The sequence below is a fragment of the Aedes aegypti genome, chromosome 1 (assembly GCF_002204515.2).
Source record: "Aedes aegypti strain LVP_AGWG chromosome 1, AaegL5.0 Primary Assembly, whole genome shotgun sequence".
NCBI classification, from domain to species: domain Eukaryota; kingdom Metazoa; phylum Arthropoda; class Insecta; order Diptera; family Culicidae; genus Aedes; species Aedes aegypti.
The window spans coordinates 268,661,964-268,784,416 of NC_035107.1; the positions used below are offsets into that span (position 1 = coordinate 268,661,964).

Sequence of the window (122,453 nt, forward strand, 5' to 3'; positions counted from 1 at the left end):
TATTGCTCGACCGATTTGATAGCACGCAAATTCTGTCCGATGCGGTACGTTACAGAACGCAGATTGAATGAAACTAAACTACCTCTCGTATACAGACGATACGATGAGGTCAGCACTTGAATAGCACTTGTAACACCTTTTCTGTACAACCCTCTCTATGGCTCTTTACGGTCAGCAGCATTCCGCTTCTCGCAGCTTTTTCAAATCGGGCACTCTATGACACTCTTCGTCAAACTAGCCTTTAAACAGCACCGTTGAACATGGCCTATCACGTCTATCAACGTTATGGATAGATAGATCATGGATAGAATCACGTACGTCGTTCTACTGATCACCTCTCTTGCTTTTCGCAAGGATACATGCCGTAGGTTTTTATCTTTTGTAACGGAATATAGGCATTTTACAGCCATGGATTGAAAGAAGTTTTTTTTTGCCTGATCTGCGTTTTTACATCACCGATGACTAACTTCTTCTTTTGGACACGCTGTGTAACTTGCTTTTAATTCTCAACATGTGATTCTAAAATTCATATAATTTTGAACATTGTATCTTTTCTAAGAATATCTCAATATAACTTTTACAAGAATTATATAAGGTCAAATTTTATTTTCATGTTTAATTTTCGAAAAGACTCCGAATAATTGTGAAGAACGAAAATGCTGTCTTCATAGCCTATGGAATGAATGTAAATTACTATACAGTTCACAAGAAAATATCATTAATTTACCGTTCCAAATGTCGGCCTGGTTAGATAGAAAAACTTTGAAGCTGTTATTCCCGTTATTCGATCGGCTCTCATCTGGACAAACAGAACCAAACGACGCTTGTCCACTGACCACTCGTACCACCGTGTAGAAGTGTAGATAGCTTCGGAAACCAATGCACTCTGAAAGAAGAAAACTTGTTTGGTAACAATACTCAACAATAACTGCGTTCCTCGTACCTCTCCCATCAGTTCGGTGCCTAACATCGAAAACGAAAATATGAGAAATGTGGTATACTGCAGAATGAAGATCATCGAAGCCATAAGCATCGGGTCGTCCACCACACTGGTTACGAAGAGCACGTAACAGGTCTGGAATATGCACGAACAATACAGCATACCCACCACAGGACTTAGAATACTTTCCAGACGACGGGCACACCTATATGCTGTATTGTGAGCACTGATGATTTCAACGAATTGCTTCCTGAAAGTTTTCCTATCTGAAGAACCATCCAACCGGGATATTTCATAACGAACGATTCGGAACAAACAGGACACGTGATGCAACAAGTTCCACAACAGGCACTCACTCGCTGTGATAGAAATAACCATCATAAACTGTACGGATACGGATATGAGACTCGATGGTAGCCAAGCTGAGAAACTGGACAGATGATCGAAGAAAACATAACTGTTGGTCAAAAGTTCAGTCATTATTAAACCTCTTCCCGCTCTACAACGCCTTACTCAGCTTCCAATACCGGTGAAGTCAGAACGAGGGTCTCATCTGAACGGCAATATCGTACAATGGTAATGAAAGTAGCCAGCGGTCCATAGGACAACGCCTGGAACAGCACGACAAATACGTAGATTTTGACCAGGTAACTGGCCGATCGCTGCAAATGCCGCAATGTTCTGCGGATATCTTCGTGGGCACTGACGGAAAACTGTTCAAAAGCTTTATGCAGATCATCGAAGCAATTAGTCAGCGATCGCCGACCGTACCAGTGGGCGGTCGTACGGAATACTATCATCCCAATTTCGACAATCTCCAAAATAGGTTTCAACTGCACTGCGAAAATTTTCTCCCTCTGAATCATGAACGCCACAGTCGGAATCATGAACCAGAAAACTTGAGATAAAATGACGAAAATCGGTTGCCAGGTAAATCTCCAGTGGGTTAGATCATACCACAAACCAACAGCTCGGCAAAGCCTCACGTTGGCGGACATGATGGAAAAGGACGACGGTGGCATCTTGTATGGTGATCTGATCAAGTTCAAAATTGTAAGAACTGGTGGCTATTGGTTGACCGCAACCCTGAGACTAATTAGAAGGAACCTTGTACAGCCATTTAATTGGGAAAACCCCATTTCGTAACTGTGTACTTTAAAATGTTGAATGCATGTGCATACGTGGCCACGTGTACAGCTCATTTATTATCCAACAATCATCATTCGATGACATCGTTACACACTCTGATGGTATCCGGTGTATTCACAGCATGTCTATCTCATATGTTCGGCCTTTGTTATTTTAGGATAATTTTAAAATCGTCCATTGAAGCTTCTTTTCGCCACGGATTCTACCACGGATTTTCTCCAAGATAGTCTCTACAGTAATCCATACAGCTTTTTTTCCAGGGATTCCACTAGGGATTTTGGCAGATAATCCTCCAAGAAGAACTTTCAATCGCAACTAGATTTTTTCAGACCGGCTCAGACAGGGCTCCAGGAGTACCTTTAGCAATTCTTCTAGGAATACTACTAGGAGTTCCTCCAGGATTACACCAAGGATTATTTTATAGATTCTTCCAGGAAAATCTCAAAAGAAGAGTTTCTGCAGCAATGCCTCCAGTGATTCCTTCATAAATTTTTCCGGCAATATGTTAAATGAGATTCCTCTAGCAGCTGGTGCAGAATTTCTTCCATATATATTTTTCCAGGGATTTTTCAGATTTCTATTGAAAGTTTTCCGGAGACTGCTCGGAGGATTCCTCTAGAAAAATCTCTACAGGGATTCTTGTAGAGTTGCCAACAAGGGGTTACTAATGATATTTCTCCCGAAATTCCACCAAGTACATCTACAGGCTTTCCCCAGATAGTCCTCTCGAAATTACTCCAGGAAAATTCCGGGATTTTCTTCAAGGATTCTTGCAGGGATTGCTCCAGGTATATACCAGGAATTCTATAACTAATAACTTAACAAATCCCTCAATTGTTTCCTTCATAAATTCTTCCAGAGAAATTTCTATGCTGGGATATCCCTAGAGAAATCTCTGAAACAATCGTTGAAGAAATTGTCCAATTTCTAGAGAAACACCTGCAAAAATCTCTGCAGAAACCCTGTGCAAACTATCCTGGAGGAATCTCCGGAGGAGCTTCTAAAAGAATCCTTGGAGGTGTCTATAGGGGGATTTTTTTTATTATCGGACAATTTGGGCCGGATGTTCTCCGATTTGCATGAAATTTTCACCAGAGGTAGAGCTCGTGGATACATGACCAAAAGTGAAATTCAAAAAAATTATAGTGGCCTATTTTCCCGGAAAACTCTAGATGAATTTTCACGATTTCTCTATATACCTCAAACTTTGAAAATTCCTATCTCCTGAACTATACATCGTAGAAAAAAAGTTTTTTGCAATTTCTCATCGTAATAGGCTGTTTTACATCATGCCAATCTGTCATGAAACGGCCTACTTTCCTGCACTGAAGTATGCAGTGCGGGAATAGTCATTACCTAACTGAAACCAGTGCTGTAATGATTCATTACGCAACGCTTTCTCATTACGCAACTGTTTTGAGTTGCGTAATGAATCATAACACAACAATTTCTCAGAAATTGTAAAATAATGGTGAATGCATTGCGCTATAATTTCTGATACCCTCGAGTGGTCTTTTACGAGATTGCAAAAAATGTTGTACGTAACTCGTTGCAGAACTCGATTTTTACAGCACTCGTCGTAATTATCCTACTCGGCAAGCCTCGTAGGATAAATTTACGACTCGTGCTGTAAAAATCATCATTCTGCAACTTGTTCCGTAAACTACTATTTTAGTGAAATCGAAAGGAATTTTCTCAGCAATCTATTAAAAATATAAAAAGAAAATCATTTCTCGGAAAATTTTTCACCATGGAGAAAATTGTCGGAAAAATAACGAAAAAACTAACGTCTGTATCATGAAAAATTTTCAAAAAAATATTTTTTGTTTCATCAATCCATACTCTAACTTTCGTCCATAGACGCCAAAGTGGTATCTTTTACCGTTTAGGCGACAGAACTGAAAAACCGATGACAACCCGCACGCTTTCCATAGAAAAATGTGTTCTAGTGTGGGCCTCATAACCGTGCGCTAACGGCGGCAGTAATTTACACGCATTGTAAGTGTAACGCAGTAAACCATCCTTTCCTTTCCAGTCAGAAGAAGCTTTTCGTCAAACGGAGCACTCTCGTTTGGTCTGTTGGGTGTTTTGTATGTCCTTTATTCGTAACCTTTACTATTGAGACCAACAGTCTTTAATTGAAAACGATCCTAACATTTAATAATATAGGTAATAGGAACTGACCCTTTAGGAGGGGGAGGGGGGGGGGGGAAGGGAATTCACTCACTCACCCGAACGCCACCGAAGAAAAATAGCAAAAAATCTGCTGCTATCGAACCCTCAGTGATAGCTGAACCGTCCTAGGCGGAGTGTAGCATGAAAGCGTCGAAACCGATTGTGTAAAAGCGACAATCGGAAGGAACGCGAAGAGAAGTGAATACCAATACACTTGTATCTTCGAGGCACGAGTTCATGCACTTAGCATCCGTTCGCCGAATGCATTGAACTGACTGAGAGGATTCCTACTCACTGAATCATTCCGTGGTGTGGACTGCCAGTCAGTGAACGCTCATTATAGCACTCAAACCCGAATGCCATTCGAACGGAATCAGAATGTTAACAATCATTCCTGGACAAACATTTCAAATGGGCACATCGACATTGGTAAACATTGGCTTTGCAAGCCGCTGTTGAACCCAATTCAACTCGATCACGCTCACCAATAAGTGGTATTGGTCCTTATAGTGTAAGGAAGAGCTAACACCAATCTTTCTGATAGTGGGGTTAGTTTGCGTGGGCGGGCTAAAAAGGGCTCAACAGCATCGTTTCTCAAAAAAAGACTCAAGACCTCTTGGGCCCTTTTCAAATGTTTGTCCTTTGTCCGAATTTGTAAGGCGCACCCATTGAATTTGTAAGAATGTAGTTTCTTTCGTTTCTCCACCGAGTAGGCATGCTGCCTCTCAGTGGTAATAAATCTGTTAAAGTGAAGCCGTTCGCTTGATTTGCCGTCCGTTGTATCGTAAAAGACACAACGTAGGAAAGACGTCCTGGCCGAAACAACATATTCATAAGTTTTCAAAGAAAGTGGATCTTGAAATTTGATCCTTCAAACGTTACCATAATGATTGATTGTAACAAGAACTTCCCGTGCGGCTTTCATAGAGGATGTTAGCCTTAATACTAAATAACGTTGCTGATGAAGGGCACACAAAACACCCAACTGACCAATGGAGAGTGGTCCGATTGACGAAAAGCTTCTTCTGACTGGAAAGGAAAGGATGGTTCACTGTGTTACACTGACAATGCGTGTAAATTACTGCCGCCGTTAGCGCACGGTTATGAGGCCCACAATAGAACACATTTTCCTATGGGAAGCGTGCGGGTGGTCATCGATTTTTCAGTTCTGTCGCCTAAACGATAAAAGATACCACTTTGGTGTCTATGGACGAAAGTTAGAGTATGGATTGATGAAACAAAAAATATTTTTTTGAAAATTTTTCATGATACAGACGATAGTTTTTTCGTTATTTTTCCGACAATTTTCTCCATGGTGAAAAATTTTCCAAGAAATGATTTTCTTTTTATATTTTTAATAGATTGCTGAGAAAATTCCTTTCGATTTCACTAAAAAACTTTTTTTCTACAATGCATAGTTCAGGAGATATGAATTTTCAAAGTTTGAGGTATTTAGAGAAATCGTGAAAATTCATCTAGAGTTTTCCGGGAAAATAGGCCACTATAATTTTTTTTGAATTTCACTTTTGCTCATGTATCCACGAGCTCTACCTCTGGTGAAAATTTCATGCAAATCGGAGAACCTCCGGCCCAAACCTGTCCGATAATTTAAAAAAATGTCCAAGAATCTCCGCAATAATCGAAACTAAAATCCCTTGCAAAATTTACAATATTGTGATAATAATAAGGTCATAAAAAAATTGCTTGCACCAATAAGGCACAACGTTTAGAACAATCGATTATTGGAGGTTATCAAAATCAATGATTATTTAAATTTGGCTGGGAAATTTGACCGCCTATATTTTTTACTTTCATAAAAGCCTTGTTCTTCGAAAGTATCATCAATCAGAAGCCTGCTGAAATATATCAAGTTATTTATGGAGCAACACTTTTCCATATATCATAAAATCCCTTTTCACCGCTTTTTTTATGAAAAATATTTTAAATTTAAAAGCAACTGATATGAAAAGAATTTTTAAGTTTAAAGTACGTCCTGACGTAAGTGCTAATATAGTATTAATATGAAAAATTGTATACGCCTTCATTAGCCTGGGGCACGATTATATGAAAAATTTAGATTCTCGCTCCAGTCCACTTTTTGCAGTGCATTTAGGTCCCATAACAACTGTGCAAAATTTCAGCTCGATCGGTGAAACTATATTTACGCGCCAGCCGTTCATGGGATTTACTATGGGAAAACTTACTTTTGCAAATAAAAATCGCCAGAGGTCAGCCATTGTCCTCTATAAAAATTCTGAACACAGATATCGATAGGTATTTCTAAAATGAACAACATTGTCGAAGACCGCAAAGCAATCCGAAGCTTGTGAAAAAAGTTATTTAGCATATACTATTCGGAAATATTGCCCTATTTTGTTATTATTGTCATTCCTTTACGTGTTAATCATCGTCGCCTTGCTAATAGGTTTTCATTGAATAACTGTTTTCACAAGTGTCGGATTGTTTCGCGGTCTTCGGCAATATTCTTCATCGTAGAAATAACTATCGAGGTCTGTATTTAGAATTTTTATAGAGGTCAATGGACGACATCTGGCGATTTTTCTTTGAAAAAGTAAGTTTTCCCATAGTAAATCCCATACAAACTTTGAACGGCTGGCGCGTAAATATAGTTTCACTGATCGAGCTGAAATTTTGCACAGTTGTTATGGGATCTGAATGCACTTAGCTTAGCTTAGCTTAGCTTAGACTGACTACACATATCAATGGTTGCTATTCCGTGATTGACCGAAGTCAGTGAAAATGCACAAAGAATCAACTAGAAGTTCGGCTGGGATTGGCCATAATCTTCTTCAGTGTGCATAATTCAGTGCCTCCATTTATACAGGGTCAATAATGGCGCCGGCCACGTCCTTGCAGTCAGGTGGGATTGGAGGAAGGAATGTTAGTGTGTAGCCTTTGCTATATGGAGACCGTGTTTACCTCTGCATCTCCACAAAGGTTACTGGGAGGGATGTTTGTTAATGGGGAGGATCGTTGGGTCACTGGATTCACTTTGATAAGCGATTAGACCATGATAAATTATTTGACGCGAGCTAAGGATCGAACACTACCAACCTGCTTCGCGAACCGCGACACTAATAAATCATGCCACGCGAGCGACGCGCGACACGATTGATCCTGCTCACATCACCCGCCCCCGCAGGAGCAAGCGACGCGAGCAAAGGATCAAACACAACTAACCTGCTTCGCGATCCACGCCACTAATAAATCATGCCACGCGAGCGACGCGCGACACGATTGATCCTGCTCACATCACCCGCCCCCGCAGGAGCAAGCGACGCGAGCAAAGGATCAAATACAACTAACCTGCTTCGCGAACCGCGCCACTTCACTGTTGCTACACCTATCGCGGTGCTTTTTGTGCTGTACAAACAGCATGAGTGAAAAAGTAATCAATACCGTTCAGTTTCGCTTTCCGGTGGGTTGTCCACAACCATCATGGGTGGAAGTAGCAACTTTCCTAAAGCAGCTGGACACGGACTTGATGTCAATGGAAACTGCGTATAAAACAGCGCAAGACCGTTCGCTGTTCATCAAATTTACGTCGAAAGAGGCTATGACGGAATCGCTGCGCAAGAATGTGGATCCACGGCAATTCGTTTATGCGAACGGAAAAGCAGTAACGGTGAGGATGTCGACAGCGGGTGCAAATACACAATACGTCCGTGTGTTTGATTTGCCACCTGAACTGCCGGACGATAGTTTGTCGTCGGTGCTCGGACAGTTTGGTACAATTGAGTATGTGGTCCGAGAGAAGTTTCCGTCGGACCTTGGCCTCGACCACATGTACACAGGAGTGCGTGGAGTGTACATGGTCGTTAAAACGAATATTCCACCATCAATCGATGTTGGTCATAGGAAAGGGAGGATTTTCTATGAAGGTCTGAAGGACACGTGTTTCCTGTGTCGAGAATTGGGACACCGCAGGGACTCTTGCCCACAACGGCAAAGCCGAAACAACAAGGATAAGAAGAAACATGGAAATTCTGGAACTTGTTCATATGCTGACGTTGTGTCTGGAGAAGCAAGTACATCAAAAGCATTGGAGATGTCGGAAGCATTGGAGGAGGACATAATCGAAGTACTTGAAGAAGAGGAAGAAGAAGAAGAGTACATCGACCAATCCACGGAAGAATTAGAAACGGAACAGATAGAGCAATCCGTATGTGACACAGGAGCTGATTCGGAAAAAGAGCGCCGGAGGAAAGAAAGTATGGAAAAACTGGGAGAAGTGGCCAAAGCAATCCACGAGGCGATGCTGAACTCAAAAGCAACCCAACGGCGGGCCGAGTTTGCGGCTTCACGTTCTGGTTCGGGTTCCAGTACAGGTGCCGGGCCAAAAACCAAGGTCGCTCGCAAGACCCGCTATTGATAATTTAGTATGATTTTTTTAGAATACCAAATTGTTCTGTAAGATATTCGGCTCCGTAGAGTTTTTAGAAAACAAATGAGCCTACCAAATAAATGATTTGAAAAAAAAAAAAACCGCGCCACTAATAGATCATGCCACGCGAGCGACGCGCGACACGATTGATCCTGCTCACATCACCCGCCCCCGCAGGAGCAAGCGACGCGAGCAAAGGATCAAACACTACTAACCTGCTTCGCGATCCGCGCCACTAATAAATCATGCCACGCGAGCGACGCGCGACACGATTGATCCTGCTAACATCACCCGCCCCCGCGAGAGCAAGCGACGCAAGCAAAGGATCAAATACAACTAACCTGCTTCGCGAACCGCGCCACTAATAGATCATGCCACGCGAGCGACGCGCGACACGATTGATCCTGCTCACATCACCCGCCCCCGCAGGAGCAAGCGACGCGAGCAAAGGATCAAACACTACTAACCTGCTTCGCGATCCGCGCCACTAATAAATCATGCCACGCGAGCGACGCGCGACACGATTGATCCTGCTAACATCACCCGCCCCCGCGAGAGCAAGCGACGCAAGCAAAGGATCAAACACTACTAACCTGCTTCGCGATCCGCGCCACTAATAGATCATGCCACGCGAGCGACGCGCGACACGATTGATCCTGCTCACATCACCCGCCCCCGCAGGAGCAAGTGACGCGAGCAAAGGATCAAACACTCCAGTTGTTATGGGATCTGAATGCAATCCAAAAAGTGGACTGGAGCGAGAATCTAAATTTTTCATATAATCGTGTCCCAGGCTAATGAAGGCGTATTGATATCAAGGCGTCTGAACATGGTTTTCCGGCGAAACTATTTAGGCTGATACGTGGTGCGCTGGATGGCTCGATGTGACGTTGTACGGGGAAATAGTTTCAAACTTACTGATCAACATTGTACTCGAGGGTGCTATTAGGAGATCTTGCATGCAGAGAAACGGCACTATTATCACACGGTCTCATATGCTCTTTGGCTTTGCGGACGATATCGACCTTATTGGAAAAGATCGCAGGTCAGTGAAGGAGGCCTCTGAAGAGGAAGATAGCGAAAATAGACCTCCCAGACAACCAGAAGTCGCATAAAAATTAACGTAAAAAGTCGTTTACTTGTGCGAATTACATCACACTCGCATAACATGGTGAATGAAATCGTGTAATAGATGAATTTCCTCGCATAGAACGCTTTTTTCTGAGTTCATCAGTGCATTTTGTTTCGTTCCATATAAACGTACAAAGGAAGTCGAATCAATCCGTAGCAGCTGTCAAATCAACTTTGTTATCATAAATTAAGTCGTATAAGGATACAGAGTAATTCGTAATAAAATCTGTACACTCGCATTGTATGTCAATTTACATCATATAAATTATGCACATATATCGCCTCCACTTTTGTACGCATAAGGCCTTTTGACGACATCTTATACGGAATCTTTGCACATATAAGCATCGCATAATGCAAAAGGTGATTTCGTTATATGTACATTCTGGTTGTCTGGGCTGACCATGCAACCAAAATGAAGTACTTGGTTGCAGATAAAGATAGAGGTTGGCTTGGTGGTGTAGGTGCTGAGGTAGTATTTGATGTGGATGTATTTGAAGTTGTTGGAGAGTTTGTTCATTTTGGAACATGTGACAATTATGTTTCCCCCGCATGAACTGGCGTAGATGCAGAGGTATTCCGGTTGACTGGCAGGCGTCATTGTTGCCTAAAAAAGAAGATCACCAGTACTTACACACTGAGGGTTTCTGTTAGTCCCAAGCAGTCATCTGATTGGTTCCTTGTGTAAGTGCAGCTGATCTGGCGATACTGGAGTAGCAATTACGGGCGGCCAATCAAGCTCAGGTTAAAGCTTTATTCTTGCCAGTACTGAATTTGTTTGAAGGCAGAAAAGCTGGAGCTTACCCTTTCCTTGAAGAAATAGCTATGTCTCTTGATATTACATACACAAACATAGAAATCGCCTTACCTAGTCGAACTGAATTGATGTGTGTAGCTTGATCCTCCTGGTCCTATATCAAAATTACATTTTAGTTGTGATCATATAGCCTTTCGGTACAGCTTATTGTGTCTGTTTTATTCCAAAATGAAAAATACAGTTCATAAACCATTCGCTTGGATTAATTGTTTCTCACAAATGTTGGCCAATTAATGGTTAACATTCTGACGGACATTAATTGACATTGATCTAGTTTGTTGTACAAGTCATGTTGATTCGTAACGGAAGTTTACAGTTCATACGACATCGTTATTGGATTGAATAGTTCAATTTAACAGGTTACCTCCCTTGCATGGTATTATTTTCCCGCCAAAAATCTAGGATGACTTCATCTCCCTCGAAAGACACGTTTCCTCTGATGGCCACCAACGTCAAACTGTGCCAGCTTTGTGGGCTCTGGGGTGACATAGCCTACCGTTCCCATGTCTGGAGAGCCGTTCTGTTCTCATTTTGTTTGATTTTTTGGTACCTGGTGCCAAGCTTCATGTTCATGATCAGCGAAGAGCCGTCCTTCATAGTGTTGATGAAACCGATTCTGGAGCTTTTTGCCATCACGATGTTTGTTCTTAGAATTTCGAATCACGTTTTGTGTCGGGAGACGCTGTATGAGTGTTACCGTGACCTGCAGCAAGCCTATGATCAGTTTGCGGGGAATCTGCATGAAGATGTCGGAAGTATCGTGCGCCACGTCCGACGTTCGGCGGAATTACTGACGAAAATTTACTTTTCAATGGTATATTTTCAAGCGGCAACTTATGGCGTGGTACCAGCAATCACTACAATCGTTAGATATTCGTTCGGAAATGAAGCAGTTGAACTGCCATCTACCGTACTGGAAGCTGAGTAAGTTTTTGGAATTATTTGATTGGAAACGTGTCTCCATCATACTTTCCATACAGTTTCGTCGTTTTCGATCACAAGGCAAATTTTTGGACCTGGCTGCCGACGATGATGACATCGATTGCCGTCCAGTACGGAATGCTTACATTTATGTCGTCGAATGAGTGTCTCTTCTGGAATATGTTGCATCATGTGTCCTGCTTGTACAAAATAGTTTACCAGGAGATTGGTCGTCTTAACGAGTACAAAAATCCAGATGAGTTCAAACGACAGCTTGCCATCATTGTTGAAGTCCACGAAGTGTGCTTCAGGTGAGAATACTTATGTGTTGAAGGGGGGTGGGGCATTTTGCATAAACATCTTTGTTAGGGTTTTTGGCATAATAGACAATAGGCTAATAATGCAACCTGTTCTTGTATAAAATTATTTTATGCGAAACGTCCATTGTTAATGGGCACCTCGGATTTGCATTTGATCAACATAGCTTCTATTTCAATCCACAGAACTTCTCGTCGATTGGAAAGTGTGCTAAGCCCAGCGATGGCTTTATTGTATTTTTCATGCATATTTCAAACTTGTTACGTCATGTTAGTCGTTAGTGTGGTAGGTATAGGAAATTCTTAAATTTTGTTTTCGGCCAATCTACAAACATCAAACAAAATATCTTCTTCAGATCGATGACCTATTTTTGTTAGCCTCAATGGCATTTATCCTGCAATACACTGTATTTTTGATATTTTCATTTTCAATGCTGGGAACCGAGTTGATGGATGCGGTCAGTCAACATATTTACGTTTTCAATCCATACGTCAATTATACATTACTCCACCGTATTCCGCAGAGTTCATTAATTTCCGAGGCCATTTACAACACCAAATGGTACGAATGGGCTGCTCCCGAAAGGCGCCTATTGCTGTTCATGTTGATGAGATCCGACCGGGTGGTGGCCATTAGTGCAGCAAAGTTTTTCCACCTCAACCGGGCGACATTCGGAGTGGTATTGAGGAATGATAATAATTACACCGGTGACGGTTTGATTGGTGATGATTATTTTACAGGCCATGAAGACAGCGTTTTCTTACTTTACTCTGATGCAGCGGTTTATCGGGGAAGATCGAGACCAAGGTCATTAATGAGGGGATGTTTCTTATTCTTGCAATGGAGTTTGATGCTATTAGTTAGCTATGACAGAAAATTGAGTATCCAACCAACATGTAAATGGTGAGTAGTCTTGAGTAGCCTTGTTGAATATAAACCCGAAACTGACTACAATAGCTTCACTGAAAACAGATTTTTGTATTATTATTTTCCTTATATCCATATCGTAAAACAAGATTGCTTACATTTAACACCATTTTTATTTTTATTCAATGGGCTACACTTCGTTTTTCCACTGGGCTCGGTCCAGGGTCAATCGCTTCCAGTCCCCCTGAACGTTAAGTTCTTAAGTACTCTTCAACTGCAAAAAGCTATTGGGTGCGCGGTCTACCACGAAGTCGTCCGGATTCTCTGTTGAATATTATCTTTGCTTGGCGTTCTTCCGGCATACGAGCAACGCGACCAGCCCAACGCAGTCTGCCGTATTTTTAAGCTTGATAATATCCACCTATTTATACATTTGGTAAAACTCGTGATTCAGACGACGCTGCCAGATGTTGTTTTCTAATTTACCATTGAGTATTTTTCGCAGCACATTACACTTAAAAACTCCGAATGTTTCTCTGTATTTTTCACCTCGCGGAATCATTATCGTCACTACTAGTGTTCCAAGATGCACGAATTCTTCCACCAATTCAAACTTGTCACCACCCAGCACCATTTTGCTACTTCTAACACGTTCGGACCGACGATGACCCCCAGCTATTATGTACCGTAAAACGGGATAACTTTGATAGTTTTTTTTCGAAGAAAACTTGAATAATTATGCATGCTTTTTTAAAACAAGTACTGGCTTTCTAACTATCGATTGTAGTTGATAGATTGCCAGAAAAAATATTTTGAATAGGTTGAAGGGCTGCGTTCCATTCAATGAGAATACGTAGGCTAAGGTAGCGCCGATTATCACGACCATGGCGTTGCGCAGTCACGAAAGATACATGAAGAATGTCTTCCAGCGACCCTGGCCACAATCTTTCGTTAGCTGAAAATAAAAACATGGTTGATCTTTTGAATGTTTGATTTAAACGAAAGGATATTGATTGGTGGCCACCGAACCAGGAAAAGTGTTGTTGTGTCCTGCCGAAATATTAGAGGACGATAAGCATCCTCTAAAAACTTTCCGCAACGCGTCCGTTGCTCTCATCAACAATCACCGATTAACTGATTTGAACGATCGCTGCTTGGTCGGATTTCCGATTGTCTCTTTTGTCTTGTTCGCTTTCGCTCTTCCTTTCTAATTTGACAGTTGGATTCTTCCAGATCAACTGTCTACACAAATTCAAATAACTCTCCAAGGAAAGTTCCGTTCAATCACAGAACGCAGCCTAAAGAGTATACATTGAATTGGACCTAATTTGCGAATTATGTTTATAGCGTGATAATATTCATCAGTGCTGTCTTCTTAATAATCATTTTTACTGACTTCTATCTAGATGTAATATTCTAAAACAATTAGATATGTATACTTCACCACAAAGGGATATATAGTTTTTATAAAATCGAAAATCGGTTTTCTGTTTTGATAATTAAGTATCAATAGAACAAAATTGAGTGAATTACGTAACATGGGCGTTGCATACCTCTAGGCGTTTAACGTCGTATGAAAATATCTGATTTAGATTACAAAAATGGTCCCACTTTGTAAAAATTGTTTTCGCGAAGAGATTTGAGACTATTTAACTAGGCCATCAAATATAAGCGACGAACTATTCAAAACTACATCAATTAGTGATGGTAGAACAGATTGTTCGTAAACGTTCCGAAATTGCTAAAGTTGCATGAATTTTTAATATCCGTATATCAAGTCTCAAATGTTCTCGATTCAAATGAATATAGCTTTGATATGAAGTGTCATACTAACATTCTTTACTTATGCATTCGTTTTGCTTAACTGAGTAACAAATATTATCTTATATCGCCACATGTCCCGCCCTTCAAGTTACCCGCTTTATCAAAGATACCCTGTTTTACGGTACTTCGTTTTTGTGGTGTTGTTGATGATGATGATGTTTTGGTACTACCATCTATTGTAGCAAGGCATTGCACTGGAAAAATCTGGAAAGCGATTTGATCAGGATTGTACTGTTGTTTGTGAGCAGTCAGTGTCCTGTATGAAGGGCCAAAAATGGATGTGCGGACCCGCAAGCACAGACACTTGCACGAAACCCGCGGCAGGGAAAGAGAATCTCCTTCCAGAAGAAAGTTTTCAATAACAGCAGTAAAATCAAGCCCTCGATTAACAGAATACTTCCAATAGGGGTCGAAGAGGCCGCCCTCAATTCACGACCTAAAACCAAAGTTACCTGCCAAATAGCAAAAAGGAACTTATCTATTTCCTTTTTCTTGTGATGAATATACTATATGTCATGATGATAATATGATGGTATAGTACTAAATTCGGTTTTTTCATCTCATTACTATATGTCATTGTTAGACCACATTGCGTACATGTTTTTTTTTCACCACGATTTCTATTCCTTACTCATGTACCATGCCCACACAGTTACGGATCACCCACAGTGACGGATCACTTTGGCGTTCAACATCGGATAACTCGCTCAAAACATTAACGTTGACGTAAAACATATTTTTCCCATGTTATACTATATGTCTTCTACCATTTATGATGTTAAGCACAACATTTAACCGCAAAATAACTGTGTATTTGACAAATGTTTAGTTGGTACCACACAGCTATCATTATATGGTCGTTTTCTGTAAGAAGTGCCGTCAGCATTCATAAGCTCCCACAGGTGGTAAAATTCAAATGTTATAGCATAAAACATGCTCGTTCGCTTCGATTAAGTATGAATTCATCTTTGGAAAACATTTTTCTTGATTGTTGATTCTAAATACCGAATATTAGGCACTTCTAACTAGTGATCCATAATATGGACCAGGAAACGGTTGTTCACCACGGTTATGGATCACTTCCAAAGAATGTAGATTTCTGTCATTTTAAGCATTAGATTCGACATTTTTAGACAATAGCACTAAGTATAAAACTAATAAAACATCAAGATTTGTCAATATCATTTTTTAGCAGAAAAAAATGTGTGGAAAACTTGGAGTGAAGCGAAAACAGTTCATGTCTCAGTTACTACAATGCAGTATCACAAAAAAAAGGCATTTTATCTTTGTTTTCAGCTCTAACACTGCTATTTTTTGCAATAATATGTGACACATTGTTAACTTTCACCTAATCATGCAATACAGATGCATTGCGTTGAAAATCTCTTGATTTTGCGCACTGATCCGTAATATGTCCATAATATGAAAATTGATCCATAATATGGTTTTCAGAAACCGATCCAATTTTCAATTTTTATGCAATCCTATGTAAATATTACACTCAAAACAGTTTACTAACCGAAGTTCCAATTTGTAACGATTCTATTCGTACTTTTAAATTACAATTTTACGTTTTCTATGTCGTTTTATTGAATTTTGTAGGTTGGACACCACACTATTTGATCCATAACTGTGGGGTCATGGTACTTCGTTTTTGTAGTGTTGATCGTAAATCCGAGTCTCGCCTCTTCAAAGGCACGAATCGCACCTCTTCCACTGCCTGACGTTCCGATGATGTCGATATGCTCCACAAAGCCATTAGGCCGAATTCCGAACAAAAAAAAAAAAAAAAAACAATAAATGAATACTTGATGAAAAAATGAAAGTGTGGTCCAATAACTGATTAGCTATTAAATTTGTTGATATTTTTTGATGAGGCCGAACGTCAGTCATGTTTGTCGTTATATTAGCGCTCCAAGAGAATAATTAAAATGACCTGATAAAAGCTGATGGTTGGTTCGTTTCTCGTTTGCCTTCGGTGTGCTAGGGCTTAGTGTGATTTTTATCATAATATTTTCCTTCTCTTAAACATAGGCTATTTTCTCTGTACTGATTTTATAATTGTTGGCAGTGATTTAGCTTATATTTTAGTAATAATTTTACCTTCTTTAAGTCATCGGCAGTTCTTTGTAGTTGTACTGATATTATAATTATTTGCATTACACTTGTTTGATTTTTTATTTTAAAGATTTTTCCTTCTTTGAATCATAGACTGTTCTTTCATATTTGATTATTTTTCATTGATTAATAGAACTATGTCTTCAAATACGCTCATTAAGAGTCTTATTGAAACATATTTTTAGCCAAGGATTAACTTTGGTGAGATGTAATTCTCCTCCAAGATTCGCTCTGCACCGTTGCTTTCGTATATCAGTTAATCGAACGACTTGGTGAACACTCAAATAGAATTATGAATTAATTTACTTAGAACGATTCGAAGTATTGAAGCAAACCGATGCTTCAGAAAGACGAATAAGTCTTAAACCATTTTAGTTACTGTCAAAAGCTGAATACAAACGAATTGCGAAAACCTCTGCTGGCATCTATTACCGCTAGTAGAGAAATGAATAATTGCTTACATTTACGATGTTCTTCTTTTAGCATTTACTGTTTCTTGAACTAATACTAAAGAACTGCTTATCAATGATGATTTGGTCGGTGTTCAGACAGATCGGACTAGATGATATTGGTGTTCAAAAGATACGGTAAGGGTTCATTCACAAATTTCATAACGCTATAGGGGGTGGGAGGGTGTTCTAAAAATGTTACAGCTCATACAAAATTTGAAAAAATATTCATACAAAAATGCATTACTAGAGGGAGAGTGGGTGTCAAAAATGGTAATTTTCAGCATTATGAAATTTGTGAATTAACCCTAAGGACTCAATCAATTTTGATTTTCCCGATGCTGTTTCGATGCAGATGCGTCTTCAAATAAAAAGGTTACATTATAACAGTGAATGATGCCAATATTTCTACATTTCGAATGCCGGGGTACATTTTCCTGAAACCATTAAAAAACACTTGGTTCAGTCTGCCTGAACATTTATCTTTCTCACTTTGACACTATCTGACCATTTATCTTTCTCAAAGCACAAACTATTCTTTGAAATTCAGCTTGGAAATCCATTACAAATGCATGCTAACTGTAGTTCACCATTGTTTTAAATTTCGGCCAAACGGCATTCGGCCAAATGACTCTTTCGGCCAAATGGCGTTCGGCCAAATGACCCGGAACCCTTCGAGCGCTATGTTAAACAGCAAGTTAGAAAGAGCGTCACCCTGTTTCGACTTATCTATGGTTACGAGTGATGACGAAATGCAGTTCATCATTGCAACGCTTTTCGACCCTTTAGGCCTTCTCGGGGCAGCAATGACAACTGGGACGTTAACGATCGTGCGCTGGTCAGGGACCAAACAATACCTTCGACGGTGGGTGAGATTTGGGGGAAATACCTTGCACAGCTTCAACTATTGAACGAAATTGGTTGTTGCATTGTCATTTCGGGTTCACTTTACACGGAAATCCATTACTTCTCGAATGCTTCTGAGAAAGCTTTTGGATGCAGTATTTATGTAAGCCGCAGGGAGGATTGAGGTGCAGCTACTTTCATACAAATCACGAGTAGCGCTCCTGAAATGTCAAACAATTCCACGTTTGGAACTTTACGGCGCTGTATTATCAGCACAACTTTTTGAAAATATTCGAGATTCCTTGAGAATTGCTTCGCAGCCGTACTTCTGGACGCATTCCATCTGTGTTCTGCGATGGGTTTAAGCTACACAAATTATATGGACCATGTATGTGGCCAATTCAGTATTTTCCGTAAGGCGCAAGCCGTAAAAGAGTAAGACTGAAATCATCCACGCCATTTCCAATTCGTCGCAAAACACACGCCACTTTCGACTCCCCACTCGTGGCACTCACCTGAGTGCAGCCCCCAACACGACCCACGCAACCGACGCCTCTGTGGTCGTAGGTTCCCACAGTGAGCGAATGAGTTCCAAGAACGCCGTGAGTGACCGAGTGAGTTCAACCCTCAGTGAGTACCAGCCGTCATTGAGATCGAGAATGTTCCGCGCGCATATGGAACACGCAAACAAGCGAACCTTCTAGAAGCGAATCTTCTGGAACACTAATGCGCTGGTATAAATACGCAACACCTTCGACCTGGAAGTCTTGTTTTAACCGCCGCGAATTATACATCGTAGTAAAGTGTTCCAAAAGTGATCCAAGTGAAAAGTAAAGTATTGAACAGTGTAGTGTAAATAGTAGTGAGAATAAAGTAGTGACTAGTAGAATCAGTGGTGTTGATTCCCTTTATTCCGAAAAATACAGTCCACCCTGACCCGACCGGAGTTGGCCACGGTTAACGCGCCAACACAGTGTAAAAAATAAACATGATTTCCAATCCGGAGCAGTGGAGACACGATCCTGGCATAGAGAACCCTGCCGACCTATACAGGTAAAATATTTAAATTCCAATGTAGTGTAAAATGAGGCATGAAGTAAAAATAAACCAAATTCACCTTTTTTTACGGCATTTCGTTTAGTTTTCAACCAACGATGCTTGAATCACAGACAAACAGACGTCACACTCTCATCGATGTCCATCGACCACCTTTTTAACGGTCGATTTGAATAAATGGTAGGTGGCCAACTTTCCACCCGCAGCGCTCGCGTCTTTTTTGTTCGTGTTTGACGTTTACACACTACCGCCACCTGTTGGCCGATCGGCCACACACCGATTTTAGCGTTGGGCGTATATGTTCTCGCGACTATGATTTTCATCGAAATTTGTTCTAAGTGTTACTTCTGTTTGTCTGTGCTTGAATGTTATACGATCGTGTAAATTTAAAGTGCATTTGATTGAAAAATAAGTTATTTATCGCTGACATTTCAGTTTATTTTGATCTTTTAAATATGTGTATGAAAATAAACTTAAATTTACAACATGTTCTTAGCTGTGTAATTTCCAGAGGTATCAAGCCATAAGATATAATTGGAAACGATTTCTGGTGGCGTGGACCGCGTTGGTTGGGAGCAGATCAACAGCCATGGCCAATACCACCGGAGTCATTAAGAATGGAAGAAGCAGTTTGTACCGGTTCTCGTGCTGCAGAAGGAGACAAAACATCCGATGGTTCTGCCGGCCGGTCACCAACTCATCAAAAGTTGATTTTGCGTTACTATCACGAGAAACTGCTGCACGCTGGGTCACAGCTGTTATTGACTGTTCGGCTGCGATTCCGCCCGTTAGGGGTCATAGCATAGCGATAGCATGGAACATCGTCCAACGATATGTGAAGTACATGGTTATTAGTTGCTTCTTTCAGCACAGGCTCCCGTATCGATAAACTTGGAGATCACCATAGCAGACGGAATCACGAACGAATCAACGTTCTGATCCATGGACCGCACTTCTCCGATATAACTGACGTCAGGACCTCTCGTGGCGCTAACATTGACTCTGATCACTATCCTAAAAATATCCGTCATCAACAATATACGGCATGGCTGCCCAACGTACGGCCCGCGGGCCGCATCCGGCCCGCGACCTCATTTTGTGCGGCCCGCGGAGGGTTCGAAGATTCTTCTCATGTTTTGTCCATTGAATATTCTACCAACTGAAGTAAGAACATACTAAGCCTGTTTAATTTTCAATTAAGTTTCAACCTCATATTCTAACTTAGTAATAACATATTTCTCGATTACTTTTTCAAATCGACGTAAGTAACTTCCATACGGTTTTGAGAAAATTAATTCAGAAGAATCACAACCTGTCTTCTAAAACTGTTTTAAAATGAATCACCTTTTTAACATATTTTCGACGTGTACATTGCTTAAATTTTGTATACAATGAGCTCGCGTGCCAAAACTATGGAGTTCATATTATTTCACACAAGAATTTTATGACAAAATGATAAGCCGTTTTATTCAGTTACTTGCGACGTTTTTCCACCAGTGTAAAATCGACTCAAGTACCGTCAAACGGGGTAACTTGCAACAATTTTCAACTTCAAAGCTATATGGATGAAAAATTTGAGGATTCCGATGAGACAAAAACCATCTAGTATCCTAACCGCCACGTGAAGAATACCACGCGATATGAATTTTATCAGAATTTGGATTCCTGCGATCAGGAGAGACGAAAAATATACATTTTTCATGCTACCTCTGATGTGGGGTAACATGCAACACACATTGCACCTGAAGTACACTAATGTAAACTTAACCTATATCATGTTATTATGATCATTTAATAATTTTCGATAATTAAAAACAGATACTGTATTCTTAGAAAACTAATTATTATTGATTGAATTATGAGTATTAAACCATATCGATTGAAAACTCCATTAGTATTGCATAGAGTGTTCACACGGGGAAATTCTAGCATATTATAAGTCTTGACAGTAATTGGAAAGCCATTAAAGCGATTTAATGCAACTTTTCTACAAATACAATTGTAATTTAGGTTATGCGTCACATAACTTATTGCTTATACAAATTCAAATCAAAGCGACGTACCTCATATTGATATGTATGATTTAAAATGGTCTCTGTTGGTGTTCTAAAACAATTTTTATCATACTTTATGCAGAAAGTTCCCAATGGCAGATCTGCAAGTTAGTTTTTATACAGATTTTCATTTTTTTTCATTATTCACATGAATAAAATAAATCTAATTCTAATAGTAATGCGATTCATGTAAATTTTCAATATTTAGTACCAAACGTGTATTGAATTGATTGCGGTACAAATATTTTAATGTTACTGAACAAATTTATGTTCAATTTTGCCTTTTCATGTGTTTTCGATAATACACGGCAAGAAATATCAAACAATTGAGATCAAAATAGCTGTTGCAAGTTACCTCACAAGGGTAGTCAAAAACTTTTTTGAATTTTTATTTTTTATAGTGTTTAAGCATCAAATTATCAAAACTTTTATATTGTCAATAAGTACACTACTGAGTAATGTAATTGTTAGCGAATGCCTTGAATTACATATTTCTACCGTTTTTGTGGTACGAGGAACGTTTTTCAGTATAAATTTCATGCAATCCATCCAATCGTTTAATATGATTTTCACCTCCAGTAATACAATCAAAAAAAAAAAAAACAAACAGTGCCAAACCCCTTGCCAAAATCTTCTGTTGTATACTTGAAGTCAATAAATGGCGGAATAAATCATAAAAATTTAACTCAATGCTGAACGAAACGACAATTCGGTAACATGTCGACTTTTTTATTTTAAACATGATTCAAATTCTGTGTATTTCATGTTTGTATCACTTCCTTCGACATTAATTTATTCGGAATTTTACAGACAGGATTTTTTAAGAATTCTGGACACGACTTTCATGGATAAAGCTGAGTATGCTGTTTCGCTTAAGAAAAGCAAAGAAATTCCACGACTGAATGGGTCAAGAAATTTCCTACAGAGAGCCTTATTTGAAATGACATTTCTTCTCAACTGGGTACTGCGATCAAATAATTGTGATTTTCTTGACCATTTCATGCAAGTACACACTTAGATTATATTACTGGGGTCGGTAAAATTTTACAGGGTTTTGGAACTACCGAAAAAGTCAGTAAAATGAAAACTGTCGTCACGCGTAATTGAAAAGCAAATTTCACCATGTTTTATTTTTTATCGATATATGATATAAAAAGAAACCTCTCTGCAAAATTTCAGTGAAAACTCTCTGTTTTTCGATTTCTGACATTTTTTTTTTAGTTTACTGACTTTTTCGGTAGTTCCAAAACCCAGTTATTTTTACCGAACAGATTGAGTGTGTAATTTCCCACGGATCGAGATAGACGAGTACTTTTCTTGTCAGCAGCAAATCAGCCTTAACATTGGCAGGATTCCCACAGATTTTTTACCAGGATTTTCAACGAATTCAATACATAATTTTCTAGAATCCTGGGCAAGAGTACAACATAATGCTATGTAACGTTTTGTCAGAACACTAACCGAATTTATAATAAAATTATAAATAGGTTTCTTTTGAAAAACTTTTTAGTATTTTCAAAGATTTCTAGGTTGAATTTCAAAATGATTATTGAATGATATTCTGAAGCAATCCTAGGTACAATTCTTGTAAAATCTTGGACATTCTGACCAAGTTTTTCGTAAAAGCATGATCAGGATTTCAGCATATTCCTATTCATGCTAATAAAATTAGGTTGGATTCTGACAGAATTCGGAGTATGACTACAAAAATATTGGGTGCTATTCTCACAGGATCCAAAATTCCAAAAAAGATTCTTCAAAATATTCTAGACTACCTGAAAGTCGTAGACACAAAAGTCAAGTTGGACAAATTGAGATGTAAAATTGTGAAACATAATAGAATCGTTCTGGTGGGCTTCGATCCCACGACTCCCAATGGGACTTTTGTGCCTACGACCTTCAGGTATTATCTCTTTTTTAGATTTCTTCAAATGAAATCTACTCCATTCACTGATTTTTGTCAGATTTTATGAACTTCATTTACCGACTTTTGTCAGACTTCATGGGAATATTTGTGCGTTTAAAAATGTAGCCCGCGGCACAAAACTTTTTCTGCAATTTGGCCCGCGGTTCAAAAAGGTTGGGCAGGCCTGATATACGGTATCGAAACCCGCCTCGGTATAACCTAGCGCGACTGGTCCAACCGAATATCGCCGCCGCATACGCGCAGCATTTCGAGGTAGCATTACCGGAAGAGGGCGAGCTTGACAAAGCCCCACTTGAGGACTGTGGAAGTACCATAAAAGCAGCCATCAACAACACAGCCGAGATCATCGTCGGGTACGTGGAAAGGAGGACATGTAACGATTGGTTCGACGAAGAATGCAGGCAGGATTTGGAGGAGAAGTATGCAGCGCATCTCGAAAAGGCTTCGTGCCGCGAGCCGAAATATGTAGAGATGAGGATGGAAGCATTTTGACGGATGGACGTGAGGTGATTGAAAGGTACAAACAGCACTACGATAAACACCTGAATGGCACGGAGAACACAGGCGCAGAGAGTCACGATAACGGAGTAAGTGACTACGCCAGCACGGCGGATGAAGGAAACTAACCTGTTCTCACATCGAGGGAAGTTAAAGATGCCATCAACCAGCTCAAGAACAACAATGCCGCTGATAAGGATAGTATTGGAGCTGAACTCTTCAAAATGGGCCCTGATAGGCGGAACCGAGTGTGATGAACGGGGATACTTTTGAGGTGGTTAATGAGTTCGTCTATCTCGGATCCTTGTTGATAGCAACGTGGAAGTAGCGCCTACTATGGGCTCCAGAAGAAGCTACGGTCGAGAAAGATTCACCTCCGCACAAAATGTACCATGTACAAAACGCTAATAAGACCGGTGGTCCTCTATGGACATGAAGCATGGATGAGGTCCTGAAAGCACTTCGAGTGTTCGAACGAAGGGTGCTTAGGTCCATCTTTGGCGGTGTGGAGGAGAACGGTGTGTGTCGGCGAAGAATGAACCACGAGCTCGCTAGGCTCTACGGCGAACTAAGTATCCAGAAGGTTGCGAAAGCCGAAGGACGCGCTGGGCAGGGCATGTTGCAAGACTACCGGACAACAATCCTGCAAAGATGGTGTTCGCGTCGAATCCGGTTGGCACAAGAAGGCGAGGAGCACAGCGAGCGAGGTGACTTGATCAGGTGCAACAAGATCTGGAGAACGTGGGCCAAAATCGAAGTTGGAGGGACATAGTTATAGACCGAGTTAATTGGCGTAACATCGTTAACGAGGGTTTATCAAATTAATTGATGTAACACCAACTAAACAAATAATAAAACCTTTACACATAAAACTGTATGCTCATTCAACTATTTGTCCATTCGACAAAATGTATGTATTCTTTTAGAGCTAAAGTTAAAGTTTGTAGCTTCTTCCACCACATTGCAGCTGGTTTGAAGAAGGCCTTTAATTCCCTATCAAATTATCAATTTAACATCTTTTGAAGCCTCTTGGTATGGTAACTATCAATTTTCTCTCTTATTGTATATCTACCTCTCTTATTGAAGACCACGTGCCTCAAACGTGCATTCTGTAAACCTTACTAATTAATCGTATTAATTATTACTTACTCTTAACAACGAATCAATCTCACTTTGTACTGTCAAACATTTCACGGTTAATTTAATTAACTGCAACCTCGCAAGAGACTTATCGTTTCCATTAACCAGTGAGAACCGTTCATTCACCAAGCCATGAAGTCGATTGTGAAAGTTCTACAGTGGCTGGGCTTCTGGACCCAACCATACCAGAACCAAAAGAGGACCATGATGCCTCTAGTGTACATCGTAGTGTATATTTTGTGCCTGATTATTCCGGCGATAGTCTACATAGTTCGTGGAAACCACAACTTTGCGAGTTTTTTAACGATTGCTACGGAAACGATCAGTATCAGCAACATATTATGCCTTTTCACGAACACATTTTTTAATCGGCTAAATCTGGAGCGAACATACGACGGAGTTCGTTTCACCATGAACGCCTTTTTAACGGATGGCCATGACGAGATCCGCACCCAAGTGAACCAACTGGATAGATCTTCCGATCGGTTCTTCAAAATTTACATAAGATTTGAAGTGGTTGTGGGAGTTGCATATCTGTTTTATTCTCCCATTGTATCGATCGTACAGTATGCAAGCTCAGAAGAGTCACCTCCACTACATGGAATTTTCGAAGCTGAGTGAGTACCCAAATGATCCCGAAATTCTTGTCCAGTCATGCAAAACATTATTTCTTCCAGCTTCTATTTTTTCGATACTACATCCAATTTTTACCAATGGTTGTTGATAATAGTAATAAGCTGGGTTGTACTGATCAGCTTGATGATTATGCTGATCTCTATAACCAGCATGAATTGGAGTTTATTGCACCACATAAACGGCTTGTTCAAAGTGATCTGTTTGAAAATTTCGTACTTGAATGAATATTCGGATGAACGAGCGCGGACTCAAGAACTATTTGCAACAATCGAACTGCAAGAGCGGATTTACAGGTTGAGTATACTTATAAACTATAGTTTAGGGGGAGATCTTCCAGTACTAGACAGTAATCAATACCGGACATCGTCGAAAAATGGAGGAATCGTGTTATAATCAAGAAGGTGAATTAGAAGAAAAGAAAGCTGCTATAGGAACCAATGTTTGCGTATGATCGCATTTTTGTGATATGAACGCCTTTTTGAAAACAAAAAAAAAACACATAAATGTATGGTAACCGATAAAAATGGAAGTAACGCCTTAACCCGTATAGGCCTGAGTGAGACAAAAATTACTAAAACTCTCACCGCTCAGCGAGTCCTTGACGGTTTCAATTTGTTTTTTGTCAGTATACTGGTACACATATCTAGTTTCTAAAAGTGGTCAAAGGATTTCGGGAATGTTCATGTGTCCGTAGTTATTCAGGTGAGTTACTGGGTCAGGTCGGCTCAAAAGAGTGCTGTACTTCTGTGCCCCTAGAGGTAGGCAAATTTCAAGTCACAGATAATTTTCGAAGTCGCTTATAATGTGGCCAATATATCAAGGAAATTTTAAGAAAAAACGCATCAGGGTAAACCTTTTGCGAAACGATTGAATTAGGCAACCTTCCCAAGTAACCACGAAGCTATATATGAATACTACATGTTTGCTCTATAGTGTGCTATCAGATTTTGTTTTAAAGTGAAATAACCTTTAAGAGCTTTATAAAGCATATTTAAAGTGGGAAAGGGCCCAACAACAACCAAATTAATGCAATACTTGGTAAAGCAGTTTTAATGCACAAGCCCTACTAAAGCATTTATGTTTGTATATATAGGGTTCATGATGTATATTAGCTTAAAATAATGTATGTTTAGGGCTTGCGTTAAAAATAAACAAAACAATGAATCCATTGACACCTTTCAATGGTTTTCTTCAGCAGCTTAATAATTTTTTTTTTACTGGAATCAGGATTCGAACCCACAACTAGGATGATGGTGTGTTGGATGCCTGGCGCGTTGGTGTCCTATGCTGAAGCTGCTGATGTGATAAGGTAGGATGAAAGTTCTTTATAAACGAAGCCACTGTGGGTGTTTACCATTACTATTCGCCTAGTTTTTAAGGAATAGAAAGAATTCTCTTTGGCGATTGAACAACCGTGATTTCCTTTCATCATCAAATGAAACATCAATAGAAAGAATTTGATCACCATTTTTTCTCGTAGAGGAAATAACAGAACTTAACCCACAAAACAAAGCCCTATGAATAAAAGAGTCTCATAGATAAAATACAACAATTCTGAATGAATACATATAGAGTAAAGTGGGGCAAAAGTTCGAGTGGGGCAAGAGTTTCTTTTTAAGATTTCTAGCTCAAATCAAATCAAAACTTAGAAATGTCATGGTGGTTCGAATGCTATTTAAGTAAGAGACTTTCACTCCAAATATCATAAAAATCGATTGAGATTTGGAAAAGTTATGGCTATTTGTTGTTTTTCGACGTAAATATTGTAATATTTGGTCAATTTTTCGATGCATGGAACCAAATGAAGATAACATATGTTTCAATATTTTATGTAAGGGCGTTTCTAGGCCTATAATAAGGATGCTTTGACGTGGATTAGTTTTTCCATAAATAGTTGGAATCAATTTTTGGCCCATAGCGGGGCAAAAGTTCGAATCTGCGGGGCAAAAGTTCGACCCATGTATAAACCCACGGAAATTTTTTCAAATATCCTGAAATCTACATATTATCTTCAAATTTAGCGAAATTTGCCTGATCGTGCGAAAAATGTCACAAAAATTTTACATTTCTCTTAGTTTTGTGAAAAACTGCTATTTTTTGGGTGTATTACAATTAACCCTGTTTTGGGCATTTTTTGATGAAAATTTAGTGTGTATTTTTCGGCAAACATAAGTTTACGGCTGGTAGAAAGTATGCCTAGCATAAAAGTATTGATATTTTGTGTTTTAGCCAACGAACTTTTGCCCCACACTAGATTCGAACTTTTGCCCCACCGGTGGGGCAAAAGTTCGAATAAGACAATCAATTTTGAAACTGTTATAACTAAAAATGGGTAAATATTTTGGCACAAGTTTGTTCAGCAAAGTTATAGCCAATATGATGAAGGTTCGCTGTATGGTATTTGTTTTGTTTCATCTGCTATTATTTTCCTGGAAACTTTGATTATACCACTAAGGTCGAACTTTTGCCCCACCTTACTCTATCCTTAGATCATGAAATGGGGGTTCGAGATGAGAGAAAGTCATTTCATTATTCTTTCATATCCCACACAACGTAATGAGCGAGTGCGAACGTGCTAGATCGTCTTACTTATTTAATACAGATGAGAGTGCGTTTAATGAGGTTATGTAATCTTTTATGACAGCATAACTGTATATTCACTCTAAACGCTTAGCATAATGCTATATTAAAATAATGCTACAAAGCATTTACAATGTTAATCAAATGCATCATTGCTTGACAGTTATTGAATAAATGCATGATAACATTATTAATGCAAAAAATGTTGACTTTCGACCAAATTAATGCAATGGTATAATGCTTGTGGTTACTTGGGTTGTGTCCTGCATTTGTTTGAGCCTTAAAATATCCATATTTGGGTCCCCAGGATGCCTCAAATTCACGATAAAGTGGCCAATTTGTATCTTAACATACGTGTCAAGCTTAAGGGAATGTATTTCAGTAAACTATTATGTTTGATCTCTACTGTTAGAGAATTGAAACGGTGTAGTATCCAACAAATCTATGGCCGGTTCTTTTGGGCATTTAGCCCCAGTGACCACATCTTGTACATTAGAAACGGTACTAACCTCTTCATTTATAATGTAGAATATCAGATCTTATTGATTTATTGCAAATAACTTGACGTGTCCCAAAAAAAAGCCCTTTTTTACCCAACCTGACCCAGTGACTCACCGGAATATCTCCGACCACAGGAACATTCCCGAGATTCTTTGGCCACTTTTAGGAACTTGATATGAGGGCCAGTATACAGACAAAAAATTTTTTGAATCCGTCAAGTATTCGCTGAGCGGTGAGGGTTTTAGTATTTTTGATTTCACTCAGGCCTATACGGGTTAACTTTGAAGATAAAGAATAATGGTTTATATACGAAACAAATATTTGGATCACGCAAGCATGATCGAATATGTTTGAAAAGTTCAAATAAAATACAGATTTCAAGCAGTGCCTGAAACTTGTATTAAATATGTATATTCTCGGACACTAAGGTGCAGTGTTGTGAAAATCTCAAATTCTCATTTCTCATACATGAGCTTATTCACGCTTGAGTTGTACATTACGCAACTCAACAGCCTTTGTTTTTCTGCTAGAAATATAACAAACCTTTCTAACGCAAACAATAACATTAGGTTTTGACAGATTTCCGATGGGTTTTATGATTGATTCATTTTTGACGGTGTGAGCGTGAGCGAATCACAGTGCCCCGACAGTCCGTTATTATTTTAAAAAAATTGTCCATCAAATTTGAGTACAGGGCTCGATTCCTGAGGTCTGTCTGCATCTCTTGGCCAATTTAAAATAAAATCCCTAGGAGGAATCTCGAAAAATCTTGATTTGAAGTTTTTGACTGAACATTTCGATATAAACCATATTACAATTACGCAATAGCACTGAAAAAACGTTCGGAAAATTGGCCAAACTGTTCTCAACTAGTATACAATTGTTACTGTTGTGATAATTAGAAATATTTACAACTGACTTAACTTACCGGAGTGGCTTAAGTATGTTTTGTATAGTTTAATGGTTTAAGTTGAATTGGTTGTTTTATTTCTACGTTAAACCGATTGAAAAAATACAAAATAATAAATTGACAATTACTTATGTTGTGATTTCGATAAAGCAAGGATCTTAGAATAAATGAGACATAATAATAGTCAGAAGATAAGCCATGTGATTACTGTTATAGTCGATTAGAGAAAGTATCAAATATTTGTTTCAAACCTGGAATGATTTTGTTGCTCTGGTACGCTTACGTCAATATCAGAATGAACTAAGGCGGATGTTTTTTTACGGTGCAGCTGACCCCAACCTGATTGATGTAACTTTTTATTCCGGCATTCGCACTCAATGACCATCTCTTTGAAGTTTGCCTATTTCATTCGCTTAATAGTAATTAAATAAATATGGTTAGAGAGCCAAGAATCAGCGTTTTATACAGGGCAAATTGACAATGATGTTTCATTTGGGCATGCTTGCATCACAGATAACGGATGTATATGCTAGAACAAAAATTTTCTGAAAAGCTGTGTAAATATTCAAATTGATACTCCACGCAATCACTAGCGCCGATTCACAGCGAATTGCGTCAATCAGTGGTGAATATCAGTATCTTAAAATATTTCATATTCAGCACTGACATCGTCATGGGAACTTAGCGATGACAGCGCCACCACGATGTTGCTACTTGTGTTGCCATTCAAAATGACCACTAATTGTCTTACACAGTTTTACAATCGGACTTCAACGTCTGTTATCTGTGCTTGCATTCATCGTTGCTCTCTTTGCATTAATATTTAAAACTGATTTAGTTTTCGAAAAACTATTCAGTAGGGTGCGGCTTATTTTTCAAAAGTTCTCAAAACCAAAAATTCGTGTGCTCTACTGAATTCAAATCACATTAAAAGAGAAACCTCAAAATCTGAGCCAAAAATATTAACATTTGGGGGTGGCGCAAGCGTCTTGAAGGTGAATTTTGAAGTTATAAAAAAACCTTCAGTGAAGTAAACATAACTTTGTTAGTTTTCAAGCGATTTTCAAACTTTTAGCATCAACACCTTCAAAATTAAATTGACAAAAACTTTGTAGAACATCAATTTTGTCTAAAATCAAAACAAGTTTAAGTTAGAAGTAATTTATTCCAATTTTTTTCTCATTTTACTAAAAATTTAAACTCTGTTTGGCCATAACTTCATGATTACTCAACCGATTCTAAATCTTTTTACATGTTTTTGATGCTATTTGAATTGTTTACAAACCTTTCATACAACGCATTTCACTTATAAAATGTCTTGACCAAGTTATTCAGCAAAAACTGCACAAAAACATGATTTTTAAACGCAAAATGCAAGTTTTTTCAAATTTTTGCCAGTTAAATATTATCTCTGAAGCTGAAACTGGTTTTCCTCATTTGTTAAACTTTTGAGAAGGACTTTGCAACATTTTTTAAATAATTTTGAAACAAAATTATGTTAGCATATGTTGAAAAATATATGCACTATTCAACTCGCAGTAAAGGCAAGATGCTTTATAAATTTGAGTTTTATAGAAAAAATGCAATTTCCGGCGAAAAAACTTAAATAATCAGAAAAAAAAATGATTTTTGCATTAAAAAATCATGTTTTGGATAGTTTTTGGTGAAAAACTTAGTCAAAACTATTTTTAAGAAAAATGTGTCGTATGAACAGTTTGAAAACAACTAAATTTTCTTCAAAAACATGTAAAAAGATTCGGAATTGATTGAGTATTCAAGAAGTTATGGTCCAACTAAGTTGAAATTTTTAGTAAAATGAGAAAAAAAATGTATAAAAGTATTTTAAACTAAGACTGGTTTTGATTTTAGGCAAATTTGATGTTGCACAAAGTTTTTGTAAATTTAATTTTGAAGATAATGATGCTAAAAGTTTTGAAATTGGTTGGAAAGTAACAAAGTTATGTTTACTTCACTGAAGGTCATTTTTTATAACTCGAAAATTCACCTTCAAGACGCCTGCGCCACCTCTAAATGTTAATATTTTTGGCTCAGATTTTGAGGTTTCTCTTTTAATGTGATTTGAATTCAGTAGAGCACACGAATTTTTGGTTTTGAGAACTTTTGAAAAATAAGCCGCACCCTACTATTCAGGTTTGTACGATAAAGGATCGCAACCCAAAATGTACGTATAACGGAATCACTTGGAGGCTTTGCATGTGCAAAATTTCACTTATAAGATGTCGCACCTTCTACGTAAAAAAGTGGAGGCGATATACGTGCATATTATGTGATGAATAATAGCATACAATGCTTTTGTATAAATTTTCAACCGAACTAACCTGTGATCTTACGCGACTCAACTTATGATAACAAATTTTGATTTGACAACTGCTACGGATTGATTAGACTTACTTCGTACGAGTGTAAGGAACGAAACAAAATGTACAAATGAACTCAGAAAAAAAGCGTTTTATGCGAGGAAATTCAACAACAACAAGGGAAATATCAATATCACACGTCACAAGCGTGTTATGGGTCTTCAACAACTTCAACCACATCCCTATCAAGCACTGCCTCTGCCCCGACACAACTGAACCTGCCTATTTCTCTACATGCAACCATACAATTTGGGTAGAATAAATGGTACTACAAGCTTATCCTAGTTGTCCCTCTTAAAATAGTGAAACCCAGCTCTACTGCATTGCCATCGATTCCAATGAAGTCATCAAGAAGCATATGCGACAAAATGCAATACTGAACAGTTATTTCGAAAACTCATCTCCTTTTCATTGCATGTAATTTTACAAAAAAAGGCAGGCACCTCGTCTACAATTCTTACACTTAGGGTAGAAGCACCGGTTTTGGTCATACGCCAGTTATAGCCATAGTGGATTATACATCGTTTTTCATAGCCAATCATCATGATACCTTTTGTGTTCAGTAGATCACATTCATATGATAGAGCTACATTCATTTAATTGTCCAATTAGATTTAAAACATAAGAAAAACAATTCATTTTCCTTATAATTATAACTCCCATACACCTAATTTGGCCAGGGCACTCCTAATTTGACCACTCTCATGAGAAATCAATGCAATTGGCCAGTTTAGGAACCGAAGTTAAATCTCTGGCCGAAACTGGTTCAGTTGGCCTTTATTGACCAACGGGATTTTCAAAGCGGAAAATGGTTTTAGCTCAGTTTTTATATATCATACATACAATATGGATTGAAAGCTTGCATTTGACATATTTGTAGTATAAATACGGCTTCCCATTTTATTTTTATTGACATTTTCTCTTAGGCTGGCCAAAACCGTTGTGTTTACCCTAATTGTATTTATCAGCTTAATCAGCTTTCCCCGTTCATGTTAAGGTATAACCATATATAACCTTGTTGCAGCCACAGCATAATTTCATCGGTAAGTGCGGCCAAATGTTTTCGCGCAATTGACCAAACCCTCTCACTACATCAGCAATAGTATAACTGAAACACATTGTTTGATAGTGTAGTAGATCGGCTGCACATGGTGAGCCGAATAAGATTTTGTGCTGCTCTGTACGTTCAGTTTTGATTTATCCACTATCCATGCAAGGTCACTGCCGTGGTTCGTCTGTAGCCTGTGAACGATAAATAGATAATAAATTAGAGAAATACAGTTTTGCGATAATAAAGTGTTTTGTGTTAGAGTGAACCGGTTCTGTGCTTACCTTTTTGAGTTAGGAGAAGTGCCTTGAGCGATTGTCTGTGCTTTTACCCCCGTTTTCTTTGATCCATTCTGGACGTAGATTGGACATCTCGGATGGTACTCCTAATTCGCCGTGGCAAAAGGACGCAGCTTTCGCTGTAAATACTAGCCAAGGATCTCGGGCACACACCAGGTACGGAAACCCTATCTTTGGACCCAACAAGCCTTTTTTAAGTCTAAGCCACACCTGCCACAGCTAGATTTTCGTTACTGAGTCGAATGTGTCCTAGAAATCAATAAACAGATTGACAATGAATTCTATTAAAACGAAGTAAATGGTTGCAGGTTTATAGAATGGAAGTCCAAATGATGTTGATAGTTAAGTAATACTTGAATACTTGATTTGTTTGAAGTTATTAGAGACTTTGATAATCTTCGAACGCTTGTGACATATAACAATGATGTTTTCCGTGTAGTAAAAATCCTGTTGTGGCTGAGAATGTAGAACAGGTATGTAAAATTCTGAGGGCAATACTCGGTGGAAAACTAAACGTAAACATCGAGAGTAGTACCAGATGTACAAAAAGCAAATTTTATTAGGCAAAATAAATACGGCAGATTTAAGTGGGCTGGTCGCTTATTGTGAAAATCGAAAAATAAGTTGTAAATAAATAATATTCAGCATTGAATGATTCTTGTTTATCGAACAAAACATCAATATCATATTTAAATTTATTTCTTAGATTTGAATCTAGTTAACTAAGCGTACTGGTTTGAGCCCTGCAAAAACATACTCAAGCCACTCTGGTAAGTTAAGTCAGTTGTAAATATTTCTAATTATAACGACGGTAACTATTATATACTAGATGCGAACAGTTTAGCCAACTTTTTTGAACGACTTTATAGGTTTTTTCAGTGCTATTGCGTAATTTTAATATGGTTTATATCGAAATTTTTAGTCAAAACTTCAAATCCAGATTTCGCGAGATTCCTTCTAGGGATTTTATTTTAAAATGAGCCCAGAGATGCAGAATGACCTCAGGAATCGAGCCTGGTACTCAGATTTGATGGACATTTTTTTATATAATAACGATCTGTCGGGGCACCGTGGAATGATTTTGCATAAAAATCTCATTCGTGAGTTTTGCGAAGCAGATCTCAACAGAGTTTACTCTCTCGGGAGAATTCAATGATTAATATATGAGTATGAGTATAACAACACTACTAAGGTGTATTCCATTTCGCCCCGTATGTTCATTATGCCCTGAATCCTCTAATGTATCATAACAAGGTAAAAACCAATAATATTTGAGTTAGGATTATTTTAAGCTTAGGTGTCCGGTACTGGGGTATCTCCCCCTACATTGTTCTAATTCGTTAATTCTTACCCAAATTCTAGATGTGTTCGCTCTATGGAAAATGCTCTCAACGTGTACATGCTGATCCAATTTGGAACGTGCATAATTATGATGTGTATGACGATGATGACACTAATATTGGTCGGTGCATTGAGTTGGAGTTCTCCTATCAGCCCTAACCCTAAATTTGCAAATTCTTTTCAAAAATCAATCAATATTGTTAACTTATGGAAGATATTGCTGTTTGCATTAGGGATGCAAATCTAGACTAAACGTCCTCCAAATGCGGTAACACAATACAATCAAAGGACACCTAGCAACGATTAAACAAATCACCGCCGCCCTAGCAAGAAAAATCTATCTTTGACATCGCATTTCTTGTGAAAAATCTTACCGCGTTTGGTGTTCCCGCATTTGATATTTGCATTTCAAATGCACACAGCAATAATATTATTTTGTATGCGCTCTTGACTGTTCATGAAAACTTTAAAAATTGAATTAAATAACGGTACCATTTGAACACTTTCAGAAGTATATACACCATTGGGAGTCGTTTATAGTAATGAATAATTGAGAAATTGTGAGTGTATAGTACTAAAGTTATGGAAAAATGTCTTCTTTTCACACATGTCAATCAAGAAGGTATATGAAACAAGCTTTCTTTCAAATAACTTTATGGGTTTAGTTCTGAAGAGAATACTTATTTTTGTTTAAAATAACCGATAATTTATCATTATTCTAGGCAAAGGATGATAGAGATCTGTTGATCAAAATGGTAACCATGTTATCGTACATATTTTTCCATATATTGGTCTACTCTATGTTGAGCACCGAGCTGATAACGGCGGTTTAATGAATGATAAAGATAAAAGTCTGGATTGTTTAAAACAATTCTTTCTCTTTTTTAGAGCACCTCCATTGCAGACGCCATCTATGATGTCCACTGGTACCAATGGTCGGTTCCGGAGCAGCGCGTCATTTTGTTTGTGCTGAGCCGATCGCAACGCATGGCGAAGCTTACTACTGGCAAGTTTTTCGATGTCAATCGTGAAACGTTTGGTAAGGTATGTCACACGTTACAGGCCAGAAAATGTTACGAATAAGTATACGTTGCTTGTTCATATAGTTCTACAATTTTCAGATCTTAAGGCTTACAATTTTAACAATTCTTTCATTACAGACTCTGCAAACAGCAGTATCGTACTTTGCCGTTTTGTTGCAGCTATATGGATCCCAATAAAAAAATGACAATTCACATGAAGTAGTCGAATGTTATACTGTTTTACACAAATATTTGAATATTTAGTTTTTTTTTCTCTTCAGAAAACTACAAACACAAAATAAAATTATACTTGAGCATAATTGATAGCAGGGAGTTTAATTATCGGTCATGACTATAATCATAAGCACTTAGTTGACAAAAACGCCAAAGGGGTTCAACTTTTTAACACTGGGGTTGCTCTTATCTGACATTTCGAAAGGGACACGGAAAACAAAATACACATAAAACAGTATAAACCAAGGTGTGTGACAGAATAAAAAAAAATGTTGTTTTGGACTGAAAATAACGAAAATCATATAAAAATTGAGTAAACATGTGTTTCTGGTCCAAACTTAAACGTTTGGTACTATAATCGGGATAGGGCTTTAGGACTCTATACGATTTGTCAGATGGCCGCCAGATTTTTTCACTTAAATTAAAGCTCTTATTCTTCACTCGACTCGAAGAAAACACCAACGATTGAAAACTTGTTTCTTTGTTGTACAAAAAATGATGTTTTCATTTATTGAACTCGCCTTATACATCAAAATAGTTTGTGGGCCCAAATAGCCGTAGCGGTAAACGCGTAGCTATTCAGCAAGACCAAGCTGAGGATCGTGGGTTCGAATCCCACCAGTCGAGGATCTTTTCGGGTTGGAAATTTTCTCGAAATCCCAGGGCATAGAGTATCTTCATACCTGCCACACGATATACGCATGCAAAAATTATCAGTGGCATAGTAAGCTCTTAGTTAATAACTGTGGAAGTGCTCATAAGAACACTAAGCTGAGAAGCAGGCTCTGTCCCAGTGGGGGTGTTACGCTAGAAAGAAGAAGATGGTTTAGAAAATCGTTCATTTTGTCGGGTGAATACCATTGCTCGCCTAGTTTTTGTAACCTATCTTACCCAGTTTTTTCTCAGCTTTCTGATGGTGACCTCAGAATTCTAAACAAGCGGTGCGCTAATGGTGAATGGGTTTTTCTAACAAAATTAAAGATGGCGGCTTAATTAAAAAGGCCGCCAAAATTGTTTTAGTCTCAGTTGAAAGCTAATCCTTCCTCTATACGATGCCAAGGGAAATATGAGACATATCACGTGAAGAAATACCTATTATTTATTAAAAAAAATTGGCTTTTTCGCAAACTGTTTAGCTAGCTATCGTACGAGGGGTCTACCAATTTGAGAAAACCGATAGGACCATCCTTTAGTTTCAGCATATAGGGGAACTTACGTATTGTCGGCAGCCTAAGCAACTGAACTTTTGAGAAGGCAATTATACACAACAATTAGCAGGAGACACCTGAAATACACTTGAGCACACTTTATTTATCAATTATTATGCACAAAACACTATTTTGTTGATAATAAATCTCTAAATCATCTATATTTCCTCACCAAAGTCACGAGGCACTTATTCTTTTATCGGCAATGCAATTACTATTGTCGGCAACAAAATTGTTCTCTTCGGCAATCCAAAATTGTACAAAAACTAGGTTATGTATTGGTAACTTTTCGTATTTGTTGACAATGACTGAAATTGAACGTCACTCATTATGTTCTACTCTTTGAAAGGGCCAATGCAGAAAAATACAGACTACACTGAGAACAGCATTGCAGTTATAAGTAGAATAGCTGAGAGTCATATTGAATACACAATGCCACTAAATTTGTGCAGACTAAGGTGCCGTCCACACATTACGTAACGCTCTAGGGGAAGGGGAGTTGGCTCAAACGTTGCGGCTCAAACACAAAATTTAATTATTTCATTCAAAGACCGTTGCGGAGGGGGGAATGGTCGAACACGATTCTCGTGATTTGTTCTTATTGCGTATCAATTCTACACGCGGCGATTTGGACTATATAAATTCATATATTTTGCCTTAAGAAAGATGGAACGGTTATTGCAATACGAAAGCTTTATGTATCGTTTTAGCATCACCCCACATCAAGGCGTCGATAGACGATGGGAGTGCGCACGAGCCTATCGATCGCAAGGTTCTTGGTTCGATTCCAGGCAACAGGCTTCAAATTTATCCCTCTCATTTACCATTATCACGTCTATCTTTTGATACTATCAAATGATACTATCACTATGGGTAGTGATAGGGATACTATCACTTCTTGAAAAATGGTGGATAGAAGATAGACTATATTATCTCTATCAATAGACCATTTCCGTCAAAAAAAATTATTTGCTCATGAGCTTTCTTTCAATTTACTGGACAAACTTTCCTAAGGAACCCATATGTTTTGAAGCCCCTAACTAGTGAAAAACAATGAAAAACTGGCGGCACGACAATTCGCCCCACGGTCCCGTACATATTATTTCTCTCCAATTTTTATCAGGCCCCTTTTTCCCCTATGATTTTATCTCCACGTTGTGGTGAATTTTGATCAGCTGTTCCTCTGCGGTCTCCACTCAAGCTTCTGGATTTACTGCAACGATCAAGATTTACTCAGGTGGCGCAGATCATTGATGCGTGACACTAGTTCTCTCTTTTATTCTTTCGCTATTCTTATGCAGAGCAAATAGTGACGTCAGCCGGAAAATAAAAGAAAGAAAAAGTGGCACACAACAATGATTTGCGCCACCAAAGTAAATTCAGAACATTGGTCTCAACTTTGTTGATATTCGGGTTTGGATGCACTACCAAGACCCCAAACAAATGGAAACTGGGACCATCAGGAAGAGCCGTCGCGATGAAATTCTTCATGGACAGATGAAAGATCCCCTTCTTATCCTTCGCATGAAGTTGCTGTGGTGCTCCAGCTAAATAATTCTCGAAAAGAGTGCTACTTACTCCTGGTTTTAAGGCCACTGGAAAATAGGCGACAAAAAATTTCACAGCGTGGCAGCATAACATCTTTGGGCCCATTCACATATTTCATAACGCTGAAGGGGGTGGGTGGGTGTCTTCAAGATGTTACAAGTCATACAAAATTCGGAAAATATTCTTACAAAATGCGTTATGAGGGGGTGGGTGGGTGTTGAAAATGATTATTTTTGGCGTTATGAAATTTGTGAATAAACCCTTTTAAGCTATTTGATCCTAATTCGAGATCCGTAACAATGCCGCTTTCAAGGTTGCAAGAGCTGTTTGATTAATAAATTTGATTCAGATTCTGCCCCGGCTTCCATGGGATATCCGGTAATAAAAATGAGACGCTTCCGAAATCCTCGTTGCCAGTTTGCCGCCGGCCATAAAACCACAAAAAACAGGAACCTATCGCGGATCATCCGGTGCACCACAGCAGCTTCAGCGGGTTATTTGTTGTGGTCCTGAAGGATTTCAAAGTTGAGAATATCATTAAATTCTAACTACAAGGACGGCCATTTTTCGTGGAGTTCTTGTGATTTCGGTGACTGTTTGAGGGCATAGAAGCAGCACGCTAAACCAGATTCACGCATCGCATGAGTTCGATCTGCATAAAATAAGGCAATGAATGCAAACATGTCTGAATAAGTGAAAAATCTGTGCAATTCGCACACATTATTTGAGCCTATACGTAAACATGTTTTTTTTTTTTTTTTCCTCTGTGGGGACATGATACCACTGCGACCATTAAGTTGATCTATTGTGGTGTTATCCTCTTTGTTTTTGCCGTACTGTAGAAATATGTTTCTATATGAAGTAACTATCTCCACAGCTATTGGCGTGCATCCCAATCAGGTACTACGTTTCGGATAAAATGTAGTACCTGTTTTGGATGATAGTACTGAATTTCATTAGGCTCTAGCAAGCCTTTATCTAAATATCTACAACGCTTGTGGTATAGTGCAACACACTTGCACAACAAATGTTCAGTGCTTTCGCTTTCTAATTTACAGAAACGACACATATCTTCTGGCAATTTACCTATAATTTTAAGGTAACGTTTGCTGGGGCAGTGGCCTGTTAATAAGCCAGTATAAGTACTTAGATCGTGTTTATTGAGGTTTAACAACCTCAGCGTTTGATAGGCGTCTGGTTCGATGAATCGTTTGGACTGACGAGAGTCCATTGCGTTCTTCCAGTTTAGTTTAATTTTTGCCTTCATCCAGCTCTTTAATTGCATTTTCAGAGCACAAGAGGCCATTCCGAAGAACGGTTGAGGCCCTATAAATTGCATGGAAGAACCTTGTTTTGCTAACTGATCAGCTTTTTCATTTCCTTCTATTCCGCAATGGCCAGGAACCCAATATAGATTAACCTTATTACGATAGGACAACTGCTGCAGTAGCTTGGAACACTCCCAAACAAGTCTTGATGTGTAAGTTCTAGACTTCAAAGCGTTCAGGGCTGCTTTGCTATCCGAACAAATACATATATTAGCATTCCGGTAGCGCCTTTTAAGACAAATGTCAGCGCATTCAAGAATGGCATAAATTTCGGCCTGAAAAACTGTTGGCCAACTTCCCAGTGCATAAGATACATTTACTCCTGGGCCAAACACTCCTGACCCTACCATGTTATCTTGTTTTGAACCATCAGTGAAAAAAATTAATGATCCAGATCGGAAAGTTGGTCCTCCTGTGTCCCAATCCTGGCGAGTTACATCAGCAACCCAAAAACGATGATCAAAAAAGTTACGCTTCAACATATAATCTTCGTTCACTAAGTACACTGGACTTATTTTGAAGTGCTTCAATATAGTCATATGTCCTTTTAGTTCACTATCAGCGCTATCTAAGGACCTTCTGACTCTGATAGCACTCTTAACTGCATCCATTTGTATATAGTCATGAAGTGGAAGAAGATTTAACATTGCGTTCAACGCATTTGAAGGGGTATTTCGTATTGCCCCAGTAATTGAAATAGTAGCAAGCCTTTGTAGTTTATTTAACTTAGCTTGAGTAGCGACTTGTTTGGTTTTTTCCCACCAAAAAATTGATGCGTATGAAATAATGGGTTTAACAATGGCCGAATAGATCCAGCATATCATCTTCGGTTTCAGACCCCATTTTTTACCAAAGGTTCTTTTGCAGCCCCAGAAAGCATTTCTTGCTTTTTCTATCTGTTGTTCTATATGCTTATTCCAAACAAGCTTACAATCTAATATAACGCCTACAAATTTGGCACTAAGAGATAAGGATAGTTTAGTATCTCCTATTTTGAGAGCTGAAATGCAGATTTTACGTCTTCTTGTAAACGGTACTATTGTAGTTTTATCAGGATTTATACTTAATCCTTCATTATTGCACCATTCTAAGGTTAAGTTGAGTGCTGTTTGCATTCGCTCGGAAACAGTTTTATCGAATTTTCCGCGGACTATAATAATAATATCATCTGCAAATCCAATTATTTCGAATCCTTGAAGCTTTAGCTTTACAAGTAGGTCATCAACAATCAGAGACCAGAGAAGAGGAGAGAGAACTCCCCCTTGCGGACAGCCTTGAACAGCTGTTACCTTTACAACTGAATCTCCTAGATATGCTGATATTTCCCTTCTAGATAGCACCTCTTCTATCCACTCAATCATTTTTTCAGGGAAATCTCGATTTCTCATGGCGTTTTTCATCGATGTAAAACTAGCGTTGTCAAACGCGCCTTCTACATCGAGAAAAGCAGCCAATAGTATCTCCTTAGTGTCAAAAGTTTTTTCAATTTTTGAAACCAGCGAATTGAGAGCTGAAAGTGTCGACTTACCAGTCTGATTAGCGAATTGAGCTCTACTTAATGGCTTATTTTTAAGTATATTTGATTTAATGTACTCATCTATAAGCTTTTCCATTATTTTTAAAAATATTGATGTAAGACTTATTGGCCTAAATGATTTTGGCACTGTTTTATCTTTTTTATTAGATTTCGGTATAAACACTACCCGGACTTGCCCCCATTTAGTTGGAAGATATCCCAGAAGAAAGCTAGATTTGAATAGAGTCATTAGAATAGGGATAATAGTTTCCTTGCACTTTTGAAGATGCGCCGGAAAAATCCCATCTAAACCAGGTGTTTTGAAAGATTCGAAAGAATCCAATGCCCATTCAATCTTAGAATATGTAAAAATATCTGCAACCTCAATATTGGATCTATCAGATCCATTTAAAGAGGTACTGATATCTTGATTTCTTGATCGATTTGTTATGGGGATGGATCCAGGAAAATGAGTTTTCACCATTAATTCCAAACTTTCTTGTGTATCTGCAGTGTAGGACCCATCGTCCTTTTTTAACGTACCTAGACCATTATTATGATCCTTAGAAAGAACTTTCCGAAGTCTTGCAGCTTCATGAGAACTTTCTATGCCTTCGCACATGTATCTCCAATTTTTACGCTGTGATCTTCTTATTTCTTTATTATAATTGGTTAAGGCCTCTTTATACAGAGACCAATTTCTTGTCAATTTTGCCCGATTGAAACGTAAACATGTTGGCCATTGGCTATATGCAAATCACTGAAAATAGAACTGTCAGTCATCACCTATGTGGCAGCAAACAGTTGACTGTTGGTAAGATGATTTCTTACCGGGAATTTTTTAATCGAAAAGCTGAAAGATGGTCACATTCACGAAATTTGTTTCCCCATTTACTTCCGCTTTAGATATTAAAATAGAAAAAAAAAACTGAAAAACTTAAACATTGTCATGTTTTCATAATCAAAAGAAAAACGGAAGCGAATTCCGAATTTCGAGCGTTCTTTCGCTGTGCGTAATTTACTCATTGATTTTGGTTTACAAGACATTGCTCAATAATGAATACAACCTATTTTCACAGGAAACGTGCTGCATGTGAAGGGGCCAATTTTGTGCACCCACTACTTATTTTTGAGCGGAACAAGTTTAGCGTGAGGTTGATAAACAACAAACCAACGAGCGAGTCAATTTTGTTGTTGCTGGATTCGACATTTTGTTGTGTCTACAAACATTCAATGCAGGGATGTTGTAAAAATTTTGAGAAATCTCCACTTTCTACACCCAGGGTTGAAACAACTGTGCCGCACGACGAATTTCACCTCAAATTCCCAAATTTTCAAAAAATTGTAAGAAAATCAGGAGTGCATACAAAAAATATCTGAAAGCGCCAATAATCATTAAAAAGTATCGCCTTTCGAAGAAAAATATAAAAATTGGGGGTCAGGTCTGACGGAAATGGTCTATTGATAGACGTATGGAGATACTATCAGCATTTTTTCATCACTGATGGATCAGGGGCTCATTCACAAATTTCATAACGCAGCAGGGGATGGGGTGATGTCTTCTTGATGTTACGGCCCATACACAATTTGTAGAACGTTCATACAAAAAGCGTTACGAGGGGGTGGGTGGGTGTCAAAAATTGCCTTTTCGGCGTTATGAAATATGTGAATAAACCCCAAGCATACCTTTATCATCTATCTTTGGGGAAAAATATACTATTCGCAAAATTCTATAGCTATCCCTATCTCTCCTATCATTGATACAAATACAGAAAAAAAATCTTGCGCATAATGGGAAAAAGCCAATAAAAATAACTCAAAGTATGTTCTTATGGATATTTTCGGAACAGGTACGACGAGGGAATGACGGTAATCGATGTCCGACGGCATTTTGAAATCCAAGATGGTGGCCTCCGGTTTGGTAAAATCATTGAAAACCCATGCAATATGGGTGTTTTCGATACGGGCACGATGAGGGGATGACGGGAATCGATGTAAGACGCCATTTTGAAATCCATGATGACGGCCTCCGGTTAAGGAAAATCGTTGAAAACCTATGCAATATGAGTATTTTCGAAACGGGTGCGACGAGAGGATGACAGAAATCGATGTCCGACGCCATTTTAAAATCCAAGATGGCTGTAGTAGATAAAAGTCCTCCGGTTTGGTAAAATCATTGAAATCCATGCAATATAAGTATTTCCGGAACGGGCACAATGAGGGGATGACGGAAATCATAAATCATTCATAAATAATGTTTTTGTTCATGTTATATTGAGTTACGTTATAAAGAGGTTACGTTATATCGAGGTATGACTGTAATTACAATAAATACTTTCAAATAGTTCCAAAAAATCAAAAATTTCAATATATTTGTGTTGATAGAAACGGAATACATTGTGAAAGAAAACGGAACGTGACAAAAACGGAACATACCTGTATTGCTTGAGTTTTAAATGATTTTACCAAACTAGAGGCCCCATCTTGGATTTCTGAATGGCGTCGGACATCAATTTCCATCATCTCTCTGTCACGCCCGTTCCGAAAATGTCCATATTGCATGGATTTTCAATGATTTTACTAATCCGGAGGCTGCCATCTTGGATTTCAAAATGGCGTCGAACATCGATTTTCGTCATCCCCTCGTCGCGCCCGTTCCAAAAATGCCTATATTGCATGGGTTTTCAACAATTTTCCTTGACCGGAGGCCGTCATCTTGGATTTGAAAATGGCGACGGATATCGATTTTCGTCATATTCTTATTGTGCCCGTTCCGAAAATACCCATATTGCATGAGTTTCCAACAATTCTTACACTCCTAAAGCCGCCGCCTTGGATTGCTAAATATAGAATTTAGTTAATAGGGCGATATTCAAAACTGAAAAGCCAATAGATGACTCTTTTTCAGTGGTAGTAAAAACGAAATCCTGAAGCAAAGAAAGCACAATGGAAGATGAACTAAACATAAAAAGTTATGTATTCATATTACGCTTGATTTCTAATCACTACTTTTTCGATCCAGTTTCCTAATTGCAAGTAGTTTACGTTTTTCATTATTTTCCATACGTTTTGACAGTTCACCGACTACCATTCTTCCATGCGCTTGTGTTTGAAATTTGAGAAACTTGAGAATCCAGCGTAGCGCGATCAATGTAAAGGAATACACGCTTCAGTGTCGCCACTAGGCGGCCAGCACAGATAAACTGAATGTTCGAAGGGTTGTTGTCTGTACTTTTTGCCACTGGCGCCAACTGTTAGCGATTAAGATCAAAATAAACAGTCGTTACCCTATTTTCTATAACCATCGTCCAACAATTTTTATTCTTTAATAAAAGATAGAACCTCTATCATTGTTTTTTGAGAGATGTTGTACTGATAGCATCATAATGAGATTTTTTTGGGATAGGGATACTATCACTCTATCTTCTATCTCTGATAGAAACCATTCTCTCAGTGATACTATCAGGATAGACAAGAAGTGATAGTATCATCTGGCTGAACTGGTAGTATCAGTTGTCTATCAGATAGATGATTGTATCATCGTCTATCTGATAATTTTGATGCCTGCCTGAGGTTGCCGTGAAATATATTTTTGTTTTTAAATTTGGTTTTATAACGTAAATTTATGAATTTCAATCCTTTTTCTTGTGGCGAATTTTCATAAGGGTTTCCTATGTTTAATTTGGGCAAATTTACGTCTCCAATTTAAAGCAAAAATAAAATCAAATTTCAATTATTTGTTCAGAATTTGCAATGAGAATACATATTATTTTTATTTTTTATTTAGCCGAACACATCAAGTCAAATTGCGAAATTTGTCCAAAAATAAATGAGGACTTACGCATTTTTGGCCAAATCTCACCCCAACGACGGTACATTCGTTTTCAAATTTCTTTAAATTTGAAAGGTAAATAATTTCACCGTGAATCGAACTATTCACTGACACGCTCGATATGGTTGTGGTCTGTAAAGGTGACTGCTCTTCAACGCTCTATCATCAAGTTATTACCGAGAGAATGAATGGTAACAATTCCGATTGCGATTTTGTTTTTTGGTTTATGAATATTGTTCGATCGGCTCATTCGGATCAAAATCCAGATACTTTGCCAGTAAATTTTTTTGCGTTCCTATTATTCTCAGTGTATGAGAAAATCAGAATAGGCCCTTTGCAAATCAATTCACTTATGACTTGACACAAAAACATCATCCTCTGATGGCCTGTAGAACAACAGGAATGTTGCCAAAATAGTTCAACTATTAAAAGACGTATATTTTTTATATTTCTCACTATATTGAAGATTATGCACTACAATCTACTAATAAGAAAGTATTGAAAGGCTCAATTGTTACCAATGCATTCTTTGTTGCCTAATCCCAATAAATTATTTTGTAGTGCTCGATTTTTTCGGTGAATTTAGATCGTGAATAATAAATACACCGCAATTGAATATGGTTATCTGGCAACCTAGTCCAGTAATAAAAATTGATTGCCGAGGAAATCAAAGTGCATTAATTTCAATTTGTGGTTTAAAGCATAAAAAATAAGTATTTTCGAGTGCTTTATATACAAATCAAAAGTTCAATAGTGCATAAGTGATCAGTGCGTAGTTTTTGTGAAAAAATTGGCATTGGAGCGGAGAATTGCACCTTTTAAAGTGGTGAGTTTTTGTGAGCTGTTCTTGTGTTGTTTTATTCGGCAGCTCACGAATGACGATAATTTCGTAAGCATTTATTTCATTTAATGATAAAACTCATGTTATATAATATTTTTTGTGAAAAATGTGATTAACATGGACGATTATAGTTCAAGGAATATGTTGAGTACATTGAAGTTAACTCTTGTTCCGTAGATAGATGTAAACAAGGCGATAAGTTAGTGCTGCCGAAAATACCCTCAGGGTACCGAAGCCATACTACCCTACTACCGATCAGTGACAAAAAAATGAAATTCAAACGATGGGTGCCGTTGGCGTCCTGGTTTCAGCGAGAATTGCTCAGTGTTAGTTTTCTTAATGTTGGGCTGCAAAATGTTTAAAAATCTAACAGCAATTCTGAGTTCAACTGAATAATTGATTGGAAAGCTACGATAGTACAATTCTCGTAAAATTGAATTATTTTAAATTAGGCTATTTGTTTCAATGAATATCCATATAAGAACATAGTAATTTGCGTTTACTTTATATGTGTAGGCTTTGTTTACACTTTTGTACATGATTATATCACAGACAAACAGATGTTATACTCTACATGCTTTTCCTCGACCACTTTGGTTGATTGAAAAAGCTGATAGGTTGTTAATCCATTATTCGCTGAACTGGATTTTTTTCGTTTCATTTCAATCGCAAATTGTTCTAACAGCTACATCTGTTTGTCTGGAATCATATATTATTGACTATGCATTATTTATTGCGTGACAAATCGCAGCCATAAATTGAACATATCGGTGCTATCAAAGGGGATCCATTATTGATTCGAATTTGAATGCTCCAGTTATTATTCCAGCCTATGTACAACGAGGTCGTCGCCAGTCGGCCCCTTCTATTCAACCCCAATGTATAATTCATAAAACAATTAAACTTCTTCAATTGTTTGTTTATGTGTCGCGACAGTTCAAAGATTCATAATCAACATATAAACAATCCAAAACAATCATGAAAGCTCATTCCAAGCCATGGAATCGATTATCAAGTTACTAAAATTCTGCGGGTTCTGGGGCCGACCGTACCAAAAGTTCAGCTTGTGGCAACCATTGTGCCACATTGCAGTGCTCGTAGTGTGCCTCTTGGCCCCGGGAGTCATTTTTATCGTTCGCAACAGTTCAAATTTTGCGAGTGCCATTAGTGCTGCCATCGAATCAATGGGTTTCATTAATACGATCCTGTTGGGAACAACCATGCTGTATCATCGCTCTGCCCTGGAAAACGCATACGGAGACATTAGGATCGCTCTTCGGATTGGAAAGTCCTCGTCGATTGGGGATGTGCAACGGAATATTGAGTTTTTGGAAAAATCTACGAACTTCCTCTTCAAAGGATACACAGTGTTTCAATCGGTGGTGGGAACCGGATACGCACTAACCATTCCTAGTTTGACCGTGGTTTACTATGTGCAAACTGGCCAGTGGCCCCCGCTGCATGGAATATTCGAAGCAGAGTAAGGTGTAGGGTGTTTTATGTATTTTGGACAGAGCGTTACGCGTATATAATTTGGCCACCTCCATTTGATTTTGCCGTAAATGGCCAAATTATATACGTGTAACGGTCTGTCCAAAATACTTTGATCACCCTATGTGAATGTTTTTGGTTTTAGTAGGGGAAACTGGGAAGTCTTGATCCCACCCGATTTTCTCGGAGTGTAAAGCAGTTTTATTTTAAGTATTGTTTTTATTCTTCGTTAGTATAATTTCAAATTATACATTAATTTCTTATATCTAGTTGATCTGTGTTTGGAAACACCATTGTACTGATTTGACAAAACTAAATTAATCTATTTTTGTTAACAACATATTACTTTTATGAGTGAAAAAATCGTCATTTTCATAAACTTAAACTAACTTAAACTAAATAAACTTATTGTTGAATTAGAAGAAACATCGTAGTAATCTCTGCCTTAAATCATTAACAATTCTATTCGACAATTGTTTCAATGTTTTTACATTAGATAATCTAACGAATTACTTTAGTACTATTCTAATGAGAAGTGTGTGGTCATTCGATTCTATAACATGATCCTTTGATGTGAGCGTAGGGATTCAGATCACCGGTTTGCGTTTTGCGGGTGCGAAAAAAGTATCGCAAAATCGTGTGTTGTGTGTGTAGTGCTGGTGACGAAATTAAAAGTGATTAGCAACTGCCCTATGCACGATGTTTTATTGTTTTTGTTTCAAATGAGTTATAAGGTATGCGCACAGCAAAATCTAGACACGAGTGTTTAGCAAAATCTTTTCAATTCATCGTAAAGAAATCATGACCAATACCAGTACCGAAAAGAGCTTTGGAACACTTGGTCGAATGACATTTGGTGGAGAGTAAATTTAATCGAAGAGATTTTAGGATACTTGGTTCAAAATCTTCAGAACATTTTGTCGAATGACATGTAGCTAAATGATGTTAAGTCGAACGGAAATTTGCTCGAAAGCTTATCTTGGAATGGTTAAATGAAAGACCATTGAATAAAATAGACAATGGAATGCATGGTTGAACTTAATAACATATTATATTTCAGCTAAACTTACATTTCATTGAAGTTCAACAATTAATCGTACAAAGCATTGATTATTGTTTTCTAAGATTTGCGAAGTTAATGGGATAATTTATTCTTTTGAATAATCTGAATTATTGTTGGATGAAAAATGGCTTGTAATCATATTTTCAAAATTCAGATATCTATTTGTTTGCGAATTGAACTTATGTCAATATTTAGGATTCCAATGATTTTTCAAGTGTATACTTTAAAAGTTGTGTTTTGCACATTGATGAAGTATTAAGCTTTGTTGAATTTTACATATTTTGCAATGTCATCGTTTTCCGTTATGAATTGCTGATCTTCATTTAGTAGAAGTATTTGAAGAGAGTGTACGAATTTTTTTTTAATCTTGAGTCTGGCAGATTACGGACGTTGGTAAGTTTTTAGATACTATACGCAAAATATATAAAAAAAAACTTGTATTAAAACTACATGATAAGCTTGCCAACGACAATCAAGGCAGGCTTGGTAAAAATCGCTAGATTTCATTAGTTTTGCACCTTCCACCTTTCCGGACAAACATGGAAAGAGGGTCATAGTTTTCTTGGCATTGGGAACAGTGGTTTTCATTTTTATTGGGGACAGTGAAAAGCTGCGTATTACAATGAATTTGCATGAATTGATTCTAATTCGATTTTTGTAACATTTGGTAAAAAGCATAAGGGCAACTTCACCGGTGGTCCATTTTTTGTTCCAAATTTATTCCAAAAATGGACCTGTCAAAATTTTTTAGACCAGTAAAAATAGACCAAACTTCACGCGCATGCACCGGTTGTTTTATTTTCCTGATCCATTTCGAACGTGATAAACAAAACAAATCAAAATTGTAGAAATTCACGTGAAAACCACCGGAGGAATGCGATTCCTGGCAGTGTTCATTTATTTTGGAGTTCCTGGCGGACTTAGGAATTCTTGGCGTTTTGCGTATTTATATCTGCGTAGCGGTGGAACTTGTCTCGTAATTTCCGGAAGAATTACGACCTAGGAGACGGACTTAGGAATGCTTGTTGGAATTCCCGATAAAAATTTTTGAGGATTTCCTGGGAACGGAATCCTCAGAAATTCTTGGAGGATCTCCTAGAGGATTTAATAAAGGGGGAATTCCTGAATAACTCCCGGGGGGATCGTGCAAAATTCCTTAGAGCATTCCTGGAGGAACGTTTGGTGGGATTCTTGGAGGAACTCCGGTAGAATTCCTGGTGGAACTTCCAGCGGGATTCTTGGAACAACTCACGGGTAAATTCCTGAAGGAAGTGCGGTGGAATTCCTGGAGGAACTCCGGAAAAAAACCGAGAAAAACTTTGGATGAATTTTGGAATTAAACTCTGAGAAATTTCCGGTGGAGCTCCTATGGAATTCCCACAGGAATTTTGAAGGAGTGCCTGGATGAACTCCAAAGAAATTCACGGAAGAATTTCGAAGCATTCACGGCGGAGCTCTAAAGGCATTTCAGGCGGAGCCCTGAACGAAATTCCAGGAGGTATTTCATATGCAATTCCCCTGAGGCATTCCTGGAGAAAATGTCCGAAGGAGTTCTTGGGGAATATCTTCAGAGAAATTCTTGAAATTCCCGTAGGAAATCCTGGAGAAGAGGAAATCCCCGGAGGAAATACCAAAGGAATTTCTTAACGAAATTTTCCGAGGAATTCCTAAAAAAATGCTCGAAGAAATAGCGATTGGTAATCCCCTGAGGAATTCCTGGCGAAAATTTCCGGAGGAATTGCAATTGGAATTCCCCTGAGGAATTATTGAAATCCCCGTAGGAACTCTTGGAGGAAATCTCCGGAGAAATTCCTAGTGTAAATCCCCAGCGAAATCCCTAAAGGAAAATCAGGATGAATTCTCTGAAAATATCCCGAAGGAATGTCTAGCGAAAATTCTCTTATGAAATCCCCGAAAGATTTTCTGGACGAGATCCCCAGAAAAATTCTTGGAGATAATCCTTGAATGTTTTTGGGGGAAAATCCCTGGAGAAATCCTTAGAAAAAATCATCGGGGGAATCCTTTGGGAAATCACCGGAAGAGCTCTTGTTTGAAAAAACCGGAAAATTTCATGGAAAAAATCTCCCGAAAGCGTACCCGGATGAATCTCAAAAGAATTCCCGGAAGAATTCCGAAGGATTTTACGGCAGAACTCCGAAGGAATTCTAGATGCAGCTCCGGAGACTTTTTCAGAAGAACTGCTATGAAATTCCAGGGGAAGATTGAAGGAACTCTGAAGAAATTTCCGGAGGAATTCAGGACAAAATTCTATAGAAAATCCTAAGGGTTTATTCATAAATTTCATAACGCCATAAATGGTAATTTTTGACACCCACCCTGATAACGCTTTTTGTATGAATATTCTACAAATTTTGTATGAGCTATAACACCACAAGGACACACACCCACCCCTTAGAGCGTTATGAAATTTGTGAATGAGCCCTAAGCTATTCCAAGAGGAACTCCGGATGCGTTCCTGAAGAAACTCCGGGTGCATTTCTGTAGGAACTCCACATTTCTAGAGGAACACCAAAAAAAAATCTTGCAGAAACTAAATACAAAATACGAAGAAATTCCCGGTGGAGCTCCAGAGGAACTTTCCAGGCATTACCAGGTATTACCAGATGAAATCCAGAAGAATCGCTGGAAAAAAAAGAGAAGGTTCTGCAAGAGCTCCAGAGGAGTTTTTGAAAGAATTTTCGGTCGAAATCCGGAGGAAGTTCCAAGGAATTGCTTTATGAAATCCAGAGGAATTTCTGGAAGAACTTAAAAATATCCAGGAGGAACTCAAAAATATCCAGGAGGAACTCCGAAGGAATTTCACGAAGGACTCTGTAGGAATCGCTGGAGGACGTCTAGAGGAATTTTCGGGGAAATTCATGTGAAATTGCCTAAGGAACTCTGGATGATTACCCGGAGGAAATGTATTTAATTTTCAGAAGTAACTCCTGGAAAATTCCTAATTGAACTCCGGAGGATTCCAAAAGAATTCTGAAGAATTCCTGGAGAAAATCCGAAAAAAACAGGAGGAACTACAGAGGAAATTTAAAAAAAAAAAAAATACCGGTCGCGTTACAAAATAATTGTCAGAGGAAATTTGAAGGAATTGGTAGATGAACTACGGAGAAATTCCATGAGGATCTCTGGAGAAATTTTTGAAGAATCTTCAAAGGAGTTCCTACAGGGATTCTGAAGCAATTGCTAATTCCTCCAGCAATATTTTTTAATGGAATCTCCGAAAAAATTCCTGTATGAACTATGGAGAAAATCCCGCAGGAAATACCAACAGTATTTTTTGGAGGAAATCTGCTGTGGAATTCCTGGAGAAAATCACTGGAGGAGTTCTTGGGGGATACCCCCGGAGCAATCCTTGAAAATCCTGGAGGAAATCTCCAAATAAATACTCTGGAAAAATTCTCGAAGGAATTTTTGGAGAAAATATCCAGAAGAATTTCTTCATGAAATCCCCAGAAGAGATCCTGGATCTTCTTCTTGGTATTACGTCCTCACTGGGTCAGAACCTGCTTCTCAGCTTAGTGTTCTTATGAGCACTTTCACAGTTATTAACTGAAAGCTTTCTTTGTCAAAATACGATGATACTCTATGGGTTTATTCACATATTTTATAACGCCGAAAATGGTCATTTTTGAAACCCACCCACCCTTTCGTTACGCTTTTTGTATGAATATTCTACAATTTTTTTATGAGTCGTAACATTGCAAGGGCACCCACACTCAGAAATAAATAAAGTCATTAATGACTATTTTTCATGCATAATCCCGGTTTGCCTGGGTTCATGCATAAAATATCTGAAATACAAGAAGACAGAGTGAATTTTATGCAGTTTAGTTTACCAATGACTATTGTTTAGTCATTTCTAATCTTAAACGTAGATTTGTAATCCATTCGAAAATGCATAGTTTTTATGCATTTTAAGATTATTTTTGAGCTGCTTTAGAATGATGATTAATGAAATTACAAATGCTAAATTTAAATTAGCAGCTCTTTACGTTGAGCAATCGATGTGCAAAACTTTATTTTTATTGATTCCATACACATATACACTTGAAATTTCACAAAATATTTTTTTAAATTTCCCATCGCTTTGTTCTAGCAGTCCGTTCCATTTTTGCAACAACATGGTTGACATAACCCCGGCATGTTCTCCATCGAATAAGCATGTCCATAATTTCTCGTCTCGGAGTCCGGTTCATGTAAAAATTCGGCGTTGTTATCTGCTTCGAAGATGGTGACTCTGGATTTCTGGAAAATAAAAAATATTATTGATCAGAAATCAGATATTTTTCTCGCGTGGTGATTATCAAATGTATAAATGATTAAGGGGAGACGGGAGACCGTGTTATTTTCCCCATCTTTCGTCTCACTCTAACATTAATCATCAAAACTTTGTGGAAGCAAATCTCGAGTTTTAGTGAACCGATGAAGCTGAAAATTTATCGGGTTGTACAATACATATATAGAATCATAGTGATACATTTTCGCATCGATATATGGAGTGGTTCTTGGGATTTGCTTCTTGAAATGGATAGGTTGATTATGATGACGTCCCGTGCGGCCTTAACAATCATGAAACACATTATTATTATTATTATTTTCTTAATGAAATTCTGGAGGAAATCTCCGGATAAAATCCTTGAAAAAAAAAAACGAAGGAATTTCTTAATAAAATCTCCGGAGGAATTCCTGTAGGAAATTCCCGGTAGAATTTCTGGACGAAATTCCCAGAGGAATTCCTGGACGAAATCCCCTAAGGGAATACCAGAGAAAATCCCCGGTAAAGTTCCTGATATTTCCGAAGGAAATCCCCAGAGGAAATTCTGGAGAAAACCCCCGGAGAAAATCCTGAAGAAATTCCTGGAGTAAATTTCCGGAGAAATTCCTGGTTCAACTCTCCAGGGAAATTCTGGAGGGAATCTCCGGATAAAATCTATGAAAAAAAAAATACGAAGGAATTTCTAGAGAAAATCTTCGGAGTAATATCTTAATGAAATCTCCGGAGGAATTCCTGTAGAAAATCCCCGGAAGAATTTCTAGACGAAATTCTCAGAAGAATTTTTGGAGGATTACCAGGGAAAAACTTCGGTAAAGTTCCTGAAATTTCCGAAGGAAATCCCTAGAGGAAATTCTGGTGAAAACTCCCGGAGGAAATCCTGAAGAAATTCCTGGAGTAAATATCTGAAGAAATACCTGGTTCAATTTTCCAGGTAAATTCTGGAAAAAATCTCCGGATAAAATCTCTGAAAAAAAAATACGAAGGAATTTCTGTGGAAAATCTGGATAAAATACACAGAGGAATTCCTGGATGAAATTCCCAAATTGCTACTAGAAATCTCCTTTTAAATTCCTGGAGAAAATCCCGGAGAAGTCCCAGGGGGAAATCCCCGGACGAATTCTTTGAAAAAATCTCCGGAGGATTTTCTAGAGCGAATCGCCAGAGGATTTCCTGGATGAAATTGCCTGAGGTATTTCTGGAGGAAATCCCAGGAGGAGTTTCGGGAGGAAATCTCCGGAGCAATTCCTGGTGGAAATCTCGGAAGAATTTCTTGACAAATTATCTTAAGTAATAGCTATTGAAAATTCCTTGAGAAATTCGTTGAGAGAATTCCCGGAGGAGTTCCTGGGGATATTGCCGGAACAATTTCTGGATAAACCCCCGGATAATTTCTTGGTTTAAATCCAAAGAGAAATGGCTGGAGGAAAGAATTTCTGGAGAAATCCTGAGTTCTCGAGGAATATCTCCTGATGAGTTCCTGGTGCAAATCCCCAGAGATATTCCTGGAAGAAATCTTCGGATAAATTCTCTGAAAAAGTATCCGAAGGAATATCTGGAAAAAATCCTCGGAGCTATTTCTCAATGAATTTCTAGACGAAATCCCCAGAGGACGAAACTTCCGGAAAAAGTCCTGGTTCCTCAGAGAATTTTCTGTAGAAAATCCTAAAAGGAATTCCTGGAGGAAATCCCCGGAGACATTTCTGAACGATAACCACATAGAAAAGTTGCTAAAGGAAATACGTACCCGATCCTTGAGCAAATCCCCAGAGTAGTTCCTGCAGCAAATCCCCGGATGCATGCCTGAAAGAAATCCACAGAGAAATTCCTGGTGGAAATTCTGTGGAACACATCGGAGGAACTTCAGTAGAATTCCTGAAAGAGCACTTGGAGATATCTGTAGACAGACTTCGTTGTCGACATTCTTGGTGGAATCCTTGTACGAACTTCTAAATGATTCACCGGAGAAAAACTCTGATGATTCCTGGAGGTATCTTGTGTGAGTCCGAATGAATTGCCTAGAGGAATCGCTGGAAGCGGAATAAATTATCGTTTAAAAAACAGCACCGATGCAATATTGTTTTTGCTTTTACTTACCTCAAATTGAGTAGGATGAGAAGACGATGGCAGTTTCAGCGAGAAAAATCCGAACTGGTAAACAAACGTGCGTCAAATCAGATTTGGAACAAATCAAATCTTGTTCCAAATCCGACCAAAAATGGACCAGGCAATTAGCCTGTTCCAAAAAAATAGACCAGAAAACTGGTATAAAATAAAATTGGAACTTTTTTTGCAACACCGGTGCAAGATCCAAATTTCAACTTGATCCAAAAATTTGGAACCAAACAGTGATTTGGACCACCGGTGAAGTTGCCCTTACATTCTGGATTCGTGAACGGACAAGGTAAGACGCCGCAAGAAATATTCTTCTGTGTTGTACAGGAATTGAAAACAAGATCGCTCAGTTTACATGATTCCACGCTGAATATTCTGCCAAAAATAATGCACATGAATGGGTCGACGGCGTGTCATTCCATGTGCATTATTTACACAGTTCGAACGAAACGTGTAAATTTCTGAGACATATAATGCACATAATTGGAGCGTGGAAAATCATGGATATTTACATGATATGTCATGTAAACTTCAATTATATGTCATGTAACCCATCAGGATTCTGTGTGGTTACATGACATATAACACATTTTTACATGATTTCAGACTTAAATTTACATGACGTCATGTTTACATCGCATAAATGAAGTTTACATGACGTGTAATCTTCATTATTTTTAACTGTGTATGATTGAATTTTCAGCGGGAAAATCATGTAAACCGAGCCGTTTTGCAAGCAACATTCTTTGAGAGAAGGTGTTTCGCGTTCAATATTAAGGAATTTGGTAACAATGTTGCATATAATAGATGTGTTTATAGGTTTTATCATTGAATAATACATGAGAGATGGCTTTACATGATTGAAACTACACAGCAAAAAAATCTAAAATTTACATGGCACGTAATTTTTTATGATAATCATGTAAAACGAGTTGCAACTGAACATTCAACAATAATTAATGTAAACTATCTCATTGCATTCGATAATGCTTGCAAACTTGAGTGAAACTGAAACATTTCATGATCTTCCATCCAACATTCGCCAATGTTGCATGCTTTCTTGCATCTTGAAAGTGAAATTGTAAACAAGAATTCTCGGTTTACATGATTGTACGCTGAATATTCTGTCAAAAATAATGCACATGGATGGATCGACGGCTTGTCATTCCATGTGCATTATTTATGATTGAATTTTCAGCGTGAAAATCATGTAAACCGTGCCGTTTTGCATGCAACATTCTTCGAGAGAAGACGTTTCGCGTTCAATATTAAGGATTTTGATAACAATGTTGTATATAATAGATGTGTTTATAGGTTTTATCATTGAATAATACATGAGAAATGGCTTTGCATGATTGAGGCTAATATTACGTTCCGTGTAAATCTAAGATTTTTTTTGTGTGTAAATAATACTTGATGGATTTTCATATAAAAGTGAAATTTTTCAATAATAGTTCAATACCTTCAGCAGTCATCAACAGTTATCGAATCCCAAAATGAAGTATTTTTAATTGTTTTAAACATTTTTTCAAATACCATTATAATACCAAAATGAGGTATTGATAACTGAACAATACCTAATTGGGGTATGATACCAAAATATGGTATGCATAAGTTATTGCCGAGTTATTCTTTCCTCCTCCGGTTTGCTCTTAGGATTTTCGAAACTGTCTAGCTTACTTCCTGGAAAAATCAAGGATAATAAAGTCGATGAAATCATTCTGAAAAAATAGAATAGTAAATCCTTAAATCTGAATGAATGACATGGAAGCCTCTGGGGAAACAATAAGAATATCTCGACAAATTTATGATTGGATTGCAAAGCAGTCTTTGTTTAAATTTATGTATGAATCTCTAGAAAAATCATTTGAATTATTGCCTCAAGTGAACCTTGATAGAGAAGGATGCTTGGATGCTTGGAACAAAATGCTTGGATGCTTGGAACAAAATCAGGACGAACTTATACAAGTATTACCAAATATAGGCATTAAGCTTCCATGGCAACACATGTTTCCCAGAAAAGTTTTTGAATAACTCCAAAAGATTTGAAGTGCTAAGTTAACCGAAAATCTTATGTGTACCCTTCTTTGCTTTATTGGCGATACTTTAGTCGAGTGTTCAACCGAGAACACTTCCTGTTCTTTCTAGAAATATAGAAACGAGTTATTCGGCGAAAAGATTCTGACATTCGGAGAAATGACATTAGGGAAAAAGACATTCGGTGATGAGATGTTTGAAGGTACTGTGATGTCAAATTACTTCTAACACGACTTAAACGAATATTTTTGATTTTATTGGATGTCTGTTTTTTGTACCTCGAGTGAGATATAAAATTTTTGTACAAAATTGTAGTTTCTTCGTGTTTGACTTCACCACAAACGTCTGGCTGTGGGTGCTGGTGATCGCCGTTGGAATGTTTGCAATGCTGTGTTTAATCTCCGTTCTGGTCATAGTGAGCAGTTTCAACTGGAGTTTCTTGCATTACATCATCGGTTTGTTCAAACTCGTGCACATTAGAATTTCTCGACTGAACGCCTTCGCAAACCCACAATCCCGCCAGATGGAGCTAATCGAAATTGTCAAACTGCAGGAACTTGTCTACAGGTAGGATGATACGTTGGATATGTTGTAATGAATTTGTCCCAATTACTCTTGTTTATTTTTTCAGATGTGCACGGACGGCGGAAGACACCCTGAATCTATTCCTGTTGACGCAATTCGGGACGTGTGTCGTTGCCATTTGCTTGACCATGATGACCTTAACATTGGTAAGAAAAGCGTTGGCTGTCGCAAATCCCTAATTCTTCCTTTTTCCAGGCAAGTAACGATCAAGATTTGCTCATCAAAATGATTCTCATGTTGGCGTACATTCTGTTCAACATATTTGTCTATTCCATGCTGGGAGAGGAGCTCATCGCAACGGTTGGTGAATTTCGAGTGAGGTGTGACTTAATTTCATGGATCTCTTCCATTCTAGAGTACATCATTAGCGGAGGCCGCCTACGGGACGCAATGGTATGAATGGTCAATCCCAGAGCAGCGTAACATCTTGTTCATTGTGAGGAGATCGCAAAAGACAGCTGCTCTTACCACGGGGAAATTCTTCGCCGTTAATCGATCGACATTTGCGGCGACTCTTCAAGCGGCCTATTCGAACTTTACCGTGCTGCGACAAATGGTGCATTCGCATTAATAGAAGCTTGAGAAGATCTGCAGAGCTGATAGTAGCCGCGATATGTGTGATGGCCTATTATAGGTCATGAGAAATTATGTATGGTATAGTCAATCGACTGTTGAACAATATAATTGACAAAAGCGCTTTCGAAATATACCATTTTGTATACACACTTTAAGTACTCTATTAACACTCAAATAGAAATGAATGAATAATTAGTATTTTACAAAATTTAAATCCAGTTCTTCTAAGGTTTATTTGGGAGAGATAGTTTATACGACTTATGCCTGTTTATATGTTTGGTTTAGATTCTTTGGCATACGGAAAATTTTGGAGAATTAGACAGCGAATGAGTGTGTCATTGAGGAAGTGAGCCAGGGAAGCTTCGACTAGCCTGCGACAGCAGTTCGGCTTAAATCAGTCTCCATCATTGGACGCTGCACATCTACTGTTGTGGCAGAACATAATGCAGCGTTTATATTGAGGTAGAGTTTTATCGAGTCTTTACTTATATCTGGGAGGCAGCATATTCTGCGATGGCAGCAATCAACTCAATTGGTGGATTCCCTATACATAAAGCGTCAGCTTGTCAGCTCTCGTTCCCAATCAAACATTTTTCGTATTATATATGTCTTCTACAATCATTTTAGGCCCAAAACACAATCTAAATGCTTTTTGCAGTCAAACAAATAGATTTGACGCTGTAATATCAATTTGGGAATTGCGCTCCCCCGCGAAACGCGGGACGTCTGGTCACTTTACCTATACCTGATGTTGTTGAGAAGTTGTATAAGGGATTTGTGATTGCCAACATAAACGGTGTTTTTGTATGCAGCTATCCCGAGCTGTCAACTGTCAGAATGTTGAAAATTTAAAACAACAAAACATAACAATACATATACAAAAGCTACACGTTCAATCGGCAAACTACTGACTGATAGGGTAATTTGCCTTTTTTTTTTTTTTTTTTTTTTTTTTTTTTTTTTTTTTTTTTTTTTTTTTTTTTTTTTTTTTTTTTTTTTAATTTTTTTTATTAGTATCATTCCAAACATTACATTCATTTCTTATATCTAGGTGTTCTGTGTTATTTGACAACACTATCATCCTAATTTGGTAAAACAAATTTAAGATTTAATTAACATTTTGTTAACAACATATTACATTTCATTTGCCGTAGCAGTTCAGTTTTTTTACAGGTGAGTTGATTTCACCTGCTTATAAGAGAAAAAAAAATGTTTTTAATATACTTAACCTAACTTAACCTAAACATATAACGCATTAATCGTGGCAATAGAAGATTGTAACGATTTTTGCCTGAAATTATTAATGATTGTATTTGACATTTGTTCCAATGTTTCAACATTGGATATTCTATGTAACTCATTGGTACTATACCAGGGAGGAAGCCTCAGAATCATTTTCAAAATTTTATTTTGAATTCTCTGCAGAGCTTTCTTCCTGGTATTACAACAGCTAGTCCATATTGGTACAGCATACAACATGGCTGGCCTGAAAATTTGTTTGAATATCAAAAGCTTGTTCTTAAGACAAAGTTTTGATTTTCTATTAATAAGGGGATAGAGACATTTTACATATTTATTACATTTGGCTTGAATGCCCTCAATGTGATTTTTGAAAGTTAAATTCTTATCTAGCATGAGCCCTAGATACTTAACTTCATCTGACCAATTTATTGGAACCCCTCTCATCGTGACAACATGTCTACTTGAAGGTTTCAAATAAAGAGCTTTTGGTTTATGTGGGAATATTATTAGTTGAGTTTTGGAAGCATTAGGAGAAATCTTCCATTTTTGCAAGTATGAAGAAAAAATATCCAAACTTTTTTGCAATCGACTACAGATGACACGCAGGCTTCGTCCTTTGGCGGAGAGGCCTGTGTCATCCGCAAACAAAGATTTTTGACATCCCTGAGGTAACTCAGGTAAGTCAGATGTGAAAATATTGTATAATATTGGTCCCAAAATGCTGCCTTGAGGAACACCAGCTCTTACAGGAAGTCTTTCAGATCTGGAGTTCTGATAATTAACCTGAAGTGTACGATTTGACAGATAACTTTGAATTATTCTAACAATGTATGTTGGAAAATTAAAGTTTTTTAATTTTACAATCAAACCTTCATGCCAAACACTGTCGAATGCTTTTTCTATGTCTAGAAGAGCAAGACCAGTAGAATAGCCTTCAGATTTGTTGGAACGGATCAAATTTGTTACACGTAAAAGTTGATGAGTGGTCGAATGTCCATGGCGGAATCCGAACTGCTCACTGGCAAAAATTGAATTTTCGTTGATGTGGGCCATCATTCTGTTCAAAATAACCTTTTCAAAAAGTTTACTGATGGAGGAAAGCAAACTGATTGGACGATAGCTAGAAGCTTCTGCAGGATTTTTGTCTGGTTTTAAAATTGGAACAACCTTAGCATTTTTCCATTTGTCAGGAAAATATGCTAATTGAAAACATTTGTTAAATATATCAACTAAAAATGATAAGCTACTTTCTGGAAGTTTCTTGATGAGGATGTAGAAAATTCCATCATCGCCAGGAGCTTTCATGTTTTTGAATTTTTTAATAATAGTTCTCACTTCTTCCAAATCAGTCTCCCAGGCATTTTCGAAAACGTTCTCTTGATTGAGAATATTTTCGAACTCCTGAGTAACTTCATTTTCAATTGGACTAGTAAGTCCTAAATTAAAATTGTGCGCACTTTCAAACTGCATAGCAAGTTTTTGAGCTTTTTCGCAATTAGTTAGTAATAATTTGTTTTCCTCTTTCAATGCCGGTATTGGCTTCTGAGGTTTTTTCAAGATTTTCGATAATTTCCAAAAGGGCTTAGAGCCAGGGTCCAATTGAGAAATTTTATTTTCAAAATTTTTGTTTCTTAATTGAGCAAAACGTTTCTTGATTTCTTTCTGCAAATCCTGCCATATAATTTTCATAGCAGGATCACGAGTGCGTTGAAATTGCCTTCTCCTCACGTTTTTAAGACGGATCAAGAGTTTAAGATCATCGTCTATAATTACGGATTCAAATTTTACTTCACATTTTGGAATTGCAATGCTTCTGGCTTCAACAATGGAATTTGTTAAAGTTTCAAGAGCATTGTCAATATCAAGTTTAGTTTCTAAAGAAATGTTAACATCAAGATTAGAGTCAACATACGTTTTATATATATTCCAGTCGGCTCGTAAATAATTGAAAGTGGAGCTGATAGGATTGAGAATCGCTTCTTGGGATATTTGAAATGTAACAGGGACATGATCAGAATCAAAATCAGCATGAGTAATCATTTGGCTACAAAGATGACTAGAGTCGGTTAAGACCAAATCAATCGTTGATGGATTTCTAGAAGAGGAAAAACATGTGGGGCTATCAGGGTATTGAATTGAGAAATATCCTGAAGAGCACTCATCAAATAAAATTCTGCCGTTGGAATTACTTTGAGAATTATTCCATGACCGATGTTTGGCATTAAAATCACCAATGACAAAAAATTTTGACTTATTGCGAGTCAATTTACGCAAGTCAGTTTGGAGCAAATTAACTTGCTGCCCAGAGCATTGAAAAGGCAAATAGGCAGCTATGAAAGTATATTTACCAAACTGTGTTTCAACAGAAACACCTAAAGTTTCAAAAACTTTAGTTTCAAATGATGAAAACAGTTGATGTTTTATACGCCTATGAATGATGATTGCAACTCCCCCACATGCCCCATCAAGTCGATCATTACGATAAACAAAAAAGTTAGGATCTCTTTTGAGTTTAGATCCAGGTTTTAAATACGTTTCGGTAATAACTGCTATATGCACGTTATTAACCGTAAGAAAATTAAACAGCTCGTCCTCTTTACCATTCAGAGAACGAGCATTCCAATTTAAAATATTTAAATTATTATTTGGATCCATTAGAAAAACGTAATCCAATAACAATTTGATTTGTAAATTTTACACCTACTTGGACTGCTTCAGTCATAGTGGTGGCTTTGAACATTGCATCAATCATTAGATTCAATTGTTCAGTTAGAAAATTAAAATCAGAGGCAGACATGTCATGTGATTTCCCATTAGAATTTCCGGTAGACGAAGAAGCGGAATTACCTGTGGCGGTAGGGTTTTTTCCATTTGATTTGAAACAAGTGGAATGGGTACCCATGGATCGAACAGGGGAGGAGTTCGAATTTCCTGCTACGATATCGGCAAAGGATTTACCGTGGGTAGATACATTCGAAATAGAAAGATTCGAACGGCTACCCGACGGATTAAAATTAGTTTGTGAATGAGCATGATTATGATCTTCCTGATGGGTATGATTCATGATCAAGCGATCGTTAACTGAAAAATGAGCATTGTTCGATACTCTACCAGGCAAATTCCGGAAACGACCGTTATCGTAACGGATATTATCTTTCATCTGCCTGGCACGAGCCTCAATGACCTTTTTGCGTGAAGGACAATTCCAAAAATTGGACTTATGGTTAGCCCCGCAATTACAACATATGAATTTGGTGGTATCTTCCTTCACTGGACAGACGTCTTTGGCGTGAGAAGAACCTCCGCAAATCATGCATTTAGCATCCATGCGACAATTTTTTGTACCATGACCCCACTTTTGGCACCGACGGCACTGAGTGGGGTTCTGGTAATTTCCTCCAGGTTTCTGGAAATGTTCCCATGCCACACGGACATCAAACAAAAGTTTTGCTTTTTCTAAAGCCTTAATATTATTTAGTTCTTTTTTGTTAAAGTGAACTAAATAAAATTCTTGAGAAAGCCCTTTCCGAACAATGCCAGATTGGGTTCTCTTTTTCATAATGATTACTTGGACTGGGGAAAATCCAAGTAAATCATTTATTCCATTTTTGATCTCTTCAGGTGATTTATAGTCACTTGAGAGACCTTTCAAGACAACTTTGAACAAACGTTCAGTTTTGTCGCCATAAGTAAAAAATTTGTGCTTCTTCTCTTCAAGATGTTTGAGAAGAAGCTCACGATCTTTAAGAGTTTCCGGCAAAACGCGACAGTCTCCTTTCTTTGCGATTTGGAAGGAAACCTTGATTCCCCTAATGCAGTTCAAGATCTCCTGCCTAAATCCCCCAAATTCGGAACAACTGACCACGATAGGCGGCACTCTTTGCTTCCTCACTTGAATCAAAGAGCCTGGGCTAGAGGCTGCTTCGATTTGGTGTTCGGAAAATTTGTCTAGAGCATCGAACTGATTGCTCATTTCGATACAATTATTCATTTCACCCTTGGAAGAAAGTTCGCATTCCGAAGAAACGTCCTTTCTTCCATTCTTGCCACGTGTAGTGACAGTTTTAAAACCCACTTTTTTGGAAGGAAGTAGTGAATTCAGAGATTCACCCTTCCTTTTGTTTGTTGTTGATACCATGTTTAATTAATAAACGAAAGAAGACGTGACCTTCGAAAGGTTTTTTCCCAAGACGGTGTCCAAGAAGGATTACCACCGCTAGCTTTCGCCAACGGGTCCAACGAAAAATCGAAGGCACGGGTCCAAACAAGGATCGTAAAGGGATCAATAGTAGAAAAATAGTACTGAAAAGTACTGTTTTAGTAGCACTGAAAAGTACCGTTTATAATTTTAGCACTGAAAAGTACTGTTTTTGTAGCACTGAAAAGTACTGTTTTATTGCTTTAGGTAGTTTTTAAGAAAACTTCCAAGAGCAGAGAGAATTCGTGTACGCACAGCACGAAGGTACGATGCGCACTGATGGGTAATTTGCCTAATGTTGAACAACTAAAAACGTCACTAATTGTTAAACAGTCCGTGTATTCCTTATGGAGTGTTCAACAATTAGCGTGCATTTTGACCGTTCAACAATTGGCGATTTACCTTATTGCTACCATGTCAGCATCTCTTTTTTATTTAAAGTCTGGGCATTTTTTCCTACGATCTTCTCCTTAAAGCACTTGTAACCGTTTGGTTACAAATTGTTGATTTTTGTTTCTGTTATATATGTTCAATATCAGACCCTTCACGTTTCTTGTGCAGATACAGCAGAAATACCACAGTACCCGCATAGTTATGAACCATAATGAAACAATTTCCCAGAACATCCACAACCATTTACGACAGTATCTGAATAATTTGGTAAAACATCGAAATTAACAATAAAACAACCGTACCGCAAACGGGTTTTACAGTTTGGGAAATTGTTATTGGGAAAATAACAATATGGGGAATAGGCGTTTAAGTTATGTAACCATAAAAAAACGACAATTTTCGCGAACAAAATTTTTCGTTTACAATTCGTTAAATGGTAGAAAAACTATCCATTTTTTGTCCATTTTACAATCTACAAAATACCCGCATAAACAAGAACTATATCAGTACAGTTTCCCGAAAGGTCCACAACAATTTGCAACAATATCTGAAACATTTTGGTTACAATGAAAAATAACAATATATCCACCATACCCGAAACGTTTTTAACAATTCGACAAACGGTAAATAGGAAAATCACAATGTGGGGAATAGGCGGTTAAGTTATGTAACCATTTGAAAACGTCAATTTTTCTCGAACAAAATTTCTCATCAACAGTTTCCCAAAAGGTAGATATACTGTCCATTTTCTGGCAAAATTAATGTTAGCCAAATAGTTTTAATAAATTTTGAACCATATGTTTCTAAGGGAAATAAATAACGTATGCATAATTATTGGATTACGGTGCTTTATTGTATTTTTACCCTATCCCATACTGGTATGTAAGTGTTATACCATAAGAATCAAATATTTGAATTGAATTCATTAAATAAGAAATGATGAAACAAATTAATACGTGAAGAGAAAAATAATGCTTCAACTTGATCAAGTATTTACTCAAATCATCATAGTTCCTTAAATAACTGACTTCAGTTGTACATTATTAAAGCACAGGAATTTGCATTTAATTTTGCACTTTTTAAAGACTCGAATTAAAGAATTAAAATAGAAAATTAGATCCGCTACCAGCCCTGCGATGGTTCAATTATAGTCAGGGTGTTCATAATGTATTCGAAGCGGAGCAGTTCCTGGAAGTACTTCTGGATGTTGTCCTTCCCGTTAGCACCATTTCCGTTCCACACCAGCAAACCGTTGTCCATGTAGAGCCGGGTCATCTGATGCCGCTTCTTGGCTACTTTTTCGTTGTACAGTTTGGTGAATCCCTCCTCCATCCGGCAAGCGGCATCGATTTTGGTGCGCAGTTCCTACGGGGATTGGGTTTGAACCAAACATCCAACAGATTGGCGAAATAAATGTACTTACTGGGTCGATCGCAGTTGTCATTTTTTATGTGAATTGCTGTTTTGTAAATATAATTTCAGTTTAACTCGACTGTTTTTCTTCGACGGCAATCCGACGGCGATTTTTTTTCTACACTCAATGCTAGATTGTCGCATACAAATACCAACAAAATGTAACTATTTGTCGAACTGTTAAAATGTAGTTCAATATTGTCAAATGCAAATGTGTGAGGGTGTTGCACAAATTAAAACAAAAACAATTTGCCGAATGGTGGCGTAAAGTTTTCACCATATCTTGTTTGAATCCATTCCCATATAATTTAACAATATCAGAGCAGTATCATATATTGTTACTGACAGGTGTGGGTTAATCATACTGTTTGAAATGGTGAACAGCTTTGAAGTCCATATGGTTATACATAAAAGCAACTTTTTCTGATACATTAACCGTACCCGTTACAAGATGTTTATTGTTCTTAAAGTAAGACAAACTGTATTTTGTTATGCGGGTAGGTTTGATACAGTTGAACTGTAAAATTTAAATAGAAGCAAATACTGTACGTTAAATTATTTATTTATGGTGCCATGTGGTATTTTAACACTATGCTGTACTGTTGCATTGTGTTTATATTGTATGGAAATAATAGATGAATATTATATTGCTTTTCGTGAGAAAATTATTTACCAGCAAACTACGATTTTTTACTCACTTCGACTTACAAATGAATGAAAATACTTTATTCGCACCTTGGTTTATTAATTTTTTACCGCAAAGCATGCCGAATAAGAAGCAATACACGTATACATAAAATGGACAAATCTTTCTTAATTATTACATGGGGATCAAGTTCATACACAATTTTATTCTGAATATTAAACACTATTGTCTTTCTTTTGCAAGAATCAACAGCGCAGACTAAGGGGGGTCCATAGCCTTGAGGTAACGCTTTCGCTTCATAAGCGGAAGGTCATGGATTCAATTCCCAGCCCCTCCAAAAAAATAACCCGTCCAGCCACCAGAAGACGCCGCACGGAGGACCGTGCTTAGGGGAGCACATCCATCCTCCGTCAGTATCAGATGGTGACTGAGACAAACTGACCCACTTCGCAGGCAGCTAGCCTCAAACGACTCAGGAACACGGCAAAACGAACCACCGCAAGAGCAATTGACTATGGCTTATGAAAATCGATTGGACCAACAGCAGAGCACTCTCCTACCTGCTCGGTGTGAGAGCAAAAGAGCAGAAGAGAGTGAAAGCAGATGTAAATATAGATTAGCTAAAAATAGAACTGTATCGGTAAGGAAGATACAGATAAACTGATTCCGGCACAGTAGTGGCCACGAGCACGGAGTGCCTTTAAAAAAAAAAAAAAAACAGCGCAGACTAGTCATTTCAATGCAGAAGACGGCCGGCTCCCGGGGCACGTTCCCCGCATTTCGTCAGCAAAACATTCTAGGCAGGGTTGATTAAATCCGACATAACAGCTTTTATTCCGGCAGAGACGTCTCAGCTCAATCGACACATAAGCTTCCAGCTGGTACTAGCTATGCAGGCATGAATCCGGCAGATACGGTTAGATGGTAGAAAACCTGACAGGAACATCGAGCATAGGTTATCTTTTTCTGATTTATAATAAAATTCGCGAGCTCACCTATTTGATGATTCCAACGGCTTTAGCTGATCCAATCCTGTCCGGTCTAGCTTTTCCGTACTTAACAGTGTCGAGAAGAATCGAATTCCGTTGCATTTTCTCCCATTTTATGGCTGGAAGGCCAGTGAAGGCATCAGCAGCGCCTTTGTTTGAGCTGGTTCACAGCAATTTTTCGCTTTTAGCGCTGTATCACACCATTTACGTACTAGTGGAAATGCCGGTACAAATCCGCTGCTCTTCGAATCAAATACATATCACAATTTAAAACTTGAATCGCTTTAATTTTACTTGAGGTGCTGGGGATCGTAATCAATCGAACGGTTTGTATTTTTTTGTTTTGTTTTTTTTTTTTCACATGCAACTGAAAAGATGCACGCTCAAAACATTGTACACGATTTTATACATTTTGCTAATGGGATAATTTTTTTTTTCAATTAGCGTAGTTCAGTTTTCTTTACAAAAGAAAAAAAGATGAATATTTACCAAATGCGTTGAAAAAATGTAAGGGTGGTACACACATTATGTCACATGAAAAAAATATTAATCAAGTTGTGTGAAAACGTAAATTTAACATTGATTCACAGACAAAATTGATTGTTCTGTGAAATTTACATATCCAACGTGCTATTTTTCAGGCGTGTTTATTCAGAATGTGAGTTAACAAATACATTGGGTGAGTGACTGTTTGCCGAACTGTTCCATAAATGTAACATTTAGTGATATGGACATGTATTGATGTGATCCGCAAGAATAAATGAAAACCAATTGACAACTTGTAATGTTATGTTGCCACTATTTTGTGGGAATGTTCATGCCTATACCATTCAACATTATTTGAACATTTCAATAAACTGTCACTATTTGGCATATGTAACATAAAACGTTACATACAGTTGAAGGTTTTTGGTTTCATATTGTCTAGCATTAAAACAACTGTTTGTGGTACACTAACCATTACAGTTATGAGAACCGTACTGTTTGGAAAGTAAGGCAAACTGTGTTTTTCTATGCGGGTAGTGATAGGATCCTGTACCGCTGTGAATGTTTTTCGTTGCTACCAATTCTGCAACTTGACAGAGGGGATGGCTAAATGTAGGAAATGACGGAATGTGGGAAAACTGAAAATGAGTAGCCATTGCAAACCCTAGGCAGCTTTCAATATCAGGCGTCCGTGTGCTATTGATGTACTTGTGAGTTAGTGCAGTGGTTTTAAGGAAGACCCCCCCCCCCCCCCCCCTAATAGCCCTTAGTAGAAGCTAAGTGGTTGCGTGGGAAGATTTAAGCTCAGGTAAATTAACCCTGCACGAATCGGGAAAACATATTGATTCTTTTGTGTCCAATAGGACCTCTTGTTCTTGCTCTTGTGTTTGTTCTTTTGTTTCGGACCTTGAATCAGGTTCTGCCGTCCAGCACACGGATCGGGTCGTGAAGCCAATAGACTTCCGGGCCTAAACGCTAAGGACCTTGTCCTCTAGGGGGACCAAAATCTCGACCCGGAGGCCCTAAATGTCAAGGAGATTCCTCTCTCGGCCGTCCAAGGTGGCCATGCCACGGCCGGTCGATTGTGTCTAAGAGGGAAGACGCCTGCATCCCATTATCCAGCAACGCCCGCTTGTCCGGCAACGGACCGAAGAACCCGTCTGTACATCCGCCCGCTTCATCATTCCGGTGAGAGTTCCGGCCGCACAGCACAATTAGGGTCGCTGTGTCGGCCATTCGTCATCCACCAACCAACGGCAGCGGTATGCACCGATACAGCAATTAGTTCAGGTTACACATAACAAATTTACACTAAATTGAAATACACAGAACAACACGCACACACCACAATTAGGGATTTTTTAATAAATGCCCAAGAAACGTTAAAGTTGCTGTTTCAGTGTTTGTACGTGAAAGCCCTTGATTACCCAGTAGCTAACCGACCCTGGGATTGCCGGAGAGTCTCTTGTGTCCTGAGTTGGCCTGGCACTGTATAATCTCCCGCTAAGTTTCACGCTACCTCTACAATTCTTACTCAAAGACATCTCCACTGTATGGTGTGTGATGTACCTGCTCTCAAACATACGCTATGTCTGAACCAGACGATTTTTATAATCGTCTGGTTCAGACATAGCATGAAACACTCTTCCTCATCACAAACCACCGAACCGCACACCGAGCTCCTTCTGTACTATAAACTCCTTCCGGCACCGAATTTCTCCTAGCCTCGACCTGTGTCCTGGTCAGCTGCACAATCCCGGTTAAGCATCAATCTCAGCATCTTGGCCTCCGACTCTTGGGTACCTCGTCCAAGCTACCTCCCGTGCAGACTCCACATCTCGTCCAGGCTCTACCTCCTCAGCGAGATTCTGCCTCTTCGTCCATGTCCTGTCTCATCGTCCAGGTGCTTCCTCGTGGTCCCTCATCGAACTCACCTCAGTGTCCTCCAGGCGTTCCAGGGCACATAACCTGTTGAAAATAGCTGAACTACACATCAACAAGGCATCTGCTCCAACCGCAGGCTAGTGACTGATATAGTTGCCACATCAGCACATCTCTTTTATTCAATGTCTGGGTATCTTATCTTACAATCTTCTCTTCAAAGCACTATCTCTGCAGTACTTACCCAAAGACATCTCCACGTCAGGGTATGTGATGTACCTGTTCTACAAACACAGAATACTGTAGAGTACGTTCCTGTAGCACGATCAAACGATGTAGCCGCTAACACTATACGAAATATGAAAGGTTCAGAAGCAAATGCTGCTACAAGATATTCTCGGAAAGCTCTTGAAAAGGATTATCCTTAACAGCAAAGATGGTTAAAAGGATCTAATCATCTTTGTTAACAAACTGAAGCAGTTTGGTTTTCGCACAGGAATCTCGACGGTAAATGTTGTTTGGAAGCGCAGAGGTGGCAACCGGAACACCACAAGGCTTCATATTTGGTCCTACGCTCTGCAATATTATGTATAGAGCAACACTTACGTTAAAACTGTTCAGAATGACAGTTCCGTGGATGATGTGTTTTGACACTAACCAATGAGAGGTCTCTATGATGACGGTGGAGACGATAGCCACCATCATCGGAATCTGTTTGACTGGAGTCAGACTGAAGTAGTGTTGTTCAGCGATTGCAGAGAAATTCAAATGGGATCAACAACGAACGGCAAGCAATTTCGTTTGAGCGTGCAATAAAACATTTTGCTGTGATATTCGGCTATAGTCTCAATTTCAATGCTCACGAAAACATGAATTTTCCGGTGACGTTTTTATTATAAATTACCCGTCGAATAATTTTAAAACTGGGTGTGTATACTACTGTTCAGTTCACCAATAGCGTATTTTTTTTTTCAAGATACTATCATGATAATGCGAGATTGTGGTATTACAGTTAACCTTCCCTTACTCGATATTTCGTATCTCGATATCGTGTTGGAGTAAAAGCTGGTTTTCATGGTCCTTTGGATCGCCGTTGCATTGGTTTTGTGTTCTGTAACTCGATACCTCCCTAACTCAATGGTCCCTTCAATATCGAGTAAGGGAGAGTTGACTGTATCATTTAAAATTGAGAAATTGGGAAAATTAGGTTCATTTTAGAAGCGTTTATTTTCTTTAAATGCACAATGAATGGCAGCTTGACACACGGGTATAAATCAGAATCCAAAAAACAAGATTATGACGCATAATGAGGGTGACCCATTTCACATAAAGACGTTTCACATAAGGACGATAAATATAGCATAAGGAAGTTTGACATAAGGGACGTTTCGCAAAAAGCAGTTTCATACAAGAACAGGTAGCAGTTTAAAGAAGGCATGTAACTCTCATTATGTCAATTGTTCATTATTCCAAACCTCCTCATGCGGAACGTCTTTAACCCCCATAAAATAATCGTTAAATTAAAAAAAAATGAAATGCCAGAATGAGATTCGAAACCAAGAACCTTCTGTTTGAGAGCCATGTACTCTACCACGCTACTACTTCGTCGTTTTGGATTAGGGGTGATTCATACGAATCAGTTGATATAAAGCCCATCGCTTAGTGTTGTCACTCTGGATGGGTATCAGAAGGTATCAGAAGGCCGGCTCCAGAGGCACGTTCCCCGCCATTTGGGAGATTTGTGCCATCGCCATATTTGAGCCTATTTCATCATCTACCCGATGGGAGAGGAAAGGAAAGGGAAAGATGGGAGGAAATAGGAGTGGGGTCCCTTGAAGAGGGAAAATTGCATAAGCGAATTGAGAGCATGTAGCTTCATACCACAATGGGTTCGAACAGCGCCCTAAAAAGGGCACTGCAAAACGCATGAGCGTAAAGAGAGCCTATAGCTCATTACCACAGCGGGTTAAGAATACCAGAAGGTCCTGAAAATTCAGGTTTCTGAAATCAGTTTCACTTAATAAGTGTTTACCAAGTAATTGGAATCGCAATTACGCGAAAAATTGACATTTACATATCAGGTGATAAAAAAAGTTCCATAATCGGAATCACAACTACCACACACAAATGTATCAATACACTGAATATTTGCCATGTGATAGTTGAGTCAGTTTCAGTCAAGGTTGTAACCAGGCGACTGCAATTCTGCTTTGACAGATTTGTTAAATACTCAGCCACCCTTTTGGATGGCTTAGTAATGTACAGACGTCCACTCGTCCCGCGAAGGGAGTTGTGAGGAACATTTCCTATAAGCAAAGTGACAAGCAATTGTGAGATCACTCGAAGCAAGGGCAATTGTGTCCCAATTCACCGGAAGTGGAAACATCCAAATCACTAGGATTTCCAATGGACGGAGAAAATCCATGGAATTTGGTCACAACCAATTCCCAGTTTGTGGAGTATAACAAATGCAAAGTCTGCAAATTTACATTCTTATGTTCATATAGAGATGTAGCGATGATCAGATAATGATTCATCATCTGATACATGCCAATTCGTTAACTCGTGACTGATTCTATTCGAGCAGAGCATTATGTGTAACACTTCTTCTCTAGCAGATACCATGAAGGTTGGAGGATTTCCTACAATAAGTAATCCAAGATTTGAACTACTTAAGCATTCCATCAGACTGGAGCTTCTCAAATTGATATCATTGCCCACAATCATAGGCAGTGAACGACAACTCGTTTGAAATCATCCATTGAGGATGGTTCATCATGTGGTAAATACACCACAAAACGAAAGACGTATTTCCTATTGAGGTCACATACAGAAATATCAATTGTGACAGCACATACATCTCTGGTTGTTAACTTAGAAATGAGTATGGCGACGTCAGCGCTATTTACGAGCACGCATGCACGAGGCATGGCACGCGAATTTGTCATTTCATGTTTCTGAAAGTAGCAAAAACTGGGTCCACTAGGTTTCCTAGATAAAAGTTTACAAAAGTAAGGTTTTTGAACTAACGCCACTTGAGCTGTACCATTTGCATGAGTCTATAAAGATTGATCGTTGCTGACATTTTATGCTGGAGATTGATCTAACTAAGCTATCCTAGCCGTAGCCACTACCCAAACTAGGCAAGATTAAGCTTTTCGCAATCTCAGAACGAAAAAGATCAGCAGCGAACAAAAACCAAATCGGTATCTCTTAAAAGTCGCCAAAGGCGAAAAGCATAGAGGTGAAAATTTAAACTCAATTACATTAAATGTATTAATAATCCCACCCTTATTAAGCCTCAGGCTTGAGACTGAAGAAGGGCAGCCGATTATCTCGGAGAAACACAAGGTCACCTGCACCATTGCTCCGGGTAGCACAGGAAGGGCATAATACTGTAGAGGGCGCCCTGGAACTCCACAGGCTCCGTTTGCGGCTAGGTTTTATTTAGACCCCCCTAACCATTCATTCTTAGGCACGGTAAGCTTAAAGCCGTATGAATTAGGGGTCACCTGTGAGGTGGACTTTTACCACCGGAACAGGCAGTCCGTAGTGATTCTTAGCCAGTTGAAACAACCGCTACCGACACTACGCGGCTATCTAGGCTGATCGGGAAAAGGAAGTTAACATTGATTATTAACTCCTGACGTGCCTAAACAGCCCCCAAGAACCTTCTGTTTGAGAGCCATGTACTCTACCACGCTACCACTTCGTCGTTTTGGATTAGGGGTGATTCATACGAATCAGTTGATATAAAGCCCACCGCTTAGTGTTGTCACTCTGGATGGGACTGGCCCAGCTCAGTATGGGATAAAAATTAAGTTGTATAATTCCACGAGGCACGTTGGTTGTTCTGTGAGTTGGCGCAGTTGAATTGAAGTTTATATGGGATTTGTAGCTCAATAATATGGGAAACAGCACATCGTCTACTGTTTGGTACAGGAAAATTGTGGATCGCGTTCAACTGAACCCAGAATGTCAAAAACACTACTTGATACTATAGCGAACAATATTGTAGAAGGTTGTATCATGATTTAAATGGAAAAAGTTGGTGTTTTAACTATCTGAGGGAGATTTGTTAAGCTCATGTAATACAGGTCGGACTCGATTATCCGGAATTTGTTGTTTGATATTCTTGTTTTTCAGTTTTTGTGCATAAATTTGAGATGATTTGGTATTGCAATATATAATATTAATGGTTTTGCAGTTTTGGACGTAGATAAGAGAAGGAGGGTTTGGAAAAGGTTTTTTTTTGTGTATGCTGGTCTATTTTTTTCTTTTCAAGATCCCTAGTATTCCTTTTAATTGATTTCTGGCTACACCACTGCATCATATAAATAGAGCATTGAAAACAGATAATATTAAGGTGACACGGGAGACCGTGTTATTTTCCCTATCTTTTGTCTCACTCTAATAATTATCATCAAAACTTTGTGGAAACAAATCTCGAGTTTTAGTGAACCGATGAAGCTGAAAATTTGTTAGGTTATGCTGCACTACACATATAGAATCATAGTGATACATTTTTCGCATCGATATATGGAGTGGTTCTTGAGATTTGCTTCTTCAAATGGACAGGGTGATTATGATGACGTCCCGTGCGGCCTTAAAGTTATTTTATCGCAAATTTTCGCAAATATTTTTTGTTTGTTTTTAATTTAATTAGACTTGATTTAGACGTTTACAGAAAAATCCATTTGTTTCACCTACGTACGATTTTTCACAAGCACCACATGAAATCTGATATACTACAGTGATGTTATTGTCTTTAGTTTTTGTAAATAGTACATCTCTAATTTTGTCAATAAATTTAAAAGTCAGAATGGCTTAAACGTGACCAATTTCACCATATTGTACGATATCTATATTTTTAGAAAAAAAAACACAGAATAAATTATTTGCGAAAGAGCAATAAACAGCATAAATAACCCATGCAATTTGCTATTCATTAATTTAAACAATTGATAATGAATGCTGATGATAAAGACGCTTTTTACGCGCAGCTCGAACGTGAGTACGACAGCTGCCCAAGTCACGACGTCAAAATCATCATAGGAGATCTAAACGCTCAGGTTGGTCAGGAGGACTAATTCAGACCGACGATTGGAAAGTTCAGCACCCACCGGCTGACGAACGAAAACGGCCTACGACTAATTGATTTTGCCGCCTCCAAGAATATGACCACTCGTAGCACCTACTTCCAGCACAGCCTTCCATACCGATACACCTGGAGATCATCACAGCAGACAGAATCTCAAATCGACCGCACTTCTCCGACATTTTCGACGTCAGGACCTATCGTGGCGCTAACATCGACTCTGGTGATGGTGATGGTCAAACTGTGCCCAAAACTCTCCGTCGTTACCAACGTACGGTACCGACGGCCACCCCGGTATGATCTAGAGCGGCTCAAGCAACCGGATGTCGCAGCGACATACGCGCAGCACCTCGAGGCTGCATTACCGGAAGAGGGTGAGCTGGATGAAGCCCCTCTTGAGGACTGCTGGAGAACAGTAGAAGCAGCCATCAACGATGTAGCTGAGAGCAACTTCGGGACGGAGTCGACGGAACGATTGGTTCGACGAGGAGTGCCAGGAGGTTTTGGAGGAGAAGAAGGCAGCACGGGTGGTCATGCTGCAGCAAGGGAACCGGCAGAACGAGGAACGCTATAGACGGAAACGGCAACTCAAGAAACGCTTAAGTTCTATCAGAAGCTCAACGCATCCCGCAACGGCTTCGTTCCGCGAGCCGAGATGTGCAGGGATAAGGATGGAAGCATTTCGACGGACGAGCGTGAGGTGATCGGAAGGTGAAAGCAGCACTTCGACGAGCACCTGAATGGCGCTGAGAGCACAGGCAATGAAGGACGGGACAACAAAGGAAATGCCTTCGTCAGTACTGTGGAGGATGGAAACCAACCAGCCCTCACTTTGAGGGAGGTTAAGGATGCCATTCACCAGCTCAAGAACAATAAAGCTACTGATAAGGATGGTATCGGAGCTGAACTCATAAAGATGGGTCCGGAGAGGCTGGCCATTTGTCTGCACCGGCTGATAGGCACAATTTGGCAGTGGAAGGAAGGGGTAATATGCACCAGCTACAAGAAAGGCGACAAGTTAGATTGTGAGAACTTTTGAGCGATAACCATTCTAAATGCGGCCTACAAAGTGTTATCCCAGATCATCTTCCGTCGTCTGTCACCTGTAGTAAACGAGTTCGTGGGAAGTTATCAAGCCGGCTTCGTTGATGGCCGATCGACAACGGACCAGATCTTTACTGTACGGCAAATCCTCCAAAAATGTCTTGAATACCAGGCCTCAACGCATCACCTTTTCATCGATTTCAAGGCGGCTTACGACAGTATCGACCGCGTAGAGCTATGAAAAATCATGGACGAGAACAGCTTTCCCGGGAAGCTCACGAGACTGATAAGAGCGACGATGGAAGGTGTGCAAAATTGTGTGAAGGGCGAACACTCCAGTACGTTTGGATCCCACCGGGGACTACGACAAGGTGATGGACTTTCGTGCATGTTGTTAAATATTGCACTAGAATGTTTTATGCGGAGATACGATACAGCTGGGGTACAATTTTTACGAGATCCAGTCAATTTGTTTGCTTCGGATGATATGGACATCGGCAGCAAAAGTTGGACTGGTGGTTAATGTGTCCAAGACAAAGTACATGCTAGCTGGTGGGGACGAGCGAGCTAGGGCTCGCCTAGGTAGCAGTGTTACGATAGACGGGGATACGTTCGAGGTGGTCGACGAGTTCGTCTATCTTGGATCCATTCCTGACGGCTGAAAATAACGTTAGCCGTGAAATAAAGGAGGCGCATCATCAGTGGAAGTCGGGCCTACTATGGCCCCCACAAGAAGCTGCAGTCAACCCGCACCAAATGTACCATGTACAAAACGCTCATAAGGCCGGTAGTCCTCTACGGGCATGGAACGTGGACGATGCTCGAGGAGGACCTGCAATCACTTGGAGTCTTCGAACGTCGGGTGCTTAGGACGATCTTCAGCGGACTGGAGCGTACCGAGCTAAAGGGGCGGATCAAGTGCGTATCGATTTGGCGAGCGAGGGGCAGAACCGAGGATGGAAAGATGCGGCTACGAACCGAGTATTGTGGCGTAAAATTGTTGATTCAGTGTTATCTGTCTAGATGTTAACTAAATAAATGAATGAAATTTAAAAAAAATCGGCAAGTAAAATAGCTTATATCTAAAAAGAGCAAAGGCATCATTTAGTGTATCATCGTTTATATATTTTGTCACACTTCTTGGCTTAAACTGAAATTTTGGGTGAATTTTGTTTTCCGTGTCCCTTCCGAAATGTCCGATAGGAACAACCCCAGTGTTAAAACTAAAATCCCTGTGGTGTTTTTGTCGACTAAGCGAACGTCAAAAGCAATTAAAAGTGTCAAGGTTCATTTATAAACCCAATTTTTAAATTAAAGTTTTAATATGATACAGCCGTTATTTGAGCGGGAAAAATTGCTTAAGTTGTAATATGCACTTTTGTGTTATTAAATAAAAATAAGATTTCATCAAGCATTTTAGGACCCTATTATTATGACACAAACTTCATAGATGTGCTGCTAGATCATTAGGCAAAAGCTCACCTTACTGCGCCACGTAAATCTGCATCAGAACGGTGAAGTAAGACATCGTGGTGCGGACAGTCTGTAAATATTGAATAACCGTAATGAGGATGAAGCCGTCATTAAATACACAAGAAAAACAAATACCATTCCGAACGTTTCGCGGTTGATGTAGAAAAATTTCCCCGTGGTAAGCGCGGTAGTGTGCAGATGTGCAGATGTGCAGATCGCATCCACACAAACAGAACTTTCCGCTGCTCGGCAACGGACCATTGGTACCAAGGAACCTCATAGACCGCATTTGCCACCAAAGCGCTCTGAAAAAAGATTCAACTGATGATTAGCCACTTCAGTCAACGGAATGTGCTTACTGCGGCCATCAGTTCCGATCCCAACAACGAGTACACCAAAATGTGGAAGAGGATAAACGACATCATGAGAACCATTTTGATCAACAAGTCCCGGTCATCGATTGCCTGTAATTGTTAATGAAATATTCACCCGTTTGTCAGGCAATGCTAATTGCGAACTGACCAAAATTAAAACCATTAGTGTCATGCATATCATGATAATACACGTGCCAAACTGTATCAGCATATATACGTTTAGTGCTTCCTCCAGCGAACGGGCACTTCTGGAATTTGATGAGCTAGAATCTTTCATCCAATTATTGAAGATCGTTTACCTGAAGATGACATCGTGCAGCTCAATGATGTTATTTAGCTCATCGATTCGGGATTTTTCAGACGAGAACGTACTAAAATGCAACAATTTTAGACGCACTACTTTGAACAATCCTGAAACATAATGAATCAAACTCCAATACAGACTATTTATCGAGACAATGACTATTATTATACTGAACATTGGTAGCCCACATATTGAGACTACAAGCAACCATATCCAAAAGTTTGAAGTATAATCAAATATGTAAAAGCTGCGTAAAAGAATCTATCATTTTCTTAACTACCGTCGTTATATGAGCTACTTACTCTGCCTCAATGATTCCATGTAACGGAGGTAGTTCGCCGGTACGCACGTATTTGACGCATGTCAGTATCGGATTAACTGAGCAATATGTCGATCCAACAATCGCTTCGAATCCTATGTAGAGTTTAAAAAACCGATCGGTTAACGATTGCATATTACCGACCGTAAGCTGCAACTCTCGGTCCAAACTGTCGGAAACTCTATCCAATGCGAATCGAACATCACCGTAGGCCTTCTCCAGCACCGGTTGATGAACGATGGTACTGACGATCAGCAATATAACATTTGTGACTGCGATCGATTCGACTGCGGTTCTTGAAAGAATCGCAAAACTGGGCTGCTGTCGAATGATGTAAACGATTCCTGGTAGCAGAAGCCACACGATGTAGGTTGCTGTCATGGCCAGTGGTTTCGCACTGCTTCGATTCTGATATGGCTGTGACCAAAAGCCTAAAATCTGCACCAGCTTGATAATGGACTTCAAAATGTTAGTCGGTGGGTTGAATCCGTTATGTTTGAAAATGTATCCTTAACTCAAGCAAACGTTCAATTAGTTGCCACCATTTCGAATAACGCTTTCAAATACTGTTTGGAACATGTTTGACAGTGTGATATAGACGTGATGGACATGGATTATTAAGTAAGAGAGTGCAGGAAGCATTTTGTCATTGAGATCGAATAATTGGAACAATTAGGAAAACGAAACCATCAGTCCTTCTGGTTTTACATCCTGACTAGGGCAGATCCAACATAAAGTTAGGTATTGTATAAGAATTTCTACAGTATTTTCTTATATAGTAGAGCTCACTTTACTTTTAGCTTTCGCTTAGAGACTTATTGAAATTAGTATGAGTATATTAGTATGGAATATTATATATGACAAATTTCCAAAAATGGTCAGGGATAGCGGAAGATTGAAAATCGGTATAGAATGGATATTAGGGGGCATTTAGCCATTAGCCATTTTCGATCCACAATGCATAATGAGTAACGCTCATATAGGTCGCTTAAAGTTTTTACTACCGTCGTCAAAACGGCAAAATATGATTTATGAAATATTTCAGCCAACAACGCTGATATTACTAAAATTTATAATTCATATGTTAGGAAACATATTATTACACATAATTAATCACAATATGCATTTTTAGAAACAGTAGTTTTTGTTCAATATACCGTCAAACGGGGCTTCTTTTGACATTATTTTCACATTCTTCAACTTTGAGGATTTGTAACTCTTAGAATTATGGATAGATATCGATAATTCTTGCATATTTTTAAGTTGTATATGAACGCAACGAGTATGCAAAATATGAGGAAAATTTATCAAAACATAACAAAAATGCTTGAATAGCGAAAAAAGTGTGTCCTTCATGACAAAAAGGGGCTACTTTGGACATTTGATAATGAAATGATTTTTTCTTATAAATTTCAAACTGATTCTATGGATTATCATCCATTGTGATGTTATTGAAGGTTTCTTCATTGATAAACATAATTTAGAAAATTGCAAAATTCGAAACAATCATACATATATAACAAATTTTAGCGAAACATGCTTTTCACTATTTTCAGTTTGCAGTATGAAACATAAACTTTCAACTTTCTCTTAAATGGAACTATCAATTACGAATGCTTGGTTTTTAAGTTGACATAAAAGAACGATGTAACTACTAGGTACTGCGATTGTTAATGAGTTATGTACAAAAACTGTATTTTCTATTCTTTCTGTTATATGAACGATATGCAAAAGGATCACATTAATACAGGTCGGACTCGATTATCCGGAGACTCGATTATCCGGAGACTCGATTATCCGGAGACTTGATTATCCGGGATTCGATTATCCGGAATTTGTTTTTTGATGTTCTTGTTTTTCAATTTTTATGCATAAATCTGAGGCAATTTGGTATTGCACTATACAATATAAATTGTTTTGCAGTTTTTGACGTATTAAAGAGAATGGGGGTTTGAAAAAACGGTTTTTTGAATATGCTGATCAAAAATCATCATATAAATTAAACATTGAAAAAAGATAATATTTAAGTTCTTTTATCGAAGATTTTATTTTTTTTTCTTAGTGATTCGATTATCCGGAGGATTCGATTATCTGGAGTGAAAAAAAAATCGATACTCCGGATAATCGAGTCCGACCTGTACCTGTAACTAAAAAGTAATTTTCATTAAAAACGCATATTATGAAGTAAAGTTTTACAAGATCGTAAAGAAGTAAAAGTTTGCTTTTTTAATATGCGTTTAGCTTCTTAGCAGTTTAGAGCTGACTTAAGAGTAGTTTATTTTAGCAATTGTTTTGTGCTGCAAATTCATGTAAAATATGACGGAAAATATTTGTTTAAAGATCATGTTGTGAACTTGGTGTAAAATATGTGTGTTTCATGTCCAGTCACTTTTACAAATATTTATTTTAATTTTTTTTATCTTGTAAAATATTTAAACCTAAACATTATAATAAAATAAAAGTCGTAAAAATTAGACATTTGATCAATTATTTTTTTTATAAAAAACGATTTTAAGCCAAAGAAATCACAAGATTTTTATGAAACATGACGATTCGATAGTTTTGTGATTCTCCCAATAACTTTACACGACATGGGGAAAGTTCAAACAATGTTTGCATAGCCAATGTTTTATACCTTGTGAATATTTATTCGGACTTTTTTTAAATGTTTTCTTGTTCATCCTGTTATTGTTGATGTTGTTCCAAAAAACAATTCCATGCCTAGTAGTAGAGCATACATTGGTTAACAAAAGTGCTGAAGATACAAAATTGCTCAGATTAATATTTACGCTGCAAATAAATACAAAAGGTGGCTGTCCGAAGTAGCCCCCGGAATCAAAAGTAGCCCCGTCCGACAGTATATTTTTTTTATTCTTTCATATCAGTTACAAAAGAAAATAGTTTTATTTTATTACAATCCAAAATAAGCTAATGTTCTATCAGGAGGGCGAAAACTAGGAAGGGGGCGAAGATTAATGCATCTTCCCTATAGGCTCTCTGCAAGGCTCATGCATTTTGCATTGCCCTTCTTAGGGCACTGTTTGAACCCATTGCGGTATGCCGCTACATGCTCTCATTTTGCTTATGCGATCTTCCCTCTTCAAGGGACCCCACTCCTATTTCCTCCCATCTTTCCCTTCCCTTTCCTCTTCCATCGGGTAGATGGTGAAATAGGTTCAAATATGGTGATGGCACAAATCTTCCAACTGCGTAGATGAGCAAAACAAACAACGATGCCCGTATGTCGTTGGTGTTTTTGATTATCAGAAGCAGGAGAGTGTCAGTTTCAGAAAATTGGTTATCAATGAGGTTCAAATGCATTAAGGCGAAGTAGCCCGTCATTCGTTTTGGCAACAATGATGACTTTTCAGCTTGTATTTCAAAGTGATACAACTCAGTCTTGATAGTTTATATTGACTTGAAAAAGTATCACTGTAAGCGCTAACATGCATAAAGTATGCTGATACTTTTTCAGCTGTGTCAGCTGTGTGCAAAACCAACTGATTTTCTTGAGATGCATTAGCAACAATCATCAACGACGCATACAAATTTCAATGACGGCCTACTTCGCCTTAACAAATATGCTGCTTTACGGGTAATGATGGATCCGATGCACGGAATGGATTATATTGACCTAGGACAGGACGTGACAGCTCAACTAAGACTGCCCCGTTGTTTTTCAGTCGATAACCTTGACGATACTAAATCCAGTGTTACCATTATCCTTTGTCAACAAACCTTGTGATCAAATTCAAATATCAAGGCTCATAATTTGATTGTTTCTTGCACGGTTTACTCATATAGTACAATAGAGGATAATATATTAAAAAAAATCAGGATACGATTCAAAACTGGCGATATTCTAGAGATAATTGACGTAATTTCCATTATATTAGTTACAATTACGTTTTATTTTATTAATTTTTCATTGTAGGAGCACCTGCTTTGTATTCAACATCGAATATAAATAGATTTGAAACAAAACGATTTCATAAAAATTTTCCAAACTTTTGATAAAAACTTCAATCTATGAACTAGCAACACGGCCGGGCTAGCAACAAAGTGCCCTGTTGCAATCTAACTTAACGATGTGAAGGTAGGCCTTTGCCAAAATGACCAATGAGAAGTGGTCTTTTTTGACAGGTAATTGGTTTCGTTTTTGCACTGTGACCTGTCACGTCTTGTCTTAGATATTGACGCGTCTTCAGTGTGTCTCGTGCAAAAATTACAACTTCCCGAAGCAGGATGTAAAAAAGTCAAGCTGGTTAGAATGAATATCATTTTTGTTTCCGATTATCAAAAAGCGGTTGAGTAGCCGCAGGTTAAAAGGAAACTGACAATCTTGCGCAAGCGCTTTGCCAATCTTTGTTGTGTTGTCAAGGTGAGGATAAAAACAAATAAAAATCAACGAAGATTCTACCCAGCAAGTATCAATGTAGGCGAGGGTAGATTGAGTGTTTTCGTCCCTGGTTCAAACAAATAGGGTCCTAAAGCCATGTCCCAATTTAAGTGCCAAACGCTTAAGTTTAGGCCAATAACACATGTTTACTCAATTTTCTAATGTTTTCCGTTGGTTTCAACCCAAAAATCATTTTATTAGATTTTGTCACACCCCTTGGCTTAAACTCAAATTTTGGGTGTATTTTGTTTTCCGTGTCCCTTCCGAAACGTCAGATAGGAACAACCCCAGTGTTAAAACTAAAACCCCTGTGGTGTTTTTGTCGACTAAGCGAACGTCAAACATGATCTCAAGTGTCAAGGTTCATTTATGGACCCAATTTTTAAATTAAAGTTTAAACATAATATAGCCGTTATTTGAGCGGGAAAAATTGCTAAAGTTGTTGCAGTTAGATGCTCTTTCGTGTTATTGAATAAAAACAAGGTTTCATTAAAAATTTTAGAACCCAATTGTTCAGAGTAATTTTCAAATGTCAATATTTTGCAAATCCAACGATATGGTCACATTTTGGCAACATACAGTTGCCCAATTTCATATTTGTACAGGATACTGTTAGTTAGTAAAAAACTATTAAATGAAGTATTGAGCGTCAAATACTTTATCCACATTGATGGTAATAGGTGTCATCTATTGCTTGCCAATCACAAAATGTTTCCATTTACATTCATTTTTGGATTAATAGAAAAGTATTGAATTGATGTCTAAAATTTACCCAATTCCATATTCGTACACCTACCAAAATTCATACGCACAACGTTCAAAACTAAATTTAGAAGCTCTATTTGATTACTGAAATGCTTTATTATGATGTTCAGATGTAGTGAAATACATTTGGACAATTCATTAGTGGACATATATGAAATTTAGGTAAAATTATGAGAAATGCCAGTTTTCCAATGTTAAACTCTGATAGAAATTTAGTTGAAATATATACAGTTTACAGAAATCATAAACAGTTTTTATCCCTTCTCAGTTCAGAAAATTGTTGTGCCATAAGTTCAAAACTCTTCTAAAATGATATTTTTAATCATTGTAAACCAAATTTTCATTCTAAACAACAGGTAAATGTTAATTTTGAACTTGTCTGTAAAAATAATTTGAACTACGAACGTCGTTTTACAATAAAGTACCCTAAATTACGCTGTACATACCTCCACATAAATGATGTCATCGTAATATTCAATTATCTTTGAAATAATATTCAAATTATATTCAAAATAGCACCATATTTTGCAATTTATTGATTTAATAAGAAAAATACAAAATAACTTGAATGAGCAGAGAGCATTGATATACTATTTAATAGAATATATCCTGTTGTTTTCATCATTTTAAAAAACGTTTGTGTTGCGGTTATGGCAATAATATTTATTCTATAATTCTCTATAATCATGTTTGGTAGTAAAATGTAAATTAAAAATGATAATTACGCAATGTTTTGATAGTAACATTAACTATGGATTATGTATATACATTTAGGAGCCAAACATAAAGAAATTGACTACAATTTTTGGTTTTGGATTTGTTATAAATGTTATATTACCTAGCTACTCTAAAACTGATTATAATTTTTTGAAACTTGTGTAATATTCGCAGTTATCATTCTTAAGGGAGTGATGTAGAAAAAATGCAATTTATTGTTCGACTTACCGAATATTTAAGCAAAAAACATGGTAAAACTGGTATTTTTCTTAAATTTACTTAAGTTTCAAATATGTCCGCTTATAAATTTTCCAAATGTATTCTACTGCATCTGAACAACACAACGAAGAGCTTAAGTAATCATCTAGTCCATTAAAAATTAGTTTTGAATGCTATATATTTCTTTTTTGTTAGGTGTACGAATATGGAATTGGGTCAATTATAGACACAATCTCAATACTTTTCAATTATTTCAAAGATTTAGGCAAATTAATACAGTTTGTCATTGCCAAACAATAGATGACACCTATAACCCTCATTATTGATAAAGTATATCGAAGTCCATGCACCATTCAATAGTTTTATACCAACTTGATATGAAAACAGTGCCCCGTACGAAAATGAAATTGAGTCACTGTATTTACTGGTGTGTGCATGAATTTGATCGAATAATTTCCTTAGAAGAAAGATGTACAATGAGTTAATAGACGCAGTTGCCTCGCTAAACGGGACAGGTGGGACACATCCAATTCGTGCGTAAAACCACATCAATAAGTCAACCGTTGCAATATCAGGATTGATAAATCATAGATATTTTATTTTGAGTGCATATTTGATGTACATAAGGGATCAACCATAAAATACGTAACGTGTTAGGAAGAAACCCTACATTTAATAATATGTCACATCGCATTTAATTTCAACTGAAAATTTCTCATAAAAATTGTAAACAGATATATAACATGTTCAAAATATATAATTTATAAGTTATCAATCGAAATGCAGTAAGTAAACTTTCAATAATTGACGAATTTTTGAATATGTTCTGTTATTATTCTTATGCATGGCGGGAAACCACTTAATGTGATGGACATGTTTTCCGCAACTACTGAATTTGGTAGAAATAGCAAATAAGGTTCAAATAAATATAGAAAATTAATCGTTCTTATGATGTATTTTAAATGTTGTTTCTATCTTCGCTCAATTTTAAATTCGTTTTTCAAAAATAAAAATAATAAAAAAATATTAAGGAAAAATTTGTCACTTCTTCTCCCTTTTCAGCAATAATGTAACATAAGATTGATTTATTTTTATAAAAAATATTCGTTTGAATATTTTAATGCTACTCTCTAAGAAAATGTTTGAAACGTGTAGGAAAAGTTTTAATTCTGGTGCTTGTCCCACTTACCCTGGGTATTAAAATATTTTGGGGTAAGTTAGACCATAGAAATTTTCATGTGAAATGAAAACAAAATACCTTTTTACCGTAAGCAGCATGTAATAATACCTAAAGTTGTAACTTACCGATAGTAATTCGATTTATGACACAATTTTTTTTTTTGCGAGCCAATGCAGAACGTGAACCGTGTCACAATTTATCATGCAAGTTGAAAATGGCGCTGATCTGACAACTGTTCCAAGAAGCACATTGTAATAAATTAACAATATTGCAACAACATAACAACATTTGAGAATGTCAAGAAGAGTATAACATAGAGCTCCTTCAAAAATTAAGCATTTTTTCGAAGGAAGTGCAAGATATCTAGGAAACGCTCTAAAATGATCATTTACCCCACAATGTGTGGCAAATGTTCCATAGTACCGCCGATGGGGGTGACAATGGGTCTGGGGGTGAGATTGGGTCAAAAAAGAATAATATGATTTATGAAATATTTCAGCAAATAACGCTGATATTACTAAAATTTATAATTCATATGCAAGGAAACATATTATTACACATAATTAATCACAATATACATATTTGGAAATAGTAGTTTTTGTTTAATGTATCAATAAACTTGTATGTTGAAACTAGATAGAATGTAAAACTTTAAAGTTCTCCTGTGCAAAGTATAACGCATGTGCTTTTATCTGTTTTGTTGTTTTTTCCGGAATCTGTTTGATTTTACCACAAAAATTTCATTTTTTTCGGTACGGTGTCTAAAACATTTAAAATGGGGGTGAGATTGGGTCAAGGAAGAAAGATGGTGAATGAAATCACAAGTCTACTTTTTTTGTCGTCCTACGGTGTCATGTGTTTTCTTTCTTCATTAAGATGTGTTTATTCTTTCTAAATACAGCATCGCTGAAACATCAAACATATCTAGTTGAGAATTCCGTGCATCGAATAACAATGCATTCATTTTGACAACTTCTCAAACCAGCAACTGTTTTTCGTGCGAAACAACATCGTAATATTTTATCTAATGGATTTTTTTTTTAAGGTGAAGATGCATCGAAGCCAAACCTCGAATTTTCAAGAGCACAAATCTGGAGAACCAAACACCCGTTTGAGCTGAAAACTTAATCGATTGGTCACCACCAGCTAGTGACCAGTGAGTAGCATTTTCAGCACAAACGGTTGTCTGGTTCTCTAGATTTGTGCTCTTGAAAATTCGAGGTTTGGCTTCGATGCATCTTCACGTTAAATTTAATTATTTATTAGTGTTTTCATATTATAGAAACATTGCACGGAAGTACAAATGAGTTGGATCCATGGGGCAAGACACTTGGTCTGGTATTAAAATATTAATATATATATTAATAATATTACAATTGATATTAAAGATATTATCTAGTGTGCTGGGAGAATAGAAACATTAGTAGTAGAACGCTAGAAGCGCTGTTCTCACAAAACTAATTTTAATTATTATTACCTTAAATTATGGTTTTTTATTGTTTGTTCAATACCATGTCGTTGTTTTGGTTTTTATAATTAATTTGACACTTTGATGCCCGGTACTCACGCTGTCAGTTCGTGGCAAACTAGATGTTGGTAACACGAACAGCAGCGACATTAGCATTCTTAGGTTAATGCTTCTACTACTGGGAGTTTCGAAACATATGGGTAGATTGACAATAGATTTGAATCTTATGTGGAGCTAGTTCAGGTTTTTAGTTTGATCTAGTATATGAGACGTGGTTTTACGAATTATGAAGTGCAACACTTCTGAGACTATTTCACACTTGGATTTTGAAAGATCAATTGAAGGAGTAGCTTTGTAAATAGCGTGTTTCATCATTCCTAAAAAAACGTATAAAAATTGCATGATGGATGTGGATAAAATAAAATGCAATGTCCAAATATGTCCTAAAAGACCTTAGTTCTTTTATGGATGGAAACAAGGGACGCTTTAATATGCGTAAGCAGCAGAGTATCTACCCACTTGTTTTATTTGACTGGTTGGTGATGTGAATCTAATACGGTAACTTAATATCATTTAAAATTAATCGTCATCCAGTTCAAAACGTAGTGCTACAAACCAAGGAGGGTCACCGTTCAGAAATATAGAATTTTTGGGCGAAACTGCAAAATGCCCATATAAATGTTGCACATCAAGCGATTCCTTTATCACACGGCATAAAAATTAACAAGGCAGGCTCTTTACTGATGTAAATATAAAGTTTGATTGTAAACATGTGACGTCAATCCTATCGTGCCATAGTCCGGAAGGTATATGGTAACTAGATCATTTTTTTCGGAAATTTGTTCGAGGTGGATGGGAATGACGTCGTAAAGTAGCTGTCAGTTTTCGGAATATATCACCTTCTTAATATAGTACACCGTGCTTATTAATAGGGGCAAGCAGCCTCAGATCGTTTTCGGTTTGGAAAAATCAGTTTCTTGAATTTCCCCAAGCGCACCGCATGATGAATATACTTGAAGATCAAGGATGTTCATAATATGTTTCGGCAACAGACCAACCGCTGCTTGGATTCGCTCCCAGAAAAGTTAATGATCCTACAACAATATAAATAATATATGTATTGCATTAAGATTTGAAGTAAAGATAAAAAGCTCACCGTGTTTGAGTCCATCATGTAGGTTGATATCTTGAAACGTCATATGTCTTTGTTTCTTAAAAGAAAAGTCACAGCCTCCTCGATGTGTTTCAAAAATATTAATGGATTAATTTAATCAAAGTGTCCTGTCCCATGGTTGGATCGCTGAAATACCGGGATAATGACGTCAACATCTGCCAAAAATGTATTGATCGTGGAATGTCGCACCGAAATTTAACGATTTCTGCACAGCAAAAAATTCTCAAATTTACATGGCACGTAATTTTTTATGATAATCATGTAAAACGAGTTGCAACTGAACATTCAACGATAATTAATGTAAACTGTCTCATTGCATTCGATAATGCTTGCAAACTTGAGTAAAACTGAAACATTTCATGATCTTCCATCCAACATTCACTAATGTTGCATGCTTTCTTGCTTCTTGAAAGTGAAATTGCAAACAAGAATTCTCGGTTTACATGATTCTACGCTGAATATTCTGTCAAAAATAATGCACATGGATGGATCGACGGCTTGTCATTCCATGTGCATTATTTATGATTGAATTTTCAGCGTGAAAATCATGTAAACCATGCCGTTTTGCATGCAACATTCTTCGAGAGAAGACGTTTCGCGTTCAATATTAAGGATTTTGGTAACAATGTTGGATATAATAGATGTGTTTATAGCACAGACAAACAGACGTCACACTTTCATCATTGTCCATCGACCACATTTCTAACGGTCGTTTCAAAAATATGGTAGGTGGCCAATTCGCCACCCGCAGCGCTCGCATCGTTTTTGTTCGCGTTTGACGTTTACACACTACCGCCATCTGTTGGCCCGTCGGCCAAATACACTAATTTTAGCATTTGGCCTACACGTCCTCGTGACTATGATTTGGATCGAGATTTGTTCTAAGTGTTACGTCTGTTTGTCTGTGTTTATAGGTTTTATCATTGAGTAATACATGATAAATGGCTTTGCATGATTGAGGCTAATATTACGTTACGTGTAAATCTAAGAATTTTTTGGTGTGTGAAGGTTTAAAATAATCACTGTCTCTGTAAACCTTTGGGGGAACTAAATAGACTTTATGGCAATGGGGATGAGACTTTGAAGACAATTTGAGGGGAAAAACAAGAAAATTTGTGTAAACTTGACGATAAATGCTGGGTAGACATATTTTTTCTTATTGATCTTCAATTTATTGAACCACTGCGACAAGTTTTCTTTGATCTTTTGTGGTATATCGTTCTTTTAAGTGGGTTTATAATACTTGTGAAACATCTTGGATGTCCTTTCGTCTTGTTTGCTTCGTATATCATCAACATTTTATCAGCTGTGAATGGTATTGCAATCATATTCTCAAAAACAAGTTATTTCAATTACAGTGACCCAATATGTCACCTCCTCTATGGGGTGAGATTGAATCATTTTTCATTCACTTGTATCGCTGCACTGAATAAATATTTTCCAATGTTTTTTTGGACAGTTACTGAAGTATCATCAAAGTACATACATACCAAATTTTAAGTTTATTGGAGTTAAATTGCGAAAGTTATTCAATACATAAATCGTACATATCCTTTTTTGACCCATTCTCACCCCCAACGACGGTATTCGATGTACTATGGCTACACTAGCACTTTTTGCGCCAAGATAAGAAAACATATATTTTGGGTATGCTGCGAATCAGACCATTAGACAATCATACTTGATATATATATATCGCTTTTTCACCATTATAAGCTCCCGAATAGATTCAGAAACCGCCTCGAGCTTGCCCACGATATTTAACTTCAAATTAGCATCCAAATATGAAGTAATAACTTAAAAAAAAAACGTTCCATTTAGTTTTAACCAGGATATGGATTTCATTGATTGAATTAAAAAAACAATATGCTGTTTTAAACTAGTTCTGTCAAATGAAATATCGATTTTCTGTTTTAGCGACTATTTCGCTCAAAATTATGTTTTGTCAAATAATTAGCATTATTGAATGTTTTGAATGAGAATTGTACTTTTGACCAGCATTTGTATGCAGTGTGGCCACTGTGCAGCACTCCGCGTTGAAAATTTATATTCAAAGTGTGGATTCGTTACCTTAAGATTTCGTTACCCACCTATCTTCTTGGATCATCGTTATCCTAAAAGCAACACAAGACCTGGAGTTTTCTTAGCCTCTCAACCACTCTGTCAGAAGTAGTGAAAGGCTTCCTCTTGTTGGCAGAATTCTTGCATTCGTTGCCTCCAAAGATCCTGCTTCAAAATCTGCACGCAGGCTTCCCGTTCTTGCTTTCCAGATAGGACAACCGGTGCCTGAAAGAGCTTATACGACTGTTTAATAAACTGATGGAAAACACATGTGGTTGAAACGGCTTGGCAAACCAAAATTAATTTTAATAATTTATATAATTGACCAAAAGCTGTGGACTATGAGGTCGGTAGAAACATGGTAGGGGGTTGACCAATTTAGCATTAAGAGCAAACGTTTCGCACAATGATTTCTGCAATAATGAACGTTCTCATTATGTCAAACACCCATACATAATATCATGAGAAACTTAGCCCCGTAGAAATCGAAGAAAAAGTACAGTGTCGCCACGAATCGGACTTAAATCTGCGTTTTAAACGACGATCCTAATACTGTTTTGATTCATATTACGGACACTTAAGGACTCAGAGAAGTAAAACTGATCAAAAAGCATATAAAATAAATCAGTTTGTATGATTCCTCCGCATTATCGAGCCTTGAACACACATAGCTTTCGAATTGTGAGCGAAGATTTTAATTCTGCAACGTGAATAATTTTAAATAAATACAAATGTGTGGACTTTCCATGATTCTTATTCCGGACGCTTCCTCACTTTTGCCTTGAATTCCGGACACTTTGATTTAAATTCCGGACAGCTCATGAAAATCATAAATCGAGAAGTCAAATCATCAATTGAAATAGCTAAACCACTAAACAAACGTGTAATGTAGTTGAGCAATATTAATTTTCAGAGATATCGATGAAAAACGCATAATTAAACGAGCTACAAAAGTGCGAACTTTTGAACGGCAAAAATTGAAACATTTCGTGTGAAATGTTTCCCATACAAAGAAGAGTGTCCGGAATTAAAAGCTGTCCGTAATATGAATCAAAACGGTATCCCCTTTTCTATAATTCACCAGAGCACGTCTGGCAGTGCATATTCTATTCAAATTTGTAATGGTTCGAATCAAGCAATTTCCACCGTCTGTCCTGGAAAGGTATATAAATGTAGAGTTATATTTGAAAAGCTGCTTCTGTGTCGAGTCGTAGGATATTACCATGCAGTTCATTATCAGGCTGCTGCAGATTCTGGGCTTTTGGACGCAACCCTTCCAAAAACGAAGCACTGCAAAACCACTGGGCTACATGGTGCTATTCTTTGTGTGGCTCCTGTTACCGGAGATCATTTTTATCGTCCGACAGGAGCCCACCTTTGCAATTGTCGCCAGAAATGCAGTCGAGTGTCTACTTATCGCCAACGTGATTCTCCTCATCGGGAGCACAATCGTTCATCAATCGAAACTAGAAGAATCGTACGGAAATATGCGGTTCGCGCTGGACACAATTGCTAGCAACGTCGACAGCAAGTTGCTTTCCACGGTCACTCATCTGGGATCATCTACGGATCGTTACTTCAAAGTTTACGTGGGATTTGAAGGTATAATTACGTTGGTATACGCTCTGGCTAATCCGGTATTGACTCTCACTCAGTACATACAGAGTGGAGAGTTACCTCCGCTGCATGCTATCATTGAATCAGAGTAAGTAGTTTATGAAGTGATGAGAAATTAGATGATGATGGTATCTCTTTCATAGCTTCTACATGTTTGATTTTACTTCCAACGTATGGTTATGGTTACTGGTAGTCATAGTCGGCGGTATTCTACTGTGCTTTTTATCAGTAGATATTGTCTCGATTAACAGCCTACATTGGAGTTTGATTCATCATGCTACAGCTCTGTTCAAAATTGTCGGTCAAAGGTTGTCTTATTTGAACACATTCTCGGATGAAAAGTCTCAATCGAGAGAGCTCACGGACATAATAAAAATGCATGAGATAATCCTCAGGTAAGCCACTGCTGTCAACACCCATGAATCGATATTGAAAGAATTATCGACTCATGGAAATATCATCTGGAAATCTGTTTGAGCGTAAGCCAGTAAGCCAGAAAGTTATATTTTTTGTATGGTTCCATGAGTCGATATCGAGTCTTTGAACGTATTCATAACTCAAGAAAGCATGAGAGTCTCTCATTCTTGCATTGCAGAAGCGTGCGTTTGCTGGAGGAAGTTATCAACATTTATATGTTGGTTCAGTTTGGAACATGCATCATAATGCTTTGCATCGCACTTATTGTTTTGATTCTGGTAGGTTCACAATAAGCATTGTTTAGAAAATTAAGTATTTTTTCATAATTGCAGTCAATCGATGACCGAGACCTACTGGTCAAAATGGTTCTCATGTTGTCGTATGTCCTCTCTCACATCATGTTGTACTCATTACTGGGAACGGAACTGATAAGTGCTGTGAGTATTCCACTTTGATGGTAAATACTTTTTTGATCGCCAACCGAATCTCTTTCAGAGTGATTCCGTAGCAGATGCAGTTTACGACGTTCCCTGGTACCAATGGACCGTCTCCGAGCAACGGAAAGTTCTTTTTGTGCTGGGAAGATCACAGAGGATGACAGCCCTAACTGCTGGGAAATTTTTCTACATCAATCGTGATTCGTTCGGAAAGGTATTTGATTTGACAAGTTTTATCATACTCAAGTCCAAAAAAAATGTATTATTTTATTTACAGACTCTCCAGACCACGTATTCTTACTTTACCGTAATGAAGCAGATGTATGGATAGTAATCCAAACTTCTGCTTCACGAGACTGGAGACCAACAAATACTTTGATTGAAGAGTTAAGGAAAGAATTTTTAAGGATTGTAAAACATCTCATCGGACGGTGAAATCATTAAAAGCTTTGAAATGAGAAACGTCTTCATATGTGTTGTCATTTACGGTTTAAAAATGATAAAAAATATGAATTTCAGATAAGAAGAAATCTTGGCAACAATGGCATTATCGACGTGTTCGGGACTTAGAGTTCAGGCCGAATACTGAAAAAATAAGCTGTCTAGTCAGTATTGTCATTACATACTACGTTACTAAGATGTCTGATATTTGAAATTTTTAAGTTATTTTGTCTAACAAAGCTTCGTTGTTGGATTTGGGAAAACTTTAAGACTTTGAGAAACATCTAACTAGCAGATTCAAACTCTCACATGAACATCTCAGTAAAAACTATTGAGTTTGCATCACACCAAAGCATAAATGGCCTTTTGAGTGAAATTTCATGCCAAAGACATTATACAGTATGGCCCATAAAAAAAATGCGAAAATTGTCATCTCATGTTTTATGGTAGTTTTTACATAGAAAATGTGAATTAAACACAAATATTATTAAATAGTTGTATTATTTAATCTATTTAGACTCAATTTTTCGCTTTGGACATGATTTTTATCTGTTACTTTCATCTTACCAGAGAGGAATTGGAAGCATACCTTCAAATTTTATCATGTGGACGTCGAGTTCAATATCTGTGTAATGAAAGCTTCTAAAACATCAACGTTAGCGTGAGATTCTTCACAATCCTTGTCTCCAGCATACGCCCATATCACATGATAGAATTGGTTCATACCTGAGTAATTGGAGACTTAAACATATTTTCGAAAAAACGGCTCATTTTGGAGAGCTTTGATTGAACCTTCATATAAGTGTGATCGGGCCCAGATAGCCGTAGCGGTAAATGCGCAGCTATTCAGCAAGACCAAGCTGAGGGTCGTGGGTTCGAATCCCACCGGTCGAGGGTCTTTTCGGGTTCGAAATTTTCTCGACTTCCCAGGGCATAGAGTATCTTCGTACCTGCCACACGATGTACGCATGCAAAAATGGTCATTGGCATAGTAAGCTCTCAGTTAATAACTGTAGAAGTGCTCATAAGAACACTAAGCTGAGAAGCAGGCTCTGTCCCAGTGGGGACGTAACGCCAGAAAGAAAAAGAAAAATAAGTGTGATCAGCGGCTCCGTTTTGCTCAAAACCTATGAGCTTGTTATGATATAAGTTGTCTCTAACCGAAGGAACAAGTTTCCTCCTCTAAAATCTGTTATAGGCCTCCATATTTATTTTTTATTCAACTTTAACAGAAAATAAAGGCATATCAAACCTATAAGGCGCAAATGCCCTCACAACTATGACCCTGGCAACATATTTTATTGTGATCATGAAAAACACGTTCTCTAAGAACTCCTTCATCCTCTGATACCGAACAAACTAAAATTTTCAACAATAAAGTGTGGTTTTTGAAAGTGGAAAGTTTATCATCAGAGTATACGACAATCAGACGCTGTTTCTAGCTTTGGGCGGACAAAACCTTTGAACTATTACATTATTTAAGATAGTAAGAAAAATTTTACAAAAATTGTCCTGGATAGCGAAGTTGTGTCAGAATATACTACAATAATCAGAAATTACATTCACTATCAAAAACAATGAAAATAACGCCTGCGGATGCTAAATTCACGTTCAAACAATTTTCGCATTTTATTTATGGGCCATACTGTAAATAACTAGTCTTGTGCGTTTTTGATAATAGTTTATTTAGAATACAATACTTGTCACTTTTTTAATCATAAAAACGACGGGCTGCATTTGACGTTGACGTGACAGCGGAATCTGGGTTGCATATGACGTTGATATTTTTCCTCATCGCGAGCCTCTCTCCTCAATAGGGCGATATTCAAAACTTAAAAGATGGCTCTTTTTCAGTGGTAGTAAAAACGAAATTCTGAAGCAAAGGAAGCACCATGGAAGATGAACTAAGCACAAAAAGTTATGTATTCACATTACGCTTGATTTCTAATCACTACTTTTTCGATCCAGGTTCGTGATGGATCATTAAAATAACCAAAAGGGCCGCTATGGAAAGCATAGATAGCGCCACCGTAGCCTTGTGTGTTTGACAGAACAGCAATGCTGTCACAATGTTAAATCCCATATACAGTGGCGCCTTTGTTTTGGTGCGGTAAGCACTTGCAAAAACTACCTTCAATGATCCATTGCTAGTAATTTACGTTTTTCATTATTTTCCATACGTTTTGACAGTTTTCGACTACCATTCTTCCATGCGCTTGTGTTTGAAGTTTGAGAAATTTGAGAATCCAGCGTAGCGCGATCAGTGAGTGGAATACACTCATCAGTGTCGCCGCTCGGCGGCCAGCGAGAGAAAACTGAATGGTCGAAAGGTTGTTGTCCGTACTTTTTACAGTCGTTCCCCTATTGTTCTTCGATCCAAATTATTACTGATCGATATCAGAGCCAGACAAGTCAATTGGGATGGGGATGGCGTGTGTACCTCTGCATCCCCACAATCACCATGGGTGTTGATTAGTGAAGGAGGATTTTTTATCTGGGAGTCACCATTGGGCGGTGATGCGATCCATGGATAAGGAGGATTCTTACTTAAAACGAGTTTTGCATTTTTGTAGAAGATTAAAAAAGTACGTCGACATTAATGATGTCGAACTTTGAACAGTTACTTTTAGTAATGACAAAAAGAGAGGTATGGGTATATTGCAACTATATGAAACAGGAATAAGGGTTAAAGTCAACACTAGTGTTAGTTCACGGTATGAAAAATGCTATGATGACGAGTAGGGTAGGCGTAAGACAAAACTGCGGGATCTAGTGTAACTTAACCTGAACTTTACGAAAGCCTCCGAATTCCACCGATCTGAGATACGAACCGAACACGCTGAGAAAATATGATTTGACGATTTTTCTCTCACGGAGGTACAATATAAAAGAGCCCAGATTGAAACCCATCTTCTTAATAGTTGAATAGAGTCTTGTCGCCATGCTGGTCACCAAATAGATATTATAATAGTAGTAAAATTGTAATAAATGTATGTAGTGTGAAACGTTTAATAAAGTGACAGTTTTAAAGGTGTAGAGAATTAATAAACCGTGTAAAGTGTACGAAAGATTTTGTGTGATTGCTGTGATAACTGAGTGAAAGAAGTTCATCATCGAAAAGCTTTCGAATCGGAGAACGGAACCCGTTTAGCAATAAAGGGAATACGCGATTCTTTCACCCAACAAAAGCACGCTAGGCGTTGAGGATCTATTCAAAACGCTATTTTCGGTGATCACAACATTGGTGCCGTGACCAGGATAGCGTTCCGTGATGCATAGCAATACCATTCAAATAATTCTCCAATCAATAATTTGCTTTCGGCTTTCGACGAACTTGTTGGGCACGCAATTCACCAAAGAAACTTGTATCACCGTGCTTCAACATTTGAAGCGCCAAATTGAAACCTGATTTCGTATTATTTCATTTGTTTCCATTTTGCCTAGTTCCCCATATGCACCTCAAGCTTGATATAATCTGCATAACATGAAAAACCAATGTATAATTCTCAGATTGTATTTGCCTTACTTCATATGCAAGATTAAGTTATTCCACAAAACATTCATACATAATTTTATAAGTATAAATATTGCCATGCTTGTTCAATTATGAATGAATGGATTGTGGTAGGTGATGATGGATGTTGGTGCTGAAAAGGAATTAAGTATGCCTAAACCTGGAAATCATGGTTCAGTGTATCATTGACTGTGATTTGAAGAGTAGATCCTACTGGGCGCCATAAACCTGACGCAGTACAGCAAAATACGACAAAGCAGTTCTCAATGCCTACAAAAGAGTGGAATTCAGGAATTTATTGAAAAAAAAAAATATGTCATTGTAATATCCTGATCATACCATGCCAAATGTTGTACGATTGACGGGAAAATATTTCCCCGTTGTCAGCATCACCATCTTTTGCGATCTGGTCAACGCAAATAGGATGATTCGTTGTTCGCTTACTGATCGCATGTACCAATGTGTTCCATAGAATGCTTCTGCGACTAATGTGCTCTGAAAATATGCTTCAGTAAGTGAATTTCAATCAGGATAGTTCTAGCTACTCACCGAATACATGAGTTCCGTTCCGAGCATGGAGTAGACGAAAATGTGAAAAAGGATGTACACCAAGATTACCAACATTTTAAGCAGTAAATCACGGTCGTTGTTTGGCTACGATTGAATGTTAAGCAGGATCCAAGAAAAAAAACTTCATCGATTATACTTACCAAAGAAAGCGACACCATTGTCACGCAGAGATTCAAAATGCACATTCCATACAGCATCAGCATGAAAACGTTCAGCGACTTTTCCAAAGCTCTAGCACTTCTGTATGCAACCTCATGCAGCTCTATTATCTCTGTAAGCTCCTCGCGTCGTTTTACATCCTCGACAAACTCATTCAGGCGCCCAATTTTTAAGCTTATTATTTTCAACAATCCAGAAACTTTATGCAGCAAGCTCCAAGAGATGCAATGGCTTGACACCAAGAATAGAATCACATACGACATAGAAGTTAAGTTTATAACGACGGTTATGAACCACAGCCATACGTTGGCTTGATAATCGAAAAGAAGGTAACTGGAATGTAACTATTTATAGTTTTTTCATCAGACATTCTTTCACAAATTCCATACTCAGCCTCGAACACTCCTCGTAATGGTGGTAAAGCCCCAGTAATAAAATATTTTAGAATGATCGTAACGGGTATTGACAGGAAGTAAGGGCCAGCTAGTGCCACCTCGCCTCCAATATATCCTTTGAAAATCCACTCCGAGAACGTTTTCAATTTCCTGATTACTCTTTGAATATCTCTGTATGGATCCGTTGAAACTGTTTCCAGGCTTGATTGTATTTCGGAGTACGTTTCCTCGATCAACGGACGATGCACCAAGGCGATCGAGGCTTGCGGAACGGCAATACCGATGATGAGGATTTCCGCTAAGTTCCTCACGAAGGTAACGAAGTTGGGCTCCTGTCTCATGATGTACACCAGTTCAGGAATTACGATCCAAAACAGAACCACACCGATCAGACAGATGGCCTGAGTTGGGCGGAAAGGGCGATCGGGGTGGCTCCAGTATCCGACCATTCGGAGATATGCAATTGTGAGGTTCATTGTTTGGACTGATCTGTTCAAATGTATGGCAAATGTTTATAAATGTAAGTGACGGTGAAGATAATGCAGCACAATAATAAGGCATAGGGTAGAAGCACAAATTGTCGACTCGTGGTTCTGCAGTGTGGATTTTTTTGTTATCAAGCAATTACGAATATTTCCGTAATGGGCTCGACGAGTAGATATCGAAAATAAATGTAGGATGTTTCATTAGAACCCGAGATGGCGGATTAGAAAACAATATAACGGCTTCCGTTCTGAAAATATGCATATTGTATAAGTTTTTGTATGATTCTCACTAACTGGAAGTTGCCTGCTAGTATTCTGGTAAGTCATCTTGGATTTCAAAATGTTTATATGAAAGTTTTTATTCTACAAGATCAAATATGTCGAAGGCATCATGCAACTGAATGATTAGGATCTTGGGTAAACACCTGGGAGGGAGAAACCGATACGAAATTTATGTACGTCAAGGTGAGCCGAGATTCTGCTGTCACGAACAGTCACTGTGAGCCCAGATTTAAAACAATGGACAAACATAATAAAAGCACGTAATTGATTAAAACATATTTTTGCATTTTATCAAATGTGACAAAAAATCGATTGAAAAGCTATTCATGCTTATTCAAAAGTAATGTCACAATAGCACCTTTTATTCTGATTGAATATAAAGTATTAAAATACGCATAATTTTACTATTTCCAATAAAAACGAAAATGAAACGCATAGAAAACTTTGGCCCTTTTTCCATGTTTGTCCAGAACGATCGAAGGTACACAACAAAAGAAAACTAGCGATTTTCATCAAGTCTGCCTTGATTGTCGTTGGCAAGCTGGAGTTTTTTTATTTCATATTTCGTGTGTAGAATACATGAAATTTCCGAAATCGATTTTTTTTTTGATGCCAGATGTCTTAGAAATGCATGAAACGTCGAGATCTATTTGTTATTTGGAAAAAAAATTTTTTTTTGAAAAAATCGACCTTTTGGGACTTAGTAAATTTTTGAGTTGGGGGAGTGAATTGAATTTGAAATGAACGATTTGAATTCAATTGCTGAGAAATTCAAGGCAAGAGTGTTGAAACATATCCTATATCATTTTTGGCCACTGAAAGCATATTATATGTAATATTTCATTAGGGTGGTTCATTAACTTTCCATTAGGGTGGTCCTTTTTGTTAAAAAAAAATAAATAAAATAAAAAATAGAATTTTTATTGAATATTGAAGACAATAGTATTGAAACATCTCTCACATTATCGTAAGCCATTTTCTACATTTAATATGTGGTATTTTATTAGGATGGTTCACTTATTTTCCATTAGGGTGGGCCTTTCTGTCGAAAAATCATAATTTGAATGGGATATTAAAAACAATAGTATGTTATCACCTCTTTCATCATCGTAGGGCATTTCCTTCATTAGATTCGTGATATTTTTTTAGGATGGCTCACTTATTTTCCATTGGTGTTTGCCGAAAATTAAAAAAAAAAAATCAAGAAATTTTGAATTTGATCCTTTTTTTAGCACAATAGTATTTTAACACCTCTTTAATGATCGAAGGCCATTCTCTTCATTTTTGTTTAGAGAGGCTTTAAATTCCTCTGAATTCATGCTCCTCTAGTTCCATTTGATATGCGACATCATCGTAGGACACTGTTAACATATTTCATTAGGGAGTTTCTCTCATTTTCCATTAGGGTGCATCATTTTTCGTATAGTTTGAAACCATGATTTCTCGCAAAAGTCTCGTCCACTTTCCTTAATTATGGTGTCATTGTAAAAATTTCAACCTTAATATCTACAGACCGAAAGATTACGGTGTGGACTACTACATAATATTTGCGTTATGTTCGACGAAAAATGTAAAGGTAACTTAGTTAACAACAAAAGAGTTTTCTAGAAAGCCTCTCATTGTTAGAAAGGTCCTTTTGAAAAGTCCGAACCAGTTTGGAGTCCTCGTCTCATACAAAACCCGCTTGCTACTTCGTGATTTCAGATGCACTCATCTCAGAGATCAAGCATTGAGCCTCAGTGACCTTTCCAATTCAGTATTGCACCATCTGTGCAAGCTCAGATAAAAAAATATAAGAGTGATTGGTGAGAAGGCTCTGAACTGTAACCTCGGAGCCCTTAAGATGGGGAACTGTTAGATTTTGCAATGGTTGTAGTAGCAATAAGATAAGCAACGAAAGGGAGAGAAAAGGAATTGTGATATTTAAAAAATATCATGTTGGTTGTTTTTGGTACATTACATCGCATATATTTCCTAAATTACATCTGATTTGTTTGGACTTTTATACATTTGCTGCAGGAACTCTGAAAATATTCTTGGAGAAATTCCCAGAGGAACTCTTAATGAATTCCTAGAGGAGCTTTTAAATGAACACCGAAGGGATTCCTGGAAAAAACTCAAAAATTATTCCTGGAGAAACTCCGAAGTTAATCTTGAAGGAATTCCGAAGACATTCTTGGGGGTATGCTCAGAGTAACTCTGGAGAAACTATCGACAGAGCTCTTGAGGATTTTTCAGAGGAAGTCTGGAAAAATTCCTGCAGGAACGCCGTAGGAATTGCTGCAGGAACTCTGAAAATATTCTTGGAGAAATTCCCAGAGGAACTCTTAAGGAATACCTGGAGGAACGTTTAAAGGAACACCGAAGGAATTTCTAGAAAAACTCAAAAATTATCCCTGGAGAAACTCCGAAGTAAATCTTGAAGGATCTTGAGGATTTTTCAGACGAAGTCTGGAAGAATTCCTGCAGGAACTCCGTAAGAATTGAGAAGAAAATCCGGGAGGATCTCCGAAGAAATTCCTGAAGGAGCTTGAAGGAATTCCTGGGAAATCTTGAAAGAATTGCTGTAATAAACCCCTGCGAAAATAACTGGAGTCCGAAGGAAGTCCTGGAGAAACTCAGAAGTAAATTTTGAAGGAATTCCAAAGAAATTCTTGGGGATATGCTCGGAGTAACTCAGGAGGAATTTCCGGCAGAACTCTTGAGAACTTTCCAGAGGAAGTCAGGAAGAATTTCTGGAGGAGCTTTTAAAGGAACACCGAAGGAATTCCTGGAAAAACTCAAAAATTATCCCTGGAAAAACTCCGAAGGAAGTCCTGGAGAGACTCCGAAGTGAATCTTGAAGGAATTCCGAAGAAATTCTTGGGGGTATGCTCGGAGTAACTCTGGAGGAATTCCCGACAGAACTCTTGATGATTTTTCAGAGGAAGTCTGGAAAAATTCCTGCAGGAACTCCGTAGAAATTGCTGCGGGAACTCTGTAAATATTCTTGGAGAAATGTTTTCAATATCCCATTCAAATTATGATTTTTCGACTGAAAGGCCCACCCTAATGGAAAATAAGTGAACCACCCTAGTAAAATACCACATATTAAATGTAGAAAATGGCTTACGATAATGTGAGAGATGTTCCAATACTATTGTCTTCAATATTCAATAAGAATTCTATTTTTTATTTTATTTATTTTTTTAACAAAAAGGACCACCCTAATGGAAAGTAAATGAACCACCCTAATGAAATATCACATATAATATGCTTTCAGTGGCCAACAATGATATATGGGATATTTTTCAATACTATTGCCTTGAATTTCTCAGCAATTGAATTCAAATAGTTCATTTCAAATTCAATTCACAGTCCCAAAAGGTCGATTTTTTCAAAAAAATTTTTTTTCCAAATAACACCAGATCTCGACGTTTCATGCATTTCTAAGACATCTGGCATCAAAAAAAAAATCGATTTCGGAAATTTCATGTATGTAGATTTTTCATGGGTCAAAAAAGCCAAACTTTGACCGCTTTGGGGGTCCACTTAATGAAGTCCGATTGAGCTCAAATTTTGCATGGGGACTTTTTTCGATGAGACAAAACTTTTGAGCACTACCATTTTTTGAAATTCGAAAAATCGTTTTTCATTGGCACCCTAATGCACAGTAATGGAGATAACGCGGATCAGCTTCAATCATTGCGACACCACACAGCAACCACAGACAAACAGACGTAACACTTAGAACAAATCTCGATCAAAATCATAGCCACGAAGACATATACGCCCAATGCTAAAATCGGTGTGTTTGGCCGACAAGCCAACAGATGGCGGTAGTGTGTAAACGTCAAACACGAACAAAAATGACGCGAGCGCTGCAGGTGGCGGATTAGCCACCTACAATATTTTTGAATCGACCGTTAAAAAGGTGGTCGATGGACAATGATGAAAGTGTGACGTCTGTTTGTCTGTGCAGCAACTGTTGTGGCACTAAACAACGGAAGCAAAGTGGAATGTTGCGATTATAGCTGAGCCGTATCGAGTGCCGCTCGATAATGCCAACTGTATGGCGGACAGCACGGGAATACCGGCGATACAGATGATGAGTAGGTTCCCCATCCAAGAAGCGGTTTCTAGCGCCAAAGAAGGATTCGTAATCGCGAAAGTCAATGGTGTCTACGTAGGTAGCTTCTATGCTGTTAGAGGAATTGACCAATGAGCTTGTCAGTCGGAAGCCAGCACAAATAGGAGTCAACTTCAATGCAGGCTACAGCTTGCTGGAGGCCCTGACATTGCTAGATCGCCAACTGTTCAATGACGAGGTACCGTTAGAACATTTAGGAAAAAATGACGAGAATCTCACATGATGCAGCCAATCGCTGGAGGGCAACTTGAACTGGAGGGTCAGTGAGCAGTATACCCATAGCGATCATCAGGCAATCCGATTTGCCATTGGCCGACGGGACTGCGCGGCAACGCACGACTATCGTGCATCAGTGGAAGACGAAGGCCATCGACAAGAACTTTTTCGTCGAAGCACTTCGTGTAGACAGCGATATCCCGGATCTCTATGCAGTGGAGCTGACAAGGACAATGGTTAGGGCGTGTGACACAATAATACCTAGAAAACGGAAACCACCAAACAAACGGCAACCCATATACTGGTGGAACGAGGCGCTCTGCACTCTTCACGCCCCTCGTCTTAAAGCCAGGAGACGATATCCAAGAGCAAGACACGAGGAAGTCCGAGAGGAGCGGAGAATTGTGTTCCAGCAGCTCTGGCTTTCCAACGTGAGATTAAAGACCGGAACGCGCAAAAATTGGTCCACTTCAAATTGATGTATTTCTATTGAAAATGCATATAAAAAACCTGAAATGCTGCATTTGAAAATCGAGTTGTATATACCAATGGTTGCTATAATCATTTTTCACCTTTTGCTTTCCAGTTTTCAAAATAACGTCCAAGTAAGAGGAGCAGCGCCTTAAAAACTTTGCTCGCGCAGCAAAAGGATCCGAAGTTCTCCCACGAAACTTATGTGAAGGAGGATTTCAAGCCGCTTTCGAGACAGGAGTTTAATACCGCAAAGTTTTATTAGGCAAAGGAAAAGTGGCTGTAATCAAAACAATCAAACAATCGAAATTCCCAAGTGGCAGCTAGCATTCTTGTGCTGTTCTGGCTTGAATTGGCGAGGCGCCACTATGGAAAAAAGCAATCGAGTGGTACGATGCAAACAACCTGTTTTGGTACCCAAAGAGCATAACCCTCCCAACAGCCCAGAACTCCGCCATATCGAACATTATTGGAGCTTGATCAGGTGTAATTAAAAAAAAAAAGATTTATACAAAACAGGCAGCAGTTTAGGGCCCAAGTAAAAATGATGCTAAAGTCAAAACTAAAAAAAAACCAGTTTTCGTTAGAATCGACAAATCGAAGAAAATAAAAACACACAGCTCTTTTATTGGACAAATAAAACAGCTGTGTGTTTATATTTTTTTTCGATTTGTTGGTTTAAAAGGAGAAAACTGCTTTTTCAGTTTTGATTTTTGCACCATTTTTACTTGGGCCTTAAATCAAACTGGCGTTCGATGACGAATATGGTCGATCACTGTGCAAAATAGACCATTTCCGTCATTTTATTCAATGGCTCATATGCTTCTTGTTATTTTACTGAACAAACTTTCCCAAGGAACCAAAGTGTTTTGAAGCCTCTAACTATTGGAAAACAATGAAAAACTGGCTGGACGTTAGTTATCCTCTCGGTCCCCTACAATTTATTTTACCCCGAGAAAACGCAGACCCCTTTTTACCCTATGAATTTGCCAGCACGGAAACAGCCACCACGTCCACCAATGCTTCGGTTATGACCGTCAACGTCACATGCTTCCTTTTCATCTTCTCCGGCACCCGGGGTACGCTACATGGTTCTACCAACTTCTACAGTGTGCAAGGAGTGTGCTGCTCAAACAGAACAGATGATCCGGAATATTTTCAATTTGATGCAGCAACAGCCGCGCAAAATGAAAATTTGCTTACGCAAAGCGCAAATCTTCCGGCTCATCAGCCAACAGTTTGATCAGATATTTGTCAGCATGAATAGCAATCAATATATATATATATATATGCAGGCATTGCAAAGTTCGCTCTTATTTGATTTTGAAACACGATCAAAGCAAGCGACACAAAACATCCCATCTGTTGCGGTCCGTGATTAGTAATGTATCGCAAGTTGTATTGCGCATTTCTTTCACCACTGGACTATCGCAGAAGTTTTTAAAAGTGCGGAATTGCTAATAAAAGTGCGCAATTTCATCAAATCGGGTAGGTGTCTTCGGGGGACTTATTCTTCGTAAATAAAAGAAAAAGTGCTCTGAAGACACCAACAGGATTCAATGCAATCCCGCACCTGGGCATTTTTTTAAATTATCGGACAGGTTTGGGCCGGAGGTTCTCCGATTTGCATGAAATTTTCACCAGAGGTAGAGCTCGTGGATACATGACCAAAAGTGAAATTCAAAAAATTTATAGTGGCCTATTTTTCCGGAAAACTCTAGATGAATTTTCACGATTTCTCTATATACCTCAAACTTTGAAAATTCATATCTCCTGAACTATGCATCGCAGAACAAAAGTTTTTTAGTGAAATCGAAAGGAAATTTTCTCAGCAATCTATTAAAAATATAAGAAGAAAAACATTTCTCGGAAAACTTTTCACCGTGGAGAAAATTGTCGGAAAAAATGCGAAAAAACTATCGTCTGTATCATGAAAAATTTTCAAAAAAATATGTTTTGTTTCATCAATCCATACTCGAACTTTCGTCCATAGACGCCAAAGTGGTATCTTTTACCGTTTAGGCGACAGAACTGAAAAACCGATGACCACCCGCACGCTTCCCATAGGAAAATGTGTTCTATTGTGGGCCTCATAACCGTGCGCTAACGGCGGCAGTAATTTACACGCATTGTAAGTGTAACACAGTAAACCATCCTTTCCTTTCCAGTCAGAAGAAGCTTTTCGTCAATCGGACCACTCTCCTTTGGTCAGTTGGGTGTTTTGTGTGCCCTTCATCAGCAACGTTATTTAGTATTAAAGCTAACAGCCTCTATGAAAGCCGCACGGGAAGTTCTTGTAACAATCAATCATTATGGTAACGTTTGAAGAATCAAATCTCAAGATCCACTTTCTTTGAAATCTTATGGATATATTGCTAATATGTTGTTTCGGCCAGGACATCTTTCCTACATTGTGTCTTTTACGATACAACGGACGGCAAATCAAGCGAACGACTTCACTTTAACAGATTTATTACCACTGAGAGGCAGCATGCCTACTCGGTGGAGAAACGAAAGAAACTACATCCTTACAAATTCAATGGGTGCGCCTTATATAGGCACACGATACGGCCAGACAAAACATACAATAATTATTCATTACGCGCGTACGCTTCTCAATACAGTTTGGCGCGCTGTTGGGTTGGCGCCAACTGTAGAGGCTGCAAGCTGACTGGCAGTGGAATATTCCACAGCAGCCATCAATGGAACCACAGATAGCGTCCCTGAGTGTTATACAGTTGATTGATATTATATACATGCAAATACTATACTATATTCTTCCAAGGAACAATCAAAATTTATATCAAATATATCACTTTGTATAGAAAACAAAACTGAAAATTTATTCGTGCGCTTTTAGTTAATTATCGAATTATTTTATAAATTGAACAAAATTTGGAAAAAGCAAGAAAATTACAAATAGCACTTTATGTATGCACAAATATCCTTTTTGCTTGGCAACTATATGATACTGAGGGTCAAGCATGGGAAACACTCACTCAGTTATTATGTTTCCCTCACTCGCTTCCACGCACAGTCGGGAGCGAGAAAGCCGTTTTTTTAACCAAGCCGAACGTTTCAATTTCCAGTGCCCATTCTGCTTCTTCTGCGAGCACTAAGCGAAACAAAAAATGGCATCTGATCAGTCGAATGCAATACCAAAATTCAAGCAAAGGACAAACATTTGAAAAGGGCCCAAGAAGTCTTGAGTCTTTTTTCAGAAACGTTGCTGTTGTGCCCTTTTCAGCCCGCCCACGCAAACTAACCCCACTATCAGAAAGATTGGTATTAGCTTTTCCTGATAGTGGTATTGGTGAGCGTGATCGAGTTGAATTGGGTTCAACAGCGGCTTGCAAAGCCAATGTTTACCAATGAAATGTTTGTCCAGGAATGATTGCTTACATTCTGATTTCGTTCGAATGGCTTTCGGGTTTGAGTGCTAATGTGCGTTCACTGACTGGCAGTCCACACCACGGAATGATTCAGTGAGTAGGAATCCTCTCAGTCAGTTCAATGCATTCGGCGAATGGATGCTAAGTGCATTAACTCGTGCCTCGCAGATACAAGTGTATTGGTATTCACTTCTCTTCGCGTTCCTTCCGATTGTCGCTTTTACACAATCGGTTTCGACGCTTTCATGCTACACTTCGCCTAGGACGGTTCAGCTATCACTGAATGTTCGATAGCAGCAGATTTTTTGCTATTTTTCATCGGTGGCGTTCGGGTGAGTGAGTGTATTTTCCCATGCTTGCTGAGGGTCAGTTCCTATAACCTATATTACAAAATGTTAGGATCGTTTTCAATTAAAGACTGTTGGTCTCAATAGTAATGGTTACGAATAAAGGACATACAAAACACCCAACAGACCAAAGGAGAGTGCTCCGATTGACGAAAAGCTTCTTCTGACTGGAAAAGAAAGGATGGTTTACTGCGTTACACTTACAATGCGTGTAAATTACTGCCGCCGTTGGCGCACGGTTATGAGGCCCACAATAGAACACATTTACTTATGGGAAGCGCGCGGGTGGTCATCGGTTTTTCAGTTCTGTCGCCTAAACGGTAAAAGATACCACTTTGGCGTCTATGGACGAAAGTTAGAGTATAGATTGATGAAACAAAACATATTTTTTTGAAAATTTTTCATGATACAGACGATAGTTTTTTCGCATTTTTTCCGACAATTTTCTCCATGGTGAAAAATTTTCCGAGAAATGTTTTTCTTTTTATATTTTTAATAGATTGCTGAGAAAATTTCCTTTCGATTTCACTAAAAAACTTTTGTTCTACGATGCATAGTTCAGGAGATATGAATTTTCAAAGTTTGAGGTCTATAGAGAAATCGTGAAAATTCATCTAGAGTTTTCCGGGAAAATAGGCCACTATAATTTTTTTGAATTTCACTTTTGGTCATGTATCCACGAGCTCTACCTCTGGTGAAAATTTCATGCAAATCGGAGAACCTCCGGCCCAAATTGTCCGATAATAAAAAAAAATCCCCACCTTTATTCACACTTTCGCACTTATGAGGCCGCACTTCGCAGTCCAGTAGTTAAAGAAAAACACAATAACAAGTCTGATAAATAGGAGCAGCGAACGAGAGCCCCAAAGAGAGAGCGATGATAAAATCTTTGGGGATAGATATTTTACTTTACTGGCACGATAAACAATCCCCGAACTTCCGATAGCAATAGTGTCGCCCATGTTTGGAGCTTGTTTAGAGGGGTTTTATCATGCGCTGCTATCCCCCCGATCTGATCAAAGCTGTAGTAGTAAACGATAAACACTCGCTCATAATGTGCTGCATATCTGGGGGATGCGAATTGGAAATCAACAAGCAGCCAGGATGCTGTCAATTTTAAATTTTAGTAAAAATGATCTGAGTGTGCCTAGAAATGCACGGTTTCATCACGCTAAAAAATGTTATACAATTTATGTAACACAAAGACCACCAACTGTTAAGAAAAGTTGTACTTAGTCTAAATAATGCATGAGTATTTTACAACAGTTTTCATTAGGAATGACTTAAGGTCAAAGATTGAATCCTGAAAAAAAAGTGGGAATCTCTCACGCATCGCTCTCTATAAATATCATAATATGCAGCTAGGGGGTGCGGACTCGAACATTTAGGTTGTTCAAATTGAACACAAACTTTTCCACAAGTGCTAACCGTTGTTTGTCTGGTTGTCTCGCAGGAAACCACAGTAAAAGTGCACCCTTAAAATAATTCTAAATTATGTTTCTAACTAACGTACGGCTAGCAACTTTCTGCTTTAGTATATTCATTGGGTTAATAGCCTACACCGAAATGTTGAAGATTTGGGAGCGATATTTTAAGGGTGCACTTTTACTGTGGTTTCCTGCGAGACAACCAGACAAACAACGGTTAGCACTTGTGGAAAAGTTTGTGTTCAATTTGAACAACCTAAATGTTCGAGTCCGCACCCCCTAGCTGCATATTATGATATTTATAGAGAGCGATACGTGAGAGATTCCCACATTTTTTTCAGGATTCAATCCCTGACCTTAAGTCATTCCTAATGAAAACTAACGGTACCGTAACTGTTGGGTGGATGAGAGTTTAATTTTTTGGATTTTTTTTTTTTTTGAATTTTGAATCTGTTGAGGGAAATCTTATATTTCCCCGTTGGAAAACGATTTACAGGGCTTTAACTTAGTGGAAAAGGTGGACAAACTCATTCTTAATGTTCTACAACTGCTTGTTTTTCATAATATTCCAATGCTTTCAGAAAAATTGAGAACCGGCCGGTAAGAATTCTAGATTGAGATCTGCATACTAATGGTGGTAAGCTCCATCGAAGTTAATACGCCAATCGCGTATTATCCTCGATTTTACGCCATTGGCGTATTAACTTCGATGGATCTTACCACCATAAGTTAGTTGAGGTTAGTTTCGTTGGCGCTCCTGCCCGGGACGCCCTGACCGGGATCTCAGTCAGTCTGAGCGTGGATCTGATTTGACGTTTCCTAATAAGCATCCCAATGCAGGGGTGGGATCCACAACTACCACAATGTATACCCATAGGGTTGAAAAATTTGTGCCGCATCTCGAATTATTTTTCAAAATGTGGTGAGTATCCTTGTTTTCGAAAATTTGTAAGAAAATCAGGAGTGCATTTACCGTTTTGACTCATATTCCGAACACTTAAGGCCAACAGTGACTTCAAATGCATCTGATAGGCACAAATTAGATGATGTTTGTGAAAATGTTTATTTCTTCATAAAGTCTAACTGGTAGCTGTTGGGTTTGCTGATAAAATTGTATATGTCAACTTGTTTAGTATTGTTTTTACTTAAAAGTATAGAACAACATTTTGATTCAAATTCCGAACAGCACAAATAAATAATATTCAAATGGATAATTTCGCAATTAAATTCATCTGAGCTAGTTCTACTGGTCTCGAACTAGAGAATCATCACTACTCCCGAGGTATCAAATAGAGTGGAAGACGTTTAAATTGAATTGCAATCGATTGCCATTTCCTGGTAATTTGATGATATAGTTCAGCGAAATATTTTAACCAAATCGTCCTACAAAAACCAAGTGTTCGCCGAACACTGTTCGGAATATATTTTCAAATCGTAATAACATTTTTGTTTTTCAATATTTTTGCACCATTTTTTCACAAGTTCTCAAAAAACTCTTCTAGTTTAGAAATCCGTGTCGATATGAAATATTGGTGATCTGGTTTCAAAGATATTTCGATGTACCTTGGGGGACCGACATTTTCCATATAAAATGTCTTTGGCGGCCATTTTGTTTTTGATCAGTTTATCCAAAAAATAAAATGTAGGCTATAAAATGCCAGGTAATAAGGAGCTTCTCTGGAAAAATCATACAAATTGGTTCAGTATTCTTGGAGATATCTACAAATTACGATATAATGTTTTTTGAAATTCCGTCGTTGGGGGTGACAATGGGTCAAAAAGGGATATGTGCGATTTATTTTTTGAATAACTATCGCAATTTAACTCCAATAAACTTCAAATTTGGTGTGTATGTACTCTGATGGTACATTAACAACTGTTCAAAAAATTAAAGACACATATTTATTCACAGCGGCACCACAAGTGAATGAAAAATGACCCAATCTCACCCCATAGAGGGGGTGACATTGGGTCACTGTAATTGAAATAACTTGTTTTTGAGAATATGATTTCAAAACCATTCACAACTGAAAAATATTGATAAAAAACGATGCAAACAAGACAAAAAGATAAGGTACCGTGGGGTAAGTGGATACAGAAAAATCAATAGTCAACTTCATTATTAAATACCGCTTACGTGAATAATGCAATTCAAACTTTTTTCTATGGATAACAAATGAGGGACTTATATACTCGAAATCGTCATTTATTTAGATTTTTCTGATTTTTATGTATTTGAAAATTTGCACCAAATGATCCACTTACCCCACCATGGTGGGGTAAGTGGATCACCACTAAAAAAAATCTATTCTCAAAACATATATGGTGTTCTTGTTATTAGTGCTTGTAATGTTATGTTTTGAAACTTCAAAAATTGAAAAGTGTCTTTATTGTATCAAAAAATAATTAAAAATATTTATACATTAGTTCACACTAATTTGAAAAAAAAAACAAAACATAAAAGCTACAATTATTTGGAGAAAGCTCTTCTATATAATCACATTAGTTATACTGAAGTATTGTAGGATTATTCCTAACGATGTTTTCGAAAAACACTCGTAGTTTAAAAGTATTAGTTACATTTATTTTTGTTTAACAAACTGAAATCTTCTTTTTCTATTTATGCATTTATTTGTATCATCTGTCTAGAACAATTTATATGATCAAATAAGGTACGATAATATGTTTTCAATTGGAAAATTTATATATTTTGCTCTTTTGCAACTCAGCTGTAATAAACCACGAAAAGTTTTGTTTGAATTTTGCAATATTCATTCTTTTATATTTTCTCATACCAGAAAGATTAAAATAAATTTTAGGTGGATTAATTCAAATTTTCTATAGTCAATTAGACAAATTTATGCTAGTCATGAGAAAAAGTAAAAACAAAACAATATCTGCGAGTATTCAAACTAATTCAAATTATCGTAAGCAGCCTGCCAATAAATGATAATAATACTTGATCCACTTACCCCACCCCATTAAATAGTGGGGGTAAGTGTACCATATCCAATATATCTGTATTTATTTATAAAAATCACATATTTTTCATTAAGATTCATTCAATTAGAACTGAAATGTTCACCATGCGTTGAAAAAACTAGTAGAATTTGATTTAAGGCAGAGATACAATGGATTTTTGATTGACGAAAACAATTTTGAAATTAAATGATTTTTGCAGCCAACAAGTTTGCTTGTATTAGTGTACGTGTAGTACCAGTTTTGCATCAGTATCAGTGTGGACGTAGGAACATAACATGATGCGCAGCAATGGTGCGAAAACATTCATCATATTCAAGTATTTATGCTCAATATGGACAAATGATCCACTTACCCCACTGATACACTTCCCCCACTGTACCTTATCTAAGATGTTTCACAAGTATGATAAACCCACTTAAGGGGCCCAGATAGCCGTAGCGGTAAACGCGCAGCTATTCAGCATGACCATGCTGAGGGTCGTGGGTTCGAATCCCACTGGTCGAGGATCTTTTCGTAAAGGAAATTTTCTCGATTCCCAGGGCATAGAGTATCTTCGTACCTGCCACACGATGTACACATGCAAAAATGGTCAATCGGCAAAGAAAGCTCTCAGTTAATAACTGTGGAAGTGCTCATAAGAACACTAATCTGAGAAGCAGGCTTTGTCCCAGTTGGGACGTAACGCCAGAAAGAAGAAGAAGAATAAACCCACTTAAAAGAAAAATTATACAGAAAATTGAAGAGCTATGAGAAAAAATATGTAAACCCAACATTTATCGTCAAGTTTACATAAATTTTCTTGGTTTTTCCCTCAAATTGTCTTCAAAGTCTCATCCCCATTGCTATAAAGCCCATTCAGTTTCCCCAAAGGTGTACTGAAACAGTGATTATTTTAAACCTTCGCAAATAGTTAAATTTCGGTGCGACATTCCACGATCAATAAATTTCAGGCAGAAGTTGACGTCATAATCCCAGTATTTCAGCGATCCAACTCATTTGTACTTCCGTGAGATGTTTCTATTATATGAAAACACTGATAAATAATCAAATTTCGAAAAAACACCCCTATGATAGAAATTTCCGTGAGATGTTTCTATTATATGAAAACACTGATAAATAATCAAATTTAGAAAAAACACCCCTATGATAGAAATTTACGATGTTGCTGCGCACGAAACACAGTTGCTGGTTTGTGAAGTTGTCAAATTGTTATTCAATGCACGGAATACTCAAGTAGACTTGTTTGATGTTTCAGAGATACTGTATATAGAAAGAATAAACACATCTTAATGAAAAAAGAGAACACCCGGCACCGTAAAATGTCAAAAAAATGGACTTAGAATTTCATTTACTATCGTTCTTGCTTGACCCAATGTCACCCCTATTTTCAATGTTTTAGACATCGTACCGAAAAAAAATATTTTTTTGTGGGAAAATCAAACAGATTTCGAAAAATACCTGTGATGTGTAATGAAAAGACTTTCAAAATTCTACTAATACAACGATAGAGGCTAGAGTACATGCGTGATACTTTGTACAGGAGAAATTTAATGCTGTAAATTTCATCTAGTTTCAATATGCAAGTTAATTGATGTAGTAAACAAAAACTACTATTTCTAAAAATGTATATCGTTATGAATTATGTGTAATAATATGTTCCCTAACATATGAATTATTAATTTTAGTAATATCAGCGTTATTAGCTGAAATATTTCACAAAACATATTTTTCTGTTTTGACCCAATCTCACCCCCTAGACCCATTGTCACCCCCATCGACGGTTTTTAAGATTTTTATTTGACCAGCGTGGTTACAGAAACCTAAATGGTCATTACTTAAAGACGGCTGCACCAAATTGCTTCATTTTTTCACAACATACTCTCATCAATGTATTGTTCCGAAGAGTGAATATTCGAATACGATTAAAATTATGTAGCCTGAGAAATTAACGGCGGGTTCTAGTTACGGGTCGGTCCCCCAAGGAATTTTGGAATATCTTCAAAACCAGATGACAAATGATCAATATCGACACAGATACTCAAACTAGAAGAGCTTGTGAAAAAATGGTGCAAAAATATTGAAAAACAAAAAAGTTATAACGATTTGAATTTGAATTTTGCGGTAAAAACAGGTCCGTCACACTCGGGCTCAGATTGGGTACCACTTCTAGTACTGCATTTCGTCCCTCGGTAGTGCAAAAGGTACCCAAGTTTGACAGATCGCAGTACACTTTTTACGGCATTCTAGATTACCTTATGAGCCATAAAATTTTGGGCAACTGCAAGGGACATGGAGGTCTTGAATTTGTCTTTGGTAAAAATGAAGCTGCCGGTAGAGGGGTTAATATACATTGAAAATGATTGTCTTAAGAAGAAAAATACAAAAACTGGGGGTTAGATCTGACGGAAATGGTCTCCGTATCTTGATATCGAGGTAGAGAACGATAGTAAAAGATGGTTTTCATGGCTAACTCTATGGTCTCTTGCACTGGTTTTGTGTTATGTAACTCGATACCTCCCTAACTCGATGATCCCTGCAATATCGAGTTATGGAGAGTTGACTGTATAGGCCTATACGTTTACTGAAAAACACTCGGTAAACTCTTGGAACGGGTTATCCCAGGGGACTGACACGACTGTCATCCTGCATACATTTCGGCTCTTCCTCACATCGTTTTGGTACTTCGCGTTTTGGTACCCACTTTCTGGTCGGTTTACCCTAACATTGCTCCTGATGTTCGAGTATACGGCTCATACGCTGATATTGCTAGATTCTGGCAATTAAACAAATCGCATTAAATCGTCGTAATTTAATACGCTTTTCATTTGTTCATCATTTTGTTCATTGTTTTACGCATCAGCGAGGTATCATTGATGTCGCCTACCCATAAAAACTTTGTTTTGTCCATCCCAAAATACAGTGAAACCTCCATGAGTCGATATTAAAGGGACCATCGACTCGTGGAAATATCGAGTCATGGAACAGCAATCCTTTAGAAAGCTGTTGGAAGGGACCATCATAGTAACCATCGTGAAATTTTGTTTCCAGTATGGTTCAATGAGTCGATATCGAGTCATGGAACATCGACTCATGGAGGGATCACTGTAATCGAAACAAGAACACTGGACGCCATGTTGAATTGATGTTGGGTTGGTAATTATAGGCTCTTGCCACTCCCCTGGGTTATCCTGAACAGGGTGATGAAATGCACAGAGAGCGAGAACGCACTATCAGGAAGGCAGTTTGGGTCCCGGAAAGGAAGGTCGACGGTGGACGCAATTCGAACGGTGCTGGAATTAGCTGAGAAAGCATTGAAACGAAAACGTAGAGAGGATCGTTACTGTGCCGTGGTCACGATAGATGTGAAGAACTCGTTCAACAGTGCTAGCTGGGAAGCCATTGTCACAGCGCTGCACACTACTTGTGCCAGATTTCGAAGAGCTACTTCCAAAATCGAGAAGGCGGCGAAGGCGATCACAAAAATTATACCCAACATAGGTGGTCCTAGAAGCGGTAAGAGGCGTCTTCTGGCTGGCGTTTCAACATCGCTACTAAGATACGGTGCGCCAGCCTGCGGCGCGGCGCTACAGACCAAGCAGAACCGGGAGAAGTTGATGAGCATATTCCGAGTATTTGAGTATGAAGCACGATCAAAGCAAGCAAAGAAAAACATCCCATCTGTTGCGGTCCACGATCGTCATTGTATCGCAAGGTGTATAAGTCTGATAAATGGAAGCAGCGAGCGAGAGCCCCAATGAGAGAGCGATGATAAAATCCATTTTTCTCGCTTGTTTACCGTTGGGGATAGGGGTTTTTCATTACTGGCACGATAAACAATCCACGAACTTCCAATAGCAATAGTGTCCCCCATGCTTGGAGCATGTTTAGAGGGGTTTTATCATGCACTACTATCCCCCCAATCTGATCAAAGTTGTAGCAGTATACGATAAACAGTCTCTCATAATGTGCAGCATGTTATGATAGCTTCAGAGAGCGATACGTGAGAGATTCTCTCAATTGTCTTAGGATTCCCTGGTGGCTGGCTAACCTCCAAGAAAGGAAGGTGGACCCACAGGCTCATCCCGAATCTACCAACGTGGGTGAACAGGAAGCACGGAGAAGTGAACTTCCACCTGACACAGTTCCTGTCAGGTCACGGCTGCTTTAAGCAGTATCTGTATCGATTCGGCCATGTGTCTTAACCATTTTGTCTTGAGTGTATGGAGATTGAAGAAACGTCAGAACATGTTGTCTTCGACTATCCGAGGTTAAACATAGTACGAAACACGGTGGCGAATGCTTTTGGTGAGTATTTTAGCGTAGAAGGTGTGGTACCCGGAATGATAAGCAATCCCGATCTTTCGAATACGATGTCCAACATGGTGATGCAAATAACGTCTGGCTTACAGTGCAACTGACAAGCAGAGCAGCGAAACGAGACGCAGAGAGCAACGCTTGACGTCAGGTCGTAGGAGCGCTGATGAACCGGAAGCCAACCTGTGGGCTTCGTAGCCGTGCGGTTAGTGTCACCAAGGCATTTAGCCGCATCGTGCCTAGGAGTGTGGGTTCGATTCCCGCCTCAGGCCGAAAAACTTTTCGACAGGAATGCATGCTAGTCCGGTGTCTAGTGTGGTGCTTCCTTCAAAGGAAAAATAGCCCACTGGAAGCATTAACGTGTAATTTCTTTTTAAAAGAAAAAAACATCCCACCGAAATCGTCGGACTGACCTCGGCAATCGACAAGTCAGACTGACAGACAGACTGTTGAAGAGAGAAGACCATCGTGCGCGTTAGAAATAGGTTAGATCCTCCGTTGGGGACTAGACCAAGTAGAACGAGCTTAACGTAGTATCGGTAATAAGTCGTCGAGGCGCCTGCATACCGGAAGTCACCCTCCAACCGGAATTGCAGAATCGACCCTGACACTTGACTGACTACCATCCAGTCGGAGTAGGCTAGATCCTCAACCGGGGACTAGCTGAGTAGATCGCGAAACAGCACCGGCAAAAGTCATCGGGTCGCCTGTGAATCAGAAGCTTCCTTCCACTGGAATCGCAGGATCAACCTTGGTATCTGCCAGGATAGCATCGGTTCGGAAGATCTTCCGCCGTAGGGTAAATCTTCGCCGGAGTAGGATAGATCCACCATCGGGGGCTATTCTGAGTAGTACGAGCGTATCACCGGCTTGAGTCGTCGGAGCGCCAGTGAACCGGAAGCCATCCTCCAACCGGAATCGCTGGGCCGACTTTGGCGTGGCGTTTCAGAAAATAAATATTCCTCCGTCGGCGTACTCTCCATCGAAGTAGGCTAGCTTCATCGTCGAGAACTACGCCGAGTAGTATCGATCACTACGTTCCTCCGGCTTCGGGTCGTCGGGGCGCTAGCGAACTGGAAGTTATCCCTCAACCTGAATCGCGAGACCGACCTTGGCATCCAACCGGTCCGCCCGTAGAGCAGGACGAGCGGAGTAAAGGAGTCAAGCGCACCAACAAACACAGTAGCATCTATCAAAAAAAGTTTCGCTTGGCCCAGGCGTGTGGCCGGCCCCAAAATGTGAGTGACGTTTAAAGAATTGCGAATCGATCAAGAGGTGACGAAAAAGCGTAGAGGTATCAACAAGCCCTCAGCTCCCTGAAGTAATACCATGACGTACAGTATCGGACATATAAAATGCACCAAAGCCGTTTTCCCATACAAAATGGTCAACTTCAGAGAGCTATATCTCCGCCGTTTCTCAACCGATTCTTTCCATGTTTTCTGTGACGAACTACAAATTTCCTCAATTTTTAAAAACTATTGTAAAAGTTGTGTGAAAACTATTGATTCAAAAGTTACAGATAGGTTGAATTTTGACATAAAAAATGCACCAAGACACAAAGTGATGTAGCAGAAAAACTACGCGTCATAGCATGGGGCGGTCCATTAATTACGTAAGACAATTTTGGCGGTTTTTCGACCACCCCCCCCCCTCCCCCCATGGTAAGATTTTTTGTATGAAAATTACAAATAATTTGTATGGCGCGTAAGAAATCTAAAATCCCCCCTCCCCCCATAACCCCTTACGTAATTAATGGACCGCCCCCATCTTGGTGTCTTCAGCGCATTTGTTCATTGCGTGATAAGGACAAACGCGCTGAAGACACCGAAAGGATACGATATATAGTTTGTCTGATACATTACTTTTCGTCTTGGTGCATTTTTTATGTCAAAATTCAACCTATCTGTAACTTTTAAACCAATAGTTTACACACAACTCTTTCAATAGTTATCAAAAATTGAGGTAATTCGTAGTTCGTCACAGCAAAAATGAGAAAAATCGGTTGAAAAACAGCGGAGATATAGCTCTCTGAAGTTGACCATTTTGTATGGGGAAACGCCTTTGGTGCATTTTATATGTCCGATACTGTACCCAGACAACCTAAATGTAAGTACAACGAAATCACCTGGAGGCTTTGTATGTGCACCATTTCACTTATAAGATGTCGCGAAAAGGCCCTCTACGAACAAAAGTGGAGGCGATATACGTGCATATATTATGTGATGAATGATAGCATACAATGTGATTGTATAAATTTTCTATTAAACTAACCTGTGATCTTATGCGACTTAACTTATGATAACAAATGTTGATTTGACAGCTGCTATGGATTGATTCGACTTACTTTGTACGAGTGTACGGGACGAAACAAAATGTACAAATTAATTCAGAAAAAAGCGTTTTATGCGAGGAAACTCATCAATCTGACGATTTCATCCACCGTGTTTTGCGGGCTTGATGTGATTTGCATGAATAAACGAGTTATGACGTGAACTTTTTTGCGACTTCTGGTTGTCTGGGTAGTTTTAGGGGGACATTGGACTTGTAGCTCAAGCCAAAAAAAGATGGCGTGGCACAGAGTTGATTTCCATTTTTGTTCTCTGTTATCACACTCAGGCCGTGTATCCGTAATAGACCGTTGAGTAACAGACCGTAATAGATCGTGGAGTGAATACCACAGAGCCTGAATCCAATGATAGCTGGGTTAGCTGAAAGTTTCTAGCTTTTCTAGAAGTGCGAAAATTCCATTAAAATAAAAAAAACAGCCTATTATATCTAAACACATATTGATGTCTTTGGTCCACAATCAATGCCTTTGCCCTACTATGTCAAACTTGATTGCGATAATTCGATAATTGTTTAAATGCTACAGGGCATGATGGTTGATGGAATGCAGTATTTTGGTTTACATTGTGATACAAGACACCGAGGAATCCTTGGCATTTTCTTCATCAAGGGATCTTTCATTAAGTACGTCATGTTCGTAGATAGTTGTTAGTTGATAGAGTTGTAAATATCCGAACTCTACGTAATTCACAGTATTGCTTGTAAAAAAAATGCACCAAAGCTGTTTCCCATACAAACAGTCTAGTTCAGATAGTTTTTTTAATTTCTTTATTAGTATCATTCCAAACATTACATTCATTTCTTATATCTAGGTGTTCTGTGTTATTAGACAACACTATTATCCTAATTTGGTAAAACAAATTTAAGATTTTACTAACATTTTGTTAACAACATATTACATTTCATTTGCCGTAGCAGTTCAGATTTTTTACAGGTGAGTTGATTTCACCTATGAGCGTGCGATATTTGATGAACGACCCCTAACGGAATTTTATGGCACTGGGTTGGCGAAGCATTCCATCAGTGTCCTTGCAGTACAATGTACAACAAGATGGTACTTATCAACCATGCACACGTGTGGCATTGAAACAATTATAACATGATTTCGATCAATTTAACCTAGCAATCCAACTTCTATTTTTGATCCATGTAAACTAGTTTTTTTATATGGAATATTGTCTGTTTTGAAGCTAGATTGATTGATGCTACATTTGCATACTTCTTTTTCTCCTTGGCATTACGTCCTCACTGGGACAGAACCTGTTTCTCAGCTTAGTGTTGAGCACTTCCACAGTTATTAATTGAGAGGTTTATTTGCCAAAGTTGCTATTTTTGCATTCGTTTATCGTGTGACAGGAACTCTATGCCCAGGTAAGTCAAGGAAATTTCAATTACGAAAAGATCCTGGACCAACCGGCAATCGAACTCAGACACCTTCAGCATGGCTTTGCTTTGTAGCCGCGGACTCTAACCACTCGGCTGAAGAAGGCCCATACATTATCATCAATAATATGAATTCATTTGTAGGCACTGCGAACTGCCATGTCGTATTTTGTTATTTGGCGACAGTTTTATGGCTATCTGTAGAAACTTATGGTAGATCCTGCTCTTCAAACAGATAAAGTATTTTCACGGTCGATAATACACTGAAACAAGCTAGTTTGGCTTAGACATGCTTTATATTTTTTCAGCGCAAGGCAGTTTAGCAAGAAAACGAGCGCAGCACGTTTTACAGTAAAGGAACGTATTTCTGTTCATGAAATAATACAAACGTAAATATTCGAGTCAATGTAATAAGGTAAAAATAAAAAACGATATGAAAACCGGTTTCTATCGCAAATCGGTTCTACGTTAACATTTGTATTCCTATGAAATACAAGTTTCTATGTGGATTTTCAAGCGCAGCGAGTCCGTCGAAGGTCACAAGCTTGTCTAACATTGTCATATGAAATGTTAGAATGGTGAAAGTATTTGCAAAGGTGGCGTGTTTATAATACAGTACCTGTTCGATTTTGACAACAAATCCAAAAAATGTCATGTTTATTTTTTAGTAACACTTTTATAACAGTTATTATGATTTATCTATTGTCAAAAAGGCCAATCAACCGCCTCAAAAAGGCCCACAGGAACATTGAAAAAGGATTGGCAGTTGACTCAAGATCCATTATTTGTACTTATATTTTCGTGGTCCCGAAATATAATTTATTGAGTAATGAATACTAAATTAGACTAATTACAATATATGTGTAGATTCAACCACAAGATAAAAAAAAACAAATAACAAAAAAATATGTTGCCAAAATCGAACGGGCATTGTTTACCGGACACCTATGCAGCAAAATACATTATTAAAAAAAACTATTGATCATGCGATCTTGGGGCCCATTTATGATAAATAATAACATTTTTGTAGCTTACAGACATAAACTTATAAATATATACATGATTTTGACATTGAATTTTGATGATGTATTGTAGTACAAATTTTATAAATCCCACAACCCCCCCCCCCCCCACCCAATACCGGACATAATCTGAAATTGACTTCATACATCTGAAATTGACGTCATACATTCTTTTCTTCTCCCGCTATTTCTTATGCAGCGCAAATAGTGACCAAACTATTTGCGCTGCATAGGAACAGCGGGAGAATGAAAGAGAGAACTAGTGGTACGCATCAATGATCTGCGCCACCTGAGTAAAATCCATCATATTAGTAGAATTGAGCTCAACAAGCTGCTACAACGCACAGTGATCGCACTCCATACAAATGCTGGCCAAAAGTACAATTCTCACTCAAAAAGTTTAAAACCGCCGATTATTTTATATAAACTGATTTTTGAAAGCAATTGATAGAAATGGTCGCTGAAACTAAAAATTGGTATTTTCGGTACATATGGCAGAAAATTGAAAATTGCATATTTATTTAATTAAATCTAAAATAACCGTATCCATGACAAAATTTATTAAAATGTAATTGTTTGCATGCCAATTTGAAGTTGAATACCGTGGGCAAACTTTTGGTAGATTCTGAATCTATTCGGCAGCTAATGATGGTGCATCAGGATTATAAGATCATTATATAATGGTCTGATTCGCAGAATAACCAATAAATAAATTGTCTTATATTAATGCAAAAAAGCGCAAATGAAGCCACAGTGTATCGATTACTATGGAATATTTACCACACATTGAGGGGTAAATGAAGATTATAGAGCGTTTCCTACATATCTTACACTAGATTGGAAAAATTGCTTCATATTTGAAGGAGCTCTATGTTATATGCTTTTTAACTCTTCTTCTACCAAGGGGGTTAAAACTTACGCCACGACCCCTTTGTCTGTAACTCAAAATTCAAAGCGATGACATATAGTTTTTTCGACGTGAAATTGATTGTGAAAGTTAAGTGAACTTGTTTGGGTATACAAATTAATGTAAGATAACACTCAAAATTTATTTTACCTTTTTGTGTGGTTTTCTCGGTAAAATTAATTTTGAGTGTTATCGGAAATTCATTTTTTACTCAAACATGTTCGCTTGACTTTCACAATCAATTTCATGTCGAAAAAACTATATGTCACGCATTGAATTTTTAGTTACAGGCAAACGGATCCAAAAACTAAGCGTTTTCCTAGTATTTTAGGTAAAAGGAATTCTGAGTGTTATCGGAAATTTCAATTTCTGCTCAAACATGTTCACTTGACTTTTACAAGTAAATTCATGCCGAAAAAACTGCACGTCATAGCCTTCAATTTTGATTTACAGACAAAAAAAAACTCAGGAAATACGTTTTTGTGTGGTTTTCTGGGTAAAATAAATTTTGAGTGTTATCGTAAACTCATTTTTTTACTTAAACATGTTCACTTGACTTTCACAATCAATTTCACGTCGAAAAAACTATATGTCATCGCTTTGAATTTAGAGTTACAGGTAAAGGGATCCAAAAAATAGGGTTTTTCGTAATATTTTGAGTGAAAGAAATTTTGAGTGTTTGGCATGGTATGATTGTTATGCTGTATCACAAACAATTTTATAGATTAATTAACCCTTTTTTAGGGATTGCGAACTGTTACGTCTTATTTTGCTGTTTTACGACAGTTTTATGGCGCCGAGTAAAATTTGATAATACCATCAGTGCACCAGTATCCGCTCATGCCCCTATTTCCGCTCACTAGTGTAAAAATTGATTTTTCGTGTCAAAAAAAAAAACAACTTTTTTCGCACGGATATATTCTAGCAATATTAAAAACTTTCAAATGAAGTCGTCTGACATTATTTTCAATTGATAAAATAATTCTTTATATTGAAAACACAATACCTCGTGAGCGGTTATTGGGTTACTAGGTATTTTTGTGTGTTCCAATAACCGCTCATGCAAAAAATCATACAAAATTTTAAAGAAATGTAGATTTTTGTATACTGCCTTTTTTATTGCAGTAGTAGCTATGGTTTGGGCACAAAAAATATCAGGATGAATAACGAAATTCGAAATGATGCATTTTTTAGTAAGTTCGTGACGAAAACTGTTTACCGTGAGCGGAAAGAGGAACACTTAGTTGCAGTTACAAATGCTATTTTTTCAATTTCTTTTTTTTTTGCTGACGATGACCTATAGTTGGAGCTACAGTGTGACATAAAAATAGTTCTGATC

The 122,453-nt window shown here is 38.0% G+C and overlaps 8 protein-coding genes and 1 long non-coding RNA gene across 9 annotated transcripts; 4 read left to right on the forward strand and 5 right to left on the reverse strand.

The window, feature by feature from the left end:
* Window positions 1–514: 514 nt before the first annotated feature.
* On the reverse strand, window positions 515–2,013 carry LOC5573331. The gene is made up of 4 exons (XM_001654501.3): window positions 1,454–2,013; window positions 944–1,397; window positions 728–886; window positions 515–672 (listed from the first exon to the last, which is right to left on the reverse strand). Exons 1-4 carry the CDS (start codon window positions 1,960–1,962, stop codon window positions 616–618), a joined length of 1,179 nt encoding a protein of 392 aa, XP_001654551.2. The 5' UTR covers window positions 1,963–2,013; the 3' UTR covers window positions 515–615.
* Window positions 2,014–10,909: 8,896 nt separating this feature from the next.
* Window positions 10,910–12,823, forward strand: LOC5573332 (odorant receptor 43a). Its single transcript, XM_001654502.3, has 6 exons — window positions 10,910–11,541; window positions 11,598–11,849; window positions 12,042–12,141; window positions 12,212–12,313; window positions 12,380–12,535; window positions 12,597–12,823. Exons 1-6 carry the CDS (start codon window positions 10,991–10,993, stop codon window positions 12,669–12,671), a joined length of 1,236 nt encoding a protein of 411 aa, XP_001654552.3. The 5' UTR covers window positions 10,910–10,990; the 3' UTR covers window positions 12,672–12,823.
* An 11,926-nt stretch (window positions 12,824–24,749) lies between these two features.
* Window positions 24,750–35,659, forward strand: LOC110674109 (odorant receptor 94b-like). The gene is made up of 6 exons (XM_021837775.1): window positions 24,750–25,252; window positions 25,313–25,564; window positions 34,350–34,449; window positions 35,051–35,155; window positions 35,217–35,372; window positions 35,489–35,659. The coding sequence occupies exons 1-6, from the start codon at window positions 24,768–24,770 to the stop codon at window positions 35,546–35,548; spliced, it is 1,158 nt and encodes a 385-aa protein (XP_021693467.1). The 5' UTR covers window positions 24,750–24,767; the 3' UTR covers window positions 35,549–35,659.
* Window positions 32,556–33,225, reverse strand: LOC110674110. The gene is made up of 2 exons (XR_002498676.1): window positions 32,973–33,225; window positions 32,556–32,882 (listed from the first exon to the last, which is right to left on the reverse strand). It is a non-coding gene; the product is annotated as an uncharacterized LOC110674110 (long non-coding RNA).
* Window positions 35,660–46,698: 11,039 nt separating the features above from the next.
* On the forward strand, window positions 46,699–58,170 carry LOC23687499 (odorant receptor 4-like). Its single transcript, XM_011495247.2, has 5 exons — window positions 46,699–47,337; window positions 57,170–57,421; window positions 57,486–57,585; window positions 57,635–57,739; window positions 57,795–58,170. The coding sequence occupies exons 1-5, from the start codon at window positions 46,856–46,858 to the stop codon at window positions 58,008–58,010; spliced, it is 1,155 nt and encodes a 384-aa protein (XP_011493549.1). The 5' UTR covers window positions 46,699–46,855; the 3' UTR covers window positions 58,011–58,170.
* Window positions 58,171–64,693: 6,523 nt separating this feature from the next.
* LOC5573333 (NTF2-related export protein) lies at window positions 64,694–65,776 on the reverse strand. The gene is made up of 2 exons (XM_001654503.2): window positions 65,272–65,776; window positions 64,694–65,213 (listed from the first exon to the last, which is right to left on the reverse strand). Exons 1-2 carry the CDS (start codon window positions 65,290–65,292, stop codon window positions 64,971–64,973), a joined length of 264 nt encoding a protein of 87 aa, XP_001654553.1. The 5' UTR covers window positions 65,293–65,776; the 3' UTR covers window positions 64,694–64,970.
* Window positions 65,777–76,759: 10,983 nt separating this feature from the next.
* On the reverse strand, window positions 76,760–77,747 carry LOC110674111. The gene is made up of 5 exons (XM_021837777.1): window positions 77,552–77,747; window positions 77,401–77,500; window positions 77,238–77,342; window positions 77,014–77,183; window positions 76,760–76,948 (listed from the first exon to the last, which is right to left on the reverse strand). Coding segments are annotated over exons 1-5 (558 nt in total). The 5' UTR covers window positions 77,734–77,747; the 3' UTR covers window positions 76,760–76,947.
* Window positions 77,748–91,068: 13,321 nt separating this feature from the next.
* LOC5573334 (odorant receptor 4-like) lies at window positions 91,069–93,125 on the forward strand. Its single transcript, XM_001654504.2, has 6 exons — window positions 91,069–91,563; window positions 91,619–91,870; window positions 92,071–92,170; window positions 92,225–92,329; window positions 92,388–92,543; window positions 92,607–93,125. Exons 1-6 carry the CDS (start codon window positions 91,082–91,084, stop codon window positions 92,658–92,660), a joined length of 1,149 nt encoding a protein of 382 aa, XP_001654554.1. The 5' UTR covers window positions 91,069–91,081; the 3' UTR covers window positions 92,661–93,125.
* A 3,143-nt stretch (window positions 93,126–96,268) lies between these two features.
* On the reverse strand, window positions 96,269–97,890 carry LOC5573335. The gene is made up of 5 exons (XM_001654505.2): window positions 97,403–97,890; window positions 96,995–97,346; window positions 96,834–96,938; window positions 96,624–96,779; window positions 96,269–96,554 (listed from the first exon to the last, which is right to left on the reverse strand). Exons 1-5 carry the CDS (start codon window positions 97,882–97,884, stop codon window positions 96,495–96,497), a joined length of 1,155 nt encoding a protein of 384 aa, XP_001654555.1. The 5' UTR covers window positions 97,885–97,890; the 3' UTR covers window positions 96,269–96,494.
* Window positions 97,891–122,453: the final 24,563 nt, after the last annotated feature.

Coding starts and splice junctions, on each gene's coding strand:
- LOC5573331 (XM_001654501.3), bottom strand. CDS start 1,962: ATGCCACCGTCGTCCTTTTCCATCATGTCCGCCAACGTGAGGCTTTGC. Junction 887..943: donor GCACCGAACTGATGGGAGAG/GTACGAGGAACG, acceptor TTCTTCTTTCAG/AGTGCATTGGTTTCCGAAGC. Junction 673..727: donor CCAGGCCGACATTTGGAACG/GTAAATTAATGA, acceptor TTCATTCCATAG/GCTATGAAGACAGCATTTTC.
- LOC5573332 (XM_001654502.3), top strand. CDS start 10,991: ATGGTATTATTTTCCCGCCAAAAATCTAGGATGACTTCATCTCCCTCG. Junction 11,542..11,597: donor TCTACCGTACTGGAAGCTGA/GTAAGTTTTTGG, acceptor CTTTCCATACAG/TTTCGTCGTTTTCGATCACA. Junction 12,142..12,211: donor TCATGTTAGTCGTTAGTGTG/GTAGGTATAGGA, acceptor TATCTTCTTCAG/ATCGATGACCTATTTTTGTT.
- LOC110674109 (XM_021837775.1), top strand. CDS start 24,768: ATGAAGTCGATTGTGAAAGTTCTACAGTGGCTGGGCTTCTGGACCCAA. Junction 25,565..34,349: donor CTGCAAGAGCGGATTTACAG/GTTGAGTATACT, acceptor CCCAAATTCTAG/ATGTGTTCGCTCTATGGAAA. Junction 34,450..35,050: donor CGATGATGACACTAATATTG/GTCGGTGCATTG, acceptor TCATTATTCTAG/GCAAAGGATGATAGAGATCT.
- LOC23687499 (XM_011495247.2), top strand. CDS start 46,856: ATGGAATCGATTATCAAGTTACTAAAATTCTGCGGGTTCTGGGGCCGA. Junction 57,586..57,634: donor CCATGATGACCTTAACATTG/GTAAGAAAAGCG, acceptor TCCTTTTTCCAG/GCAAGTAACGATCAAGATTT. Junction 57,740..57,794: donor GAGAGGAGCTCATCGCAACG/GTTGGTGAATTT, acceptor CTTCCATTCTAG/AGTACATCATTAGCGGAGGC.
- LOC5573333 (XM_001654503.2), bottom strand. CDS start 65,292: ATGACAACTGCGATCGACCCA. Junction 65,214..65,271: donor TGACAACTGCGATCGACCCA/GTAAGTACATTT, acceptor CAATCCCCGTAG/GAACTGCGCACCAAAATCGA.
- LOC110674111 (XM_021837777.1), bottom strand. CDS start 77,733: ATGTTCAGTATAATAATAGTCATTGTCTCGATAAATAGTCTGTATTGG. Junction 77,343..77,400: donor CACTAATGGTTTTAATTTTG/GTCAGTTCGCAA, acceptor TAACAATTACAG/GCAATCGATGACCGGGACTT. Junction 77,184..77,237: donor GATCGGAACTGATGGCCGCA/GTAAGCACATTC, acceptor ATCTTTTTTCAG/AGCGCTTTGGTGGCAAATGC.
- LOC5573334 (XM_001654504.2), top strand. CDS start 91,082: ATGCAGTTCATTATCAGGCTGCTGCAGATTCTGGGCTTTTGGACGCAA. Junction 91,564..91,618: donor CATGCTATCATTGAATCAGA/GTAAGTAGTTTA, acceptor TCTCTTTCATAG/CTTCTACATGTTTGATTTTA. Junction 92,171..92,224: donor CACTTATTGTTTTGATTCTG/GTAGGTTCACAA, acceptor TCATAATTGCAG/TCAATCGATGACCGAGACCT.
- LOC5573335 (XM_001654505.2), bottom strand. CDS start 97,884: ATGAACCTCACAATTGCATATCTCCGAATGGTCGGATACTGGAGCCAC. Junction 97,347..97,402: donor CGAGGAGTGTTCGAGGCTGA/GTATGGAATTTG, acceptor GTTACATTCCAG/TTACCTTCTTTTCGATTATC. Junction 96,780..96,833: donor GAACGGAACTCATGTATTCG/GTGAGTAGCTAG, acceptor GCATATTTTCAG/AGCACATTAGTCGCAGAAGC.